The sequence below is a fragment of the Sus scrofa genome, chromosome 2, assembly GCF_054392235.1.
Source record: "Sus scrofa isolate SSC_HxYL_T2T_F1_AM1 chromosome 2, Sscrofa_HxYL_maternal_Yorkshire_Landrace_v2.0, whole genome shotgun sequence".
Taxonomy (NCBI): Eukaryota; Metazoa; Chordata; class Mammalia; order Artiodactyla; family Suidae; genus Sus; species Sus scrofa.
This window is the reverse complement of record NC_139384.1, coordinates 9,116,178-9,253,627: the sequence shown is the minus strand read 5'-3', so window position 1 is coordinate 9,253,627 and position 137,450 is coordinate 9,116,178. Positions and strand designations below refer to the sequence as shown.

The 137,450-nt window shown below is 53.4% G+C and overlaps 8 protein-coding genes and 1 long non-coding RNA gene across 22 annotated transcripts; 3 read left to right on the top strand and 6 right to left on the bottom strand.

The window, feature by feature from the left end:
- Window positions 1–14,998: 14,998 nt before the first annotated feature.
- Window positions 14,999–23,180, top strand: LOC146405081 (uncharacterized). Its single transcript, XR_014836904.1, has 2 exons — window positions 14,999–15,473; window positions 20,053–23,180. It is a non-coding gene; the product is annotated as an uncharacterized LOC146405081 (long non-coding RNA).
- Window positions 23,181–40,437: 17,257 nt separating this feature from the next.
- AHNAK (AHNAK nucleoprotein) lies at window positions 40,438–73,005 on the bottom strand. Of its 3 annotated transcripts, XM_085010855.1 has the most exons (6): window positions 72,859–73,005; window positions 61,459–61,566; window positions 60,975–61,131; window positions 60,429–60,616; window positions 46,600–59,374; window positions 40,438–44,439 (listed from the first exon to the last, which is right to left on the bottom strand). In XM_085010855.1, exons 3-6 carry the CDS (start codon window positions 61,129–61,131, stop codon window positions 41,321–41,323), a joined length of 16,239 nt encoding a protein of 5,412 aa, XP_084866981.1. In that variant the 5' UTR covers window positions 61,459–61,566; window positions 72,859–73,005; the 3' UTR covers window positions 40,438–41,320. The 3 variants fall into 3 exon arrangements, with proteins under 3 accessions (XP_084866981.1, XP_084866979.1, XP_084866980.1); XM_085010853.1 differs by having other exon boundaries at window positions 40,438–59,374; XM_085010854.1 differs by lacking the exon at window positions 72,859–73,005 and adding an exon at window positions 71,888–72,032 and having other exon boundaries at window positions 40,438–59,374.
- Window positions 71,430–85,258, top strand: LOC146405080 (uncharacterized). The gene is made up of 4 exons (XM_085010292.1): window positions 71,430–71,513; window positions 72,471–73,205; window positions 77,625–77,709; window positions 82,549–85,258. The coding sequence occupies exons 1-4, from the start codon at window positions 71,430–71,432 to the stop codon at window positions 82,650–82,652; spliced, it is 1,008 nt and encodes a 335-aa protein (XP_084866418.1). The 3' UTR covers window positions 82,653–85,258.
- EEF1G (eukaryotic translation elongation factor 1 gamma) lies at window positions 83,530–93,619 on the bottom strand. Its single transcript, NM_001444509.1, is given in 10 exon segments — window positions 83,530–83,765; window positions 83,985–84,109; window positions 84,193–84,365; window positions 87,066–87,270; window positions 87,621–87,750; window positions 90,410–90,553; window positions 91,298–91,440; window positions 91,596–91,659; window positions 92,342–92,500; window positions 93,589–93,619. Coding segments are annotated over 10 exon segments (1,314 nt in total). The 5' UTR covers window positions 93,601–93,619; the 3' UTR covers window positions 83,530–83,606.
- A 1,404-nt stretch (window positions 93,620–95,023) lies between these two features.
- TUT1 (terminal uridylyl transferase 1, U6 snRNA-specific) lies at window positions 95,024–108,374 on the bottom strand. 8 transcript variants are annotated; one of them, XR_014836881.1, is made up of 10 exons: window positions 108,232–108,374; window positions 107,075–107,315; window positions 104,982–105,172; window positions 100,663–100,978; window positions 100,371–100,471; window positions 98,180–98,649; window positions 97,272–97,381; window positions 97,001–97,052; window positions 96,598–96,690; window positions 95,024–96,209 (listed from the first exon to the last, which is right to left on the bottom strand). XR_014836881.1 is itself a non-coding variant. In XM_085010860.1 (10 exons), exons 3-10 carry the CDS (start codon window positions 105,117–105,119, stop codon window positions 95,065–95,067), a joined length of 2,484 nt encoding a protein of 827 aa, XP_084866986.1. In that variant the 5' UTR covers window positions 105,120–105,172; window positions 107,075–107,315; window positions 108,232–108,374; the 3' UTR covers window positions 95,024–95,064. The 8 variants fall into 8 exon arrangements, 4 of the variants coding, with proteins under 4 accessions (XP_084866986.1, XP_084866987.1, XP_005660853.3 ...); XR_014836882.1 differs by having other exon boundaries at window positions 107,075–107,214; XM_085010860.1 differs by having other exon boundaries at window positions 97,001–97,111.
- Window positions 108,375–109,999: 1,625 nt separating this feature from the next.
- On the bottom strand, window positions 110,000–118,939 carry MTA2 (metastasis associated 1 family member 2). 2 transcript variants are annotated; one of them, XM_003122622.6, is made up of 18 exons: window positions 118,540–118,939; window positions 117,744–117,811; window positions 117,225–117,318; window positions 115,486–115,603; window positions 115,308–115,371; window positions 115,009–115,126; window positions 114,647–114,749; window positions 114,358–114,457; window positions 114,028–114,216; window positions 113,857–113,931; window positions 113,679–113,737; window positions 113,409–113,506; window positions 113,149–113,288; window positions 112,660–112,888; window positions 112,400–112,489; window positions 111,304–111,422; window positions 111,056–111,198; window positions 110,000–110,834 (listed from the first exon to the last, which is right to left on the bottom strand). In XM_003122622.6, the coding sequence occupies exons 1-18, from the start codon at window positions 118,565–118,567 to the stop codon at window positions 110,669–110,671; spliced, it is 2,001 nt and encodes a 666-aa protein (XP_003122670.3). In that variant the 5' UTR covers window positions 118,568–118,939; the 3' UTR covers window positions 110,000–110,668. The 2 variants fall into 2 exon arrangements, with proteins under 2 accessions (XP_003122670.3, XP_084866990.1); XM_085010864.1 differs by lacking the exons at window positions 110,000–110,834; window positions 111,056–111,198; window positions 111,304–111,422 and adding an exon at window positions 111,626–111,867 and having other exon boundaries at window positions 112,264–112,489.
- A 201-nt stretch (window positions 118,940–119,140) lies between these two features.
- Window positions 119,141–129,345, bottom strand: EML3 (EMAP like 3). 4 transcript variants are annotated; one of them, XM_005660794.3, is made up of 22 exons: window positions 128,994–129,345; window positions 127,983–128,154; window positions 127,645–127,905; window positions 127,178–127,291; window positions 126,097–126,164; window positions 125,796–125,919; window positions 125,385–125,555; window positions 125,124–125,193; window positions 124,927–125,037; window positions 124,597–124,692; window positions 124,132–124,287; window positions 123,823–123,964; window positions 123,237–123,388; window positions 123,029–123,154; window positions 122,798–122,929; window positions 122,130–122,197; window positions 121,390–121,478; window positions 121,221–121,318; window positions 121,015–121,102; window positions 120,245–120,343; window positions 119,850–119,980; window positions 119,321–119,761 (listed from the first exon to the last, which is right to left on the bottom strand). In XM_005660794.3, exons 1-22 carry the CDS (start codon window positions 129,013–129,015, stop codon window positions 119,558–119,560), a joined length of 2,694 nt encoding a protein of 897 aa, XP_005660851.1. In that variant the 5' UTR covers window positions 129,016–129,345; the 3' UTR covers window positions 119,321–119,557. The 4 variants fall into 4 exon arrangements, with proteins under 4 accessions (XP_084866983.1, XP_084866984.1, XP_005660851.1 ...); XM_003122621.5 differs by having other exon boundaries at window positions 127,645–127,902; XM_085010857.1 differs by lacking the exon at window positions 119,850–119,980 and having other exon boundaries at window positions 119,141–119,761.
- A 149-nt stretch (window positions 129,346–129,494) lies between these two features.
- On the top strand, window positions 129,495–131,629 carry ROM1 (retinal outer segment membrane protein 1). The gene is made up of 3 exons (XM_005660795.4): window positions 129,495–130,434; window positions 130,801–131,047; window positions 131,162–131,629. Exons 1-3 carry the CDS (start codon window positions 129,845–129,847, stop codon window positions 131,378–131,380), a joined length of 1,056 nt encoding a protein of 351 aa, XP_005660852.3. The 5' UTR covers window positions 129,495–129,844; the 3' UTR covers window positions 131,381–131,629.
- A 313-nt stretch (window positions 131,630–131,942) lies between these two features.
- On the bottom strand, window positions 131,943–137,191 carry B3GAT3 (beta-1,3-glucuronyltransferase 3). The gene is made up of 5 exons (XM_003353828.5): window positions 137,092–137,191; window positions 135,801–135,975; window positions 133,862–134,222; window positions 133,406–133,696; window positions 131,943–132,444 (listed from the first exon to the last, which is right to left on the bottom strand). Exons 1-5 carry the CDS (start codon window positions 137,171–137,173, stop codon window positions 132,346–132,348), a joined length of 1,008 nt encoding a protein of 335 aa, XP_003353876.1. The 5' UTR covers window positions 137,174–137,191; the 3' UTR covers window positions 131,943–132,345.
- Between the last annotated feature and the right edge of the window lie 259 nt (window positions 137,192–137,450).

Genomic DNA, 137,450 nt, shown 5'->3' with positions numbered 1-137,450 from the left:
GCGCCTTCGCTCCATCCTCCGTGGCAGTTCAGAGAAAGAGCATCTGGGAAGACAAGGAGGAGCCCAGAAAAGAAAGAAGCGCATGAATAAAGAGAGATGAGATGTCAGGAAAAGGTCGAGAGAGGCCCGTGTGGCCGTGTTCCTTGGGGAGGGGGCGTCCTTGCCGCCTTGCCTCTCCCACGCCCGCAAGGGCTCTGGACAGCTCCCGGGGGTCCGGCGTCTGCCTGCTCAAGAGTCAGGATGCACAATCTCCTGGTTGAGGCCCAGGGCTGGCTCCGTGTTAACCACTTCTCCAGCGTCCACGGGCCCCTCTCCCGCATCTTCCAACCCTGTGCCTTGCTCTGCCTTCCCACGCCATCTACACCATTCATCTCTAGAGCTGGAGTGGATCTGGTGCCTGCTTCTTCTGTGGGTGCCTCCCCTGGGCTTGCCCGATGAGGCACTCGCCCAGCCCCTGTGGGTCCCACACACCCTTCCCTACCCCAAGCCCCTTCCCCACTCCGGTCTTCCCTGGTCGCCTCCTCCCCCTGGCCTGTGACCCACAGCTCATGGATCCTCCCGAACTGAGCAGTCCACACAATTGTCCCTCCCATCTTCCTGCCCTGAGTTCTTAGGTCTTGGTCAACACCTGCCAGAAACCAGCCAGTGCCGCCCCAGTGTCCCTCTGTCGCCATACCAACCCCCTTCCTACCTCTCAGCCCACACGCCCTGACTCATCCCAGCCCTCCATCCATATAAACTCAGCCAGCAAAGCCTGTGCCAGGACAGCGGTTCCCCTCACCCCCCAGCCTCTGCCAGAATTCCTCGGAGAGGTCCAGACCTCTACGTGAAGATTGCCAGGGGCCCTTGTTTAAAATACTGTGACAGTGACACAAGCCAGACCCTCAAGGACGCACACTACATGATTTCACTTACGGAGGTCTGGGCGTAGTCAAATTCAGAGACAGAAGTAGGGTGGTGGTCACCAGGGGCTGGGGGAGGGGGAAGGGGACACTGTTGTTTAACGGGACAGAGTCTCAGTTTGCAAAGATGAGAAAAATAGTCTGGAGTTGGCGGCGATGGCTGCCCAACAATGCGGAGGTACTTAATGCCACCGAGCTGGGCACGTCCATGGTTAAAATGGTACATTTTCAATTCCGTATATTTTAGAACAATGAAAAATACAAGGCTATGACAAAATCAGAATCTCAGGAGCGGGGCAAGGAAACCCAGGTTTTTTTAACCAGCTCCCCAGGGATTCGACACACCCGCAGCCTGAGAGCCAGGAATAGCTATGGCCTCTTAGCTGTGTAACCTCGGACAAGTCACAGAACATACTGAGCCCAAATTCCCTTGGCTGGAAGTGGACACGAGACCTCCCTCGCCTGCTCTTGGGCGGGTGACATGAGATAAGGAATATAAAGTGCCAGGCATGTGGGAGCTGCTCAGCAAAAGTGAGTTTGACATTCAGTGGGTTCACAAACGCTCATGGAGCAGGCTGGGTGGCAAGCCAAGGCCACAGTGTCCCGTGGCTGTCCTTGCTCTTGCACACAGACCCCCACCCACCCCCAGGCCTCCAAAGAGTTACCTGCCAGAAGCACCACCTGGCAATTCCTAAGGAGGTTCCTGACTTCCCTCTGCCAGGCAGGTCCGGTCAGCACACACATTCCATGCCTCTCGGCAAGAGCCCAGGGGCTGGAGCGGTGGGGCTGGCCCCAGACCACGTCACACTGGCCTGCCTGCCCAGCCAGTGCTGCCCCCAGCCTCAGGGAGGGGCAGGGAAACATCTGAGCACTTCAAAAGGGATCTCAGCCCAGCCCAGGGTCAAGGCTTTCCTGAGAGGGTGAAGGCTGCACCAAATGCTGAGGGCTCATTGACTTAGAGGGTGGCCAGGGCGTTCCTGGCCAAAGGAGTTGACATGTGCAAAGGCCCAGGGGCCACTGATCTGTTTGAGAAGGAGCAGAGGCCAGGTGGTGAGGCTGGGAAATACGGACCAGGGCAATGGGAATCCTGGTACACTCAGAGGCTTCTGGATCCCAACGGCCCTCAGGAATCAACAGCCCCGGTGGGAACTAGCTTGGAATCCGTTTCAGCTGCCTTAGCTCTGGGGAACCACTCCCTAAGGAGACGGTGTTATCTTAAAAGCTTTTGGCCTCCTTATCTCTTCACCCACTATCCCCTGTGGTTTCTTGGGACGGCCTGTGCCTCCCACAGACTCGGCCAGGCAGGTCTGGTCAGCACACGCATTCCTTTCCTCTCAGCCAGAGCCCAGGGGCCGGGAGGGGTGAGGCTGCCCCCACCAGGCCTCCTCATGCCAAAAGTGGACCCCTCAGGCCCTGCCCACGCTCTCTCCCCAGCCCCCCACCATGGACCCAGGACACTTGGTGCAGCTCTCACACGGGCCATTTCAACCACTTTCTAGACCTCAAGAGAACCCTCGTAGAAAACTCTCTTGGAGTTCCTGTCATGGCTCCATGGAAACGAACCCAACTAGTCTTCACAAGGACTCAGGTTCAATCCCTGGCCTCGCTTAATGGGTTAAGGATCCGAGGCATTGCCTCGAGCTGTGTGGTGTAGGTCGCAGACGTGGCTTGGATCCAAGTTGCAGTGCCTGTGGTGTAGACCAGCGGCTGCAGCTGCGATTCAACCCCTAGCCTGGGAACCCCCATATGACACAGGTGCAACCCTAAAAAGCAAAAAAAGTGCCTCTTCTTTTCTTTTTTCCTTCTCTTTGAACTTCTCCCAAATTGACCACCCCCAGCCATGTTCAGAGAAGAGGAACGTCTACACCCGCACTAAAACCGTTTTAATACCTCCCAGACCTTTCGGGATAAAAGTGTTTCACAAATGATGACAGTTAAGATTACAAAGTGCGTCTCCTGCAGCACTTACCCTAATGAGAAAGTTGCACATTTTTAATATCTTCATTTTTTTTTTTTTAAGAGATCCATTTACTTGCATAGTCTGGGGCCTGTGAAGTGGTAAATACGCTAAGAAATTACCTAAACAGTCTCGTCAGGCCAACATGTTTGTCTCGGGGACCAGGAGGGTTGGAAGGCTGCCAGGCTGCACGTGACCCCTTGATTATGATGTCTCCCTGAGGGCCTGTCACGTGCCGAGGACAAGTGCCAGCCCCCCAGCTCTCCAACCCAACCCTCCCTCTCTCTTCTTCCTCTCTGCGTGAAGCCATAGCGTGAAACCCAAGTCCTCTTTCTAGAAGCGGCTCTCCAAATGGGTGATCCAGCCTTGGATCCAGATTGATCCAGATCCAATCTTGTCCTTTTCCCTGTTTTCTGTTTTTCCCTTCTCACGCTCTCTCTCTTTTTTCTTTTCTTTTGAGGGCCGAGCCTGTGGCATATGGAAGTTTGACCAGGCTAAGGGTTGAATAGGAGGTGCAGCCGCCAGCCTACACCACAGCCACAGCAACGCCAGGTCTGAGCCGCATCTGCAGCTTATGCCAAAGCTCGTGGCAACACCAGATCCTTCACCCACGGAGCGAGGCCAGGGATCGAACCGGCATCCTCATGGATACTAGTCAGGGCTGAGCCACAACGGGAACACCCTCCGTTTCTGTGTTTTGACTGTGAAACTATCCTTGAAAGTTTTCCAAAAGGGTGTTAAGGAATATTCGCATCTCGAATTTTTCACTTCGATAAAGTGTTTTTCACTTTAATAAAGAGTGATGGCCAAATTTAAAAAAAAAAAAAAAGTGACAGCACATTTGGCAGGTACCAGGGAGCCCGAATCAGAGGAGAGGGAAATAAGATGCTGGGTGGCCTTGTGGCTTGATTCTGCCAGAAGGCCACCACCCACTCTCCCATCTGCAGCGGGAGGCCAGTGGGTGGGGTTTGAGGAGCCTCATCCAGGCCCCTTCTTCCTGTCACTGTGTCCTCTGAGGGAGCAAGCTGGACTCAGTGGCCAGCCATCCGGGACCAGGAGCTCCACAGGCCCCTCCCCCTTGCCAGTCTTGCCTTTCTGCTCCTTCCCAAACAATTCTTTTTTTGGGCTACGCCTGTGGCATGCAGAAATTCCCAGACCAGGAATCAAACCTGTGCCACTGCAGTGACCACGCCAGACCCTAAACCACTAGGCCACCATAGAACTCGCTCTGCTCCTTTCTAAATCCCCTAGTGACTGATACACTCGAGATGGGAGAAAATAAAGCTCAAGGGTTACATTAACTCACTGTAACCTACAAAATTCTAGGTACCTCCATTCCGAGGCTAATCCAGCAAACAGGGATTAGTGGAGGAGGGCCTGACCCTTTCTCAGAGGCCCTGAACTCTGAAGCCTTAACCTCTGTCCCCAAACAGAGCCTTCCTTCCTGAGCTCTCTGCTATGCCAGGAATTCTGCACAAGTTTAAATAAAAAAAAAAAAAAAAATTCCCCTGGATTTGCTGCTTTCTGATCTGACCAAGTCGGAATGTGTGCGTGGAGACACACTCGTTGCCTGGGCAAAGAAGACCCTGCAGGAAACCCGCCCTCTGTGAATAACACCCTCCACCTTCCAGAAAAGCCCAGAGGCTGCCTGCTGTTGGTGACCAGATGTCAGAACCGAAGAGCCTGGGCCGATCTTTCACCCCAAGGTAACTTGGGTGAGAAGGAAGGTATTATGCAGGTGTGGCTGACTCACTTTGCTGTACACCTGAGATGAACACAGTAAGTCAACTAGACTCCAATACAGTTTATTTGAAAAAAGAAAAAGAAAAAGGAAGAAGGTATTATGGGCTGAATTGTGTCCCTCCACTCCCTCCACCACTAAATTCCTACACAGAAGTACCCCCGGCACCTCAAAATGTGACTGTATTTGAAGATGTTCTTTCTTTCTTTATTTTTTTTTTTGTGTGTCTTTTTTTTACCTTTTTTCTAGGGCCGCACCCGTGGCATATGGAGGTTCCCAGGTTAGGGGTCCAATCGGAGCTGTAGCCACCAGCCTACGCCAGAGCCACAGCAACACCAGATCCGAGCTGCATCTGCGACCCACACCACAGTTCACGGCAACGCCAGATCCTTAACCCACTGAGCAAGGCCAGGGATCGAACCCGCAACCTCATGGTTCAGGAACTCCAGAAGATGGTCTTTAAAGAGTACTTAAGTTATGGTGGAGTTCCTGCTGTGGCGCAGTGGGTTAAGAATCTGACTGCAGGGAATTCCCGTCGTGGCTCAGTGGTAAACAAATCCGACTAGGAACCATGACATGGGAAAGCCAGCGGGGCAGTAGGGTGGAGCACGTGCACTCTCCAGCATGTGCGCTCTGCTGAGTGAGGCCAGTCCCTTTTTCCCACTTGGGGTCTACCATGCCCACTCCATCCCTGGGCCATCACTCGGCTTTGTCCCCACACTATTGGACCTTCCCTTCTTCAAGGTCCAGCTCAAGTCTCATCTCCTTCACAAAGCCTTCATCAAGGCCTTTGGGTGTGGTATTGAAAAGACCCTGGAGGAGTTCGCTGGTGGCTTGCGAACCTAGCATTGTCACTGCTATGGCATGGGTTCGATCCCTGGCCCCGGAACACCTACATGCCGCAGGTGCAGCCAAAAATACAAATAGAGAAGTATTGCTAAAAAAAGCTTTTGTGATTTTTTTTTTTTTTTTTTTTTTTTTTTTTGGTCTTTCTGGACCACAGCCGTGGCATATGGAGGTTCCGAGGCTAGGGGTGTAATAGGAGCCGTTGCTGCCAGCCTATGCCAGAGCCACAGCAACACGGGTTCCGAGCCGCATCTGCAACCAACACCATGGCTCATGACAAAGCTGGATCCTTAACCCACTGAGCGAGGCCAGGGATCAAACCTGCATCCTCATGGATGCTAGTCAGGTTCACTAACCACTGAGCCATGATGGGAACTCCTAAAAAAAAGTTTTAAATTAAAATAAAAGACCTTGGAGCCACGCAGCCTGGATTCAAATCTTGACTTTGCCCTTCCAGCTCTCTATGACTTTGGGCAAATTACTAAATCGTTCTGTGCCTCAAATTCTTCCACTTTAAAGTGGGGATGTACAGAAGTTCGCATCATGGCTCAGCAGTAACGAACCCAACTAGTATCCATGAGGATGCAGGTTCGATCCCTGGCCTTGCTCTGTGGGTTAAGGATCCCATGTTGCTGTGGCTGTGGCCTTGGCCAGCAGCTGCAGCTCCGATTTGATCCCTAGCCTGGGAACTTCCATAGGCTGCGAGTACAGCCCTGAAAAAACAATAAATAAATACAGGATGTACAGGTTTCACAGCGTTTTTGTGAGGATTAAATGAGTTAGGTCACGTAGAGCACCTGTATTGTGCCTGAGACACAGTAAGCCCTTGATAAGGGTTGGTTCCTTTTTTTAATTTTTATTTTTTGGCCACCCTCCCACCCCCGCCCCCAGCGTGCAGAAATTCTCAGGCCAGGGACTGCACCTGCGCCACAGCAGTGACAACCTCAGATCCTACAGAGCCACCAGGGAATTCCAATGAAGGTTAGTTCTTGTTTCATTGTTCTTATTACCTGACCTTTCCATCTCTCTCCAATACCCTCCCCTGAATTTCTACACCTGGTATCACAAAGACCACATTACTCCAATATTTAATTATAGTCAATCTCATACTGCTCCCTGCTATTTCATGTGCAACAAACAGGAACAAGCACATCTTATCTGTGATCAGAACATCAATACGCCATAGCTTATTCTTGAACATAAAATAGTCCTCATTCCTAGCGTGCTGCACAAGGCGGGGGGTGGGGGGAACCTTGTCCTGATTCTTCCTGGTGGCATTTAACCCTTAAGAGACCTACGAGGGAAAAGATGGGGACTAGCTGTCAGAAACAGGAAGACTGGGAGTTCCCATCGTGGCACAGTGGTTAACGAATCTGACTAGGAACCATGAGGTTGCGGGTTCGGTCCCTGCCCTTGCTCAGTGGGTTAACGATCCGGCGTTGCCGTGAGCTGTGGTGTAGGTTGCAGACACAGCTCGGATCCCGCGTTGCTGTGGCTCTGGTGAAGGCCGGTGGCTACAGCTCCGATTCGACCCCTAGCCTGGGAACCTCCATATGCCACAGGAGCGGCCCAAGAAATAGCAAAAAGACAAAAAAAAAAAAAAAAAAAAAGAAACAGGAAGACTCAGGCCCACAGGAAGGTCCTGAAACCCATTCTCTGGGTGCATTTATTTGAACACGGAGATGGTATTTCGAAAGACGTGGATTTCACATCACGAAGCGCTGTCTGGAGGGTGGTCTGATCAGAGGCAGGGCCCTCAGCCAGAATCTGCTCCCCAGGGCAACCGAACAGCACCCCAGGGATAGAAGACCCTGAAAGCCCCGGGTTCAAGGGGCCACTAGATGGCGATAGCGTCAGGGTTGGGTGGGCCCCTGATGCTGTGTGGGCTCCTCCCAGCCCTCCTGCCGAGGGCCTTCTGGTTTACCACCCAGACAGATGGCTGAAAGCCTGTCAATTTGTCAGTTCATAGTTGAAGAAAATAGGGATTTGTGCGGTACTCAGCCATTTCAGATCTGTTTCTTCAGCTTTTTTTTTTTTTTTTTTTTTTTTTGGCTTTTTTAGAGCTGCACCATGGCATATGGAAGTTCCCAGGCTAGGGGTCAAATTGGAGCTGTAGCCACCAGCCTACACCATAGCCACAGCAACACAGGATCCAGGTGGCATCTTTGACCTACACCTCAGCTCTCAGTAACACATATCCTTCACCCACTCATTGAGGCCAGGAATCAAACCCACAACCTCATGGATACTAGTTGGGTTCATTATCGCTGAGCCACATTGGGAACTCCCTTTTTCCTTTTTTTTTTTTTTTCCTTCTTTAAATTTAAATTTAAATTCTTTAAATTTAAAATTTAAAATAAATTTAAAATGAACCAGAAGACAGCTAACAAACCACCCAGCTCTGTATAATTCTGCACAGTGAGTTTTCTGCACAGTCAGAGTGGACAAAGGCAGTCAAAGAGGACTCTGAGAGTTTGATTTCTGTCAATGCTACCCAAAGTGGTCTACATACCATGCAACCCCTATTGAAATTCCAAAGGGATTTTTCACAGAATTAGAAAAAACAATCCCCAAATTGGTATGGAGTCACAAAAGTCTCCAAATAGCCCAAGCAATCTTGAGAAAAAAGAACAAACCTGGAGGCATTGCACTTCCTGGTTTCAAACTATATGGCGAAGCTATAGTTATCAAAACAGTAAGGCATTGGCATAAAACAGATGCAGCCATCAGTGGAACAAAATAGAGAGCCCAGAAATAAAACCATGCATTTATGGCTAACCAACAACAAAGGAGCCAAGAATATACAAAGGGGAACAGATAGTCTTTTCAATAAGTGAGAGTTTAATTTCTCCTTCCCCATATACAGAGCTTCACAAAAGAAGGGGAAAAGGGAGTTCCTGTCGTGGTACAGCAGAAACGAATCCGACTAGGAACCATGGGGTTTTGGGTTCAATCCCTGGCCTCACTCAGTGGGTTAAGGATCTGGTGTTGCCATGAGCTGTGGTGTAAGTCACAGGCACAGCTCGGATCTGATATTGCTGTGGCTGTGGCATAGGCTGGCAGCTACAGCTCCAATTATCCCCCTAGCCTGGGAACCTCCATATGCCACAGGTGCAGCCCTAAAAATAAAAAAGGCAGCGGGGGGGGGGGGGAACAGAGCCACAATATAACCCACCTGTGCCTGATGCACTTGGTACTGGAACCCTCCTGGCGGAGAGGTGCCAAAGCTGAGGATGAATCCAGCAAGGTGTGTCACTTACCCGGATTCAAGGCCCAGCTCTGACACAAGTTACCCGATTTTTGTGAAGCTTCAGTTTTCTCAGCCATAACACAAAATAATAATAATCCTTACTTCAAGTGTAAAGCACTTTGCCCAGGACCCAAAGGAGAAGAGATGCCCAAATCATTAGTCCATTCAGAAAATGTTGATCAGGTGCCCACGAAGGGACAAACACTATTCCAAGACACTGGGGCACAGTCTTACACTCACACAAACTCCCCTTTACAGAATTTACCTTTAGAAGGAAAAGACAGATAATAATAAGAAATAACCTTAGTAAAAAGTCAGATTTCCTCAAAAGCATACGAGAAGAATACGGAAAACATAAAATAAAATAGGGTGAACAGGCTAGAGAAAGAGATGTGATTTCTGGGTAGAGTCCTAAGTAAAGGCCACTGGGAGAAGGCCAACCTTGAAAGGACACCTCATGAAATGCCTCTGTGAATCCTCATAACCAGTGTTCCGGGTTTGGTGCCAACAGCGTATTTTTCCTGATGGCCAAATGGGCATTTGTGCCCAACATACCTCACAGAATAGAATGTCAGGATAGGAAGAGAACTTAGAGATTTTCTGGCTCATTTTGATAGATAAAGAATGGAATCAGAAAGGTGAGCCAACACCACCTTACACCAGCCAGAATGGCCATCATCCAAAAGTCTACACACAATAAGTGCTGGAGAGGGTGTGGAGAAAAAGGAACCCTAGTACACTGTTGGTGGGATTGTCAATTGGTGCAACCACTGTGGAAAGCAGTATGGAGATGCCTCAGAAAGCTGAACATAGAACTACCATTTGATCCAGCCATCCCACTCCTGGGCATCTATCCAGAGAAAACCATGACTCAAAAAGACACATGTACTCCAATGTTCATTGCAGCACTATTTGCAATAGCCAAGACATGGAAACACCCTAAATGTCCATCAACAGAGGAGTGGATCAAGAAGACGTGGTACATATACACAATGGAATATCACTCAGCCATTAAAAAGAACGAAATACCAGCATTTTTGCAACATGGATGGACCTAGAAATTATCATGCTAAGAGAAGTCAGCCATCCAATGAGACACCAACATCAAATGCTTTCGCTGACATGTGGAATCTGAAAAAAGGACAGACTGAACTTCTTTGCAGAACGGATGCTGACTCACAGACTTTGAAAAATGCATGGTCTCTGGAGGAGATAGTTTGGGGGGTGGCGGGAATGAACTTGGGTTGTGGGATGGAAATCCTGTGAAATTGGATTGTGATGATCATTATACAACTACAGATGTGATAAATTCATTGAGTAATAAAATAAAATAAAACATCTGAATATGATTAAAAAAAAGAAAGAAAGGTGAGCCAACAAACCCAGGGCTCACGGTTAGTTCAGAGAGAGAGGTCGGTGCCACCTCCAGTTTCCTGACTCTTGAGATCAATGCTCCCGCCTCTGTTTCAGACTCCGTTGCCCCAGGCTGACTCAGACCCAGGTAAGATTGCTGCCTGCAGCCTATAAGACCTCTATCCTGGTGTTGCATTTCAGCCTGCATTGTAGCTTATGGCTATGACCTACGCCGTCTGAACATTTCTCTTTCAGACGTATTTATGGGGAAAAAATTATGGATTTGCAAGAAGGCACCCAGAAACCAGGGAGCCCAGGTTAAACTGAGAGTGAAGGACCATCACTTCAGGAGGTCCTTGGGTACCAAGAATGCCACACACACAGCTGTAAACACCACCCTGGAACCACTTACGTGACACTCCTCAGCTGTAAGGCTGTCATCAAAAGACCAAGAGTTTGTTTCTATTCTTTTTTTTTTTTCTTAGATTTTCATCAAAATGTGAAAACAATACTTGATTTGTATAGAATCCTAGAGCCCCTGAGAAGATATCCACAGAGCCCAGTTTGAGAAACACTGCATGTGACACGGGGTTTCTGTTTGTTTGTTTTTAAATATTTGAAGGTATTTATTTATCTTTCTCCTTTTTATTTTCCTTTCTTTCTTTTTTTTTTTTTTTTTTTTAGGGCCACACCTGCAGCCTATGGAAGTTCTCGGGCTACGGGTTGAATCGGAGCTGCAGCTGCTAGCCTACACCACAGCCACAGCAACGCCAGATCCAAGCCACATCTGCAACCTACACCACAGCTCACAGCAATACCAGATCCTTAGCCCACTGAGCAGGGCCAGGAATCAAACCTGCAACCTCATGGACACTGTCAGGTTCTCAACCCACTGAGCCACTAGAGGGACTCCTATCTTTATTATTTTTTAATTTAGTTTTTATTTTATATTGGCGCATAGTTGCTTTACAATGTTGTGTTCATTTCAGGTGTGCAGCAAAGGGATGCTCTTATACTGATAGCCATTCTTTCTCAGATTCTTTTCCCATAGAGGTTATTACAGAATACTGGGGAGAGTTCCTCGTGCTATACAGCAGATCCTTTTTTGGCTGCTCCTGAGACATATGGAAGTTCCTGGGCCAGGGATCAAATTGCAGCCACCGCTGTGACCGACACCACAGCTGTGGCAATGCCCGATCCTTAACCCACTCTGCCAGGCCAGGGATCAAACCAGCATCTCCACAGAAACAAGCCAGATCATTAACACGCTGCACCACAGCAGGGACTCCCCAGTGGGTCCTTTCTGATGGTCTTTCTTAGAGGTAGTAGTGATGGCACAGGCTTTCGAAAGGCTGTTTGCTTTAGGATAATTCCTCGCAGTCATCACAGGCATTCACAAGAACCACAAAGGCTACAGGGAACTGCAAAAAGAGATCAGCTCGGTTTGCTTTGTCTCGAAGCTGCCCTGGGCCAGAAGGATGAGACTGGGATGATGGCAGCAGAACCTTGATAATTCTGCACAACTCTCAGAGACTGGGAACTCTTGTGAGCCGTTAGGATGGGGACCTCAAAGCACCATCCACCCATTCATTCAACAGATACTAATTGAGCACCTGCTATGTGCCCAACACGGTTCTAGGCACTGAGGATACGACAGGAAACCCAACCAAGCCCCTGACGTCATAAAGCTCACATTCTAATGAGGAGGAAGGAAATGAACAAATTAGAAGGCGAATAGAGAGCAGTAAGTGGGGGGGTAAAAGGCTCCGGTGGTGCCTGAGGTCAGAGAGCGAGGGCCTGTTACTTTACCTAAGGAATCAGAGAAGGGCTCTCTGGAGAGGTGACACTGGAAGGCAAGAGTGTGTCAAGGAAAGAACATTCCAGGCATAGCTCTCCACTAACACCAAAGCCCCGAGGCGGAACAGCAAGGGGCTCTTCGGGGCCGAGCTCAGGAGGGAGGGCCAGGCGGGGTCAGAAGAGCGGGAAGGGCCCACAGACCTTTGCAAGCTCTTGAATTTTGCCTGGAGTGAAATGGGGCGTGAGATGATGGAAGGTCAAGGGTGAGGAATGACTTTGCCGGACTAATGTTTTAACAGGGTTGAACCTGTGGCTGTGCGAAGAGGAGGCCAGAAGGGGACCAAGACCAAAACACAGAAACCAGTTAAGAAACAACTGTCATAATCCAGGTGTGGTGGCCTGGATCTGGGCCACCACAGAGGAGATGGGGCCAAGGGCCTCGATTCTGGATACAGAAGATGGAATAGATGGGAATTGCTCATCACCTAAACATGGCATGTAGGAGTTCCCTGGCGGTGCAGTGGGTTAAAGATCTAATGCTGTCACTGCAGAGGCTGAGGTCACTGCTGGGGCATGGGCTCGGTCCCTGGCTGGAGAACTTCCACAGGCCACAGGTGCAGCCACACAAATAAATAAATAAACCTGGGACATAAGAGAACTTGAGGTGACACCTAAAGACCCTGAGAGTAGACTTGACAATGACGGAGGTCAAGTGTGTGGGAGGACCTGGGCTGGGGTGAGGGTGTGGGAGAAGGGAGGTAAAGAGAGAATTTTTCCACCAAGTGTTCAAGCTCTGACCTTGAGTTATAAAGTCAACCTTGTATAAGAGATGGGCCATGGCGTTCCTGTCATGGCACAGTGGTCAACAAAGCCGACTAGGAACCATGAGGTTTCGGGTTTGATCCCTGGCCTCGCTCAGTGGGTTAAGTATCTGGTGTTGCCATGAGCTATGGTGTAGGTCACAGACGCAGCTCGGATCCCACGTTGCTGTGGCCAAAAAAGAAAAAAATATATATGTGGCAATCTCACAGGCTGGTCTCCTGGCAAAGGCTCTATAAGGCTTTAGAGATTTACAAGTAGGAATTTTTTTAAAAATCAGGAGCGCCCATTGTGGCTCAGCAGGTTAAGAACCCAACTAGCGTGCATGAGGACACAGGTGCAATCCCTGGTCTCGCTTGTGGATTAAGGATCTGGCATTGCCGTGGTATAGGTTTCAGACACAGCTTGGATCTGGCATTGCTGTGCTGCAGTGTAGGCTGGTAGCTGCAGCTCTGATTTGACTCCTAGCCTGGGAACCTCCATATGCCACAGGCTCAGCCCTAAAAAGAAAAAAAAAAATGGGAGGGGGGGAATCACCCTAGAGTTTCCCCATGGTTAGTGGGTATCTGCACCCTTCAACTATAATACAGCAAAATTAAAAAAAAATAGAATATCTGCACCCGATCCATCAAGGGAGTTTCATGATTCGGAGGGACAGGGCACTGGAGGAGGGGCGGTGGTGAAACAGCAGCCTCTTCCGGGCAGAAAGGACACGATGGAAGAGGTGGGACTGGAATAAGATGGTCAGAGAAGGAAACTGACCAATGAGGATTGAAACAGCAGAGCGGGGTTGCTGTGGACCACCGGTGGTGGGGAGATCTGATGATGGGGTTTTGGTGACCCAGATAAAGTCATTGCACTTAACATCCTGTGTGACACTGATAAAGAGGCATCTTCGCAGGAGCTCGCATCCTTGAGCCTTACTTTGCAGCTAAGCCCTCGCAGCTACAAACGGGCTTGACCCTCACAACCACCCCGTAAAGGAAATACTCAAATCATCCTGATTTCAAATGGGGAAACTGGAACTTGCCCCATAGCAGAAGCAGGATTCAAATCCAGGCAGTCCAGCTCCACTGCTCAGAGTTCCAGGAGCTCTGAACGACGAGGCTACCCAGGTCTCGGTGCCCGACGGTGACAGGTGACAACGTGGCTCTTGGGGTTGACATTTACAGGTTCAGCTTTCCTTTGATTTCCCTTCCAAAACTCTCCTGTGCATTCACGACATCGTGTGACTAGACAGATGTCTTGATTCAGAAGCCCCACTCCTCTGACCTTCACAGCCTTATCTCAAAGTCCGGACAGGGCTCTCTGATCAAACGCACTGATTTTCTAATTATTTACCAAAAAGACTCCTTATGACAACAATGATAGAAGGGTTGCTATAAGAAAGCCAACCCAGACTCTGCTCTGTGTTTAACTATTAAGGGAAACAGTAGAATTCTCTAGAGAAGTTGATTTAGAGAAACCTGGAGGCCAATGGCAGGACCTGGAAAGGTTCCCTTCTGGTGAAGTCATGTTTACACTAAACTCTGGCTTCAAAGTCCATGAAAGTGAGGGATAGGCAAACAGGTTTCTTTTCTTTCTTTCCTTTTTTTTTTTTTTTTTTTGTCTTTTTTGCCTTTTCTAGGACTGCTTCTGCAGCATATGGAGGCTCCCAGGCTAGGGGTCCAATCGGAGCTGTAGCCACCATCCTACGCCAGAGTCACAGCAACATGGGATCCAAGCCGAGTCTGTGACCTACGCCACCGCTCATAGCAACGCCGGATCCTTAACCCCCTAAGCAAGGCCAGGGATCGAACCCACAACCCCATGGTTCCTAGTCGGATTCGTTAACCACTGAGCCACAATAGGAACTCCTGTGCAAACAGGTTTCTAAGGAAACATTTAGGATCAGGGAAAAGCCTATGACCTGACCGGTAGATGAATCCCTGGGAAGGAGAGCTGTAAGCTTTCTCCTGGGGTTTAAACCAAAGCTCCTGAAGATGAAAAGCCACAGCAACTTCTAAGCTCCGCAGTCTTTCATCTGAATCCCTGTGCCTGGCTGCTTTAATTCTCCCTCCTTCCGTGCTGGCTCTTGATAAATGCTCACTGAGTGAATAGATGTGATGCGTCCCATGTACAACAAGTCCTTTGGGGAAAGGGGTCAAATCCCAATCAGCTTTAAATCTCGAGACACTTAATCCATCGTATGAGAAACAAATGCCGCAGTAGAAACACTGTGAGAAGCTAGCATCTGCTCCCAAAAGGGCGAGAGAGGAGTATGCAGCCATGTGAGTGCTGGGAAGGCAGCCAGAAGCTCCTGCCATCATCTCTCTATTTTACATGCCAAGTGTAGTGTGCTGAGGACTCTCTGGGTCCCCAGTGGATGTGAGGTGTAACAGAAGCCCCTTACTGTGCGAGGTGAACGGGGGGTGCCTGGAGCACGAGAGGGCACACAGAAGGGGCAGTGAGCCCAGTCCCGGAGGCTCGGGGGGCCTGGGGTGATGACGCCAAGGCTCAGAAAAACGGGGGGCAGGACGAGTGTGGAAGAACATTGCAAAGCCAGAAGCAGAGCGTCATGAATCTGGATACCCGAAAGCCTGACAGTACGCCTGGGGCGAAAGATCCACCCAGGGGGTGCCGAGATGGAAGAAGGTCTCGGCAGCCTCAGGAGCTCCGCCAACGATGTGAACTTCACCCTGAAAGCCAAGAGACGTCCCTGAAGAAGTTGAAGCAGGAGAGGAATATGATCTGACTTTTATTTTAGACTGGCCTCTACCTGAAGCTCACTCCATCCACAGAAGACAAGGTCTGAGACAGGCAGACCAGGTAGGAGGGGTTTGTAGGAAAGCATGAGAACCTAAAATGTCAGGGATGGAGGAGCTCCCGTCGTGGCGCAGGGGAAGCGAATCCGACTAGGAACCACGAGGTGGCAGGTTCAATCCCTGACCTCACTCGGTGGGTTAAGGATCCGGCGTTGCTATGAGCTGTGGTGTAGGTCACAGACACGGCTCGGAACTGGCGTTACTGTGGTGTAGACCAAGTGCTGTAGCTCCGATTCGACCCCTAGCCTGGGAATCTCCATATGCCGCAAGAGCAGCCCTTCAAAAAAAAAAAGCAAAACATGAAATGTCAGGGATTTTAGGGAAGGAGGGTGATGGGTGTGGAAACCGGACGGTTAGGGAGCTGATCAGAGGCGGAGAAAACTTGACTCAGGTTGCAGCTGACAGGGTGAAGGGAGGCAGAGGTGGGCCCAGGGCTGGAAAGCAGGCTTGAGAAGCAGCAGCCCTGAGGGGGTGCTCAGAGAGTCCAGAGGGAGACAAATGAAGAGCCCAGGCCAGGTCCTTGGGAAATTCTGCCATTTGTGAAGTCGTGGGAAGAGAGGTGGCTACAAGGGGTCTGGAAGGGAGGGCAAAGCCGTCCTAGCCACGCAGACAAAGGAGAAAGCACCAGACCCAGGAAGGAAGGGGCTTCTGGGAGGGAGAGGGCACAGCACCAGCGTCCGAGGCAGCCCTGGGCAGAGTGACACGTGAGCCAGACCTGCTCCTCCGGGTGGAGGGGGGAGTGGTGCCCATGGGTGGGGCACTGGAGTGCATGGGAAATGAGCCCTAAGAGGGGACCCTTTCCAGCAGGTTGTCTCTACAGGGACACCACCACAGAGAGAGGCGGGAGGGGCTGAAGGAGGGTGTCTTTAAAGGGGGAGGGACGTGGCCATATTTATTTGCCAAAAGGAGATGCCAGGATGGAAGTGGGGTGCCTGGGAGATCAGGGGTGCCTGGGAGATCAGGGGTCACTGATGGAGGTGAGGGAAGGGGGTGCACAGAACCCCTGGGAGGCTGATGCCAGGACGGAGGAGGTGGGGGGAGGTCCATGGGGCAAAGAGACAGGAAACCCCATGACAGGCAGTGACTCTACAGCTGGTTGGTGGCACGTGGGATGCAGGCTGGGTGAAGATTTCAACATTTCAAGCAAAGCTAGGCTATTCCTCTTGAATACCGTCCCTAATTTCTATGAAATCTGATTTTTTTTTTTTTGTCTTTTTTTTTTTAGGGCCACACCTGCGGCATATGGAAGTTCCCAGGCTAAGGGTCAGTTTGGAGCTGCAGCTTCCGGCCTACACTGCAGCCACAGCAACGTGGGATCTGAGCCGCATCTGCGACCTATACCACAGCTCACAGCAATGCCAAATCCTTAACCCATTGAGCAAGGCCAGGAATCGAACCTGCGTCCTCATGGATACTAGTCAGATTCATTTCCACCGAGCCATGAAGGGAACTCCGAAATCTGATTTTTGAATGTTTTGCAACTACCTCGAATAGAATAAGCCCCAAACCTGGGGCCCCAATTGAGCTCCCTACCACCAGGATTCCACACCCCACAGCTCCTTCTCCCTCTCACCTCCTCCTTCATGTGGTCTCCCCTCGGAAGAAAACATTTCCTTCAGAGGCTCGAAAATACTTTTTCATGGAGTTCCCCTTGTGGCACAGCAAAAACGGTTCCAACTAATATCCATGAGGATGTGGGTTCCATCCCTGGCCTCGCTCAGTGGGTTAAGGATCCAGTGTTGCCATGAGCCGTGGTGTAGGTCACAGACATGGCTCGGAACTGGCATTGCTGTGGCTGTAGGCCAGCTGCTGTAGCTCTGATCCGACCCCTGGCTTGGGAACTTCCATATGCCACATATGCAGCCCTAAAAAGCAATGAAAGAAGGAAAGAAAGAAAAAAAGAAAGAGAGAGAGAGGAAGGAAGGAAGGAAGGAAGGAAGAAAAGACTTTTTCCTAAATTCTGATGGATCTTCACTAGAAGTAGATACTAACCCTTAAGTTCCAAGTGTCCGGTCTCTGCCCCACCCTGAACCCCAGGTTGAACAGATACCATCCTATCAGCATGGAAACGTTCCACAGGTAAAAGCCCTGTGTACAGAGAAGCCCTGGAGAATCCTTTGGAAGCAGTCAATTATTCTTCTAGAGTAAGTGCATTTCCCACAGGCTTTTCAAGCAGCTGAAAGGAGAACTTGAATTTCTAGGTCCTAGAGAGGGAGGGGCTGGGCGACTGGGGTCCCCAACCAGCTTCCTCGTGTGACTTCGGGCCCAGGAAGGCAAGGTCATCTGTGGCGGCTGCCCCGAGCCTCAGGTTTGCACGGAGGTATCATTATTACGATTAAGGGTATCATCCTTTAAATCCCCACTACCATCGCTCACCTGCGTTTGAAGGGGAGACGGACCCTGCCCGGGCTTGGCTGGTGACTTCCTGGCGTTTATCCTGGTCCTTGCGTTCCAGGGCTGAAGGCTGGGGTGTATTCTAACAACAAGGACAAGGAGGGTTACACACACATCAAACCATCCAACCAACAGATGTTTCTCAAATGCCTACTCTATAAAAACCGGAGGCCCCGCCTTCTGCCCCAGCCCAGCCCACCCTGGTTTGGAAGCTCTGCTCCTAGAAGAGATAACGGGGTCTTAAAAAGGGAGCCGGCGTCAGCTGAAAGACCTCCTTCTGTGAATGTCCAGGGACCATCATACAAAGGGGACAGTGCCCTCTCAGGTTCAGCAGACCCAGGCCCTGTCCTCAAGGGCGTGCCACAGCAGAAGAAAGAGATAAGGCACACTGCACACGGAAGGACAAGAGGCTGTCGAGGGAAGATGTGTAGGAAGGAGGGTGGGATTTGCTGCCCACTGTGCCTCTTTTCTCTGTACCACACGGAACTGGACGCCACGGGGCAGGCGTTCCAACCCGGGGACTGAACTCCACTAAGAGTTCCTGCAGCCCACGTGGTAGATTTCCAACCTGGGGTCACCCCATCTCAGAATAGGGGTTCCCACCAGGAAGGCAAGACGACCTGGGGCCCGGGACCCCCTGGCCAACCCCAGGATCCTATCCAACAGGAACCTGGAAACCAGTTCAAAGAGAACCGGGTCACCATCAGCAGTTTCCATGGGCTGTTCTTTTCACATGTCAATCAAGCGGAATTTCATCCCGAGAAATTACTCTTTCTCGGGAGAAAGTAACTTGGAGATTGATGAATGAAATGAGATTGGATCTTGGACTTCAAGTTGGTGAATTTTTTTGTCTTTTTTTTTTTTTTTTTTTTTGCCTTTTCTAGGGCCGCACCTGCAGCACATGGAGGTTCCCAGACTAGGGGTCCAATCGGAGCCGTAGCCACCAGCCTACACCACAACTCATAGCAACGTGGGATCCGAGCCATGGATCCCACAGCTCACGGCAACACCAGATCCTTAACCCACTGAGCAAGGCCAAGGACTGGACCCACAACCTCATGGTTCCTAGTCGGATACGTTAACCACTGAGCCCTGACAGGAACTCCTTGGTGAATTTTCTTATTCATGCTTTCTTCTTACAGAGGGTCTAATCTCACCATAAGTAACAAGCAAATCGCTCACTAGACTTTCCTAGGGGCCAGGGCCATAAATTATTTGTCTTTGTATCTCTGTTTGTCTAACCCAGGTTCTCTAGAAATGGTTGTCGCTTGGATAGAAGACTGATGAGGGAAGGAAGGAAAGAAGGAGAGGGGAGGGGAGGTAGGAAAAATAGCAACCGGTGGCATGAAAACTGAGACACAGAGAGCCTAAGTAACTGGCCCAAGATTGCACAGCTGGGGAGTCACAGAGCTGGGATTTGAACCCAGGCCATCTGGTTCACGAAACCGCCTTCAAAACTGTTAAACCACCCACTCATGGTTTGCAGCAAATATTGGAAAATACAAAAGAAAAAAAAAAAAAAGTCCAAGGCAAAATTACCAGAATATCTAAAATAAGAAGGTATCCTAAAGAAAGGATGGTTCTTAGCTAAATATACAGATTGTCTCACCGTGTCCTGTTGGCATAACGTGCAGCCAAAACCAGAGTGCGTGAGAGATCACAGAGTGATATTACCAAACCAGCAAAACAAAGACTCTGTAGTAGCCGGACTGGATACATTTGGTTTCCATTCACTTTAGCGGAGGAAAATAATCCAATCATCAAGCCAATGGTTTTGTGATACAAACACAAGGTGAAGCTGCAACCATCCAAACAAGTCACACTGCCTGAAAATCCTATGCTCCCTCTAAAAACGTAAACCTCAGGAGGAAGCTATTATTAATTCCGGCCGTACCCGCGTGGAGATTCCAATTCAATCCCCTGAGATGAATATGAAGACACTGTAGGATTCTAAGCTGTATCTTGTTAGGAACAGACAACCATGCCCAGCGAAAACTTTCAGAGAGAACAATTCTTTCCCAGCCACCATTCTGGTGCTTTCCTCAATGCAGAGGATGAGGGAAATAAAGGAACCCAAGGTGGGGACGGGGAAAGCGAAAAAGACATGAAATTAAACAGCGTGAAGGTTTTAATTGCTCTTAAAGCTGTTTCTGTTAAAAGGTTCGTCTCTGTGGAAAATTCTGTCCTAGGTAACGTGTGAGCTTCGAAAAGATTAAAATCCAGCAGTGGGATTGCTTCTGATGTCCCAGAAGATGGACCCAAAGCATCTAAGCCAAGCGAGGGACAGAACTAACAACTTCTGCTGACGTGTCCTGAGCGGATCCAAGAAGAGACCCAGAGGCCTGACGTGGAGAATGTCCTGCTGTGTCACACTGGACAATTGGCATCGTCATTCCAGGACGTGACCACTGTGTGGCAGGAAAGGACGTGAAGGAAGGGCAGGCTGTGGTCAAAGAATTCATTGGAGCCACTCCAGAAAAGAGAGGATGTGGGGGGGTCATTCTCCCAGGCCCTCCAAGACCCCAGACACTGGTGTTTTACATCTAAAAGCACAGGGAGGCGTTCCCATCGTGGCTCAGTGGAAACGAATCTGATGAGTATCCAAGAGGATGTAAGTTCGATCCTTGGCCTCGCTCAGTGGGTTAAGGATCCAGCGTTGCTGTGACTGTGGTGTAGGCCAGTGACGACAGCTCTGATTCGACCCCTAGCCTGGGAAGCTCCATGTGCTGAGGGTGCGGCCCTAAATAAAACAAAATTAAATTAAATTAAATTAAAGGCACAATGAAATGTGCAGAGAAAACTGCCGCATAACTATATTTCCATGCAGAAAGGCAGAGATCTGATTCGTTCTTCACTCCACGTAAAATAGTTACTAGGTGAGGAATCACAGGAGTTATTACTGTCCACGCCGCTGGGTTACTAAAGTGAATCACGACTTCCTGGGCAAGAAGATTTACCGAACTTTTTCTTCTAACCATGAGATCATGTTTTTTGCCCAACAGTTTGGTAAAAAAGAAAAGAGCTCGATAAAAACCAGTAAGGGGGAGTTCCCATGGTGGTTCAGCAGGTTAAGGACCCCACCCCCGACACTGTCTCTGTAAGGATGCGAGTACCATCCCTGGCTTTGCCCAGTGGGTTAAGCATTGCTGTAAGCTGCAGCGTAGCTTGCAGATGGGGCTCAGATCTGGTGGTGCCATGGCTGCGGCGTAGACCTCAACTGCAGCTCCAATTCAATACCTAGCCTAGCAACTTCCATATGCTTCAGTTGAGCCATAAAAAAGAAAAAAGAGAAAACAAAGCAAAGCAAAAATAATAAAGGTATGGAAAAAGCAGGGGCTTTCACATCCATAATGTACATGGATAAGGTCTTTTGGCAGGACGATGGGGAGCAGCTACTAAAATGTCAAATGCCCACACTCCTTTACCCAGAAATTTCTTTTTTTTTTTTAATTTTTAATGATTTTTATTTTTTCCATTATAGTTGGTTAACAGTGTTCTGTTAATTTCTACTGTACAGCAAAGTGACCCAGTCACACATATATAAACATTCTCCCCCACCCCCTTTTTTTTTTTTTTTTTTTTTTTTGCTTTTTAGGGCCACACTCTCGGCATACAGAGGTTCTCACGCTAGGGGTCGAATTGGAGCTAGAGCTGCTGGCCTGCACCACAGCCACAGCAACTCGGGATCCCAGCGGCATCTGCAATCTACACCACAGCTCACAGCAATGCTGGATCCTTAACCCACTGAGTGAGGCCAGGGATGGAACCTGCATCCTCATGGATACCAGTCAGATTCGTTTCTGCTGCGCCACAGTGGGAACTCCTTCTTTTTCTCACATTATCCTCCATCGTGTTCCATCATAAGTGACTAGATGTAGTTCCCTGTGCTATACAGCAGGGTTGCCCAGCCATTTCCTTCCTGGTATCCAAGTGAAATCCTTGAATGTGTGTGTGCTCAGAGTGGCATGTGCCAGGATGTTCATAGACCCGGGAAATGACATGCAATGTAAAATACTTCATCTAAGCTATGCAACATTTCACAACAGAGAGAGAATGAAGCAGATCTCATTTTACCCACACAGACCATCTCCAAAACGTAATGTTAAGGGGGAAAAAAGCAAATTGCAAAACAGCACAGTATGGTCGTATGTATGGTTTCTTTTAACCCACCAAACTATAGAAGTCTGGGCTACTATACAGATATATCCAAGTTGATGCCAAGATAATGGCAGGAGCTAAGGAGGAGCATGCAAGCGGGCTTGGGACAAGGAGAACGTCCCTTGTTTTAATTTGTTTATATAAGTGAACTTCTGGAGTTCCCTGGTGGCGCAACAGGTTAAGGATCCTGAATTGTCACTGCAGTGGCTTGGGTCACTGCTGTGGCGAGGGTTTGATCCCTGCCCCAGAAACTTCTGCCTGCTGTGCGCATGCCGCCCCCCCAAATGCTATATGAAAGTAATTAAAAATTAAATCTTTGGAAATGTGATCTCTAAAAATGTCTTCCCAATCGAGTGTTCATCTGAGTTGGAAGCATTTTACCAGCTGTGATGACTTCAACAAGAGGAGGTCCATGCAGTAAATATTTATTGAGCACCTATTATGGACCAGACACTGTTCTAGACTCTGAGGAATATTACAAATCTGTGCCTTCATCCCACCTTTGGGCAAATATCTGGACAAAACTATAATTCGAAAAGATATAAACGCCTCAATGTTCATAGAAGCACTATTCACAGCAGCCAAGACATGGAAGCAACCTAAATGTCCATTGACAGGTGAATGGATAAAGAAGATGCATACACACACACACACATACACATACACACTGGAATACTACTCGGGCATAAAAAAGAATGAAATAATGCCAATTGCAGCAACATGGATGGTCCTAGAGCTTATCATACTAAGTGAGATAAGCCAAACAAAAAACAAATTATTTTGATATCACTTCTATGTGTAATCTAAAAAAAATCTATAAAAGAACTTACACAATAGAAGCAGACCCACAGACATAGAACACAACCTTATTGTTATCAAAGGGAAAAGTGGGGGGGGGTAAATAAGAAGTTGGGGATTAACACACACACAACTATACACAAAATAGGTAACCAACAAGGATCTACTGCATAGCACAAGGATGCTCAATCTACACTCAATGCTTTGTAATAACCTACCAGGGAAAAGAATCCAAAAAAAAAAAAGATGATGGCTAGACAGATAGATAACTGAATCACTCTGCTGTACCCCTGAAACTAACACTATGTAAATCAACTATACTTCAATAAAATTAATTAAATAAATTAAAGGATTTTCAAAATCGGGCTTCATGGAGTTTATATTCCAAGGCAGTTTATGGTATCATCTCATTTTGCTGGGGAGGGCCTCTGGGAGAGAGGCAGGAGTTGATAAAATACGCCCAGAGGGGAGTGCCCACTGTGGCTCAGCGGTAATGAAACTGACCAGTATCCATGAGGATGCAGGTTTGATCCCTGGCCTCCCTGGCCTTGCTCAGTGGGTTAAGGATCCAGCGTTGCTATGAGCTGTGGTGTAGGTTGCAGACGTGGCTCGGATCCTATGTTGCTGTGGCTGTGGCATAGGCTGGCACCTGTAGCTCCAGCTCATCCCCTAGCCTGGGAACTTCCATATGCTGCAGGGACAGCCCTAAAAAGAAAAAAGAAAAAAAAAAAAAAGTGGAGTAGGCAGGAGCATGACATAGATGGGTGCTGGCAATCTCCTCTAGGCCAGGGGAAGAGGAAGAGGTAGGAATGGGTTGAGGCTTTAGTGCAGGCCCATAACATCAGGCTGGCCCCTCACTACCCTCTCCGTGCCCGCTCCATCCAGCTACACGAGTTGGGGTGTCTGTAGTTGGGCAGCGCCCATGCCACTCCCCAGGCCTCATGGATGTGGCTTGAGAACAAAGTGCGGAAGGAGGAAATGGTACAGCCAAGCGCCAGGCTCTGGTCCGGCTCCTCGGAGCGACCAACGAGAGTTCCCTTCCTGCATGGAGCCACAAAGAATGACAATGGCCGAGAGCCAAGGGGTAGGAGGACACAGGGACAGACAGAGAGAGGAAAGTGAGTGGGAGGAAGTGAGATTAGAGAGAAAAGGAGCTGGTGGAAGAGCCAGCAATGTTCCCCAGCATTCCCCCGTCCCTCCTTTCACCTCTCTGTCCCCAACACCAGGCCACCTGGCCTCCACTTTGCTTCCTGTCTAAGCTGAAAAGGCTAGGGAATAAGGGAGTGTCCCGCTGTGGGAACACATGGGACTAGTATCCATGAGGATGCGGGTTCCATCCCTGGCCTTGCTCTGGGGCATTGCTGTGAGCTGCAGTGTAGGTTGCAAATGAGGCTCAAATCCTGCCCGGCCGCAACTGTGAGGTAGGCCGGCAGCTGCAACTCCAACTTGACCCCTAGCCTGGGAACTTCCACATGCTACAGGTACGGCCCGAAAAAGAAAAAGAAAAAAGGAAAAAAAAAAAAAAAAAAAAGAACAGAGTATAGGGTAGGCGATGTGACTCAAGAGAGGCCCAACATGAAAAAGCAGAACTGAGGTTAAATGATGACCACAGTAATTATTTTGCAATATATGCACAGATCAAATGATGATTTGGTACACCTAAAACTAATACAACGTTCTATGTCGATACAACTGGGAGAAGAAAAAGTGCAATTGAATTTATGGTTTACTCAAGAAATTAAATACATGGTTTAAGGGGAGAGAGTTAAGGAAATCCTAGATCCCAGACCAACCTGCATTTACAGAAGGATGGCAGGAAGGCGGCCCCATGGTACACACAAAGGAATGACTCAATAATCGTGAAATCACAGATAGTCTTGACAGGCCAGTGAGGGAGAGATTTCAGGCCTTCAAATTATCTCTCTTAAGCTCTGGACTGCCCCACCGGCACCCGGCCCAGCCAGCTTCTCTGCGATGCCAGTTCACACGGCTGCTGAAAGGCAGAGGTAATCTGATTGGCCTGGAAAGTCATGTTTGCTAAGGAAGACGGGCTCTGTTGAAGATCAAGGTCAAGTTTGAACCTGTTCTTCTCAAACCTACGTGCTGTCCCTCAGAGAGCCTGACAGCGAGACACACAGGGTGGTGTGAGCAGCTCTGCAGAGCTCCGATGATTTATGAGATCCAAGCGGGTTTGCAACTGCCAAGCCCAGCTGCCCAGAGTGGATATCAAGCTAAAGAGCCACTTCCACTTCATTTCTTTTCCACTTTGACTCAGAGAATCCACCGGGAGATTCCTGACCCACCAGGTCCCATCGTAAATCCTCCTTTCATCTCACCCTCAGCTGGAAAGTCCTTCCCAGCTCAGGAGCCTGTTTCCCGTGGACAAGAAACCAGCCCAGGGCCCCTGGGTCAGCTGCCTTTGCTGGCAATGCTGTTCTCTCTTGGCAGTTGTAGGTGGACATTGCTCAAATACATGGCATCACTGTGTTTTTTTTTTTTGGCTTCGTCCGCGGTATGCGGAAGTTCCCGAGTCACAGCAGTGACCCTGGTGGATCCTTAACCCCTAGGCCACCAGGGAACTCCAATCACTTTAAAACACATAATTCCATACCCACTTCCCCAGGAGATTTCTGATCGCAATGCCTCCAAATCTGATTTTTTTTTTTCTTTTCAGGGCCCCACTTGCGGTATATGGAGGTTCCCAGGCTAAGGGTCAGATTGGAGCTACAGCTGCCAGCCTATACCACAGCCACAGCAACGCCAGATTTGAGCTGCATCTGTGACCTACACTGCAGCTGGAGGCAACGCCAGATCCTTAACCTGCTGAGCGAGGCCGTGGATCAAATTGAGGACTCGAACCTTCATCCTCATGGATACTAGTTGGGTTCTTACCCCACTGAGCCACAATGAGAACTCCTGCTTGCTTGCTTGCTTTTCTTTTTCTTTTTCTTTTTTTTCTTTTTCTTTTTTTTTTTTTTTTCCCGGATCTAGAAAGTCTTTGCCCAAAGCTGAGAAAGAGAAACACATTTGCCAAACCCCAGTCTCACCCAGTCCTCAAAGGAAGATGGAAAACACCCCGCAAGGCGTGAATGTGAGTGTCACGTGCTCGGTCCCCACACATTTTCCTCTGCTCACGTGTCCCTATTTCACAGCCAAGTGCTTCCCAGCAAAATACACAAAGGCTTTGTCTCATTCTGCAACACTCTGCACTGGCAAAGGGGCCACTGTCACTGTGTCTGTCCAGCTCAAAAAGGAGAACAGCCAGGGAGCAAGGGCTGGCGAGCTGCCACAGAGAGCAGGTCAGCCCCACCTTGCTTCAAAGAGAAAACACAAGTGTGCACATCCTGGCCGGGGTTTCTGGTCATAAATCTCACTAGAAAGGAAGGGAGGGAGGAGGACAGATAAAGGTCCTTTCTTTGTACTTTTTTTTTTAATGGCTACACCCACAGCATATGGGAGTTCCCAAGCTAAGGAATGAATCTGAGCATAAGCTGCCGAAGCAGCATAAGACCCTTTACCCCGCTGCACCAGCTGGGAATCGAACCCGAGCCTCCACAGCAACTCAAGCTGCTGCAGTCAGATTCTTAACCCACTGCACCACAGTGGGAACACCTATACTACTTAATAAAACAAAGCCTGGGAGTTCCCGTCGTGGCGCAGTGGTTAACGAATCCGACTAGGAGCCATGAGGTTGCGGGTTCAATCCCTGCCCTTGCTCAGTGGGTTAACAATCCGGTGTTGCCGTGAGCTGTGGTGTAGGCTGCAGACGCGGCTCGGATCCCGCGTTGCTGTGGCTCTGGTGTAGGCCGGCGGCTACAGCTCTGATTCGACCCCTAGCCTGGGAACCTCCATATGCCGAGGGAGCTGCCCAAGAAATGGCAAAAAGACAAAATAAATAAATAAATAAATAAAAACAAAGCCTGGATGGGGTATCAGAATCTCATCAGAAAGATGCCATTTTTTTTAATTAATAAAAAATAAAATAGGAGTTCCCACTGTGGATCGGCAGCATCTTTGGAGCACTGAGACCTACGTGCCATCTCCAGCCGAGCACAGTGGGTAAAGGATCTGGAGTTGCCGTAGCTAAGGCTCAAATCTGCTCCCTGGTCTAGGCACTCTGTATGCCTCAGGCAGCCAAAAAAGAAAAAAATAAAATAAATTAAGCAATTGGGAATGAAATAATCAAAAGTCACACTTCCCAGACTTAAGTGACATTTCAGATGCCAATCGTTATTTGGGGCCAAACCAATCGGATTTGGGAAGCCCCCTCCTCCTCTACCCTCCATTCTTGGCCATCCAGTCTCTGCGGTAATTCTGGGGGTATCATCTCCAACCCACCTTCATCTTCCACCAAACCCTGGCAGGTCTCTTCCCCACTCAGCACCCCCTCTGCAGCCGCCACCCCACATTTCTTAGATCAGCTCTTCACCTTCTGAATCTCCAAGGGTTTTGTTTTTTTTTTTTAATTTTTTAAATCGAAGTATAATTAATTTACCACGTTGGGTCCGTTTCAGGCGTACAGCAAGGGGATTCATATAAAGAGAGATATACCTATATATTCTTTTCCAAATTCTTTTCCATTATAGGTTATCATGAGACTGAGTCTCTAAGCTTTTGCTTGACTTCCTTTTCCACCTCAAGGCAGTCCCTACCTGCTGAGAAAGTGTTTGAAGTTTGCCAACTTTCCATCCTTTGCTGAAGCCAGACTCACCAACAGGTCAAGGAGAGCCGCTGCTTTGGACAATTTGCGTAATAACTTATTAGGAATCAGTTCTGGTATTCGCTTCTTTTGTTTGCTTGGGATTTCATTCTGTGGGGTTTTGTTGGTCTGTTTTTACCCAAAGTCTAAGCTAATGCCTTGGAGATTAGGGAAATAGGTAGTTAATGGACAGAAGGAAACTAGGAACCCTAAGGGGAAGTGTATTAAGTGATAAGATAGTGGGGGAAGGGGGCGCTGATCAAGTTTCTGCCACGTGCCATGCACCACGCGCCCCGCCTGGCATTGAGCTGGTGATATGATGGTGAGCAAGCAGTCTGATGGGGGAGGCGGGCAGACAAGCAACAGCTTACTGATGAGCTCATTTGCTTTTTTTGTTTGATTGGGTTTTTTGTCTTATCTAGCACCGCTCCCAGGGCATACATGTGGAGGTTCTCAGGCTAGGGGTCTAACCAGAGCTGTAGCCGCCGGCCTACACCAGAGCCACAGCAATGTGGGATCCGAGCCCCGTCTGCAACCTACACCACAGCTCACGGCAACGCCAGATCCTTAACCCACTGAGAGAGGCCAGGGATCGAACCCGCAACCTCATGGTTCTTTGTCGGATTCGTTAACCACTGCGCCATGATGGGAACTCCCCTGATGAGCTCATTTGAATAGTGCTGCGAACTGGAAAGTACAGAGCACCATGGGCTCAGGATATGGAAAGGGTTTGTGTGTCAGGCAAGAAGACTTCCAGAAGGAAATGCTTCCTAAGCTGAAACCCTAAGGACTGAGGGAGGGATGCCTGATGTAAGCCAGGGGGGCTGCAGGGACGGGGGGTGGGAATGAAAGAGCTGGGTGTGGCTGGAGAGGCCCCCCGAGAGGCTGCAGGGGCTGACAATGGCTGGAGTCAAAAGGTGGGGGATCAGGAGCCTTCGGGACCAGCACTTCCTGGGGCCTTGGGTGGAGCACGGAAAGGCTGAGACCCGCTGAGACCTGGTGCCCTGTGTGAACCTACGTGCAGCTGGGGCCATCTCAGTAAAGCATTCCTAGCCGACTCTTCACTCCCTTACTCAGAGAGAGCTAACCAAACACCCACGAGCACAAAACAACCCAGGGCCCAATACACGTCAGGGCAGAGCCAGCAGGGGACACGCCCCACGTCCCCATGTTTTTTCCTGTACTTATTTCTGCCACCAGAAAAGCCCTGTCAAAGGTTCTCCATGATTACATAAGAACAGGACAAGCAAGCTTCGAGGGACACACAGAATCCAACTGTCTCCCCTTTGAGACTCACAAAACACCCCAGAACGTGCAGACTGGGCAGTTTCCCCCGGCTGCTGGCGAGGCCTGGTACCACCGTGCGGTGGCAAGAACCCTGTTCATTCAAGCTGTTTATTTCCTTTTGATAAACACTAATGTGTAATTTCCGATTTTTAGGGACAATAATTGCTTCAAACAAAGGGCAGTCACCCAAATTTCCCATTTTTAGGGACAATAATTGCTTCAAACACAGCAGTATTTAGAGGGTCTGGTTCTCCTCCATAAGAGGACCATAGCTCAGGGTTTTGGGGTTGTTTTTTTTTTTAAATAATACTTTCTTTAAGACCTTAGCTAAATGCATTCATTTGTCTCTTAGATAGGATTCAAGAAACAAGTAACTTTTGGGGAAATAGGGTGTCAAATAGAGAAAGAGCAAAAAGCCACCTCCTCCTCCCCAAACTCCCAGGACCACCAGCCCTAACCCCAGCCATGCCTGTAGCCCTGACGGTGCCCACCTGGCACTCCTGCAGCTAAATTCCTAGAATTTATTTTCTAGGAATTTAGATAATCCACACCGGCCGCCTCCACTCTCACTTGACCTCCCTAATCTGCCTGAAGGGCCCACTTGAAATTCAAGTTGTGAGCCGAACTTGCACTCGTACAAGCAGAAAATGCCCTGGCATTATTCCCTCCTGTATGCTCACATTCCAGCCCGCCCCGCTGCCTGGCCACTAGGCCAGAGGCTGCAGGCTGGGAGGGCAGCCCCGCGCCCTGGAGGAGACCATGAGCCGGGGTAAAACCCCTGACTTAGACCACTGGGCTGGAAACCCAGAGGTCGTCAAAAGCCTTCCCCTCTCCTGGGCTGGAGTGGGGGACCTTAAGACTGGCAGGGGTTCAAGGCCGGCTACCGCCAAGGGGCTGCGTGGGGCCCCCAGAGGGGAAAGCAGGGTAGAAACCTACCCATGCTGTTTGTGACACTTTGCTAAAAAGGCTCTCCTGTCCCAAAATACCCAGAGCTGCCCCCCCCCAACACACAAAGGCCTAAAATAACCACCCAGAGAGACCCATTCCTTAAGCCCCAAAGCTCTCTTTTTAGATGTAAATATTCCAAAATAATTAACATAAACAGCGCTGGGAGTCTCCTGTACTGCAGTTTCGGAGTACAAAGCTGACTAAGGAAAACGTTTGTGTCCCTGTAGAGCTTGGGGCTTAGGGACCCACCGGGGTTAATAGGGCTCGCTTCGGCGCCACCCCCTCCCTCGGAAGCGTGAACCTGGCCACAAACAAATTCCCTATGCCAGCCCCCTCCCCGCCCCCCAGGGTCTTCCCTCCCCTTTTTCCTCCCGGCTGTACCCTGCGCCCCACCCCACTCCGCCAACGCTGGAGCCAGGGGCCCAAGGCACCCCAGAGGTGAGTAAAATCTGCCTGGCAACAAGTCACGGGAACCCGGGTGCAGCCCGGCGATTGGCTGTTCGGTTGAACGGGGCGGGGCGCAGATGCTCCCGAGAGACAGCCCTCCTCGGCCCCCCGCCAGGTCCCTCCCTTCTCGCCCCATCGCACTTCTCCCGGACCTCGGGCCTCCCCGAGGCTCTCTTACTCCTTGGACACCGGCGGTCCCCTTATTACACTATGGGGGACTTAAGTAAGAGTGTCATGTGGTTGGAGTGGATAACTTGACATTGCAAGAGTGCTGTTTTGTTTAGGTTGTAAATTCATTTGGGGCGCTGGAGGGACTTATGGGGAGCGGGGCTGAAGCCCCCGCAAAGCCCTTTGGCACTGTCCCGGCTCCCCGTAGGTCCTCTCATCTTCCCTTCCCACTCCAAGCCCTGTCACGTTCCCAGCTGCGCGTTCCAAACTTCCCCCCTTTCCCGCTCCTCCCCCTGCCTGCTCGCTCCCGCCCACTCCAAGCCCCCTCCCCCACCCCACCCACACCGTACCCAACCCCACCCAACCCCACCCCACCCCAGCCACACCACCTCTGCCGTCCCCTGTCCCGGCCTCGCGCTTCTCTTTCTCCCTGTAGATTGCTTTTTACTTCCTTCTTCCTACGGGAGCCCCCATATCTCCGGAGCAAAGAGCCAGTGGTCCAGCCTCTTGGAGGCTGCAGTTCCTTCCCCTTTCCCTTGAGAGAGGGTTGGGGGATGAGGGCCGGGGTGGGGATGGGTGTGGACAGACAGGTCCACCTGTCTGCTCCCACCGCTGATGGTTCGCAAGTTCTCAAGATGGGCTGGAGTCCAGGAGGCTGGGAGGCGAAGAAGGGGGGCTGTCCACTCTTGGGAAAAACTCTGGCCTGCCCCAAACTCCTCTCCGGAGCCTCTTCACATCCCCAGGCCCTGACCCCAGAGAAGAGCCCCGCGGGGCCCCCAGTGGCCTGCATTCTCACAGCTGGGGGGCAGCCACTCCACTGGGTGGGATGGTGCAAGAGGCCCCCAGGCAGCCTGGACTGGCTAGTTATAATGCAAATGCTTTGGTTGTAGTTTCTCCCGTATTTATCATCATCCTGCAAGAGTGAAGAGGAAAAGACCCAGGGCAACTCAGAGCAGAAGGGCTGGCGGCAGCTGAGGAGCTGAATCGGGGCCAAGGATTCACTTCGCTTGAGTCTCGGCGCCTCCTTCTAACCCCTACATGGGCAAATGAGTGAGAGCCCTTTTTCTGGGCTGGACCAGAAACCAGCCAAGCTGCTGCAGGGGTCTCCAGTTTCTACCTCCAAGCTGTGTGACCTTACACATAATTGCTCAGCCTCTCTGAGCCTCAGTTTTTCTAGGTCTGTGAGAAAAATGATACCCCCTCATGGGGTGATTGTGGAAATGAAGAGATAAAGCATGTACAATGCATAGTCAGTGCCCCACACAAAGTAGGTATTCAGTAGAAACGGCTATTTACCATTTGCCAAGCATAGTATTGTGTTAACTTCATCATCCTCGCAATGTATCACCCTGTTTTATTTTATTTTTTATTTTTATTTTTTTTCTTTTAAGGGTCGCACCTGCGGCACATGGAGGTTCCCAGGCTAGGGGTCGAATCGGAGCTGTATCCACCAGCCTACACCACAGCCACAGCAACATCATATCCAAGGGGCGTCTGCGACCTACACCACAGCTCATGGCAACACTGGATCCTCAACCCACTGAATGAGGCCAGGGACTGAACCCGAGTCCTCGTGGATGCTAATCAGGTTAGTTACCACTGCGCCACCACCGGAACCCCACCCCTGTTTTATAGATAAGGAAACTGAGGCACAGAGTGGTTTAGTAACTTGCCCAAGATCACACAGCTAGGAAGGAGTAGAATGAATGGCGAGCTGTCATCATCATCATAATTATTGTTATTCCCCTATTAGACCGTAGGCTCCCTGAGGAAAGGGGCTTTGCACATAGGTATTTAATAACTACTTTTTTTTTTGTTTTTTGTTTTTTTGTTTTTTTAGGGCCACGCTTGCAGCATATGGAAGTTCCCAGGCTAGGGGTCAAAACGGAGCTGTAGCCACTGGCCTACACCACAACCACAGCAACACGGGATCTGAGCCTTGTCTTCAACCCACACCACAGCTCACGCAACTCCGGATCCTTAACCCACTGAGCGAGGCTTAACCCACTGAGCGAGGGATCAAACCCTCGTCCTCACGGATGTTAGTCAGCTTTGTTAACCGCTGAGCCACGACAGGAACTCCCTTAATAACTACGTTAGTTCTTAAAAGGGCAAGGCCCTACGCATTTCAAAAGACAGCTTCCATTTCCTAAAAGCTCACCAGAAGAAGAAATTCCCAGCTTCCTCAGGGAAGCAGCCTTGGCACCAAGAGGAAAAAAAAAAAATTTGTTTGTTTGTTTGGTTTAATCAGGAAGCTTGATTAATCTAGAGTCACCTCTTCCAGCTCTAAGACTGAGACCTCACTTTTCTGTCGGCTTTTTGCCAGGTAAGTGAGAATCTGCTAAGGACCACCAGACCCTGTTCCAAAAAAAGATCTTTTCTTATTTTTTTTTTTTTTTTTTTTTTTTTTTTTGTCTTTTTGCCTTTTCTAGGGCCACTCCCATGGCATATGGAGGCTCCCAGGCTAGGGGTCGAATCGGAGCTGTAGTCGCCAGCCTACGCCACAGCCACAGCAACATGGGATCCATGCTGCATCTGCGACCTACACCACAGCTCACAGCAATGCCGGATCCTTAACCTACTGAGCAAGGCCAGGGATCGAACTCGAAACCTCATGGTTCCTAGTCGGATTCCTAGTTAGCCACTGCGCCACGACGGGAACTCCGAGAAGATCTTTTCATTCTTCACCCTTTCCCATCCTTGGGCCCACAGCTGGGAAGGTTTTCCATGAAGGGCCAGCCTCAAGCTTGTGGTGGAAAATAGCAGAGGTTTTTAAAGGGAACTGAAACCACCCTTCTTAGCAGAATGTTCCCCACACATTTGCTGCGGCCCATGGCAGCGCCTCTGCTGGGAGCGGTCAGCCCTGGGAAGTTCTAGCAAATGCCTGACGCCTTGGGAAGATTCAGAGGCTGGTAAACAGCTCTGGCATTCCCAGCCCGTGGCAGGCATTCGTGTGCGGAATTCTGTGTCCTCGTGAGGACACACAGAGCGCTCTGTGCTGCAAAGCCAGAAGCCAGAGCTCCCATTTTCCAAACCCCAGCCAGAGAGCACGCCAAGGCCGAGGAGCCCGGGCCACCGGCCCTTTCAAGTATGCTTGCGAAATAAACTTGCCCAAACTTGGACTTCTTTCTTGAAAACTTGGATTTACTTGTTAACTCCAACGGAGCGGGGGCTGGGGGGGGGGGCAACATGGCACTGGTACAATGGAGAAACTGGGCATCTCCTCCTCCACCACCAAGGGATCCCAGGCACGAGGGTCCTGAGCAGTGACCCCACACCACTTCCGCAGGATCCCTGCCCCAGATGCATAACCTGAACCTCAGCATAAGGAAACATCATTAGACAAGCCCACACTGCAGGACATTTCTGCAAAACAACTGGCCCTGTACGCTTCAAAAATCTCAGTGTTGCAGTTCCCATCATGGCTCAGCGGTTAACAAATCTGACTAGCATCCATGAGGATGCAGGATTGATCCCTGGCCTCGATCAGTGGGTTAAGGATCCAGCGTTGCCTTGAACCGTGGTGTAGGTCGCAGACTCGGCTCGGATCCTGCTTTACTATGGCTGTGGCATGGGCCTGCAGCTACAGCTCCGATTCGACCCCTAGCCTGGGAACCTCCATATGCCCAGGGTGTGGCCCTAAAAAGCAAAAAAAAAAAAAAAAACTCAGCATCACAAATGACAAAAAAAAAAAAAAAAAAAAAAAAGTGGAGGAACTTCCAGATGGAAGAAACTAAAAAGACCCATGATTTTCTTTTTAGGGCCACACCTGAGGCATACGGAAGGTCCCAGGCTAGGGGTCGAATGGGAACTGCAGCTGCCAGCCTACACCACAGCCACAGCCACAGGATCCGAGCCACACCTGCGCCCTCTGCTGCAGCTCCCAGCAATGCTGGATCCTTAACCCACTGAGCAAAGCCAGGGATCAAACCCGCATGGATACTAGTCGGGTTCTTAACCTGCTGAGCCACAGGAGGAACTCTGGGATCGTGGATGGTTGAAGCCTAAATGAGAAAAAAAAAAAAGGACATTGCTATAAGAAAATTGTATTTATTGGGGCAATTGGTAACACTTAGATGTGGACAATATATCAGATAATAATAACAATGTTAAGTTTCCTGAATTGGGCTATTCTGTTGTATTTATGTAAGAGAATGTCCCTGCATGCTGAAAGGGAAGGGTCAGGAGGTTTGCAGTTCACTCTCAAATGATTCAGCAAGTTTAATGATTTTTTTTTTTTTTTTTTTTTTTGCCTTTTCTAGGGCCGCTCCCGCAGCATATGGAGATTCCCAGGCTAGAGGTCTAATCGAAGGTGTAGCAACCGGCCTACACCAGAGCCACAGCAACACGGGATCCGAGCCGCGTCTGCAACCTACACCACAGCTCACGGCAACACCAGATCCTTCACCCACTGAGCGAGACCGAGGACCGAACCCGCCACCTCATGGTTCCTAGTCAGATCTGTTAACCACTGAGCCACGACGGGAACTCCAGTATAATGATAATGATAACATCTATCTAGAGAGATATGAAAACCAACAAGGTAAAACTGGGAAGTCTAAGTGAAAGGTCTATGGACATTCACTGTATCCTTCTTGCAACTTCTCGGCAGGCTTGAATTCAGAATAAATTCATTTCGTTTTTAAAGGCCCATCCGTTGCAAGCTTAGCTTCCTCTCATGTCACGGCTGGCGTGCGATGCCAGAGAGCTGAGATAGGGATGGAGAAGTGAGACACACGTGTCAGCAACATGCAAAGTCCTGAGGGTGCAGCGCTTTGGCTTTGGGACACTGGGGACATGGCCGTATTTCAACAGTTCTGTTGCTCAAAACATTCGAGTCAAGTTACCAACCACTCGGGAAGATTAATTGCGCTTCATTGTAATCATGCCTTGCTTTTGACCCCGAACAGCCCCATCCACCTAAATTAACCAGGCTTGCTTCTGAAAGGATCGTAGACTATTGGAACTGGCCAGGGCCTTAAAGAAGCCATGCCTTATCCATGTTACAAATCGGGAAACCGAGGCTCACAGAGGGACTTTAATTGGCCCAGTCACGGCTCATCCCATTGACTCTCAGGCCCGTGCTCTCTTCAGATTTCTGTCCTGGGAAACCTGGAGTATCTTCCAGGCCCTCTGGTTATTTGCAACCCTCAAGAGAGGAAGATTTGAAGATCCCATCATGGCTCAGCAGAAATGAATCTGACTAGCATCCATGAGGATGCAGGTTCGATCCCTGGCCTCGCTCGCTCAGTGGGTTAAGGATCTGGCGTTGCCGTGAGCTGCGCTGTAGGCTGGCGGCCACAGCTCCGATTCGACTCCTAGCCTGGGAACCTCCATATGCCTCGGGTACAGCCCTAAAGAGACAAAAAAGAGACACAGAGAGAGAGAGAGAGAGGGGAAGATTTGTGTTTCCCCAGAGAAACTGGTTTGGTTGTATTTTAAGATTGGTTTGTTTTTTCCCCCCGGCCAGGGATTGAACCCAAGCCACAGCAGTGACCTGAGCTGCTGCACTGACAATGTCAGATCCTTAACCCACTGCACCACAAAGGAACTCCTTTTTTGGTTGTTATTTTTTTAAAATGTACAGGTGACATTGAGAGCAGTTCCAAAAGAGAGGGGACAAAAAAATGTTCTTAACAGTAAAACTTTTATAGGCGTGCCTCCCAAGTATAAGTGTGTTCATTTAGGAGTTCCCGTGGTGGCTCAGTGGCTAACGAATCCAACTAGGAACCATGAGGTTGCGGGTTCGGTCCCTGACCTTGCTCAGTGGGTTAAGGATCCGGCGTTGCCGTGAGCTGTGGTGTAGGTCACAGACGCGGCTTGGATCCCACGTTTCTGTGGCCCTGGCGTAGGCTGGCAGCTACAGCTCCGATTCGACGCCTAGCCTGGGAACCTCCATATGCCGCAGGAACGGCCCAAGAAACGGCAAAAAGACAAAAAATAAAATAAAATAAGTGTGTTCATTTAAAACAAAAATTGTCACATTACTTCATGATCATCCCTTAGATACATCTGGCTGGTTTAGGACACCACACTACAGAGAAAATCAAGGAGTTTCTGCTGTGGCGCAGTGGGTTAAGACTCTGACTGCAGCGGCTGGAGCCGCTGTGGAGGAGTGGGTTTGATCCCCGGCCCAGCAAAAGTTGCCGAAGCTTCTCAAGAACTTCCATCTGCTGCAGGTGCAGCACTCCCACCCCTCCAAGAAAGGAAAGAAGGAAAAAGTTGCCAAACAGAAAGATGAGCGGATGAGAACTTTGTCCTGGTCCTTCTCTATCTGCCTGTGCCCCTCAGACCCCTCTCCCTCCTCCTCTGCCCAGTTCTGTGCCTCCAGGAGGCCGTTCCTCCACCTGCAGCACCTGGGTTTGCTGGTCCTGCAGCACGAGGCACCCGCAGGAGGAAAGGTCAGCGTGTTTTCTTCCTGCTTCTCACGGCAGACGGTTCGGGCAGATGCTGAGGTTCCTTGTGGCTGAATCCCAGAAACGCCACCTCTTCCCGGGCCCCTGCAGTCCCAGGGGTCGCGCCAGCCTCCCAGTGTTCCTGGGGGGTCTCACCACCCCTTGTTGGCACCTTGGCCCCCACCCGTGGCTGTCCCCCACTAAAGGCTCTGTGGCTGAACTCTCTTCAGCCACGTTTCCCGCGAGGCCCCTGACACATACAGAAATGAGTTCGAGTTGATGAAAAATATTCCCTGCCTGTTGCGAGCATGGGATGCATTTCCAAATGATTGAATTTTCCAAATGTCCCCTTAGGCCACACCCACAGTCAGTCACCCTGCCTAAAGCAAGGCGCGCTGTCCGGCTGGAGTCCCTGCTGTCCCTCTGTGCCAGAACGCCCAGCAAGAACCTGGACGAGCCCAGCCCCTTCCAGGTCTGCTGAGGCCCCTCCCACCCTCAAATGCAGGAACCGGGACCTCATGAATCTGAGCCGTGCAGGACTTTGGGGACCACACCTTGGACCATCCCCATTAGGGACTGAGGGGGGCAGGGGTCCGGTGGTGAGAAGGCGTCAGAAGGAACGGAGAGAAAGGGGGAACTCAGAGTTGGCAGGAAGGACAAGCGAAGGAAAGCCCACTGGGATGGGCCCTCCACAGGCTTCTCCGACCCTGGCACCTCCTCCTTGCCACCCCTTTTCTGGTAACAGTCACTGCGGGGAGTAGGAGGTGCGCGAGGGGGGAGCGTGCTCGGGTGGGGCCCTCCTGTTCTGTGGCCACTGCCTCCAGCCCGGGCCTGATGTGAGATGAACACCACTGAGAAGTTTCTCATTTTTATTTATTTATTTATTTATTTATTTATTTTTTTATTTATTTTTGTCTTTTTGCCATTTCTTGGGCCACTCCCACGGCATATGGAGGTTCCCAAGCTAGGGGTCGAATCGGAGCTGTAGCCACCAGCCTACACCAGAGCCACAGCAACACAGGATCCGAGCCGCGTCTGTGACCTACACCACAGCTCACGGCAACACCAGATCCTTAACCCACTGAGCAAGGCCAGGGATCGAACCCGCCACCTTATGGTTCCTAGTCGGATTTGTTAACCACTGAGCCACAACGGGAACTCCAGAAGTTTCTCATTTTTAAGTGGCCCGTTGCCATGTTCCTGATCCATGACTGTCCCAGCCAATGAGATCTCGCCCTGAGGGTCCAGGAACCGTCCCCATCCCCCTCATCATTCCTGGTAGAAGCGTCACTTACACGTGTCTATTTCCAGGGTTCAAAGCACACCCGTTTCCCACATCAGCGTATCATTTGTTCTGTGCAGGTCAGCAGGAGGATTCTGAGACCAATGATGCGCCAAAAATACTTGTTGAAAGAATGCACAGCAAGGCTCCACTGGCCCACAGCACCCCTTCCTCAAGCGAAAAATCAATGTTTTAATTGTGATATGATTGGACGATACAGGCAGTTCTGCCTGGGAGGTCTTTTCAGCGTCCCAGTGGGCATCCCCCTGGCTGTACGCACAAGGGCCACCCCACCCCCACCCTGCCCGCCACCGTCTCCCACTTACCCCCGCTCCAAACACCGCAGCCACACATCTCGGCGTAAACACTCTGTCCCACCCACACCCAGGTGGCTTCAGAATTGAGGAAGAATCAAGAACTGGGCTTTGAGCCATGGTTGAAAGAAGCACCCTCGTGGGGTACCCAGATCTGGTTAGGTCGGAAGGCAGCTGAGTGTGGGCGTGTGTGCCAGTGTGTGTGGAGGGGCTCCCACTTCTCAGGAGTCCACCATGCCCACCCTCGTGCTCTCAATAAAAGGACATAAGACTGTGACAAGAATGCCACATGCTTAAATGTGGTGTCCTTAACACAGCAGATGCTCCAAAGGTACGAACAGACTCTGGCCCTAAGCCTGCAACACGTCCCCCCCTTTTTGTCTTTTTACAGCCACACCCAAGGCATAAGGAAGTTCCTGTGCTAGGGGTCAAATCAGAGCTGCAGCTGCCAGCCTAAGCCAGAGCCACAGCAATGCCAGATCTGAGCCCCATCTGCGACCTTACGCCACAGCTTGGGGCAACCCTGGATCCTTAACCCACTGAGTGAGGCCTGCGATGAAACCCGCACCCTCATGGATGCTCGTTGGGTTCCTAACCCCCGGGCCACATCAGGAACTCCAATTACTACCCCTATTTAATGGCCGAGGAAACATTTTGGGGGCTGCACCCAAGGTATGTGGAAGTTCCCAGGCTAGGGACCGAACCCTCCCCATAGCAGCGACCCAAGCCACAGCAGTGACAACTCCAGATTCTTAACCCACTGCGCCACAAGGGAACTCCAGCTGGAGGAAACTTGCCCAGTTCACAAAAGCAGCCTTTAAAAGGCTTCAGGGGATCAGGCACCTCCCTTGTCACCTCTTTCCAAAACCAAGAGCCACGTATGAATGCCAAAATCCCGCGGGACACAGGCTCTGCTGGCTGAGGCGGGACTGGAGGAAGCTGGCAGAGGCACATCAGAGATCCAAGCAAGGGTGGGTAGAGTTCACACCGGGCTGATCCCCTGCCATGTGCAGAAACCCACAGACAAGTGGGCTGTGGAGGTGGCGGGAGGGGCTGGGAACTGTCCTCCCTGCTCTGGGGTGATGGAAGAGGGACAAAGCTGCCGGGGGCATGAGGCGGCAGCTCTGGAGAATGGCGAGGGGCATGAGCTTGGGTGGATTGTTTTGGTCAAAGGAGGCACTGCCCTCTGCCCAGCAATGACCAACAGCAGGAGCCATCTGAAAAGCTCCTCCACAATGACCATGGATTGTCTGCAGAGCTGGAAATCAAAAGGGGACTTTGCTTGGAATTACCATTGCGGCTCAGCAGTCATGAACCCGACTAGTATCCATAAAGATGCAGGTTCGATCCCTGGCCTGGTTCAGTGGGTTAAGGAGCCAGCATTGCCGTGCACTGCAGTGTAGGTCGCCGATGAGGCTTGATCCAGCATTGTTGTGGCTGTGGCACAGGCTGGCAGCTGTAGCTCCCATTCAGTTCCTAGCCTGGGAACTTCCATATACTTTGGGTACAGCCCTAAAAAGATAAAAATGGGGGAGCGAGGATTTTGGTGAAAAGAGATTTTTCATAAAGTTTAACCTTCAAATGGACTAGAAGGAACCGGAAGGACATGCAAGATGAGATCAGCATCCTTATTTCAAAGAAGAGGAAACAGGCCCAGAAGGGCAGGTACCGAGGCCAGCCAGCAAACCAGCAGCCAGCTCAGGAAGCGCTGGCATGCCTGCGACCCCCGGCCAGGTCCCTGTCTGCCGTTCCAATAGGCTCCGCCCCTCCCGCCATTCACCTCTGTATCCTTTGACTCATTCAGAACCCTTTCAGAACCTTTTCTGGGTCCTGCATTCCTATCTGAGGATGCCAAGCGGGTGGGTGGGTGGGTCCTGGGGCTGCCAGTGGTCAGCCTCTCCTGATTTCTCAGCAGTAGTGCAACCAGCCTCCCCACGAGAATCCAGAAGCAAAGAACCCCTCCCATCACCCACGAATGAAACCAGCACGCTGCTGAGTGGGCGCAGTCTGACCTGCTGGCGCTGGATGGGCAGCCTCTGGCCAAGTTCCCCCAACACAGAATGCAGAGGCACAGGACATCGGGGTTAATAAACAGCTTTATTTGCCCTTGACAGCATCAATTGTCTTACATTCTCAATTAATTTGCCATTAAAGTGCTGGAAATTGCCTTAATCATCATAACATTTGTTAAAAAGAAATCAGAACTAATCAGGAACGTGGCGATGACAAAACATTTCTCTTACAACACACAGAACGGAGGGCCGTGTGTTGAGCTGGGGGGTTGGCTACTTTGCAAACAGATTCAAACTCCCTCTCACCGTAAGCACCAAACAGGTTGGGACCACCCCCCCCCGGGGGGGGGAGGGGGAAACAGGCTCTGCTAGAGTTCTGGAAACACCCACCTGCCTTGCCTGCTGCCCGCTCTCAGCCGGCTGGGGGTGTTTGCTGTTTGAACAGATCCACGTGTAGAAGAAATGGGGGGTCTGGATGCCCCCCCTCGACTGCCTTCTACCCCACCCCACCCTTCCTAACAAAAGCCCCAAAAGTCATTACAATGAAAACGTGGGTTTCCATGACCCCAACACTAACAAGTTTCAGTAAAAATGAGAATAATAAACACAAAAGCTTGCTTAGTAAACAGGAGCTCTCAGCGTTCAATGCAAAAAAAAAAAAAAAAAAAAAAAAACCACCAAAAAAACTGAAACCTTAAGGCAAATACTGTCGACTTTGCACACGGGCTGGACAAAGATCCTGGAACCCCTTCCCTATCTGTAAAGCTCCAGGAGGAGCCTAAAGACGGTCGGTTGGCTTTTCAGCGCTTGCCCCTGGCAGAGGCCCGATCTTCGCATTATTGCTGAGGCTGTCGGCGTGTTCCTCTTTGGAGTTTATATACAAACACACCCAAGGCTGATGTATTTTTATACAGATATGTACACACACACACGCACACGCACAAGCGTGCTACTCTTTCTTTGTGGAAACTGTCAGCTCCACCTCAGGAAGCTGGATGCCCACCTTGGTCCCACTGTCGTTGCTGGACGATGACGACAGTCGGGACTTCTTAGAGGCCAAGGACACGCCACTCCCTTGCACCTTGCCTGCCTCATCATCGCTCCCAGTCACCTCATAATGACCTTTGCTCTTTGACCCCAACCCACCAAAGGTACCAAATTTCAGCTTCGTGTGCTTCGCTTTGGCTTTCCCGCCTTCCAGCGACACTTCGCCACCTTCAAACTCCAAAGTCCCCGTCGGGGTGGAAGGCTCAGAGAGCTCCCTCTCGTCGCTGAAGGAATTTGAGCGGTGCCGCGGCTTCTTGCTTTTGAACAAGGAGAATTTGCCTTTGGGTGAAGATGTTTCGCCCTCTGCCTCTCCTTCCAGAGAGCCTAGACTGGCCTTGGAGCTCTTCAGGTCACCTTTGGAGCCCGCAATGGATGCTTCTGGTGAGCCAGTGACACCACCTTTCCCTTTAGGTTTGGAAAAATTGAACTTGGGCATCTTGATTTTGGCCTTTTTCAGCTTCACATCTGACTCTTCGCCCTCGCCGTCTCCGGCACCAGACTGGACGCTGGCCTCTGCTTTAGGGAAGTTGATATCCACCCCGACCTCTCGGCCAACCAGCTCGCGGCCAGAGAAGGTGAATTTGGGAATCTTCATCTTGGGGAATGTTACTTTTCCAGATCCACTTTCCAAGTGACCCTGAGGCCCAGACACGCTCAGCCCGGGACCCTGAAGTCCAATCTGGCCTCCTTCTCCCTTTGGTCCTGAGAAATGAAGTCCTCCAGCAAAGGCAGGTGCATCCAAGTGGAGAGCAGAGGAGACCTGAGGTCCCTTCCACTCACCCTCGGGCCCTTTGACGCTCACGTGCCCTTCGCCCAGGCTGATATCGGTGGCGCTGACACCCCCTGCAACATCCACACCTCCTTTGATCTTCGGGCCCTTCAAGAGGACACCAAAATCTGACTCAGGAGATGCCACGTTAAAAGAAGGCCCTTTGATGCCGATGTCGGGGGCGGCTCCATGGAAACCTATTCCTGAGCCTTTCAGATCGCCTTTGATTTCAGGACCAGAAATTTGCCCGGCTGGGAGTTTCACATTCACACCCGGCAGCTCCACCTCACATCCGGAGGACTTCATTCCAGGCATCTGGAGGTTTCCTTCAAGGCCTTGAACACTGATGCCCGGAAGACTTCCTCCAACCGTGGCGGGGCCTTTCATCTCACCAGTGGCCCCAAGGCTCCCTTTCACTTTTGGTCCTTCCAAGTTCAAGTCCACATCTGGGGCTGAGATTGGAGGGCCGGAGAGCTGAGGCCCTTTCAGGTTCAGGCCGGGCCCCTTTAGTTCTCCCGTGACCTGTGGCCCCTTGAGATTGATGTCCAAGTCGGACCCCGGAGCAGAGATGCCGAACTGGGGCAGCTTCATCTTGGGAAGTTTAATACCACCTTCAGGTGCCTCCAAGCTTAGGTCAGGAGCACCTACTGATACTTTAGGGCACTTGATGTCACCAGAGACGGCCAGGTCCCCCTGCAGGCTTGGTCCCTTCAGGGTCACATCTGGCGCACCAACCTCAAGCGTTCCTGTGCCACCAAGTCCAGGCACTCTCACCCCGTCACCTTCCACCTTCACCTGTCCGCCCACACCTCTGAGGTCAAACCCAGGGGTGTGCACCTTCATGCTGGGAACAGACGCATCCAGGTCTCCCTTCAAACTTGGTCCTTTCAAGTTCAGGTCAAGGTCAGGTCCAGAGACTTTTGGCATAGAGAGGTTCACTGAAGGCAAATCGACTTTTGGCCCCTTTAGGGACACATCAGGCCCTTCAAGCTTAACATCGGGCATGCTCAAGCCTCCTTCAAGAGAGGGCAGCTGCACCTCGGCTCCCCCACCCTCCGCTTTCACACCAGGGACGCCGATCTTGGGCATCGAAAACTTGGGGAACTTAATTTTCGAATCTGGACCTTGCAGATCTACGTCTGGTCCTTCCAGTCCCACACTGGGGACACCACCCTTTATCTTTGGTCCCTTCAAGCTAACGTTCACATCAGGGACGGAGACTTGAGGGGCAGAGATGCCGAATGTCGGTGCTTTGATTGTAGCATCTGGGCCTTCAAGGTTGATGCCAGGTGCATCCAAGTTTGCCTGCACCCTGGGGCCTTTCAAGTCGCCTTCTATTTTTGGCCCTGAAACATCCACGCCTGGTACCTTGAACTTGGGAGCCTTCAGCTTAACGTCAGGACCTTCCACATGAACCCCTGGGGCAGAAATGTCCAGATCGGGTGCCTGGATGTCACCCCCTAGTTTGGGGCTAGGGAGGGAAGCCTCAGCTTTAAATTTAGGTGATTTAATGTCAAATTCTACATCTGGGAAGTACATTTTTCCAAACATAGGTTTCTTGGTCTTGGGAGATTTCACGTCAGCTTTAAGGGTGGCATCGGGCCCCGCGACATGGACATCTAGGTCAGGAGACTTGAGACTGGCATCAATTTCACCCCCAGGAGCATTCAAATCAAATCCTTGTTTTTTGGCCTTAATTTTAGGACCACTCATGTGAATTTTAGGCATTTTGAACTTACTTTTCTTGCCCTTGCCACCCACACTAATTTCAGGAGTCTCGACATTCAGCTCTGCCTCAGGAACTGTCACATCAACAGATGGTGATTTGAACTCAGCTTTGGGACTTTTTGTCCCAAATCCAAACTTGGGTTTCTTAAATTTGGGAATTTTCACATCTGGCCCCTCAATGTTAATATCCGGGCTCTCCATATGTACATCTAAGCTGGGGGCTTCTAAATCAACTTTGGGTCCCTTGAGGTCCAGTTCACCACCTTCTAACTTGGGGCCAGAAACTCCAATTTGGGGTGCCTTGAGATGCAGATCGATATCAGGAGCAGTGACTTTAGGGGCAGATATATCCAGTGATGGCATCTTCACATTTGGGCCACTGAGTTTGGCATCAGGGCCTTCAAAATCCAGGCCTGGTCCTTTAAGGTCCACTTCTGGGCCTTTGAAAGTCCCTTCAATCTTAGGGACAGACACATCAAAATCTCCTTTGCCTCTGGGTCCTTTCAAATTCAGGTCAACATCAGGCATGGAGATCTTGGGTGCCTTGAGGTGCAGGTCAGGCATTTTAAACTTGGGGCCCTTCAGTTTTGCATCTGGACCTTCAATATTCACATCGGGAACATCAATGTCCACCTTGGGTCCTGAGACGTCAATGTCGGCCTTGGGCAGGTTCACATCCACTTCTGGGCCCTCGCCTTTGAAGCCAGGCATGCTGAACTTGGGCATTTTCACCTTGGGCATCTTCAGGTGCCAGTCTGGGCCATGAACGTCCACATCTGGGACATCAATGTCCACCTTGGGGCCCTTGAGGTCAACTTCAGGGCCTTTGAGGTCACCTTCCACCTTAGGCAGAGAAACGTCCATGTCGCCCTTTACCTTGGGACCCTTCAGGTTCAGGTCAACCTCAGGCATGGAGATCTTGGGTGCCTTGAGGTGCAGGTCAGGCATCTTAAACTTGGGGCCCTTCAGTTTTGCATCTGGACCTTCAATATTCACATCGGGAACATCAATGTCCACCTTGGGTCCTGAGACGTCAATGTCGGCCTTGGGCAGGTTCACATCCACTTCTGGGCCCTCGCCTTTGAAGCCAGGCATGCTGAACTTGGGCATTTTCACCTTGGGCATCTTCAGGTGCCAGTCTGGGCCATGAACGTCCACATCTGGGACATCAATGTCCACCTTGGGGCCCTTGAGGTCAACTTCAGGACCTTTGAGGTCACCTTCCACCTTAGGCAGAGAAACGTCCACATCGCCCTTTACCTTGGGACCCTTCAGGTTCAGGTCAACCTCAGGCATGGAGATCTTGGGTGCCTTGAGGTGCAGGTCAGGCATTTTAAACTTGGGGCCCTTCAGTTTTGCATCTGGACCTTCAATATTCACATCGGGAACATCAATGTCCACCTTGGGTCCTGAGACGTCAATGTCGGCCTTGGGCAGGTTCACATCCACTTCTGGGCCCTCGCCTTTGAAGCCAGGCATGCTGAACTTGGGCATTTTCACCTTGGGCATCTTCAGGTGCCAGTCTGGGCCATGAACGTCCACATCTGGGACATCAATGTCCACCTTGGGGCCCTTGAGGTCAACTTCAGGGCCCTTGAGGTCACCTTCCACTTTAGGCAGAGAAACGTCCACATCACCCTTCACTTTGGGACCTTTCAGGTTCAGGTCAAGGTCAGGCATGGAGATCTTGGGGGCTTTGATGTTCATCTCTGGCATCTTGAACTTGGGGCCCTTCAGTTTTGCATCTGGACCTTCAATATTCACATCGGGAACATCAATGTCCACCTTGGGTCCTGAGACGTCAATGTCGGCCTTGGGCAGGTTCACATCCACTTCTGGGCCCTCGCCTTTGAAGCCAGGCATGCTGAACTTGGGCATTTTCACCTTGGGCATCTTCAGGTGCCAGTCTGGGCCATGAACGTCCACATCTGGGACATCAATGTCCACCTTGGGGCCCTTGAGGTCAACTTCAGGGCCTTTGAGGTCACCTTCCACCTTAGGCAGAGAAACGTCCACATCGCCCTTTACCTTGGGACCCTTCAGGTTCAGGTCAACCTCAGGCATGGAGATCTTGGGTGCCTTGAGGTGCAGGTCAGGCATTTTAAACTTGGGGCCCTTCAGCTTCCCTTCTGGGCCATGAATGTCAATATCGGGAGTGTCTATGTCCAGCTTAGGGCCTTTAATGTCCACTTTTGGGGCTTTCAGATCTCCTTCTAGTTTAGGGATGGAAGTGTCCAAATCTCCTTTTATCTTAGGTCCTTTCAAGTTCAAATCAATGTCACTCATGGAGATTTGTGGGGTTTTGAAATGGACATCAGGCATCTTAAATTTGGGTCCTTTAAGCTTCCCTTCTGGACCTTCAATGTCCATCTCTGGCCCTTTCAAGTCACCTTCGACTTTAGGAAGTGAAAGGTCCACATCCCCCTTTACCTTGGGCCCTTTCAGACTTAAGTCAAAATCAGGCATGGAAATCTTGGGGGCTTTAATGTTCATCTCTGGCATTTTAAACTTAGGCCCCTTCAATTTTCCTTCTGGACCTTCGAGATTGATATCAGGAGTGTCGATGTCCAGTTTGGGTCCTTTGAGGTCCACCTCAGGGCCCTGGAGGTTACCCTCAACTTTGGGCACAGTGATATCAACATCACCCTTTATTTTGGGGCCCTTCAGGTTAAAGTCAAGGTCAGGCATGGAGATCTTGGGAGCTTTGATGTTCATCTCTGGCATCTTGAACTTGGGGCCCTTCAGTTTTGCATCTGGACCTTCAATATTCACATCGGGAACATCAATGTCCACCTTGGGTCCTGAGACGTCAATGTCGGCCTTGGGCAGGTTCACATCCACTTCTGGGCCCTCGCCTTTGAAGCCAGGCATGCTGAACTTGGGCATTTTCACCTTGGGCATCTTCAGGTGCCAGTCTGGGCCATGAACGTCCACATCTGGGACATCAATGTCCACCTTGGGGCCCTTGAGGTCAACTTCAGGGCCCTTGAGGTCACCTTCCACCTTAGGCAGAGAAACGTCCATGTCGCCCTTTACCTTGGGACCCTTCAGGTTCAGGTCAACCTCAGGCATGGAGATCTTGGGTGCCTTGAGGTGCAGGTCAGGCATTTTAAACTTGGGGCCCTTCAGCTTCCCTTCTGGACCATGAATGTCAATGTCAGGAGCGTCTATGTCCACCTTGGGTCCTGAGACATCAATGTCGGCCTTGGGCAGGTTCACATCCACTTCTGGGCCCTCGCCTTTGAAGCCAGGCATGCTGAACTTGGGCATTTTCACCTTGGGCATCTTCAGGTGCCAGTCTGGGCCATGAACGTCCACATCTGGGACATCAATGTCCACCTTGGGGCCCTTGAGGTCAACTTCAGGGCCCTTGAGGTCACCTTCCACTTTAGGCAGAGAAACGTCCACATCACCCTTCACTTTGGGACCTTTCAGGTTCAGGTCAAGGTCAGGCATGGAGATCTTGGGGGCTTTGATGTTCATCTCTGGCATCTTGAACTTGGGGCCCTTCAGTTTTGCATCTGGACCTTCAATATTCACATCGGGAACATCAATGTCCACCTTGGGTCCTGAGACGTCAATGTCGGCCTTGGGCAGGTTCACATCCACTTCTGGGCCCTCGCCTTTGAAGCCAGGCATGCTGAACTTGGGCATTTTCACCTTGGGCATCTTCAGGTGCCAGTCTGGGCCATGAACGTCCACATCTGGGACATCAATGTCCACCTTGGGGCCCTTGAGGTCAACTTCAGGGCCCTTGAGGTCACCTTCTACTTTAGGCAGAGAAACATCCACATCTCCTTTCACCTTAGGTCCTTTCAGGTTCAGGTCAAGGTCAGGCATGGAGATCTTGGGGGCTTTGATGTTCATCTCTGGCATCTTGAACTTGGGGCCCTTCAGTTTTGCATCTGGACCTTCAATATTCACATCGGGAACATCAATGTCCACCTTGGGTCCTGAGACGTCAATGTCGGCCTTGGGCAGGTTCACATCCACTTCTGGGCCCTCGCCTTTGAAGCCAGGCATGCTGAACTTGGGCATTTTCACCTTGGGCATCTTCAGGTGCCAGTCTGGGCCATGAACGTCCACATCTGGGACATCAATGTCCACTTTGGGGCCCTTGAGGTCAACTTCAGGGCCCTTGAGGTCACCTTCCACCTTAGGCAGAGAAATGTCCATGTCGCCCTTTACCTTGGGACCTTTCAGGTTTAAATCAATGTCTGGCATGGAGATCTTGGGAGCCTTTAAGTGCATGTCTGGCATCTTGAATTTGGGCCCCTTCAATTTCCCCTCTGGGCCTTCGATGTTAATATCAGGAGTTTCAATGTCCACCTTGGGACCCTTGATATCCAGCTCCGGGCCCTTGAGGTCGCCCTCCAATTTTGGCAAAGACACATCCACATCACCCTTCACTTTGGGGCCCTTCAGGTTAAGATCAATGTCAGGCATGGAGATCTTGGGGGCTTTGATGTTCATCTCTGGCATCTTGAACTTAGGACCTTTCATCTTTCCTTCAGGCCCTTCGATATTCACATCAGGACCTTCAATGTCCACCTTGGGTCCTGAGACGTCAATGTCAGCCTTGGGCAGGTTCACATCCACTTCTGGGCCCTCGCCTTTGAAGCCAGGCATGCTGAACTTGGACATTTTCACCTTGGGCATCTTCAGGTGCCAGTCTGGGCCATGAACGTCCACATCAGGAGCATCAATGTCCACTTTGGGGCCTTTGATATCAATTTCTGGTCCTTTCAGATCCCCTTCCACTTTGGGCAGAGAAACATCCACATCACCTTTCACCTTGGGGCCCTTGAGGTTTAAGTCAATGTCAGGCATGGAGACCTTGGGAGCTTTAATATTCATATCAGGCATCTTGAGTTTAGGACCTTTTATGCTTCCCTCTGGGCCTTCCACATGGACTTCTGGGCCTTCAATGTCCAATCTGGGACCCTCTATGTTGACATCTCCTTTCGGCAGATCCACAGCCATTTCTGGTCCTTCTGCTTTTAAGCCAGGCACGCTGAATTTGGGCATTTTCATCTTCGGCATCTTTAGATGCCAGTCTGGGCCATGAACATCCACATCAGGTGCATCAAGATGAACTTCTGGTGCCTTAATATCTACTTTGGGTGCTTTAAAGTCACCTTCTAAATTAGGACCTGTGACATCTAAGTCTCCTTTGACTTTTGGACCTTTAAGATTTAACTCTACATCAGGCATAGACACTTTAGGAGATGAAATACTCAGGAAAGGCATTTTGAATTTGGGTCCTTTCACTTTTCCCTGGACCTCAACGTCGGGAGCATTAATATCAACTTTTGGAGCTGTTACATCAATATCTGGCTTTTTGACTTTGACATCTACCTCAGGTGTCTGAACTTTGGAGCCTGAAAAATTAAATTTGGGAAGCTTAAACCGAGATTTCTTTGACTTGCCTTCAACATTGAGTTTAGGACCAGAAATGTCCACTTCTGGGCCCTTGACATCCAACTTGGGAGCTTTAATGTCACCTTCCAGTTTGGGCCCAGAAACATCAATATCTCCCTTAGGTTTTGAGCCTTTCAAATTCAGGTCAATTTCTGGCATGGAGATCTTGGGCATGTTCACATGCATGTCAGGCATCTTGAGCTTTGGACCTTTTAGTTTACCTTCCGGGCCATGGATGTCAACATCTGGTACGTCAACATCTATCTTTGGCCCCTTGATGTCAAGAGTCGGCCCTTTCAAATCACCTTCTACATTTGGAAGTGAAACGTCCACCTCTCCTTTCATTTTAGGGCCTTTTAGATTAAGGTCCAATTCTGGCATTGATATCTTAGGAGCTTTGATGTTCATCTCTGGCATCTTGAACTTGGGGCCCTTCAGTTTTGCATCTGGACCTTCAATATTCACATCGGGAACATCAATGTCCACCTTGGGTCCTGAGATGTCAATGTCGGCCTTGGGCAGGTTCACATCCACTTCTGGGCCCTCGCCTTTGAAGCCAGGCATGCTGAACTTGGGCATTTTCACCTTGGGCATCTTCAGGTGCCAGTCTGGGCCATGAACGTCCACATCTGGGACATCAATGTCCACCTTGGGGCCCTTGAGGTCAACTTCAGGGCCCTTGAGGTCACCTTCCACCTTAGGCAGAGAAACATCCACATCACCCTTCACTTTGGGACCTTTCAGGTTCAGGTCAAGGTCAGGCATGGAGATCTTGGGGGCTTTGATGTTCATCTCTGGCATCTTGAACTTGGGGCCCTTCAGTTTTGCATCTGGACCTTCAATATTCACATCGGGAACATCAATGTCCACCTTGGGTCCTGAGACGTCAATGTCGGCCTTGGGCAGGTTCACATCCACTTCTGGGCCCTCGCCTTTGAAGCCAGGCATGCTGAACTTGGGCATTTTCACCTTGGGCATCTTCAGGTGCCAGTCTGGGCCATGAACGTCCACATCTGGGACATCAATGTCCACCTTGGGGCCCTTGAGGTCAACTTCAGGGCCCTTGAGGTCACCTTCTACTTTAGGCAGAGAAACATCCACATCTCCTTTCACCTTAGGTCCTTTCAGGTTCAGGTCAAGGTCAGGCATGGAGATCTTGGGGGCTTTGATATTCATCTCTGGCATCTTGAACTTAGGACCTTTCAACTTTCCCTCTGGTCCTTCAATGTTAACATCAGGACCTTCAATGTCCACCTTGGGTCCTGAGACGTCAATGTCGGCCTTGGGCAGGTTCACATCCACTTCTGGGCCCTCGCCTTTGAAGCCAGGCATGCTGAACTTGGGCATTTTCACCTTGGGCATCTTCAGGTGCCAGTCTGGGCCTTGAACATCCACATCTGGGACATCAATGTCCACTTTGGGGCCCTTGAGGTCAACTTCAGGTCCTTTGAGGTCTCCCTCTACCTTGGGGCCTGTGACATCCACATCTCCTTTTATCTTTGGACCTGTTAGATTAAGATCAATATCTGGCATGGATATCTTTGGAGTCTTAAAATGCATTTCAGGCATCTTGAACTTAGGACCTTTCACCTTTCCCTCTGGTCCTTCAATATTCACATCAGGACATTCAATGTCCACCCTGGGTCCTGAGACATCGATGTCAGCCTTCGGCAGGTTCACATCCACATCTGGGCCTTCTCCTTTGAAGCCAGGCATGCTGAACTTGGGCATTTTTATCTTGGGCATCTTCAGGTGCCAGTCTGGGCCTTGAACATCCACATCTGGAGCATCAATGTCCACTTTGGGCCCTTTGATGTCAACTTCCGGGCCCTTGAGGTCACCTTCTACTTTAGGCAGAGAAATATCCACATCTCCTTTCACCTTAGGACTTTTCAGGTGTAAATCAAAGTCTGGCATGGAGATCTTGGGGGCTTTGATGTTCATCTCTGGCATCTTGAACTTAGGACCTTTCATCTTTCCTTCAGGCCCTTCGATATTCACATCAGGACCTTCAATGTCCACCTTGGGTCCTGAGACGTCAATGTCAGCCTTGGGCAGGTTCACATCCACATCTGGGCCTTCTCCTTTGAAGCCAGGCATGCTGAACTTGGGCATTTTCACCTTGGGCATTTTCAGGTGCCAGTCTGGGCCATGAACGTCCACATCTGGAGCATCAATGTCCACCTTGGGACCCTTTAAGTCACCTTCCACCTTAGGCAGGGAAACATCTACATCTCCTTTGACCTTAGGGCCCTTCAAGTGTAAATCCACATCTGGCATGGAGATCTTAGGGGCTTTTATGTTCATCTCTGGCATCTTAAATTTAGGCCCCTTGATTTTTCCCTCTGGACCCTCAATGCTCATTTCTGGGACTTCGATGTCAGCTTTGGGTCCTGAGATATCAATATCAGCCTTGGGAAGATTCACATCCACTTCTGGGCCCTCGGCTTTGAAACCAGGCATGCTGAACTTGGGCATTTTCATCTTGGGCATCTTCAGGTGCCAGTCTGGGCCTTGAACATCAGGAGCATTTATGTCTACTTTGGGGCCCTTGATATTCACATCTGGTACTTTAATTTTACCTTCTACCTCAGGCACAGACACATCTACATCCCCCTTGATTTTTGGTCCTTTCAGATTTAGGTCCACATCAGGCATAGAAATACTTGGAGCCTTGAAATGCATGTCAGGCATCTTGAACTTGGGGCCTTTCAATTTGCCTTCTGGTCCTTCAATATCAACATCTGGCCCACTGATGTCACCTCTGAGGTCACCTTCCAATTTAGGAACATCTACATCCACCTCTCCCTTTATCTTGGGGCTTTTTAAGTGGAGATCAATGTCCGGCATGGAGATTTTGGGAGTTTTAAAGTGCATGTCTGGCATCTTAAATTTGGGACTTTTCCATTTGCCATCAGGGCCTTCCACAGCTACATCTGGCATTTCAACATCCAATTTGGGGCCTCTGGCATCCAAGCTTGGACCCTTTAACTCTCCTTCTAGCTTTGGAGCAGAAACATCAAAGTCCCCTTTGGTTTTAGGCCCCTTTAAGTTGAAATCAACATCAGGCATGGAGATCTTGGGGGCCTTGAAGTGCATCTCAGGCATCTTAAACTTGGGGCCCTTCAGCTTCCCTTCCGGACCCTCAAGGCTCACATCCGGAGCTTCAATGTCCACCTTGGGTCCTGAGATGTCAATGTCAGCTTTAGGCAAGTTCACATCCACTTCTGGGCCCTCGCCTTTGAAGCCGGGCATGCTGAACTTGGGCATTTTCATCTTGGGCATCTTCAGGTGCCAGTCTGGGCCATGAACGTCCACATCCGGGACATCAACGTCCACCTTGGGGCCTTTGATGTCCACATCTGGCACTTTCATTTCCCCTTCTATCTTGGGCACAGACACATCCACATCCCCTTTGACTTTGGGGCCTTTCAAGTTTAAGTCCACATCAGGCATGGAGATCTTGGGAGTCTTGAAGTGCATCTCAGGCATCTTAAACTTGGGCACTTTCAACTTTGCTTCAGGACATTCCAGATCAACATCGGGCACCTCCACATCCACACTGGGGCCTTTCAAATCTCCCTCCAATTTTGGCACAGACACATCCACATCCCCTTTTACTCTGGGGCCTTTCAAATTAAAGTCCACATCAGGCATGGAGATCTTGGGGGCCTTGAAGTGCATCTCAGGCATCTTAAACTTGGGCCCTTTCAACTTTGCATCAGGACATTCCAGATCAACATCAGGCACCTCCACATCCACACTGGGACCTCTGATATCAACTTGCGGACCTCTGAGATCACCTTCTAGTTCTGGCACAGAAGCATCCACCTCTCCTTTCACCTTGGGTCCCTTCAAATTCAAGTCCACATCTGGCATGGAGATCTTGGGAGCTTTGATATTCAACTTAGGCATCTTAAATTTAGAGCCTTTTAATTTTCCTTCTGGTCCCTCAATATCCAAATCAGGAGTATCAATGTCCACTTTGGGACCAGAAACATTAATGTCAGCCTTTGGTAGGTTCACATCCACTTCTGGGCCCTCGCCTTTGAAGCCGGGCATGCTGAACTTGGGCATTTTCATCTTGGGCATCTTCAGGTGCCAGTCTGGGCCATGAACGTCCACATCCGGGACATCAACGTCCACCTTGGGGCCTTTGATGTCCACATCTGGCACTTTCATTTCCCCTTCTATCTTGGGCACAGACACATCCACATCCCCTTTGACTTTGGGGCCTTTCAAGTTTAAGTCCACATCAGGCATGGAGATCTTGGGGGCCTTGAAGTGCATCTCAGGCATCTTAAACTTGGGGCCCTTCAGCTTCCCTTCCGGACCCTCAAGGCTCACATCCGGAGCTTCAATGTCCACCTTGGGTCCTGAGATGTCAATGTCAGCTTTAGGCAAGTTCACATCCACTTCTGGGCCCTCGCCTTTGAAGCCGGGCATGCTGAACTTGGGCATTTTCATCTTGGGCATCTTCAGGTGCCAGTCTGGGCCATGAACGTCCACATCCGGGACATCAACGTCCACCTTGGGGCCTTTGATGTCCACATCTGGCACTTTCATTTCCCCTTCTATCTTGGGCACAGACACATCCACATCCCCTTTGACTTTGGGGCCTTTCAAGTTTAAGTCCACATCAGGCATGGAGATCTTGGGGGCCTTGAAGTGCATCTCAGGCATCTTAAACTTAGGGCCTTTCATCTTTCCTTCTGGACATTCAATATCAATATCACCAACATCCACATCCATTTTAGGGGCTTTTACGTCAATTCCAAGACCTTTCAAGTCTCCTTCCACTTTGGGAAGAGAAACATCTACATCAGTTTTCAGTTTAGGGGCTTTCAGATTAAGTCCAACATCAGGCATAGAGATTTTGTGTGTCTGTATATTCATGCTTGGCATTTTGAATTTAGGACCCTTTAGTTTCCCCTCTGGACCTTCAATATTCACATCCGGAACATCAATGTCCACCTTGGGTCCTGAAACACCAATGTCAGCCTTGGGCACGTTCACATCTACTTCTGGGCCCTCTCCTTTGAAACCAGGCATGCTGAACTTAGGCATTTTCACTTTGGGCATCTTCAGGTGCCAATCTGGACCATGAACCCCCACATCTGGTGCATTAATGTCCACTTTTGGGCCTTTGATGTCAACATCAGGAGCCTTTATCTCTCCTTCTACTTTTGGAACTGTAACATCATAATCACCTTTCACTTTAGGGCTTTTCAAATGCAAACCAACATCTGGCATGGATATCTTCTGAGGCTTTATATTCATTTCTGGCAATTTAAATTTGGGACCTTTTAGTTTTGCATCTGGACCTTCAATATTCACATCGGGAACATCAATGTCCACCTTGGGTCCTGAGACGTCAATGTCGGCCTTGGGCAGGTTCACATCCACTTCTGGGCCTTCTCCTTTGAAGCCAGGCATGCTGAACTTGGGCATTTTTATCTTGGGCATCTTCAGGTGCCAGTCTGGGCCATGAACGTCCACATCAGGAGCATCAATGTCCACTTTGGGGCCTTTAATATCAACCTCTGGCCCTTTCAGGTCTCCTTCCACTTTAGGCAGAGAAACATCCACATCACCTTTCACCTTGGGGCCCTTGAGGTTTAAATCAATGTCAGGCATGGAGACCTTGGGAGTCTTGAAGTGCATCTCAGGCATCTTAAACTTGGGGCCCTTCAGCTTCCATTCCGGACCCTCAAGGCTCACATCCGGAGCTTTGATGTCAACTTTGGGCCCAGAGACAGCAATGTCAGCTTTAGGTAGGTTCACATCCACTTCTGGGCCCTCTGCTTTAAACCCAGGCACACTGAATTTGGGCATTTTCATCTTGGGCATCTTCAGGTGCCAGTCTGGGCCATGAACGTCCACATCCGGGACATCAACGTCCACCTTGGGGCCTTTGATGTCCACATCTGGCACTTTCATTTCCCCTTCTATCTTGGGCACAGACACATCCACATCCCCTTTGACTTTGGGGCCTTTCAAGTTTAAGTCCACATCAGGCATGGAGATCTTGGGGGCCTTGAAGTGCATCTCAGGCATCTTAAACTTGGGGCCCTTCAGCTTCCCTTCCGGACCCTCAAGGCTCACATCCGGAGCTTCAATGTCCACCTTGGGTCCTGAGATGTCAATGTCAGCTTTAGGCAAGTTCACATCCACTTCTGGGCCCTCGCCTTTGAAGCCGGGCATGCTGAACTTGGGCATTTTCATCTTGGGCATCTTCAGGTGCCAGTCTGGGCCATGAACGTCCACATCCGGGACATCAACGTCCACCTTGGGGCCTTTGATGTCCACATCTGGCACTTTCATTTCCCCTTCTATCTTGGGCACAGACACATCCACATCCCCTTTGACTTTGGGGCCTTTCAAGTTTAAGTCCACATCAGGCATGGAGATCTTGGGGGCCTTGAAGTGCATCTCAGGCATCTTAAACTTGGGGCCCTTCAGCTTCCCTTCCGGACCCTCAAGGCTCACATCCGGAGCTTCAATGTCCACCTTGGGTCCTGAGATGTCAATGTCAGCTTTAGGCAAGTTCACATCCACTTCTGGGCCCTCGCCTTTGAAGCCGGGCATGCTGAACTTGGGCATTTTCATCTTGGGCATCTTCAGGTGCCAGTCTGGGCCATGAACGTCCACATCCGGGACATCAACGTCCACCTTGGGGCCTTTGATGTCCACATCTGGCACTTTCATTTCCCCTTCTATCTTGGGCACAGACACATCCACATCCCCTTTGACTTTGGGGCCTTTCAAGTTTAAGTCCACATCAGGCATGGAGATCTTGGGGGCCTTGAAGTGCATCTCAGGCATCTTAAACTTGGGGCCCTTCAGCTTCCCTTCCGGACCCTCAAGGCTCACATCCGGAGCTTCAATGTCCACCTTGGGTCCTGAGATGTCAATGTCAGCTTTAGGCAAGTTCACATCCACTTCTGGCCCCTCACCTTTGAAGCTCGGCATGCTGAATTTAGGCATTTTCATCTTTGGCATTTTCAGGCTCCAGTCTGCACCTTGAACTTCCACATCTGGTGTTTTAACATCTACTTTGGGGCCTTTGATGTCCACATCTGGAGCTTTCATCTCACCTTCTATTTTTGGTGCAGACACATCTAGACTCCCTTTCACTTTGGGTCCTTTAAGATCCATGTCAACATCTGGCAGGGTCATCTTAGGAGCTCTGAAGTGCATCTCAGGCATCTTAAACTTGGGACCTTTCAACTTCCCTTCTGGTCCTTCAAGGCTCAGATCTGGAGCACTAATATCTACCTTAGGGGCAGAAAGGTCGACATCAGCCTTGGGCAGATTGACATCCAATTCTGGGCCCTCTCCTTTAAGGCTGGGCATGGTGAATTTGGGCATTTTCATCTTTGGCATCTTTAGGTTCCATTCAGGACCATGAACTTCAACATCTGGGGCACTGATGTCTACTTTTGGCCCCTTCAGGTCCCCTTCCAGCTTTGGCACTGTAACATCATACTCTCCCTTTGCCTTGGGACCTTTCATATGTAAGTCCACATCAGGCATGGAGATCTTTGGGGCCTTGATATTCATTTCAGGCATCTTAAACTTGGGGCCCTTCAGCTTCCCTTCAGGTCCTTCAATATTCACATCTGGAACTTCAACATCCACCTTGGGTCCAGTGAGGTCAATGTCAGCCTTGGGCAGGTTCACATCCACTTCTGGGCCCTCGCCTTTGAAGCCAGGCATGCTGAACTTAGGCATTTTCACTGTGGGCATCTTCAGGTGCCAGTCTGGCCCATGCACACCCACATCTGGAGCATCAATGTCCACTTTGGCACTTTTGAGTTCGACATCAGGAACTTTAATCTCACCTCCAACCTTTGGCGCTGTAACATCATACTCCCCTTTGACACTAGGGCCCTTCAAATGTAGGTCCACATCTGGCATGGTGATCTTTGGAGCTTTGATATTCATCTCGGGCATCTTAAATTTGGGTCCTTTCAATTTCCCTTCTGGTCCCTCAATACTCACATCTGGAGCACCAACAGCTACCTTGGGGCCAGAAACGTCCACATCAGGCTTGGGCAGATTTACATCCACTTCAGGGCCCTCCGCTTTGAACCCGGGCACACTGAACTTGGGCATTTTCATCTTGGGCATCTTCAGGTGCCAGTCTGGGCCATGAACATCCACATCAGGGACATCAACGTCCACTTTGGGGCCTTTCAGCTCTCCTTCAAGTTTTGGTGCTGTTACATCATACTCTCCTTTTACCTTTGGGCCTTTCACATGCAAATCCACATCAGGCATGGAAATCTTTGGTGTCTTGACACTCACCTCAGGTAGCTTAACATCAGGGCCTTTAAGGTTGCCCGCCAGGCCCCCGATGTTGACATCTGGGGCTTCCACGTTGACCTTGGGCCCTGAAATACTGACATCTCCTTTGGGGAGCTTCACGTCTACATCTGGCCCTTCCCCTTTGACTCCTGGAGTGCTGAACTTGGGCATTTTCATCTTGGGCATTTTCAAGTTCCAATCGGGGCCATGAACGTCCACATCCGGGGCACTGACCTCCACTTTGGGGCGTTTGACATCAATGTCGGGGACAGTGACTTTCCCCTCCACTTTTGGAAGGACGACCTCTACACCCCCTTTCACTTTTGGCGTAGCAGCGTTTAGGTCCACATCTGCCATAGCGATCCTGCAGGTTCCTGCTTTACCAGAAGGCCCACTAAGCTTGGGGCCTGTCACAGTCCCCTCTAGGCTGGGTGTCTCTATGTCCAGTTTGGTGCCTTTAACTGCCACTTGAGGGCCTTTAAGGTCACCTTGCACCCCAGGAGCAGAAACCTTAATGTCTCCTTTCAGTTTAGGGGACCCAAGGCTCAGATCCACATCCTGCATTGAGATTTTAGGTTTCTGAATAATCATTTCAGGAGGCTTGACTTTAGGACCCTTCATCTTCCCTTCTAGCCCCTCAAGAGCAACCTCAGGCAGGCTGATGTCCCCAGAGACCCCAGGAAGAGTCACTTCACCTGCGGGCAGTGTCACATCAATGCCAGCTCCCTCTCCCTTAGAACCTGATACGGAGAATTTGGGGGTCTTCATCTTGGGCACGTTCAGTTTGCCCCCAGGCCCATGAACATCAATGTCAGGGGCCTGGACTTCCACCTTGGGGCCAGTGATGCTACCCTCAATTTTGGGCACAGAGATGTCCACCCCCAAACTGCCCTGTGGCTTGGCACCTTTCAGGCCTAGGTCCCCCTCTAGGGATGGCCCAGTGATTTGGGGGCCCTTCAGCTTCCCCTCGAGCCCCTCAATATTGGCAGAGGGAGCACTGACTTCTAGCTGTGGGGCCTGGATGTTCCCACCAATGGTCAAGCCTGGCCGGCCGCCCTTGTGTCCCACAGAGAAGTCAGGGGCAGAAACAGTCAACCCAGCCTCTGGGGCCTGGCCCTCAGGCCCTGTTAAGACACCAAATTTTGGCACCTTCATGGTGGGAAATTTAATTTTCCCATTGCTGCCACTCTCGAGAGATGGGCCCTGCCCCTCTACTGCCCCGTGCCCTAGAGAAGACGAAACGTCCACTCCTTGGACCTGGACGCCCCCTTTGCTACTCAAGTCCAAGCCCTTTGCACTGATACTGACATCCGGGCTTCCCACCTTGATCCCAGGCACAGTGACCTGGACCTTGGAGTGGCCGGCACCTTGGAGCTCTGGTCCCGAAGCGGAAATGGACCCTGCTCGGATGTCCACAGTGGGAGACACCACCCCCGAGCCCGAGGGCAATCTGATCACTGTCTTCCCAGGCTGGGTCTCCACATCCACCGTGGAGATTTCGGTCAGTTCGTGCCGTGGAATCTTGATCTTGAACTCAGGGCTGCTGAGGTCGATGTCCTTGGCTCCTTCTCGGCTGGTCACATCCACGGTGTAGGCTGTGACCCTTCGAGTCACGGTGATGGTGCGGCTCTGGGTCTCTCCGGGACCCCCTTCCACTCCATCCTCCGACTTCAGCCGAGGCTTGATCTTCGTGGTGTAGATGCGCTGATACTCCTCATCGTCCCCGCTCTGCAGAAAGACACGCCCGGCACAGGTTGCAGCAGAGTCTGCGTGAGTGACAGACGCCCGGCCACAGCCCAGCCGACAACACGGTTTCCCAGAGAAGCCAGGACCCTACGAGAGGTCCATGGAGCCTCCCTGAGACAGAGCACAGGGGGCTGAAGAAAGGGGCTGACAGCCGCATCACAGGAGGAAAACAGAAATTATCTGGGTAAACTCCAGTAAGCGAAAGCCATGGAGAGGGAGGACTGGTGGACTATTGGAACACACGATCTGAAAGGACTTTTTTTTTTTTTTTTTAATGGCTGCACCCACAGCCTAGGGACGTTCCCAGGCCAGCGACTAAATCCGAGCTGCAGCTGTGACAACGCCAGATCCTTTACCCCACTCCACCAGGCTGGGAATCAAACCCGCACCTCCGCAGCCACTGTAGCCAGACTCTTAACCTACTGCACCACAGCAGGAACGCCCGGGAGAAGGACTTATAAGCAATTCTAGATTCAAATCAGCCCATCGAGTCCCGGGAACACCTCCCGGGTGACCAGTTCATGCTGAGTTGACCCTTCAGCTCTCAACGCCCCAACTTGTTGGTTTAATCTCAGGGGAATCTCCCATGGACCCTTCGGAAAGCAGCTGCTGAGCCCGGTTCCATCTGGAGAACTCCTTGTTAAAGAGACAAGCCAGCGGAAGGAGCAGAGAAACGTCCCTCGGCCGCTTTGCTGCCCAGCCTCCGACTCACAGAGGAGTCCCGGCCTCTGGAAGTGGAAGAAGCGTGTCTGGGAGGCAGAGCGGGGCCCCTGTGAAATCACGTCAAAGATCCTTGCAAAGCAGCCGACTCCCCTTCTGGCATCTGGGACCAGACCGCAGGCGTGGGTCCCCACGCGGGGGCCCCTCCGAAAGAGAGGGACAGAAAACTTGTAGGGGCAGCATCAGCGGCCACACAGAACAGGAGAAACCAGACTGGCTCGACAGAGAGTGGAGGGTGAGAGCAGGAGGGGGAAGGAGAATCGAGGTCCAGGGGGCAGAGGCTGGGGGAGGGGCCGGCCATCGGCGGGCCACTCACCAGAACCACTTCGGAGCTGTGGGAGCTGAAGACTTCGTGGGTCCAGGTCTGGCCGGGCTCGGGGGACCGGTCCCCCTTGCGGTGCAGCTTCAGGCCCACCGTGTGGTGCCCCATGGTGTTCAGCAGCTGGGTCACCTCGCCTGACTGCAGGTTGTCAAAGTAGATGGTGGCACCCACAATCTGGTCCCCTGAGCAGAAAGGAGCAGGAGGCAGGTGAGACCGCCCAGGGTCCCAGGGAAACAACACACAGCCCCTGCGAGCTGGGCCCGGGGACCGACTCGCAGGTACGGTAACACCCATTGTAGAGACGAGGAGATGGAGGCATCGCGAGGACAAGGGACGTGCCCAGAGTGGCAGAGCTCGCTGGTGGCAGAGCGCACCACACAGGACAGGCAGGGGAGGGCAAGGCTCGGGTACCGACCATCCTGCTGCCACTGGGACCGGGCCCTCCACAGCCACCGGCACACTTGAGCTGCCTCCTGCCCTTCCCCCCTGCCACCCTCCCCCACCCCACCTGGCACCAGCCCGCACCCCGTGGTGACTCACCCTCCTTGACCACCCCAGTGCGGGCCGCAGGGGAGTTCTGCATCACCTCCTGCACATAGACGCCGTCGTCCCTCTGGGCGATGGTCAGCCCGTGGGAGCCGCTGCCCTGCCAGTTGGGCAGCAGCAGCTCCCGGGTTGTCTCCTCCTCCTTCTCCATCTGGATGAGGGAAGGATACGGAGCTCAGGGCAGTGGGTGCTCGGGGGTGCAAGGGCACGAGGAGAGGAGAAAGCCAGGGATCTCTGGCCCTGGGAACTCGCTGGGAGTGGAGCACTATCTGCAAGGCACCTGCTGCCACCATGGGCGAGCTCCCCGGGGGCCCAGAAGACAGACGGAGAGTGGGTGCAACGGCACCAGGGGTAACCAGCCCCTCATCCCATCCCCCCACCCCCGGGCCACACGTCATCTCAGTCTCCACCCTCTGCACCCCATCATCTCCAAACCACCCTGCCCCCCCCCTCGCCACCCTCCCTCCTACTCACTGACCTTGGCAGGTCTTGGTTCAGGAGCAGACGCCTTGCCAGGAGCCCGCCCCGCCTTCCTCTCCTCTCCTCAGTGTCTGTCTGTCTGTCTCAGGAATCTCGGTCACACAGCCTAGGGAAAAGGTCACATCAGGCTCGCACTCAAAGTCCACTTGCTCAAAACCCTGACCCTGGTGTTCTGTCCCCTGAGCCAAACTAAAACCCCAACCCCCCAGCGCGGTCATCGGCGCCAGTCGCATCATGCACATCAGCCTGGGAAGGGGGTTTAGAGGAGGCCAGACTCCCATTCAAATCCTGGCTCTGCAACCTCGCCAGCTGGGTGACCCTGGCCACCTGACTTAATGTCTCTGAAACTGGAGTTCCCGTCATGGCTCAGCGGTGACGACCCCGACTCGTATCCATGAGGATGTAGGTTCGATCCCTGGCCTCGCTCAGTGGGTTAAGGATCCGGTGCGGCTGTGAGCTGTGGTGTAGGGTCACAGACGCGGCTTGGATCTGGTGTTGCTGTGGCTGTGAGGCAGGCCAGCAGCTGTAGTTCTGATTCGACCCCTAGGCTGGGAACTTCCCTAGGCTGCAAGTACGGCCCTAAAAAGCCGAAACAACAACAACAGTGACAACCACTGACTTCTCTGAACCCCCATTTCTTCACCTGTGAAAATGGAGACGATAAAGAATTTCCATAGGAGGTCCCGTCGTGGCTCAGTGATTAACGAATCCAACTAGGAACCATGAGGTTGCGGGTTTGATCCCTGGCCTCGCTCAGGTGGTTAAGGATCCAGGGTTGCCGTGAGCTGTGGTGTAGGTTGCAGACGCAGCTCAGATCCTGCATTGCTGTGGCTGTGGCGTAGGCCTGTGGCTACAGCTCTGATTAGACCCCTAGCCTGGGAACCTCCATATGCCAAAGGTGTGGCCCTAGAAAAAGACAAAAAAAAAAAAAGGATTTCCATAAGGACTGAAGAGGAGGGAGAGGAAAGCATGTGTAAAAAGCTCTGGCATACAAGGCCTCCCAGCATCCACATTCTCACTGGGCTCTTTGTAACAGCTTCGGGTGGGAAACGCTGCTGTCTCCAGACTGCAGATGGAGAAACTGAGACTCAGGGGGGCACCATAAAAGAGCAACTGTGCTTGGGCTCTGAGTCTGTATTTCTTCCCCCAACCCCACATCAGGCCTGCAGCTCTAATCAGCATGAGACTGCTCTCCAGACCTGGGGGCCACAGGCTGACCTGTAAGCAGGGATCCCAGTGCCCTCCCCCACCCCCCGGCCCCCCAGTGACACTGAGCAACTTTGGGTCACCCTGTCTAACCCAGGCCTCAGGATGCCCACCAGCTGGGAGCTGCAGGAGTCCAGCCACAGGCAGAGGCTGAACAAAGGAAGCCCCGGGCCCTCCAGCACCAGCCCAAGCCTGAGAGGCTGCAATACAGCTGTGCTGCCTTAGGGATGTGATGAGTCAGGGCCCATCTGGCTGCACCCACTGGGCCCTGAGCCGGGCACTGAGGAGCAAAGACACCCTCCAGCCACAGGATGAGCTGTCAGCTGCAGAGGCGCCCAGGGAAGGCGGCAGACAGGCCTCCAGCCACCCACGCAAAATGGCGCAGCAGCCATCCAGAAGCCCAGCTGAGAAACCGGGTGGGGGATGCCAGAAGCCATGGAGAACCTTGCCCAAAGGGCCACCCTAAAGCTGTTTACATCCCGAAGCCAGTCAACCAATCAGTAGATACAGGCATGCCTCCTGTATGTCCAACATCACACGGGATGCTGCAGAGAACACCAGCAAGGGACAGACAGGGACAGACACCGCTCAGCCCAGCGCTGTGCATATGCCGCATTAGACTGTATGCTGCATCAGACTGTTACCTAACTCCACTCATGCATCCTCTCAACATTCAGTAAACGCACCCCATGTGCCAGATACAGAGTTAGAGACTTTGCTCCTGGAGTTCCCATTGTGGCTCAGTGGTTAACGAATCCGACTAGGAACCATGAGGTTGCGGGTTCGGTCCCTGCCCTTGCTCAGTGGGTTAAGGATCTGGCGTTGCCGTGAGCTGTGGTGTAGGTTGCAGACGCGGCTCAGATCCCGCGTTGCTGTGGCTGTGGTGTAGGCCGGCGGCTACAGCTCTGATTCGACCCCTAGCCTGGGAACCTCCATATGCCGTGGGAGCAGCCCTAGAAAAAGGCAAAAAGACAAAAAAAAAAAAAAAAAAAGACTTTGATCCTGTCCAGATAGCAATCATGAGCAAGGTGCTCTGTATGACCAATTTAGCCTCAGAATGTTCCAGAAGCCTGAGGAGACTTCGAGGGGAATGAACTTTAAATCTTGCAGGGGCCGAGTGTGCCTCTGAGAACAGGATTCATGGAAATTCACAGGCACTTAACCCTTCCAGTGTCAAGCAGATCACAACATGGGTGAAAACAGCCACAGATACCACCCCGCCGCCACCCAGTTTCCCCGGCCACCCAAACTTGCGCTTGCAGAATTTATGTCAGCACAGGTGCCGGCCAGGAAGCCAGCGAGCAGCCTGTTGGCCCAGGTGTGAACTGGGGCTACCACCACCTCCCTTCCTCCCGGAAGTGCCACTGACCGCTCCGCTGGTAAAAGAGCAAGGCTGGAACTTCAGCAATGCCCCCCGTCCCCCACCCGCCCGATGCCGGGCACTGAGAAGCCAGCCCCGCAGACAAGGAGCCAGGCAGGGCAGGGAAGGAAAAGGATTCCACGGGAGGGCTTCTCCGATCCCTGAAGCCACAGACTGCCCTGGCACCCCGGCTTCCTCCTTGAGCAGGGCCCCTTCTCTCAGCCCAGCATCCTGGTGCTGAGCCAGGAGACAGCGAGGGGGAGAGCGAGCCAGCCAGCTCGTCCTCACCCACATCTCAGCCCCACCCTCCCTCCTTCCCCAGTGAGTCACTGCGGCCTCAACAGCTCCAGACACGCCAAGGGTCACGCCTAAAAACCCGATGGGCAAAGAGCTTTGCAGGCCAGACCCCTGGGTGCCCGAGAGGCCGGGGCTCCAGCGAGACAGGCAGGGGGCTTCCCAGCCAGCTCCTCGGGACAAGAGTCCCAGACCCCGAGTCCCCAGAAACACAGCTGGGAGGCTCAGGAGGGACTTGCTACAGATGCCTCGGCCCCAGGGGCTTAGGGAGGAGGAGAGAAGGCCATCGGGAGCAGGGAAGGGGCTACAGCCCCGGAGAAGGGGAGGCGCTGGACCCAAGGCTGCAGGTCAGCCACTGGTCTCCCAGCCAGATGGGGCTGCCAACCCCCCTGCCTGCTCTGGCTCAGGCCTTGCCTCCTGGCACAGCCCCCCTTTCATCTGATCTAGGCGAACACCATGGGGGTGCTGATAGGGGATTTGAGGCCAGGCATCAAGGGCCTATTTTCTTTTCTTTTCTTTTTTTTTTTTTTTTTTGCCTTTTTGCTTTTTAGGCCCGCACCGACAGTATTTATGGAGGTTCCCAGGCTAGGGGTTGAATCAGAGCTGCAGCTGCCGGCCACAGCCATAGCCACAGCAGCACCAGATCCGAGCCACGTCTTTGACCTACACCACAGCTCAGGCAATGCCAGATCCTTAACCCACTGAGTGAGGCCAGAGATCAAACCTGCCTTCTCATGGGTACTACCAGTCAGGTTTGTTACCACAGAGCCATGACAGGAGCTCCCTATTTTCTGCTTTTGGGGCCCAGCCCTCGGCCTGTCCCACCCCTGGCACCTGCATCCAGCCCAGACAGTCCTTCCTTTTCCTCCCGCCCAAGCCAGGTGAAGCCAGGCTACCCCGGGGGCTGGGGGCTCTGTCCCGCTGCTACTCAAAGCAGGGTTTCTGGAGCCTTGAGGAATTCTGCAAAACATTCAGCCAAGTGTCACAAGACCTTGGAACTAGAAGCATCCTTAGAGCCGAGCCATCCCACATGGAGGCCACACGTGGTTCATTAAATGTAAATTAACGAAAATGAAATGAAACCTTTTGTTCATTGGTGGTAGGGGCCACATTTCAAGACCTCGACAGCCGCTCGTGGCTACCGTATTAGAAGCACAGATTCAGAACATCGCCGCTGCTACAGAAAGTTCTGAGGGACAGCACTGCCTGCTATGTACAGACGGGCAGTGTGAGGTCCAGAGAGGTGAGAATGGGGGAGTGTTGGGGTTCTTAGAAGGCAGCTCTGCTAGGTCCCCGCCCCGTGGTCCACCCGACACCGGCTCCTGGTAACCTTTGCGATGGAATGGGCTGCAGTGGAGGGAGAGCTTCTAAGGCAGAGGGCTGCTTGGAGAGCAAAAAAAAAAAAAGGAGTGAGGCGGTGAAGCCTCTCTGGGTTCAAGGCAGAGAGGATACACATCTGAGACTGCAGGGACAGGGTGTAACTCAGGCCAAAAGCAGCTAGAGAAGAACGAGCTGCCCCGAAGATTCAAAACCACAAAGAGGATCTGCAGAGCCGCAGGCCTCTGCCAGCGCCGTCTCTGCAGAGCGGGAACACCACCCAGGCAAATCCAGCAGAAGCCCAGGAAGCCGTCTCCTGGCCCCAGGAAGAGGGTGCTCCCCAGAAGTGCATCATTCCTCCTCCCCAGTACCGGCTCTCGGGAGCCCCTTCTGCCCAAGAGCCAGTGTGAAGACAACCAGGGAGGCGGCCCAGCCAAAGATGGTTTTGATGCCAGTGTCACTCTTAAGATCACAGAAACTGATCACACACACACACACCCCCGAGAGCCGGGCCCATGGGCCTCCACGCCCCCATGCACCAAACCTGAAGTCAAGTTACCCCCGGCAGGAGGTCCCAAGTTTGTGCCTCACCCGGCACACGCAGGACGTAGGAGGTGACACTCCAAGGCAGACAGGTGCCTTCCACCCCACGGCCGGGAGGACACGGACAGCAATGAAACGTCCATCCAGCACACGCACAAACCAACCCACCGTACACCCCAGTGTGCGCCAGGGCGCAGCAGTCCCCACACCCAGAACAGTGAGATGACTCACAACCAGAGCTAGAGACCTGCACCAGAGGGAGAGCCCCGACACTGAGAACCAGGACAGGGGCTTGGATATTCAGAGAAGACAGACACACCCAGCGGGCCACCTCCTCCCCTGAGCACTCACTGGGCCGTAAAGAGGAAGAGAAAGCTCCAGGTTGAAAGAACCCCACCCTCTCCAGGTTGAGAAAAAGGATTTTGCAGAGCTCTTCTGGGGCCCCAGTACTGAGCTCGTTCCCTGCCCTGGGTCCCCTTCCTTCTCCAAACAGCCCTATGTGATTACGAATTAATATCCTTATTTTAGAGGTGAGAGTCAGGCCCTCGAGGCAAAATGAGTCACCCATGTTTAAGACAGAGTTGAAACGTAGGCCCAGGGTTCTCTGACTCCAAGGCCAAGAGCCACCCCAACAAGACGGACGAAGACACAAATCAACACGCACACACAGGATGAGAAACCACCCAGAGAGATGCACAAGTGAGATACCCGGGAGAGAGACTTATACTGGCTGCGGGCACAGTGAGAGCTGGAGGGACACACCCACAGGAAGACAGAGAGGCCTCTCTGCTCGTCCAGAGGGAGACCAACACAAGGGGGGTGGTGGTGGGGGGAGGACGCCTTGAAGGGACATAAACATAGAGAAAGACAGGGGCTGAGATTTGGGCAAGGGCAGGGGACCCCCAGGGAGCGGTGATGCTTGTCGCGTGCCACAAGCACAGAAGGAAAGAGCAGGTGGCCTCCGGCCTCCCTTGCTCACACCCCAGCCTGGTCCTGGCCCAGCTTATGGATAGCAAACCCAGAACAGGCATCCGCTTCTAAGGGCCTTTTTGGGAGTTCCCTGGTGGCCCATTGGGTTGAGGATCCGGCATGGTCACTGCTATGGCACAGGTTCCATCCCTGGCCCTGGAACTGCCGCATGCCATGGGTGTGGCCCCAAATAAATAAATAAATAAATAAGGACTCTTTTGGTTCTGGGGCTCATGAACACGAAACCCCCAGGAGTCAGATATCCTGAACAACCCAGAACACAGCTCACTTGTAGATTCTCTGGACCCCGGCGGGTGACGACCAAAAGAATCGTCCCCTTCTCTTCAGGCACTGGACCCACTCTAGAGACAGGCACTGGCAGAGCAAGGCAAACAATTCTACTGGCTGGAAAATGGGAACAGTCACGACAGGCAGATCCCCAGTCCAGAGGAACAAAGAGGAACACGAGGCCGGCCTCTCTCCCAGGACCGAAGCCTCCAAGCCGACCTCCACGTGTGCAACTGCCCGACCTCTGTCTGGAAAACAACGTGCCCCATGCTAACTGGAGCCTAACTGCACAGTTATCTTCACAGCTGGCACCAAGAGCTTTGAGTCAGCTGATTCTGGGTGGCACACCCCAAGGGGCACTTTGTTTTTTGTTTTTTTTTTTTGGCCACCCCGCAGCATGTGGAGCTCCCAAGGCAGGGATCAGATCCGGGCCGCAGTCTCAACCTAAGCAGTAGCTGCAACAACACCAGATCCTTACTTAATCCACAGTGCCAGGCCAGGGATCGAACCTGTGTCCCGCCTCTCTCAAGATGCCGCCAATCTCATTGCACCACAACGGGAACTCCCCAAGGGACACTTTCCACTTGAATAGGATGCTTGTGTTGGGGAGGTGCAATTATCGGGGAGAATTTGACAGACATGACGCAAGACATGGGCGCTAGAGAAACAGCCAAAAAAGCCACACAAGGACGCGCTCACAACCCGTGCACACAGACATACAGCAGCCCCAGATCCCAGCAGCAGCTCCTCACAGCCCAGAGCAGGCCTACAGCCGCTGCCTTCACCAGCTCCCAGAAGACACCTGTCTGGGCAGCGCCAGGCCCTGCCCATCATGGACAGAGCCTATTACCTGTTAACCTGGCGCCCAGAGTCTGCACCTCCCGCCGCCGTGAGCACCTGCCTAGCTCCTCCCTGGACACCTGGCCTGCTGGGGATACACAGCAGTCAGTTCTGGGCGGCAGGTTCCGCAGTAACTGGGCTTCCAGTTCTACTCCACAACTTCCCAGCTACATGCTCTCGGCAAATGACATTGCTCCAAACCACACCTCCTACCAGGAGGAAGTTTTTCCAGCCTCATCCACCCGCGGCCCCTCACCCTCACGCTGGACTTTTTGGCACCTCGACCTCCAGGGCAGCTCCCTACCCCCACCCCAGCCGGCGGCGGATTTCTGGGCTCCGCCCTGCCGCCTGTCCCCACCTCTGTCCCCTGGCCCCTCCCACTCCTAGTCCCAGAGCTCCAAGTTCATGCTTCCTGCGGGGAGAGAAATCCCTTTTTCGTTCCCTAAGAGGGACTCCCCTCTCTTTGTGGCAGGAACTGGGGACAGCTTACATTCCCCAGCAGGAAGTCTCCACGCCTGATCACCGCGCCAGAAAAGAATGGGCTTTGACCCACAACACCAGGGATTAAGACCCCAGCTCGGAGGGGGTTGTCTTCCTGCGGGGGCGGGAGGAGCCGGGGGCGTGGAGAGCGGCGAAGTCTCACCCTGGGGGGTGGATCAGTTTGGGAGCCGCCCTCCGCCCAGGCGGAGGCCAAGCTCTCCGCCCAGTGGCGGGGCTTCGCTAGTGCAGGGGCTGGGGCCCGGCCACTCGGCCCAGCTGCCAAAGAGCCGCCCCCAGCCCGGCCAGGACGCAAAGCCAGGCGCTTCCCCTTCCCCTAGAACCTCCGCTCCGGCCCCCGGGGACCGAGCAGGATGCCCCTCCCTGACCGGCCGTGTGCAGCGCCTCGCTCGGACTCCATCGGCCAGGGCCTCATCCCAGGGCTGTGCTCACCCTCTCTCTGGGGCTTCCGGACACAAACCCCGGGACCCCCGAACCCCTCTGGGCCGGAGAAACTTACTTTAGTCCTTACCTACAACCCCTGCAGCCCCAAGAAACCTCCACCACCAGGGCGGAGTGCCATTGCTGTCCTCTGCCCCGTGAGCCCCAGAGGCAAGCAGAGGTGACACATCCAGGACCACCACGCACAGCCGGAGACACCCCCCTCATAGGTAATAACACGTATCTCGCTGCTATGACACAAGTGGTTACAGGGACTTGACACCACGGTGAAAGAGCAACCCCAGACCCAAGCCCAGCCCAGCTGTCCCCCTGATGAAGAAGAGGGGCTCCATCAAAACACACACTCCTGCTGAGCCCGCTGTGGCCCACCCACGGGGCCCCCACACCTCCGCAGGCTTGCCCAGGGCTGGAGGAAACTGCGCATGCTCAGGAAGGCCTGGGAACCCAGTGGGATGGTTGCAGCTCAGGGAAATGCCAGCTGCCCTCCCTGGGCGTCTGGATGAAGCCCATGGGGGACCAAAGGAAGAGCAGAAGGCCCTACATACCCACCCACCAAAAGGTCCCATTCTAACCTCTCTCCAGGGCATGCGCAAACGGTCAGCCTTGCTCCAGGGAGAGAAGCTGGGGGCTTCTGGGAGTGGGGGGTGGGGGGACACAGAGCCAGCAGGGGAGAGTTCCCAGCAGGGCAGGAGTCCGACTAGCTCTCCCAGTCTGTCTGCCTGTCCCCAGGCGGTTCCCAAGTTCCCAGGAAGGTGGTGACCACACCCCAGAGCCCCACCCACCCCCACCACCCCCACAGCTTTGCCCCAACCCCTCAAACCAGCTCCTCAGGCTCTGAGTGGCGTGCTCTGCCAGGGCCAGCCAGCCAATTGCAAATGAGCTAAGGAATCCAGCCCGGCAGTGCCCGGGCACCTCCACCCACGGCCCCCTGGGACTAAGGTGACCCCAGGGACCCCCAGCCTATTCCCTGCCTTTGACCGATGCTGGCCTTCTCCCTCCACAGGTCTCCCACAGATCGCTCTCTTGTGTCCCACTTAGATCCCTGGACCTGGAGCCTCGCCCTCCTGAAGCAAACCCTCGGCTCTGCGGGGTTAGCTCTTCAAAAGGTAACCCGGGCCAGGACCCCAGAGTAGCACTAAGCCCCACGGGACTTTGGTGGCTCCCCGTGTGTCCCGGTTCTCTGAACAATGTCCCAGCAGATAACCTTTAAGGACAGGGCTTTGGGGAGGGGCTCAGACACCCTCCAGTCCTCGCTAGCGATATTCCAGAACCCTCGTCCTCTGCTAGTCCAGCTCTCACGGTCCCAGGTCCTCTCCCCAGTCCCCCTCATCGCACAGCTAGGAACAAGGCAGTACCCCTAAGGCTGGGACTCCCTTCTACTTCCCACTCCACACGCAAGCCAAGTTCTGGCCCAGCCCAGCATCCCTGGGGGCCAGGGACTAGGAAGCTTCCCCATTCAGCTTCGAAAAGGAAGTGAGTGCCACACCCTGCCCCTGGGATCACCCTTATGGGGGGCAGGAGAATGAAAGCAGAATTGACTCCCCAGGAGTTCCCTTGTAGTGCAGCAGGTTAAGGATCTGGCCTTGTCACTGCAGCGACCTGGGTTCGATCCCTGGCCCAGGACCTTCCGCATGCCCATGCCGCAGGGACAGCCAACAAAAAAGAAGCTACTCCCCTAATTTAGACCCAGCACAGGCAAGGAGGCCCTAAAAGGCCTTCCAAGGCATCTTCAGCCTCCCTCCTTCCCTCCTCCCCACTCCCTTGACTTCACCTGTAGCCACAGGCCACCACCCCCCAGCCCCTGCACCCCAGGCATCACTGTGTCCCACAAAAATCAACCCAGTTCCTATCACTTGTTAGGCTGCACCCAGAAGAGCACGGGATCCTACAGTCAGGGGCTGGAGTCTAGTAGAGAAAACTTTCAAAACCAGTTATTGCTGGGGTGGGGTGGGGGGTGGATTATTGGGAGCCCAGCGCTATGCTGGGGACGCAGAGGTAACTAGCTGGATCCCTTTTTCTCTGGAAAGTCCAAGTCATTCTCGAAGGAGCACATTGCCATGGGAGGATCCCACCCTGCCTTTCCACAAACCCACTCTACGGAGCAGGGCACTCAGCAGCAGGCTCCCTGGAGGGACCTCGCCACCTCCACCCCGGCAGCCACGCCCTGCGAAAGGCGCGAGCACGCACAAGGCACACAATTCTCGGTGACCGTAATGCGCAGAGGCGCCGAAGCCGTCCCCACGTGGTGCCTGGAGCCCAGCGAGTGCCCTGAGATGCCCACTCCGCGCTCCTCCCACGCAAGGGGCACAGCCGGCCCTGCTTAGATCCCACGTGTCCCTCGTGGCCAGCGAGGGGCTGCGCCCCCGCATCCCGGCGCCCTGGCACTGCAGGGGGGCCCGAGCCCAGCCAGCCGAGGGCCAGCCCTCGCACATCGCGCACCCTCTCCCTGCATGGGAGAGCCTTACATAACACAGCTCTATGAACACACCCTAAGCCCAGGGCCTTTCCCCCTCCACCGCACGACCTCGCCCCCCAGCCGGCTCTCCAGGAGCGCGCCTCTGGAGTGAAGGGCTCCAGAGCAGGCAGCCGAGCTCTCCTCCTACGCCAGCCGCGATCCTGCCCCCGCCCTCCCACACAAGCCCCTTCCACCCCCCTCGCCTTTGCCCCTCACCACTCCTCCCCGAGTTCTGGTTTGAATTAGTCACCGGCTCCAACCACCACATTCCTCAGGCTGCTGGCGCCAAGCCAGGCGCTGGGGCGGGGGCCATCCCGCCAGGACGGGTTTGGGAGTGGAGTGGGGAGAGAGCACCGCCTCTAAAGGGGAAGGGGCGGTCCCGAGGGCTGGGCCGCAGCACAACCCCCCCCCTCCACGCCCACCCCAGTGCAGGAATCTCCCTAATTATGTCCCCCACCCCCACTCCCACCCGTCCCGCTGCGGGGCGCGCAGCAAACTTCCAGGCTCCGCCGCCCCTGCGGAAGAAGGGAGTTTTCTGGAGCCGGGAACACGGAGAGGCAAGACCAGGGCGGGGCAGCTAGAAGGAGGCAGAAGGGGCTGCCAGGAGCAAGAAAGGGAGAGGCTGGTGGTACAGAACTGGGTGGGGCCGGGAGGACTCCAGACGCGAAGTCAGGGGCGGAGGTGTGGGGAGCTGGGAGGGGCAGCAGAGGGGGTTCACAGCGCTGGGGCGCAGGGGCGCCGGAAGGGGCCGAGGGGCCGCGCGGCGATCTCGGAAACTTCTCCAGTAAACATGGAATAGAAACGGAGCAGCGCGCAGAGCCACCGCCCCACGGAGAAGGAGGGGGTGGGACAGGGGGCACCAGGCCAAGAACGGGCGCCCAGCCCTGCAGCAGGGACGACAATCAGCCCTCGAGAAAAAGACGGACTGGAGGAAAGCGCGCCTCACAGAGATTTTCCAACTTGCCCAACTTGCGCCCCTGCTAGCTCCCCAACTCCGGAGGCAGAAGTCCCGGGGCGCGACACGTCGCCTGCCGGTGCGGCCCTGGGCTGCCCACCGCGTTCCAAACTGAACCTTCCCAGTGACATTCACCCAAAGCGCCTCGCCCAAGCCCTGCCACGCACCTCCCCTCGCGCGTTCCCAGCGTCCCGTTCCCCAGATCGCGCCGCGGTGCGCCCGGCCCCCCTACCTGTGCGCTCAGCCCCAGGGTACAGCCATAGCCGGCGCGGGGCCCGAGGTCGCGGTACTGCGGCAGCTGCAGGCGGCGAGCCCCGGTCGGGGCGGGTCCGGCAGGGCGGGCGGTGCAGTCCCCGCGGCGGAGCTGCTCCGAGTGGCCGGGCCCCCGCGCGCGGAGGCGGCTCTTGTAACTCCGGCTGGGGCGGGCGGGTCTGCCCCGAGCTGTGGGGAGAGGGCGGGGCCGGGCGGGGCCGGAGCGGGGCTGGGACAGGAGAGCAGGGCCGACCCTGGAGGGACCCGGGAGCGGGCTGCTGGGAGCGCACAGGGGGGCGCAGGGACCAGGGTCGCCGCACGTCCGAGGTACTGCCTTCCCCTCTCCCCATCCACTGCCCCCGGCCCAGCCCGGGCCTGGGTCTCCCGGCAACGTATGCGGCGTGTGGCTTCTCCTGCAAGAAACTCCTCGAAGCTCCCTGGGGCTCATCCTCACGGCCAATCAGCCCATTTTGCAGCCCGTCAGGATCAGGGGGTTCCGACTGCGGCTTGGGGGCTTGGGTGACTCAACCGCGACCTCCAGCCTGACGTGGACTTTGAGTTTTCTCTCAACACAAGGCACCTACCCTTCCACTCCTCTAGGCCCCAGGCTCCTCACTCGCTTCCCAGGCTCCACGCAAACTCGCCCGTTTCTCACCTTCCCTCTTTCTGGGGGTCTCGCAGCCCACCCCACCCCCCGAGAATCGGCCTGGAGACGTTGGCCCCACCTGCTGGCGTCAGGGTCACCCAGTGCCCCTTGTCGCCATGCTGCTCCAGCTGCTCCACCGACCCGGGAGGCAGGCCTGCACCCCTTGGAGGAGCAGAGCCTGCTGCCCCCGCCCCACCCAGACTCCGCTTTCCCTCTTTCTACCCATTTCTTCTCGGACCCTCTCTCCGAGCCCCTCCCCCACCCCACCCCCACGTCCAGGACGCCAAGTTTCCAACTTTACAGCCATTTCCCACAGCCACTTCTAACTCCAGGGAGATTTTATTAAAGGCTTAATGATGGGGTGCGGGGTCCTTCTGGCTACACCCCCATTCTCTTCTTCCCCCACGAATCCTCTCATCCTCCCTCCCAGTCGGCCACCCCCTGCCCACATCAAGCCAGAAGGCTGGGGAAGGGAGACCCCGGGCTGGGGAACCCGAGAAGACCTGGCCCCGGGCAGGAGTGCCCTCCTCACTGCAAGACCATGAGTGGGCTGGAGCTGAGACCAGCAGCCCTGTCCTCTGAAATGGCAAACATGTTTACAGGCTAAAAATACCCAACAGCCAACTCTGCTGCCAGCCCTGGGGGCTGTGTCCCAGGTCCAGTTACCGGCACAGGGTACAGGAGTGGGGGAGGGAAGAGACAGCGAAAGGAGCCACAGACTGGCAGACACATATAATGGACACAGAAAGGTGGAAACCCATGTGTAGACATTCAGACAGGCATAGACATGCAGACACACAGACAAAGCACAGACTTGGGCACCAGTGTATTCTCTCTCTTTCTGTCTCTTTCTCTCTCTCTCTCTCTCTCTCTCTCTCTCTCTCTCTCTCTCTCACACACACACACACACACACACACACACACACACACACACGGTGACTCAAACCCAGAGCAGAAGCGCTTCTATCACCTATATCACAAGCACACAGTCAAAGACCCAGACTTTTTTTTTTTTTTCTTTGATTTTTTGGGCCTCACCCATGGCATATGGAAGTTCCCAGGTTAAGGGTCGAATTGAATCAGAGCCACAATTACTGGCCTACGCCAGGGCCATAGCAACGCCAGAGCTTTGTCTGCGACCTACACCACAGCTCACGGCAATGCTGGATCCCCAACCCACTGAGTGAGCAGGGCCAGGAATCAAACCTCCGTCTTCATGGATACTAGTTGGGTTCCTTACCACTGAGCCAGGATGGGAACTCCCCTGACTTTCTAAAGAATCACCTCCACCTCCATTTTGTTCTGCACCCCTTTCCCAGCACTTATCTTAAAGAAAAAAACCTAAACTTTTCAACTTTGGATGTTTCAAAAAAAAAAAAAAAAAAGAGCTAATTATCTCCTATACCAATGGCTTTAAAATTGTATTTCACTTTATTTATTTTATTTTATTTTTTAAATGTTTTTTATTAAAGTATAGTTGATTTTATTTCACTTTATATGACACTTATTCAGCTTCTTTTTTTTTTTTTTTTTTTTGGTCTTTTTAGGGCCGCACTCACAGCATATAGAAGTTCCCAGGCTAGGGGTCAAATCAGAACTGTAGCTGCTGACCTACGCCACAGCCACAGCGACACGGGATCCGAGCCACATCTGCAACCTACACCACAGCTCGTGGCAATGCCGGATCTTTAACCCACTGAGCAAGGCCAGGGATCGAACCCACGTCCTCATGGATATTAGTTGGATTCGTTACCACTGAGCCACTGCAGGAACTCCCTACTCAGCTTTTTAAATATGGACTGAGAATACAGATAAAGTGGCCTGTGATCCTACGAGTCAGATGCTCCTTGCTGTTTCTGAAATAAAGTCAATACCTCCATAGGGGGAAGGATGTCAGTACAGAAAAGTAGAATAGAAAGTAAATGATCCCATCTCCCCCCCATCCCCATCCCCCTCCCCCTCCCCCAAACCACTGTTGACTGTTTACCAGAGGATTTTTAACTTTACAAAGTGAATCATTTGGTTCCTTGAAAGTGCAAGGGTCTCCCATGCCTATTCAAAGAGGAGCTGATTTACAGCTAGGTTTTCAGAAACATAGCTATGATGTGACATATGCCACAAAGACATAGGGGGTCTGTACTGAGGGCCATGGGAGTTTGGAGGGAGGCACCGGACCAAGAAAGGAAGAGTGGGCGAGGGTGTGGCTATTGCGCCCTTACCTAGCTAGGGCTCCATCAGCCCCCCAGGAGTGAAAGAGCAGAGGCTAGTGTCCTGGGCTCAGAGCCAACCTATCTGCTCCACTGTTTGTTCTGGCCACACTCTTGGTCAACAGAGTAGATGGGAGAGGCTGGTTTGGGGAGCAGCCATGGAGGAGGGATTACTGTCCAGGTGGGCAGGGGTGTCAGGATACCTGTAGGGGGGGGTGGTCTTGGGGTCTGGCTCCTGCCCCATTCCCAGCTAGAAGGGTAGAAAAGGGGTAACCTAGACCCTGCCCCCTAAGAAAGCACGGTCATGCTTGCCTGGAACTAGAGCCTGGGGTTTCCTAAGTTAACCTCCTCAGCCCCAGTGAAGGGAATGTTTTCCAGTTTTCAGTGATGCAACTTAAGACACACACTTTTAGAAACTTCTGCCAACCTTTCTCCTCCACCTACTGCTGTAGCCCCCACCCCTCACTCCCCAAAACTACCGTAACAGTGACTGTGTCTATCACTGCTACCTGCAGGCATTTCAGGCGTTAGCTCATCTAATCCTTACACAGAGGAAGGAAATGGTTTCAGAGCGGGGAGGGTAGTGATTTACCTAAAATCACACAACCCTCAGAAGCAGAAGTCAAAGCTCCCAGCAGCATCGAAGCATCCATGAGGGCAGGAATTATTTGTTCTCTGCTGTATGCTCCATGCCTGGAGCAGGGGCTGGCACGTAGCAATCACTTGAGAATGCTTTGTTAAACGAGTGGTGAATGAATGAATGAGTGAATGAATGAATTACAGGTATAACTGCCCCCAAAGCCAGTTCTTTATACAAATAGTATCCTGCACCCCCACGATTCCCAGATGGAGAAATCTGAGCTACCCCTTGCTCTCAGCCCCTGGGAGTGATTTTCCCAATGCGTAGGTCCCTCATGCAGCTGCACACACATTTACTGTGCGTCCAGCACTGGGCCAGGGCCCACTGGTGGTGGTGGTGGTGCTCGTGCAGGTAGAGGAGAACTTGAAAGATGGAATCTCCGCCCTCAAGGCACTCAGTCCAGAAGAAACTAGCCTCTGATGCTGCCTTACCTCGTACTCCAAGTTCCCTGCAGGTTCTGTGCTTTGGCAAAACTGGACATTATCTTTTCTAGTTGTGTAAAGAATGTCATGGGTAATTTGATAGGGGTCGCGTTAAATCTATAGATTGCTTTGGATCATATGGCCGTTTTAGTGCTATTAATTCTTCCAATCCAGGAGCATGGGATAGCTTTCCATTTCTTTGAATCTGCTTTAATTGTTCTTGACTAATGTTTCATAGTTCTCAGTGTATAAGTCTTTCACCTCCTTAGTCAGTTTATTCACAGGTATTTAATTTCGGAGGGGTGTGATTTTAAAAGGTATTATTTTTTAAATTCATTTCCTAATATTTCATTGTTAGTATACAGAAATGCAATTGATTTCTGAATCCTAATCTTGTATCCTGCTGCTTTGCTGAGGTCTTTTCTTCCAGGTCTTTTAGACCACTAACTCACGACCCCCTACACACACACAAAAATTTTTTTTTTTTTTTTTTTGTTTGTTTGTTAGGGCCACACCCACACCCATGGCCCTAAAGGTTCCCGGGCGAGGGGTCGAATCAGAGCTGTAGCTGCCATCCTACGCCACAGCCACAGCCACGACAGATCTGAACCGCGTCTTCGACCTACACCATAACTCATGGCAAAGCCAGATCCTTAACCCACCGAGCAAGGCCAGGGATCGAACCTGCGCCCTCATGGATACTAGTTGGGTTCATTAACCACTGAGCCACAACAGGAACTCTAGACACACTATTTTTTAGTTACAAGGAGTCTCTTTCGGTGGCGACATTGCAAGGAAACGCTTTGTTTCATTCTCTTCTGTCAAAATAAGGGCTCCCTAGGGATTGGAGAGGACCTGCCCACCATCCTTCAGAGCATCCCACACCGCAATCCGCCAGACTCGCTGGAAAAGCCAGGTACGCTCTGGGACTCGTCATCATGGGGATACCGGGATACCCCAGCTTTCCTAGAAGTGTCACTCCCTCCCCCGGGGGTTCCCTGATATGTATGTAGTGTGTGTGTGATGAACCTCCAGCTCCTTTGTTGCCAAGCAACGTGCCTCTGTTTTGTTCTTATTATGCCTGTTTCCATAGCAACCACCCAAGGGCGCCCCGTGGGCAGGCCCTGGCCAGGGGATTCCCCTTCCCCGCCCTTCGCAGCCACAGGCCCCTTCTCTGAAATCTGTGTGTTATGAGGAAGAAAATATGCCAACTGCTCACAAAGTCATCGTGGCTTTTAAACTGGGATCCCAGAAAGGAAAGGAAGTGAAGTGTGCAGTCTGCTTGAGGTGTCTTTGCAGGCAGACTTTTTCCCCAGGGATGAGGGCCCTTTGGCACGTGAGCCGGCACGTCAGCCTTAGAAGCACAGGAATTACTGTTACCCCTTCTTTGAGCCACATGGGATCTCCCAGACTCCACACCCCCCTCCCCCATACACACACACACCAGCCCAGAGATGAACATCCCGGCCAAACACCAGGCCCTTCTCCATTGACTTTCATCCATTCCTAATCTGTCATCTGCCCCAGGCCAGTTGAATAGCAAGCTTACTGGGGAATGCTGGGATCCTAACATTTTCAAAGCCATTCTCCAACCCAGACTCCTAACCCAAACTCAAAATAGGAAGCCACGCCAAGGAAAAGTCCTCCTCCTCCAGGTCAACTCAAATCCTAGGCTGTATTTAAACCTCGGGCTTCAAATAAGGAGTTCCTGAATTACTCAGATCGGACAGCCGGGGGATATCTGAAACCCTCCCATTACCCTTGGTCCTAATTGAAATCTTCAGTCCCAAGCAGAACCCGAGTTAAAGCTGATTAGAAAACAAGAGACGCAGGGCTCTGAGTAGAGACTCTGGTAGGTAAGAAGGCAAGGTGGGGGGGCAGGGGGCGGCGGACACACCGGGACAGCTAGAGTCCCAGAGGCACAGAGAGATGACCGGTGAACTGGGGGAGGGGGGGTGCTGGGGGAGCGAAAAGATAGTAGAAAGGGGGACCCGAGATTAAGGGAAAGAGGTGGCAAAACAGGACTGGATGAGGCCCTGAAGGAAGGAGGGAGGGAGAGAGAGAGGAAAAAAAAGAGCCTGGAGCTGAGCTAGGGGCTGGGTGGATGGACTTGTAAACAGGAGCCGAGGGAGGGAGCTGGAATGAGCGGAGCAGCCAACGCCCCAGCCAGCTCCCCTCCCCAGCAGGGAGCGGGGCGCGGGTCGGGAGGGGCCGGAGAGAGGAACACCAGCCTCCTCGCCCCTTTTTGGGAATCTGCCTTTCTCCCGCCCTTTCCGACTTCCTCGGCTTTTCCCCCCCGGTTCCTGGGGAAGAGGAGACCAGCCGGGGTTTCTCCCCCTCCTCTGCTCACACTTCCCAAGTCCAGTTTAAGGAGATCAGGCTGAGCAGGGAAGGAAGGGCCAAGGCTGCCCAGAGCCTGAGTCACCACATAGTTGAGGTTCCTGTCACTCGAAGTCCCGCCTCTGCTACACCCTGTGCCCTCTGCCCAGCCCAGGACTTGGATCGCTGGGGCCGATCCTGCCCCAGGACTTGCTCCACTTCCACGCTTCTTCCCCGGGTCAGGGCTGCCTTACTTGGGCTGCTGGCAGCCTTGGATACCGCCTTCTCTTCGCTTCCAAAACCTAGTGTGCTCGGCCCACAGCTTTTGAGGGAGGCGCCCTCCCGATGGTTTTAGGAGCAAAAGTGACTCAGTGAGTGGCCGCAAGGACTGGGGAAAGGGGAGCATGCACCCCTGATAAGTCACTTCCCCTCTGCAGTTTCCTTTCAGGTAAAAGGAAGGGACTGCTGGCTGCGGTCTCCCACATTCAGTCAGTCTGAGTCAAAGAGATGGAGCGTTGCTATTGAAGAGTGGGATAAAAGGGGTGTGTCTGCTAACCCCTGTCCTAACAGTAGGAGTGGGCGGGGTAGGGCACAGGCACTGCCACCATAGGGCAGCCAACACCCTAGGCAACTGCGTGACTCAGGCCCGCACAGAGGGTGACTGACGGGAAAGCACCCATGGCTCCCTTGTGAGTCAGGGGAAAACGCGGATCTCCCTGAAGGATGACTGGACAGGGTCCGCTATCACCAACTCTCCCTTACATCTAGAAAGCTTCCGAATCCAGTGTGGGTCCCCACTTCCTTTGATGAGCCCCGGGGCTCACCAGACTGCCTCCCTGGCCTGGCTTCCACTCCTCCTGCCTGGCCTTGGCAACCCCTCCGCCCTCAACGCTGTAGCCCTCCCTGACCCTCCAACAGTTCCCCTCGTTTACCCCTTGGCTCTGCCCATCCTCACTGTCCACCCCCATCCTGGCCGAGCCAGCCAGATGATTGCAAAAGGGCTGAGCCAGCGGGAGAGGCCCTCACATGACAGCTGCTCTTGCTGCAGAGGGGAGGGGGCAGCTGGAAGTAGAGGGAGGCACATTCCATGGGAGATCCGATCAGAAATAGCCCCAAACCCTGAATGACCATCCAGCCCTGGCTCAGCACCACTCCTGCCCATTGTGTAAAACAAAGTAAGGTCAACAGGCTCCCTCTGGAATCCGCAGGAAATCAGGAAAACAAAGGGGCGGGGGCGGCAAAGCCACGGGAGGGGAGGGGGCTTTAAGAATGAAAGTAATCCAGGAACATCTCAAGGTCCAGGGTCGCCTAGAATACCTTGGCCATTGAACCAGCCCCACCTGCCCAAGGTATTATCCCTCCCTCGTCTGAGATTCGAGTGAATAAAGGGCTGCTCCCCAGTGACCCCCATTATCCCCCACTCCACCCATCCCTGGGGTGCCAAGGCACTGGGACACCCTAGTCATTCCACCGGAGTAAAACGACAACCTCCTCTGGGAGTCATGCCAGCCTGATTAGAGCAAACAGACAAGAGCAGGTGGCATAGTTTCTCTAACCTTTCAGGAGCGCCAATATTTTAGCTCCACAGCATTAGGGGAAGAATAGAGAAGGTGGGTACCTCAGAATTACATTCAAACATCCAGGCGACCAAAGTAAGTCGCCCTGGAGGTTACAGTGCCCTGGAGGTACCACTGATGGGGTGAGCCAAGGAAGCCACAACCACCTAAGAAAACCCATCTGATGCACGGAGGGAAAGTTCTGAGTTCTGAGGACACAGTGCCGGTTGCCATGAAAACCAGAGGATTAATTTCTGAAATGACTGGGTGGAGTCTTCAGAGCACTCATTCCTCTCCTTTCAAACAGTCTAGACCCTTCCCCCACCGTTCAAAAGGGGAAGTGGCACATTTGGGGCATGTGGGCAGCTGCTGGAATGGGTCTGACCCAGTGTGAGCAGCAGCTGTCCAGCTCCAGATCCAACCAGGACAAGAAGACAATCCAGGTCTTTCTTGGAAAAACTTTAAAGGCTTTTGACTGTTTAATAAGTGACTTAGGCAAGAGAGCCAACAAAGCTAAAATAGCCACTTTTGACTAGTATCTACTGGTTTATCTCGGCCTCCCATTCACACTCCAGCCTCTGCAAAGATTTTACTGGCAGTCAAATGCACCTCTGAGCCCCAGCCCCATCTCCAGTTTCTCACCCTCCCTTTCTGGAGGCTCTGAGATTCTGCCCAGTATGTGGATGAACTAGTCGCCTCCTTCCCCCATTCTATCCCAGTTCTCCAGGATCGTGCCCTGTCCTCAGCCCCCAACCCACTTACAGCACCAAGGCCCCTCCCTTTCTGCCCTGGGACCCCAGCCACAGCCCGCCGCCCGCCCGCCGCGGATGGGCCCTGGGATGCCACCTCCAGCGTGAGGCACATCGGAAAACGGCCACACAGCAAGGCCCTCATTGGCTTCCAGTGGCGAGTCAGGCGGGACCAGGAGCGCCCCCCGCCCCGCGCTGGGAGGAGCGTGGGGCGGGGAAAGGGGCGGGGCTCCAGCGAGCCATGCAGGGGAGAGGGCCCCAGCCGGATCCTGGAGGGCGCAGTCCGAGTCCCCAGCACGCCGGGGAGTGTGACTCAGGGCTCCCCGGGGCAGGGCGGGGACCGAACCAACTCCAGATGTACTCCCCCCCCCCTTCCCCGCCCTACATCTGCTGGAAACTCCGGCTGTTAACCCCTTTCCTGCCTACCCCTGCGGGGCAGAAGCCCTCCCACCCCCACCCCCACCCCCACCCCCACCTTGGAGGCCAAAATCAAGCCTTCCCGAGGCCGCAATCTCCTTGGGCCTCCCACCCCACCTCCTGTGGCTTGTGGGTCCTGGCCCTCCCCCAAGCGCAGGCCTAGCCTCCTCCAACAACCTGGCTGCACTCCTAGGCAGTTTGGTGCCCAGGCACAGGAGGCAGGACCTGTGGGTGAGTCACTCTTCCTGCAGTAGCAGAGGGAGGCGAGGAGGCGGTCCAGGGCCCCCAGGCTAGAAACCCCCCAGTCCACGTGGGCTGCCAGGCCCGCTGCTGCCCACCCAGAAGGACCGCCTCCCTTTCCCCGGGCTTCTCTTCTCGGGCCTGCCCTCTCAAACCTACTTGCACAGCTCGATCTCTCCTGCCTCAGCTCTGGGGAAGACTAAGGATACCAGGAAGGTCGTGAAGATTACAGGAGCCAAGGAGCAGGGGGTGTGGTGGGACTGGAAGGGGAGTCTGACAGGTTCTGTGAGGCCCCAGCAACCAGCTCAGGGCACACCCTGACCAGCACCCAAGCACCTTTAGATCCTATCCAAGAGGAGCCCAGAACACTCAGAAGCAAAATAGGTAGCAAGTTTGGATCAAATTCAAAACAGAACTACCAGGGAGCAAAATGAGCAAAACCAACCCACCTCTCCCCTGCCCATTTATTCACAGAACCCCAACCGCAGTCAAGGTACCAGCCAGATTACAGCCCCACCACTCAAAAGCTGCCAGCCCCCCACCTGTATCTGCAAAGTTCGCTTTCTTCACCTCCCTAGCCGACACCTCCCCTTGGCTTTGTGCTTGGGCTAGAGATGGGAGAAAAAGCCACAGAAAACCAGACCTGGAGACCAAAGGCAGTCGCGAGTTTGTGCATATGCTTCAAAATGTGAATCAAACTAGAGGTTCCCAACTTCACCTGAGCTCTTACATTTACAGGAAGATTTTCAATGCTCTTCAGAAAAGACAATCAGAGCAGAGGCAAGTTCTCTGAAAAGGCTCAAAGGAAAAAAACCAGCAGGGTTGTTAAGCGCCATTTATGACTGCTCTCCATTCCAGGAAGCGGCGGCAGGGCGTGTTGAGGACAAGCTCCGTGACACCCACTGCGTTCAAAATCCTGCCCCCACCACCTAAGAGGTGCGATCACAGGGAAGCTTCTTAAATCTCGGAACCTCACTTTCTGGTTAGAAATCCGGGACATCCCAGAAATGACCCACAGCCAGGTCAGGGCCAATAGGCCAGTATCTTTTCTAGGAAGTCTGTGCCTGGTCTTGCTGCCTGTCGGAAGGACTGACAGGTTGCTGACACACCTCATCTGCACACGGTGCTCTCAGCTCATCAGCAGGCATCTTCTCCCTTCACAGGGAGATCTGGAACCTGATCCCTAGGAATTAAGAGTTACAAAGCCCCATGTCTCCACCTCCCAACTGCACCCAGTCTTTCACAGGTGGGCTAGAAGATGGTCGTCACAGCAGAAGCAGGGGAATTAAAAAAAAAAAAAAAAAAATTCAGAATTGAGGAGAACCCTCTTTCTGCTCTTCTGAAGACGTCTCTGCACAGGGAGGTCCCGCAGGCACAGACAGCGCCTTGCTCCAACATATCTCCTCCCCTTTGAAGAAGCCGTCACCCACAAAGGAAGCGGGACAGAAAAGGGTGCAATGTTCAGTTTCCTTTAATGACCCCCACTCTCCCTGAAGGGCAGAAGCAGGCTGCTAGGCGATGGCAAGAGATGTTCACTTGAAGATCTTGCCCTGATTGAAGGCTTTGCCCACATGCTGGTAGGCCCCCTCCCAGGAAAAGTATTCTCGAACCAGCGTCTGGGTCTCCTCGCTGCCAGGATCCAGTTTCCGCCACGTGTATGACTCGTAGTCCACCTGCCAATCTGGACTCAGCTGGGGAGAAAACGCCAGGTAAGAACCATGTGGTCAGGTTATCAGGCATTGTCCTGCACCCGTCACTTCCAACTCAGATCCCCGCCATCAGAGCCCAGGACTCTGGTGAGCATGAGCTTGACAGCGCCTGCCTGCACACACTCCTTGAACCCCCCCGAACCCCACCTGTATCCTTGCCCCACCTCAAGGAGACAGACTTCTCCCCTGCACCTTCCTCACCGGAAAGGCAAGCTCCTGGCCTCGGAAGACCCAGACTCCAGAAATGGAGCTGCTGTTGTTGGTTCCAAAGAGAATGACACTGGCAAAGGCATTCTTCCTCAGCTTGTCCAATCGCTGGAACATTCCTGAAGGGCAAGGAAGACCATTCAGCCTTTGAAACCACGTCACCTTAGCCTCCCTTCCTCTTCCCAGAGCCACCGCTCCTCACCAGTGATGAGGTTGCAGCTCATGAAGGTCTGGGTGAGCTCTTCAGGGAAGCGGTACTCCGAGTACCACAAGGACCAGCCATCCTTATCAAAGTGCTCCCAGAAGTACGGCAGCGCCACAGAGAGTGTGTCCTCGTTGGAGTACTTGCGCTTAAATTCGTCCAACACAAAGGTACTGAATGAGGAAGAAAAGCCAGGTCAAGTGAAGAAGGTCCTACTGAGCCAGGCTAAGAGAAGTTAGGGGTGTTTCCACGCAAATGCACTCCATTAAAGGAAATCACTGGACTGGCAGATGGGCATCACCTTCCAAGCGAGGAGAGCTGGAGGGTATGAACAGGGGCCCAGGGCAATCCCTTGGTCCCTACCTGCACCCTAAGTAATAAGCTAGGCAAGTGCAGGGTAGGAGGGCCCAAGGGAGAGCTGTCCCAAGAAAGGCACGGTGAGCTGCTGCCCCCTGGTGGAGACACGCGGGGAGGACTCCTTTTTTGGTGCCCGCCAGCCTCTCTGGGGCGCTCCCCTGTGAGTCACACACACACAGTTCCTGACTCACCCTAGTCTCTGCCCCCCCCAACACACAGGCCTCTTCCGGTTACACACACTACACGTGATGACAGCAATGTAAGCAGCGAACAGTTTCAAAGGCCCTCCTCCCCCCAAACGCTACACCCATGTCCTTTAGTTATTCTTCCCAGAATCAAATTTAGATGGTGAATAACCCTCAGGTTCAGGTTCTTTTTGAGGCAACCCAGAGCACACTGAGCCAAGAACACCAGCATTCATATAGGAGAGGTGCTTACCCGCACTCTGTAGGGTTCTTTCTTTCTTTCCAATTATAAAAACACATGCTGACTGAAGAAAACCACTCACAATGCCAGCAAACAAGGTAACTAATTAATATTTTCATGTATTTCCCGCTGATTTTCCAAAGATGGTGCACGTAGTTCTATGTCTTACAGAGTTTGCTCATTTACTACTGCCTGGCCATCTGAGAATGTTCTGCAAATGTTTTAATGGCTAAATAATCAATCTTCTACTGCATGAATGCGCCATAAACCTATTAACTCCCCCCCACTGAATGTTTAATTGGTTCAAGTATTCATGAGTATAAATAATGTCAGCAAACCCTGGAGTCAGAGACTGTTACCTTCCATCACAGTGTAACAAAGTTTCCTTCCAAAATGCACATCAGAGACCCCTCTGAGGAGCTTTTTCACACCTCAACCACCCAAGAAGTGGGGCTGGGGAGATCTTCTCCACCCCCTCCTTAACTGTTTGAACTTTATTCATGAACTTTATTCATGACCATGTGTCCATTGCCCCCCACCCCAAACTGACCACGGGCTCTAACAGCTCCGGAAACAAGTTTGGCTGGAAGGCCTTAAAAAGAACTAAAATAACCTGGGACAAATGAGTCTCCTCTTTTTGAAGGCATCACCTCTGAGTCATTAAGAATCCTGGGAAGTCATCTTGGCAGCCCAGGAGAGCACCACGGTGATGCAACAAGGGTGTTAATAACCATGCCCAGGAGCTCTCCTGTGGCACAGCAGGTTAAGGACTTGGCATTGTCGCTGCTGTGGTGCGGGTTCGACCCCTGGCCCGGAAACTTCCACATGCCGTGGGAATAGCTAAACACACACACACACACACTCCCCAAAGTGATACGAAAAATGCACAGCTTATTAAAGATTTTAAAGTTTACTGCCTGGACTGTACACACCTGATATATGTGAAAATCCCTAGCTAATAATTTCAGTGTCCAAGTTACAACAGCATAAATAACGTGGGCTGCTTATCACAGCTTCCTTACACATAGCAAAAGTCCTGCTCGCTCCTGACCTGCCCCTGTGCTAGATTCACGGTAAACCACTTTGATTCAGGAAGAAATACATCTGTTCACAGCAGCTGTGTTAGGAGCCTTCTTGTACAAAGTGCCCAGGAGGAAGAGCTCACAGCTACACCCCATGTTGCCCCCAAATGGGGAAGCAGTGACTCCTGCTGTCACCGCCCAGCACCATGGTGTCTGCTGTTTACAACTGGGCACGCTTACACCCACTGCCAGCGGCCACTTCATCCCCCACTCGAACCGCTATAAAACAGGAGGCTCACACATGGCTGCACCCAACAGACCATCCAGTGATGGGACAGATGGCTTTGGGAAAGGCAGAGTGGGAGAACAAAAGGAGAGAGAAAGCGAGCTAAGTGATGCATCCATGGAAGAGAGTTCTTCTAAGTGACTTGGAGCGGTGACTAAATAGAGATTTTGATGGCAGAGAACTGGGTATCCCACTTTCTTTCACAACTAAAAACCTCCCCTTTAAAGAGGATACCTACAGCCACCCATCTACTTCCTTCTCCTCGAGGGGCATAACTCCCCCAGTCTGGGAAATAAACCAGTCAGGGACTGCCTTTCTCTTAATGAGCAATTTTTATACAGGTGGATACATGGAAACAGCAAGACAATCAAAGGGGGCTGAGGTGATGTCTGCGACCTCAGCAAAGCCAGCCCAGCAGGGCAGATGCCGGGCTCTCTGCACTGCCTTCCTCCCCACACCCTCACCGTGTTAGTTCCGAACCACCTCAACTCTCAACAAGCACACAGGACTTAGCACTGAATTCTGGGTCTGTCTGCTTTCTTTGCTGGAAAGGGAGTGCTAAGAGTCCCAAATACCAGGCGCATTCGGAACTCGGTGTCTACCTTCAAAGTTCACCCAATTCTTGATGATAAAGTCAAGAAGTTACTTTATCTGCAGCAAAACTACATCTCTCAATCTTGTATGGACAACCTGCAACCCTAGGCCCTGGGAGTACAAGGGGGACACACAGGGGAGCACAGGCCTTCCTGGGCCCCATGCCCCCTACCCTCCAACATCCATACCTCTTGGGTAGGTGAGCAAAGGGATCCTTGGCCTTGGGCTCAGCAGCCAGCGCCTGCTCACACTCGTCCAGCTCCTCCTCAGGAGCAGGAGCAGCTGCCTTCTTCTCCTCTTTCCGCTCAGCCTGGGGCTTCTGCTTCTCTTCTCGAGAACCTTTCTCTTTCCGTGGGGTGTCCTTTTTAGGCTGACTCTCTGCAAACTTTTTAGCTGATGCAAAGGAAGGGAGAAAAATCACAGTCTGGCCACTTTCAGATCCTCCCAGACCAGGCACAAGGAGAGTGATGGAGATAAAGTGCCGGGTGGGACGGCTACGGGGCCTGGACTCCACTGCACATCCTCGAGCAAGAACGCAACCCTCAGCAACGAATACCTACGCGTCGCAATTCCACACACTGACACAAAGGAGAGTATGTGCGTGTATAAAATATTAGTTGCTACTTGGGACGCCCTACATTCTATGGGTCCACAGAACCCAAAAGCTAGACAGGAAGGCAAGGGGTTAAGAGCGAGCAAAGCAGCCCCTGACCCTGGGCACATGCTCCTCTACCTCGACTTACCATCAAACTGGGCCATCTTCTCACAGAGCTTCACCTCCCCCAAGACAGCCCGGAACTGGGGCTGGTTAATGCAGGTGAGGAACCAGCGGTTGGTATTGGGGAAGGCCTGGCGGAAAGAAGGCTCCAGGACCTGCCGGGATGCGGGAGTGGACACAGTCAGCGGAGGGAAAGATCTTGAAGCGTTTCGAGCCAGAGACAGAGAGACCCTTGTTTCTTTCTACGCCAAAGCTCCGGCTTCGCTTCAGCCCCCAGACCCCACCTATCCCTGGAGGGCCGTGTCCTTTTACCCTCCTGAGCTCTTTGCTGCAGTCCAAGCCAATGTAACAGGTGCCTGGTCCCATGCTCCATTCACCACGAATCTACTTGGGAGGAATATTTCTCTCAGGCCTTACTCCTTTTACCACGCCACTTCATACCTACCATCTCGAGCGTCAATAAAATCTTAAGGAGTTCCCGTCGTGGCGCAGTGGTTAACGAATCCGAGTACGAACCATGAGGTTGCGGGTTCGGTCCCTGCCCTTGCTCAGTGGGCTGACGATCTGGCGTTGTCGTGAGCCCTGGTATAGGTTGCAGACTCGGCTCGGATCTTACATTGCTGTGGCTCTGGCATGGGCCGGTGGCTGCAGCTCTTATCAGACCCCTAGCCTGGGAACCTCCATATGCCACGGGAGTGGCCCAAGAAATGGCAAAAAGACAAAATAAATAAATAAATAAATAAAAAATAAAATCTTAAAATTTGGGACCAAGAAAGAGCTATCGACTACTCGTTTTGCCAAATACTGAAAACTATCTATACCAAATACATGATGGGTGAGAGATATACTATGTGTATCATCAAACTTCTGAAAGTAAATAATGTTCAACAGCAAAAGAAATTTCAGTACAACAGATAGACCTTACACTCAGCTTCATGAAAAAGTCATTTTTTCAGTTTGCCAAGCTCAGGGCTGGTTCTACAGCACTTGTGCTCAAATTCTACTCTACAACTCCCTAGCTATATGATCTTGGCAAGTTATATTTTCTCCAACCCACGCAACAAACAAAAAATTCCACTTCGGTCCCTGTAAGGTGTTGGCACAGGCTCTGATACACAGCAGGTGTTTTTTCTTTGCTATTATCACCTAACTGTTCTGGACCAGCAGCAATTCAAGAGCTGCTGTTTAGGAACCAGCAACATGCCACTCCCTCCACCAAGCAGGCCAGGATTGAACCCGCGCTATAGCAGTGACCCGAGCTGCTGCAGTGAAACACCGCATCCTTAACCCACTGCACCACAAGAGAACTCCACAGACCTACTCAACCTCGACAGTGATTACTACCACCCTGGCTTTATAGCTGGCACAGGGGAAAATCAAGACCAAAGGAATTCTCTCTCACTCACTCACAAAAACGCACACCCACCCACCTATAACCAGTAAGCCATGAACTGATCCAGGTCTGTCTCCAAAGATCCTGACACTCAAACTACCACTCCTACCTCTGTCTTCACAACTAAGCACAACTGGGCTTCTCAAGAAACATGGGGACAAACGAAACATGTTAGCTGCCAAACAGAAACTCAACAGTACAAAACTTCTCAGAAGAGAAAGCAATTGTGGCTTAAGAAGTAGGGTAGGGGGTCTGAGGAAGGGAAAGAGAACCAGATACTTTTTTTTTCTTTTTGCATTTTCTAGGGCCGCTTCCCACGGCACATGGAGGTTCCCAGGCTAGGGGTCTAATCGGAGCTGTAACCGCCGATCTACGCCAGAGCCACAGCAACATGGGATCCGAGCCGCGTCTGCGACCTATACCACAGCTCATGGCAATGCCGGATCCTTAACCCGCTGAGCAAGGCCAGGGATCGAACCCGCAACCTCATGGTTCCTCGTCGGATTGTTAACCACTGCACCACGACGGGAATTCCCAGACATGACTTTCTTGACATAAGAGAAGCCATTTTTGGCCTACACCATTTTGCAATCTGAACCTGGCTGTAATGCTTGCTCCCAAATATATCTTAGTTATTAAGGACCTTAAGGCAACAAAAGGATGCAGAAAACAAGTGTTTATCAAGAGAAGCAACAGCAGCAAAGAGACAGTGTATCAGTCTTCCAGGCAAACACTGGCCTGAAGCGCCAGATCACCAGGTCAACTGGAGCATAAGGGATGACCATAACGACCTTTCCCCACCCTCGAGACTTCCATCAACTAACGCCTGGACTCCGCCAACCACCTGAGCCCCCATCACGAGTATGCGTGTACCCTCAGCTTAAACTCCAATTTTGCTGTTGGGAAAGATCCACGGTGTTTTCCTTACTTGCTGCAGGTAATAAATCTTCTGATCTTTGGCTTGGTTGTATCTTTTGGCTCGACACCCTTAAGAGGTGAGCCCAGGGAGTTCCCTCTGTGGCGCAGCAGAAACAAATCCGACTGATACCCATGAGGATGAGGGTTCGATCCCTGGCCTTGCTCGGTGGGCTGGGAATCCAGCATTGCCTTGAGCTGTGGACACAGGACGTGGCTCAGATCCTGAGTTGCTATGGCTGTGGCATTGGCAGAGCTGTAGCTCCAATGTGACCCCTAGCCTGGGAATTTCCATACACCTTGGGTGTGGCCCTAAAAAGAAAAGGAAAAAAAAAAAAAGAGGTGAGCCCAGTTTTCCAGGATCAGTAGTACTCAATCCTGGAACTGCTAAGGATGGTTACCTCAGACTCCCTCACACCAGCAGAACACGGGGTAACTTGGCAAGCTTCTCACTTTTTCTAACCCCCACCTGCCCTCTGCCAACACAGATTCTTCAGAAACTTCACCTGTTTGTAGAGCCACAACAGGGTGCACACAACTGTGATGTCAGCCAGCGTCACACGTTCGCCCACCAGAAAAGTCCTCGTCTTCAAGTGAGCATCCAGCAGCCCCAGAACTCGCCTCACCTCATCCTTTGCATTCTCTGTGGCCTGTTGGTGTAAAATGACTCAACTTAGCAGTGGGAACCAACCCCTGTCCTCGCCCTCCTCCCCCAATGAGAGAACTAAGCAGTTACTGCAGTGAGTCCTGGCTCATTTCACATGTATCAGAAATGAAGCTGTCAATGGAGTTCCCATCGTGGCGCAGTGGTTAACGAATCTGACTAGGAACCATGAAGTTGCGGGTTCAATCCCTGGCCTTGCTCAGTGGGTTGGGGATCCAGCGTTACCATGAGCTGTGGTGTAGGTCGCAGACGCGGCCCTGGCTCTGGCGTAGGCTGGCAGCTACAGCTCCTGTTCGACCCCTAGCCTAGGAACCTCCATATGCCACAGGTGTGGCCCTAAAAAGACAAAAAAAAAAAAGAAAGAAAAGAAGCTGTTAATGTTAAATTTCTTCACAGTGCAGTCTGGCTTCATGTCCCAAGGTATGGATCACTGTTGCGTATCTTTGAATTTTACAAGGAACTTTAGAGGTCATCTGGTCTAACCACTCCCTACCATTTGCTATAAACTTTCTACAGCAGAAACCCCTCGTCTGACCAGATGTCCCACTTCCACTGGGTCCACCTGACAAAGAATCCAGATACCACCAACAGCCCGGTGTTCCAAGCTCACACCCCAAGGATTGGGTATTTATTACCCACATATTCTGGGCACTGCCGTTCTTCAACTTTGAAGCTTTCGCATTCCCTGATATGGCCCTCGGTTTCTCCCCAAGTGCCCAGGCTCGCTCACCTGCTTGTTGTAGTGCATGATGCCCAAGGTGGGGAACACCCAGGTACTGGCGGGGGGCACGATGTCGCTATCGGCAAAGCTCACCCACTGCACCACCTGGGCTGCTGCCTCAGGAGTACTTCCCCGCAGCTCCTCGTTGCTCACTGCAGAGGCGGAACGCAGAGGTCAGAACTTTGGGATTATGCCAAAACCAATCCAAGCCCCTGAAAATTCGTCTCCTTGTCCTCCAGCTCCCCTCACCCTCTCCTACACCCTGTCACCTCCAGACCCTCCCATTCCCACAGCCACTGCAAATTACCGTAGTAGGCAATGGCATTGCTCTCGAACACACAGAATCCATCGTCACCCTCAAATGCTGGAACCTGGGGACAAAGCAGTCAAAAGCAAAATAAACGGCCGTCTCTCAAGCCCAGGAACTGAACGGTGTTGAAGAAAAGCTTTTATAGAAAGCTGACAACCTTTGCTCCTGATGCTAACTGAAAACTCAGGAACCAATACCATTTGCCATCTCTGACAATGTGAACTCACGTAAGAAACCCAAAAAACTTAGGTTTACTGTATATTTGTGTAAAATCCCTCAATCAAATTAACAAGTCGTTTTATCAATCAAATAAACCAAAGAAATCAAGCCTTTTATCTCTTATTATTCAAAGTATTACGGTTCTCCCCCACTGCAATCCATCTCCTCAACACTTAGCATGGTTATTCATGGTGACTTCCCCATCTCTGAAAGCCTCCCGGCGCAACGATTCTGCTTACCGTAGATATCTCATCTATTTGCACTGAAACCAGTCAAAACCCACCCTCTCCCACAAGACAAAGCAGCCTATGAATTTTAAAGGCAGCTCTGAACGATTTCTAACTACATAGAAAGCACAATTATCTCAAAATAAAAATCTTTTAAAGAATCTTGATATGTAGAAATAAACACACAAAAACCACGGAAAGCTCCCTTTTAACGATGGAGGCCATCTCCAGAGTGACACAACCTCGGTTCTTCTTGGATTCTGAGGACTAAAGTCCCCTCTCCACTTCCCTACTCACCTTACCGGCAGGAAATTTACGGAGAAATTCGGGGGTGTGGTTGGTTTGGCCAAAATGGAAGTGGGGTGGTGCGGAGAGCACGCGGACCTGAGCCCCGCTGTACTGAGCGGCAATGAGGGCTTTGAAGGCCCTCCAGTTTTCAGGATATGTGTACAGGGTCTGCAGGGAGAAGATGGGGAAAACGTTAATGACCAGAAGGGTCCCAGTCCTAAATGCTATCAGAAAATGACTCCCCTGAGCAACCCCAGTCTGCTCCAACTCAACTCTTTTACCCCCTCTGGTGCACCAGATTCTTCAGTATCTGCTGTCGTGTGTAATCAGAGTCCTCCGAAATACCAAACAGAACTACACACCAACTGCTAAATAAAGCTTGTTGACAGAGTTGACCTTCCCTAAGGACGACTCTAGAAGCATTCTCTTCCCCTCAAATACATCTCCAAGAAATCCACAGCTTCTAGCTTCCTCCGACTCCATCTGCTGACATACACACACCCCTCCCTTCCCAGAGCCCTGGTTCATTCATTCACGGTTACCCAGCGCCTGCCTTACTCCACTGCGGAGCCGCTCGCCTTTCAAAAGCATCACTCTTGTTTCCAAGACACACACACCGACCAAGACATTTCCAAGTCCCCCCTCGGAAGAGCCGCCGGAGAGACCGAATGGCATCTTCTCTTCCTAAGTCAACTTGGTCTCCCTATAAAACGATGAGCCATCCCTCCGGTCCTGTCCCGCCGTTGAGTTTCCCTAGTGGTGCCTTGTCTCCTTCTATTAATCTGGCCAGCAGGGTCCAGGTGGTCTGACTCCACCGTCCGGAGGCTCTTCCCGCTCCCAAACCTCCCTGCCGGACGACCCAGAACCTTGGTCAGCCGCACCTGCCCACAAAGACCCTCTTCTTCACTCTGTCCCTGGTGTTGCCCCACAAAACGGTCGCAAAAGTTCTGTCAACCTGCCCGATCCCACGTCTCGAGGCGGCAATGAACCCGAACCCCTTTCTCAGTCCCCAGACGGCCAGGATCCGGCATCCCTTTTCTCCTCTACCCCAGACCCTTCCACCTCTTTGGCCTCCGAGAGCCCCAGCCTCAGTTCCCCTCCGGGGCCTGGAAGCCCCTCTCTCTAATAGTACGGTCTCTAGACCCAGGATCAGTTCCCCACTCGGCTCCAAAACCTCTATGACACTAGCTGGCCCTACTGAGGCAGCGGATGGCGTCGGATACGGTGACCTGGATCGCCAGAGCCGGCAAACTTACCCCGGCCGCCATGGTGATTCCGCAGAGAAAGGGGGTGGGGCTCTCTGCGCTGCCGCAAAGTAAGCCGTCAGGGAGAGAAGGGAGGGGGGAAGGGGAGAGCCGTGGAGAAACAGCAGCCGTAAAGCGAGGACGGCATAGAGGGCATACGCACGACAGTTCGGTGTCCCGCGGCCGCTGAATGGAAAAAGAAGGGGGTGGGGCCTGCCGGCTAGCGCGGAAAAAGCTCGCGCCTGCGCAGTGCGGCATGGCCAATTCGCGTCCTGAGGTGGCAGCAGAAGGCGCGGAGGGAGGCGGGGACTGTGAGAACGAGCTGGAAAGCCGCCCCTTAGTAGCAACGTGGCACAGCTGCCAGCCCAGCGTCGCGTTCCTTGAAGCTCGAGGTAATTTGATGGCGCCAGATCCCTAACATCGTGATTGTGTGACATTCACAGGAGCGGAAACAACTGCGTGGAGGTCTCGGGGTGCCACGTTCTTTCTAAAGAAGTTATACATCTAACCGGAAGCCAAGTCTGAAACCCTCTGTAAAAGTGAGGGGTTTGGGGGATATTTTTTCCCATTAAACTACTTTGAAGCTCAGGGATGCTATTACTGCAAGGAGGGCACCAGTCCTCGGACTGTGACAGGGGAGGGGCTGAGGGAGAACACAGCCACATCCCCTCTACCTCCTGTCACCCCGGAGGGGCTGACAATTCATTTGGTATGTGGCTCTCTACCCATGCTCAGATCTGAAAATCCTTCACCCAATTTAAGAACAGGATGCGCATTCCCTGGTGGCCTAGCATTGGTTAAGGATCCAGCATTGTGACTCCTGTGGCATGTGTTGGATTCTATCCCTGGCTCAGGACCTTCCACATGCCCAGGGCTCAGCCAAAAAAAAAAAAAATGAACTGGAGTTCCCATCGTGGCTCAGCAGACACCAGTCTGACTCGTATCCATGAGGACGCCTGTTTGATCCCTGTCCTTGCTCAGTGGGTTGATCTGGCGTTGCTGTGGCTGTGGTGTAGGCCGGCAGCTGTAGCTCCGATGAGACCCCTAGCCTGGGACCCTCCATATGCCACAAGTGCGGCCCTAAGCAGACAAAAAAAAAAAAGAAGTAGATGAATTCTTCTGAAAAGTGAGAGAATGGATGGAGAACTCTGAACCAGTTATTTCAAACCCTGGCACCATTCATAAATCTGGGCAGCAAGGTAACACTTTCTTCCGGGCACTGCTCAAGCCACCCACCCAATACTCCATCTTTCAAGAACTCTACTGAGTGGGCTCAAGGTGCCAGACACATACTCATCCTGGGCACACCCTCTAAGTTGTGATAAGTGGTATGAAGGAAACAGGTTGAGAGACCTACGAGTCTAGGGTGGCAGGAGAAGGTACCTCTGAGAGGTAAAGTTTGGGTGGAAGGAGTATTGGCGGGAGGAAATTACAGAAGACCGTAGCATTTATTAAACTAGCAGCTTTATTGCCCTTCAGGCCCCCTCTTCACTTGAGGAGATGTCTAAGTGCTTGAGGGAGGAAAACCTGTAAGAAATGATGGAGATCAGGGAACAGGCCGTGAGGATCCTGGAGCGGGGTCACAGTGAGAGTCTGGTGGGCCTCTGAGGCCGAGGCCACGAAGGTCAGGAGCGGCTCAGCCTCTGGCCTCTGTTCAGTACCGCTCGGTCCTCTCAGCTCCCGGGTTACCCGAGCCTCAGTGGCCAGCCATTCTGCTCCTGTGCCAGCACCAGCTCCACCTCCTTCCTTGGTTTGCTGCTGCAAGCGTCTTCGGGCACGCCGCCTCCCCTGCCACACTCGGTGCCACAAGGCACAGCGCCAGCTCACTGAGGAGGGCGCCACCTCCTTCCCTGCCTCGCCCTGAGACCCTTCTCCAGCTGCCTCCGGTCCTTTGGGCCCCTGCTCTGCCGGCGCCACCGTCTGCACCTCTTCCCCAGGGGCCAGATGCTTTCCGGTCGTCCGGGGAAGCTCCGCCGGCTGCCCTGGGCTCCGCATGGCCCAGTCCTGCACCGACTCTCCAACCTCTACGACCATTTCTTCTACCCCGTCTTCACTGTGATCCCCCGCACAGCCCTGCTGCTCCTCCTGCCCCGCTGCACAGCTTTTTCTCTGCCCATCTACTTTCAGTCTTTTGCTTGTCCCTCCCTGGGGAGACTCCCCCGTTTCACCTCCCTCTGACCGCAGCCTCTTGGTTCCCTGTTCTATATGGCACCCCAATGCCTCCCTTAACACCTGGACCAGGGCGGCAGTGAGCTGGGTGAAGGGAGCGGGGGGTAAAGGGATGGGTGTTGCAGACAGCAGGGAGCTAGGCGAGCTGGGCTGCACAAGGGGGAGCAGCCCCCAGTCCCGACCCCGGGAGGAACGGCGCTGGTACTGGAGGCTCCGGCAATAATTGGCTGCCGCTCGGCAGCAGTTCTGTAGCCGCCCAGCCACCCGGCTGGTCACATTGGCTGCCACATTGTGACTCAAGTCAAAGGGGTCCTGGAGATTCATGGGACCGAGGCGCAGACCCTCCCAGAGATTAGAGGGCAGGCCCCCTGCCACAGGCAGTGCCTGACCCTCCCGCAGGGACAGCAGTGAGCCACGAAGATCCCAGCAAGAGACGCAGGAGAAGAACTGGGCCAGCAGGGAACCTGGAGGAGGAGGAGGAAGACCAGGGAAAAGGGTCACTTAGAGGCCAGAACGGAGATCAGCCCGGCACCAGAACCACCCCTGGAGTGGACTTACTTTTTCCCTCCCAAGGGGTTCCTCTGATTCCTATAAACAGGAGGTCAAACCTCCCTCCCCGTGCTAGCAGTGTAACCTTGGACAGCCACTTAATTACTCCAAGGCATGGCTTCATCATCTGTAAAGTGGCGCCACCTCCTTCCCTGCCTCGCCCTGAGACCCTTCTCCAGCTGCCTCCGGTCCTTTGGGAGGAGTGAGCTACCCCACAAGGTTGCTGGGAGAACCAGGCCCAGCACACAGTAACCGTGCCACCAACATCATTTCCTAGTCCTCTCCCAGGCGCCCCAAACTCACTCAGGGGCTCCTTATTGGTGCTGGGCTCCAGTCTCGAGGCGTCCCTGGGGAAACTACAGTCCCAGCCATCAACTTCCACCTGTTCACCCTCACCTATGAACGTAAAAAAGGTGAGGGTCAGCCTGGAGGCCGCAAGATTGAGGGGGAGGAGGGTGGAGACGGGGGTGAAAGCAGAGAGCTCAAGCCCAGGGAAGCTTCGTGTGTCTCGGTGAGATGAAGAGAGGAGCTCCCTTGTGGTGCAGTGGATTAGGATCTGGCATTGTCTCTGCTGGGGCTCAGGTTTGATCCCTGGCCCATGAACTTCCACATGCCACAGGCATGGCGCCCCCCCCCCAAAAAAAGAGAGAGAGCGGGAGATGAAGCTAAAGAGACAGAGCGGGTGGAGGAGGCGGGGCTGCTGTACCTGCTTTCTGGGTGAGCTGGGAAACAGTGGGCAACACTGGAGGGTCCCTGGTCTGAAGGAAATAGATCACGAGCAAGGTCAGGGCATAGTTACTGAGAAGTGGGCCACTCCCTGGGTGAACAATAATTCCGGTTAGATTAGAGGTGTTTCTGATCCCCTTCTTGGCAGTTTTCTCCATCCCGATTCCCACACCTCTGGCTCCCCTCTCTCCCTGAATCCCTGCCTTTGCCTTGCCCCCAACACAGCCCCAAGCCTCCTGATTCATGCTCACCTGACAGCCCTCGGCCCTGAGCCCAGCAGCGCACAGTATACACGAGGGGCCGCACTCGCCCATCCAGCTCCGAGCAGAGACTCAAGAAGCGGGAGTTGTGCAGAGCCAGCCTGGGACAGAGGGGAGACGGGGGGTTAGAGCTCAGAAGCCTGTCACCCCCAGCTCCCATTCCAGACTTGGGTAACGGGGCAGCTGGAAGAAGGCCAAAAGAGGGTTCCCAGTCCAGAGAGAGTGTGTACAAAAGAACATGAAAAGTGTCTGGGAGGAGTTCCCGTCGTGGTGCAGTGGTTAACAAATCCGACTAGGAACCATGAGGTTGCGGGTTCGATCCCTGGCCTCGCTCAGCAGGTTAAGGATCCGGCGTTGCCGTGAGCTGTGGTGTGGGTCACAGACGCGGCTCGGATCCCATGTTGCTGTGGCTCTGGCGTAGGCTGGCGGCTGCAGCTCCAATTCGACCCCTAGCCTGGGAACCTCCATATGCTGCAAGAGCGGCCCAAGAAAATGGCAAAAAGACAAAAAAAAAAAAGTGTCTGGGAAATACTACATCCTACAAACGTCTTGGACATTCACAGAGCGTGTTATTTCAAGACTGATCAGAGCCTTTACTATGCAAGGAACAACGACGGGATGGGAGGGAGAAAGGGAGGAAGGAGAGCAGGGGAGAGGGCGGGAAGGAAGAAGCCTGTTTGTGTTTAACTTAGCATTTCCTAAACTAACTCAACCATGGGACTCTTAAAGTATCCCAAGAAACACACTTTCCAAACCTTGATATAAAAGCCAGACATGAGATGAGCATCAGAGAGACGGGACCAAACAAGGACAAGCTCAAGGCTCAGCAGGTGCAGGGCGCCCTCCGCACCCACCCAAGTGCCCAGCTGGCCTCCCCCCTGCCCCCTAAACAAAGGTACCGGTTACTGAGGGAGACGTCACCGTGGAGACCTGAAGGCCGATGGCAGAACTTGACCACGGGGCGCCGGGCAGAGGGCACAGTTTGGACTCGGTACACTCCAGGGACACAGCCCCGAAGAATGGATCCCACCAGATCCAGCATGGCTCCCCCTTCCGCTTTCTCCCCCTTCAGGGCCTGTGCCAGCTCCACGGCCTTCCCCAGGTCCCCCTCTCCCCGGTCCTCCTGCAGCGGTGAGGCTGGAGGCAGGGACTGGGGAGAGGCAAGGGTCTCAGAGGCCAAGGCAGAGTCCGGAGTCCGGGGTGCCAGGGAGGAGGAAGGGATGTCAAAGTCCAGGGCTTCTGAGTCTTGGGGGGAAGCTGGAGGCTGTGAGTCTAGAGGAGAGGCTGGGGTGCAGGCCAGGGCTTGAGGATCCACTGGGGATGCAAGAGCCGAGTCCAAGGATGGAGATTCTGGAGCCTTTGGCGCTGGCTGTGGATAGAAATGAGCTGAGTGACTGCCTCTCCCTAACCAGGGAACATTCCAACCCTAAGCTGTATCTATTACTGCTTATTATATGCCAGGCCCTACCCTAAAGGCTTTCAAAATATTAACTCATTTAATCCTCCCAACCCTTTTTTAAAATTAAGCTTTTTTTTTTTGCTTTTTAGGGACATACTTGCAGCATATGGAAGTGCCCAGGCTAGGGGTCCAATTGGAGCTGCAGCCACAGCAACAGCAACACTGGATCCAAGCAACGTCTGCGACCTACAGACCTACACCACAGTTTTCGGAAACTCCAGATCCTTAACCCACTGAACAAGGCCAGGGATCGAACCCACATCCTCATATTACTAGTTGGGCTCATTTCATCTGAGCCACAAAGGGAACTCCTAAACTAACCTTTTTTTTTTTTTTTTTTTGTCTTTTGTCTCTTTGTCTGTTGTTGTTGTTGTTGCTGTTGTTGCTATTTCTTGGGCCGCTCCCACGGCATATGGAGGTTCCCAGGCTAGGGGTTGAATTGGAGCTGTAGCCACTGGCGTACGCCACAGCCACAGCAACGCGGGATCCGAGCCGCGTCTGCGACCTACACCACAGCTCACGGCAACGCCAGATCGTTAACCCACTGAGCAAGGGCAGGGACCGAACCCGCAACCTCATGGTTCCTAGTCGGATTCGTTAACCACTGCGCCACGACGGGAACTCCTAAACTAACCTTTTAATGCTATAAAATAAACAGTCTACATCCTACGAAAATGTTACTGTCAGAGTTCCCGCTGTGGCGCAATGGGTTCGATGGCATCTTAGGAGCACTGGGATACGGATTTGATCCCTGGCCCAGCACAGGGGGTTAAGGATCCACCGTTGCCACAGCTGTTGCTTAGGTTGAAATTGCAGCTCGGATCTGATCCCTGGCCTGAGAACTCCAAATGCCACAGGGCAGCCAAAAGTAAAAAAATTTTAAAGTGAAAAAACTTAAAATGAAAAAATGCTACTGTCATGAAAAACAGAAAAAGGAGGAAGAACTGTTCTAGATTAAATAAGACAAAAAAGACAACAGTCCATTATCAGGGCAGCTAGACAAAACTGAAGTATGGACTGCAGTTTAAAGTCTTATAGGAGTCCCCACCACGGTGCAGTGGAAACAAATCCGACTAGGAACCATGAGGCTGAAGGTTCGATCCCTGGCCTCGCTCAGTGGGTTAAGGATCCGGCATTGCCGTGAGCTGTGGTGTGGCTAACATTGCTGTGGCTGTGGTGTAGGCCGGCAGCTACAGCTCCAAGTCAACCCCTAGCCTGGGAACCTCTGTATGCCATGGGTGCAGCCCTAAAAAGACAAAATAATAATAATAATAACCCTTTCCTACACCTAAGGCAGAATCTGTACATGTTAGAAAATACAAATAAGCAAAAACATAACCCCTTATTGTATGTCCTTTTATATACACCCCCCCTCCTCCCCACAAGATATCACGCATGCCATTTTGCAATCTGGCTTTTTCCTGTAACAAATGCCATCTATGCCATGCTAATCCATTCTATCCTATCCCAGACCCACCCCCACTCACATTTCCCCAGTTATGATAACCCTCTCAGGCAGGCCCTATATCCTCCTTTTCCAGATGAAGATCGAGACAGGGGAGGTAAAGTGCTTGCCCAGAGTCCACGACCATCCCCACTGACTCTTCACACCTGCCTCCACAGGCACGTACCTGGGGCTCTTCCAAGTCCCCCAGATCCAGGAAGAGGTCAAGATCACAGCCATGGACGTCAAAGCTGTTTACAGAAGAGCCAAAAGGATGGACCACACAGCCTGGGTGCCGAGCAGAGAATAAAGGTCAAGAGCCACTGCAGGGAGTAGGCGGTGGCAGAAGATAATGGGGCACGAAGATGGGAAAGCCAGCACGTGAGCACCGCCGGCCGCTGGCCGAGGGAGGACTGGGGATGCAGGCCTCGGGGAGGAAGGACCGGGAGGGCTCCGACACGCTGAGGAAGGCCGCTCACCAGGGAAGAACTCTGTGAAGACCTCCTGCATCAGGGCCACCACAAGGCTCCGAAGCTGCCGCTCAGCCTCGGACAGCTCCCTCAGCCCCACGAGCTTCACCATTTGTGCCCCCACGTCTGGGGCCTCGGCTAGTGCTCTGGCCAGCTGGTGGCTGTCCGGGGCGGCTCCTTTAGGGGACCTGGAGGCTGGGCTCTGGAACTCTTTCTGCTCTCGTGGCCGGACCCGCAGGCGCTGTCCTCTCAGGCTGTGCTGGGGCTGTGACAGGACAGCTTCCCGGGCATCTATGTCCCCCATCTCCACGATGGCAAACACTCCCTGTCAAACCACAACAGAGACAGAGATGATGGCTTTGGAACCAAGTCGCCAAACGCATGATCAGACAGTGGGTGAGAATCTTTAAAATGGGGACCACCATATAAACTGGGAATAACTGTTTGCTGTTTCCATAACATCAGGGGACAGAGTTAGAAAAACAACTATCTCCCTCCTTCTAATTCCATATATTTTATTCCGACCCACGTCTGCCTCTGAAATCCTGGTCTTACCTATTTCATCAAACCCCACTCTTCCCACGGACATTTCAGTGCTTATACTATGACTCACCCCCTTACTTTTCCTGCTTTAATTAGACTCTTTTGAGAGGCCACATAATGATCACTGTTAGGCATAAACATAAACACACAAACCCCATCTTTGATGAAGTTACCGTTTAGGAATGTGACAGCAATATTGCTATAATTTGATTGAGTGTAATGATATTAATTGGTTTTCCTTTTTTTTGTCTCTTTTTTGTCTTTTCTAGGGACCCACCCACAGCATATGGAGGTTCCCAGGCTAGGGGTCGAATCAGAGCTGTAGCCACCAGACTACACCAGAGCCATAGCAACGCAGGATCCAAGCCGCATCTGCGACCTACACCGCAGCTCACGGCAATGCCGGATCCTTTAACCCACTAAGCGAGGCCAGGGATCGAACCTTCAGCTTCATAGTTCCTAGTCAGATTCGTTTCCGCTGCACCATGGTGGGAACTCCTATAAGACATTAAACTGTGGTCTATACTTCAGTTTTGTCTAGCTACTCTGATAATGGACTGTTGTCTTTTTTGTCTTATTTAATCTAGAACAGTTCTTCCACCTTTTTCTGTTTTTCATGACAGTAACATTTTTTAATTTTAAGTTTTTTCAGTTTTTTTTTGGGGGGGGGTTCTTTTTGCCATTTCTTGGGCCACTCCCACGGCATATGGAGGTTCCCAGGCTAGGGGTCGAATCAGAGCTGTAGCCACCAGCCTACACCAGAGCCACAGCAACACGGGATCCAAGCCGAGTCTGCAACCTATGCCACAGCTCACGGCAATGCCGGATCCTTAACCCACTGAGCAAGGCCAGGGATTGAACCCACAACCTCATGGTTCCTAGTCGGATTCGTTAACCACTGCACCACGACAGGAACTCCAGTTTTTTCACTTTAAAATTTTTTTCTTTTTTTGGCTGCCCTGTGGCATTTGGAGTTCTCAGGCCAGGGATCAGATCGGAGCTGCAATTTCAACCTAAGCCACATCTGCAGCAATGGTGGATCCTTAACCCACTGTGCTGGGTCAGGGATCGAACGCACAACCTCATGGTTCCTAGTCGGATTCATTAACCACTGAGCCACGAAAGGAACTCCACATTTTTTTTTAAGGTAAAATGATAGGAGTTCCTGCTGTGGTGCAGTGAGTTAAAGATCTGGCATTGTCACTGCAGCAGCTCAGGTCACTGCTATGACACAGGTTCATTCCGTGGCCCAGGAACTGCCACATGTTGTGAGGTGGCCAGGAAAAAAAAAAAAATCTGTTGTGTTTCTATATGCTAATAATGAGCCAGTAGAAAGAGAAATTAAGAAACTATCCCATTTACAATCACAACAAAAAGAATAAAATACTTAGGAATAAGTTTAACCAAAGAGGTAAGAGACCTACACACTGAAAACTATAAGACACTGTTCGAAGAGACTGAAGAAGACAAAGAGTAGAAAGACATTCTATGCTCATGGATTGGAAGAATTAACACTCCTGGTTTTGGGGGGTTTTTTTTGTCTTTTGTCTTTTTTTAGGGCCCACTGAGCAAGGCCAGGGATGGAACCCACGTCCTCATGGATGCTAGTCAGGTTCACTAACCACTGAGTCACGGAGGGAACTCCCAGGAGAATTAACACTCTTAACAAAACTACAATGAGGGAATTCTCTGGTAGCCTCGCAGTTAAGGACTCGCTGCTGTCACAGCTGTGGCTCAGGTTCAATCCCTGGCCCAGGAACTTCTGCATGCAGCAGGCAAGGCTCCTCCCAAAAAACCTACACTCAGATATTACCTAATGCCTATCAGAACGGCTATTATCAAAAAGGCAAAAAAGAGGTGTTGGTAAGGATGTGGAGAAAAGGGAACCCCCATGCGCTATTGAGAATACAAAATGGCAGAGCCACTATGGAAAACAGTATGGAGAGTCCACAAAAAATTAAAAATAAAACTCCCATTCAATCCAGCAACTCCACTCCTGGGTATTGATCTAAAGAAAACAAGGAGATCCCTTCGTGGCGCAGTGGTTAACGAATCCAACTAGGAACCATGAGGTTGTGGGTTCGCTCCCGGGCCTTGCTCAGTGGGTTTAAGGATCCGGCGTTGCCGTGAGCTGTGGTGTAGGTTGCAGACGCGGCTCGGACCCCACGTTGCTGTGGCTCTGGCGTAGGCCAGTGGCTACAGCTCCGATTCGACCCCTAGCCTGGGAACCTCCATATGCCGCAGGAGCGGACCAAAGAAATAGCAAAAAGACAAAAAAAAAAAAAAAAAAAGAAAGAAAGAAAAATTTTGGGTGGTGCCCATGCTATAGAATATACAGAAATAGAAATATAATGTTGTACACATAGTACCATATAATGTTATAAACCAATGTTAACCTCAATAAAAACGATTATTATATTTTTTGGCCCCACCCACAGCATGTGGAAATTCCCAGGCCAGGGATCAAAACCACACCACAGCAGTGACCTGAGCCATGCCAGTGACAATGCCGGATCTTTAACATGCTATGCCTCCACGGAACTCCCATTTTTTATTATTATTATTATTACTATTATTTTCTTTTTGCCTTTTCTAGGGCCGCTCCCGCAGCATGTGGAGGTTCCCAGGCTAGGGGTCGAATCAGAGCTGTAGCCGCCCGCCTACACCAGAGCCACAGCAACACGGGATCCAAGCTGCATCTGCAATGTACACCACAGCTCATAGCAACACCAGATCCTTGACCTGCTGAGCGAGGCCAGGGATTGAACCAGCAACCTCATGGTTCCTAGTCGGATTCGTCTCCACTGTGCCACGATGGGAACGCCTATATTTTTACTTCTTTTTAGGGCTGCATCTTTGGGATAAGGAAGTTCCCAAGGTAGGGGTCAAAAACACTGCAGCTGTAGCAAATCGGGATCCAAGCCAAATCCACGACCTACGCCGCAGCTTGTGGCAACATCAGATCCTTAACCCACTGAGCAAGGCCAGAGATGGAACCCACATCTTCATGGACACTAGTCAGGTTCTTTACCCACTGAACCACAAGGGGATTTTATGCTTTGTAAATCATCTCAGCTGAAAATAAAAGGGGGGTAAAAAAAGGGAAAAGGGGGTGCCTCTTGTATCCTCACTTCTACCTATACCAAACAGCACAAAGAACCTGCTCTGGCCAATCTTCTGACTGAGGAAGCACACAGCTCATCTGACTGCAGTGCAGCACCAAGTTTGCAGCCAAAGCCCCAGCTAGAAATCAGGTGTCTCTCTTTGCCTGGCCTTGTCTGTGTGTACTTATTTCTCCCAAGAACTGCACAGAAGGCGCCAGGGAGGACAGGATTAGCAGATTCAAAAGCCTGTGTTCCAGCCATTTCTGTCCTCTCAATGCCAGTGTCCCCAGATTGAGACACCACTTACTGTGGGCTCATTATAAACCATGCAATTCATGTAAGCTATTTCCAAGCCTCATAAGACTCCTAAAACAGGAGCACCCGTAGTGGCACAGCAGAAACAATCCAACTAGGAACCAAGAGGTTGCCGGTTCCATTCCTGGTCTCGCTCAGTGGGCTAAGGATCCGGTGTTGCCATGAGCTGTGGTGTAGGTCGCAGACACGGCACAGATCTGGCATTGCTGTGGCTGTGGTATAGGATCACGGCTTCAGCTCCGATTAGACCCCTAGCCTGGGAACCTCTGTATGCTGCTGATGCGGCCCTAGGAAAAGACAAAAAAAAAAAAAAAAAATACAAAAAACACCTGACTTATGCTTTACCCTCAGAGCCATTTGCTCTACCTTATCCTTGTCCATGACAACACTGGCCACAGGTCCAAATGCCTGGAAGTATTCAGAGAGCTGGGTAGAATCCACATCCCGGGAAAAGCCACTGACAAACACACTTCGAAGTCCCTGGGCCTTCCGGGCAGCTCGCATTTCTACCAGGTGCCTGTGCTTCCGGCCTCCCAGGTGGGCATCTAGGCTGGGTCCTGTAAAGACAAGCATGAGACAAAAATATCTGAATGGCTCCCGACTTTGTTCTCTACACACTTAGGTCCTACTGCTTCTTCCAAGCCACAGAAAGTATGGCCTTTGAACAACAATGTCCTGGCTCCTTTCAGCTTCCTCGCTCTCTCTCTCTTTAATGGTCACATCTGCAGCATATGGAAGTTCCTGGGCTATGGGTTGAATCAGAGGTGCAGCTGCTGGCCTACACCACAGCCACAGCAACACCAGATCCAAGCCACGGTCCACATGCTGCAGTTTGCAGCAATGCCTGATCCTTAACCCACTGAGTGAGACCAGAAATTGAACTCACATCCTCATGGATACTAGTCAGGTTCTTAACCTGCTGAGCCACAATGGGAACTCTGCAGCTTCCTCTCTTGTCCATTTGTATATGGAGTGCATTCTAAGTGGTTCCCAGGAGAACAGCTGTACACTAAAGTATTTCCTGGGAGGGGGGAGGATAAATTAGGAAGATGGGAATAACATATACACACCACTGTATATAAAACAGATAAATGGAGTTCCCGTCGTGGCGCAGTGGTTAATGAATCCGACTAGGAACCATGAGATTGCGGGTTCGGTCCCTGGCCTTGCTCAGTGGGTTAAGGATCCGGCGTTGCCGTGAGCTGTGGTGTGGGTCGCAGATGCAGCTCAGATCCCACGTTGCTTGTGGCTCTGGCGTAGGCCGGCGGCTGCAGCTCTGATTAGACCCCTAGCCTGGGAACCTCCATATACCGCGGGAGAGGCTCATGAAAAGGCAAAAAGGCAAAAAAAAAAAAAAAAAAAAAAAATCCAGATAATTAACAAGGACCTACTATATAGCACAGAGAAACCTAATCAATAATAGGTTTAACCTATATGGCAAAAAAAAGGGTATATGTATATGTATAACTGACTTTGCTATACATCTCAAACTAATACAACATTATAAGTCAAGTATACTCCAATAAAATTTCCTAAAACAGGAGTTCCCATCGTGGCGCAGTGGTTAACAAATCCGACTAGAAACCATGAGGTTGCCGGTTCGGTTCCTGCCCTTGCTCAGTGGGTTAACGATCTGGCGTTGCCATGAGCTGTGGTGTAGGTTGCAGACTTGGCTCGGATCCCGTGTTGCTGCGGCTCCGGCATAGGCTGGCAGCTACAGCTCCGATTAGACCCCTAGCCTGGGAAACTCCATATGCTGCAGGAGCGGCCCAAGAAATGGCAAAAAGAAAAAAAAAAAAAAATTCCTAAAACAGAAAAAGAAACTTTAGCTATTAAAAAAAGCAAATTTTTCTTTCTTTCTTTTTTTTTTTTTTTTGCCTTTTAGGGCTGCACCCACTGCATATGGAAGTTCCCAGGCTAGGGGCTGAATCAGAGCTACAGTTGCCGGACTATACTACAGCCACAGCAACACCAGATCCTAGCCACATCTGCGACCTACACCGCAGCTCATGGCAACACAGGATCACTGAGTGAGGCCAGGGATCGAATCCACATCCTCACGGATACTAGCCGGATTCGTTTCTGCTGTGCCACAACAGGAACTCCCTAAAAAAAGCAAATTATTAAAGTATTTTTTAAACCATCTATAAGTGATAGGTAGAGCAACACCTGCACATTGTAAAGAAATTAACAGGTAGGGGGAAAAAGAGGAGTTCCTGCTGTGGCTCAGGACGTTAAGGATCAGACAGTTGTGGCATAGGTCTCAGATGCAATCCAAATTCCATCCCTGGCCTAGGAACTTCCAGATACTTGCAGGAGCAGCCAAAAAGAAATTGGAAATTAACAGGTAACTTACCCAGATCATATTTAGAAGAACTAAATAAATCAGAACTCTAGACTATTTCTTTTCGGTTTTTTTTGTTTTTTGTTTTTTTTTTTTTTGCTTTTTAGGGCCGCACCTGCGTCATATGGGTTTCCAGGCTCGGGGGTCACATCAGAACTGTAGCTGCTGGCCTATGCCACAGCCACAGCCACACAGGATCCCAGCCGTATCTTCGACCTCCATCACAGGTCATGCCAATGCCAAATCCTTCACCCACTGAGCAAGGGCAGAGATCAAACCTGCGTCCTCATGGATGCTAGTCAGATTCATTAACCAGAGCCATAGGAACTTCCCAGACTATTTCTCATTTATCATTTCTGGGTATAGTATAGAGATTACAAGAGCAGGATCAGAAGCCACACTACCCAAAATTGAATCCCACCTCTGAGATCTTGGGCAAGTTGCTTAACCTTGCTGTGCGTACTCCTCAGATATAAAATGGAGATAAAAGTACCTATCACATAGATATTATTCATATGTAGCACTTGGCCAAGAGTCTGGTACATGGTGAATGGGGGAAAACTTAGCTGCTATTTTTACTTTTATTACATTTGGAATTAGCTGCTTGATGTCAGCGATGTATATTTGAAATTCAGGAAGACTATCCTGGATTTCTGACTTGCCCTCCTGGGCAGTGGTAGCGCCATTCACAAAGAAAAAGATGAATGGAAGCTCACGTTTAGGGGAGATTATGATTCCACCTCACAAGTGGAATCTGAGACTTCATTGAGCCCCTTGCGCTGTCATAAAAAGCACCTTGTCTCCTTTTCCAAACCCACGTTCCATTCATACCAGGCTACTGCACCCATCTCTGCCTTTGGAAAACTCCCTCACTTAATTACTGCCATGTCTGTGAGCCCGCAGCCTTCCAAACACATCTATAGAGCACTGAAATTGTCTCCATCTCTAGAGAGTGAGCTCCTTCATCTCTATGTCCCCTTTTCCCGCCCTAGAGCACAGCGGAGCACCTGGCACAAAGGGGGTGTCCAATAAATGACAGTTAAAGAATGAACAAAATAACGAAATTTCCGTCGTGGAGATTTCGCATACAGGGAAGTTGAGGGGTCAGGTAGTGGGACCCTTCTCCACTCTGTAACCCCTTGACTGCGGCGTGAAAACCGAGGTGAGATCCTACCAATCAATTTGGCAAAAATCATGACCTATAACCCTAACTTTCGCCAGGACCCAGAGACTGAAGTCCACGACCACCCCCCCTTACTAGCCACCGCTTACGGTTGGCTGTAACGACGTGGCAGAGGCGGCAGCGGAAACCCCCACGAGGCAGCGGTTCGACATCAGAATCCACCGCAGCCATCGCCACTCTCTGGAACTAACAAAATGCAGCCACTTCGGTCACGACCGGAACTCACTCCTACAAATTGCAACGCGCTCGGAAGCGACTTCCGCCCGTCCGATAGGAAGTGACGTAGCCCCGGCCAATCCCGTGGCACACTCCTCCGAAACCCGAGCGCTTTCCACTCAGGTTCCGTTTCCAGCCTGAGTTAAGTTTCGGCCCGCTTTAGGGAAATCGTCTACGATGCGTAACTGCACGCGGTAAGCCGATTGGTGTGCTCTGAGCTGATCAGGCGTTGATTGGCCCAAAGATCCTGAATACTCAGAAAGCAGCCGCAAAGGTTGGCGCAGTTTCTTGCGGGGTCCGATCCTTGACAGCCGGCAGTTTCCTTGCTGTGTGGTGGTGGGCAGGCTGTACCCTCCCTTCGAGAGGCAGTAGAGACCACGAGACTGTATCCGCAACCCCCTATTTACCTGGTGAATAAAGGCGGATCCTTCATCTCCAGGATACCCTGGCTGTCCCTAAGCTCTCAACCTCCTCGGGCTGTTACTCTTTTCCTCTGCTGTCGGTCTTCTCCCAGAAAGTGTGTTCTGCGACGGCTTCCCAGCCCTGGCCGGGAGCCCTAACCACACCGGACACCTTTTGGACTTCAGGGGGGCCACAGCCAGATGGCCTTTATTCCGCGACAGCGGGCTGCATGGAGTGTATTCATCAGGCGTCAGAGCCACCGGCCCACTTCAAGGCATGCGGCAGAAACTACTACGGTGGCAACTGAGTAAAGACATTGGAGGGTGCTGGCCTCCCCCAGACTGTTACAGTGGTCAATTCCTCCCAAACTCCGGAGGTGCTGCTCAGGCCAGGGAGAGTAAGGGAGCTGGGGACACCCTTGGGACAGGGACGAGATGGAGGGGCCTCTCAACTGGGCTAGGCAACTCTTGCTGTTGTTGACCAACCCACAACTTTGGACTGTGTAAAGAGGACCTAAGGTAAACATCTCCAGGTCTTTAGCCTTGAGCAAGTCACAAATGCTGAGGTTGTTTCTCATCTCTAAAGAAAGTGCTCAAGGAGCACACAATAGATTTAATTTGTTGTTCTCTCTCCTGAGGTGCTCCTCCTGTCGGGACTAGCTCAGGCGTCTCATCTGTCTCCCAAACCTAAAAAGGGAGGAAATGGCACTAGAGTGGACCCCAATATCAAAGCAGTTGCTGGCCTTGGAGATCTTGCAACAGCAGTCTGTGCGAATACACCAGCATTAGGTGGTATGACCCTACATCACCCCCCGAGGTGGACTACATCTTGCTCCAACCTCGCAACTCCCAGAATTCCCCAAGTAAAAGGGAGAGAGGAGTTTAAAAGTTGGGAAATAAAGAAGCACCTTCACACACTCACACTCCTATGGAAGCCACCAGTCATTCTGAGAACCAGCTCATCTCAACGGGTTTGAGTGAATCTCAGCCAAGATGATACTCTGGCTCCAGTACCACAGAGAGCTGGGGAGCAGTGTGGGTCCCACAGGAAAGCAAGATGGAACAGGCCACCTGTCCCAGGCTGTGTATCTCATAAAGCTCTACCCCAGGCAAGCCCCCATCTATACCTCCTCTATTGTCCTTTGTCCTTTATTTTCCCAAAGATACCACACACACACACACACACACACACACACACACACACACACACACAGCAGAGAATAGCTGAGCCAGGAGGAGCTGAAGAAAACAGCTTTTTATTTGTTACTATAAGAACCAATTACAGAATCCGAGGTTAAAAAAACGGACAAAAGATCTTTATTTCTGAGAATTGGCGTACAAAAGGCAGAGGGGGCAAGGAGAGGGAAGGAAAGAGCGAGCATAGGCTGGGGTTGATACCAGCTTAGGGGCCTCAAACTCCGATTGGGAAAGTCCGGACACCGGACAGGAAGAGGAACCCCCAGTTAGAAAAAAGGAGAAAAAAAAGATAGACATGGCAGTAATGGCAGTGCACGCCCCCCTCCCCCAACCAGATACCACCTGATATCTGCTTACTCTTCCCCTCTCCCATCCCCTTTCACAAAGGGAGGCAAAATTTTTAAAAAATTAAAAAACCCTCCCCCCAAAAACTATCCAAGACAACTGTGGGCCCTACCCCCAAAACAGGCTAGGTTCCCACAATGGGCCAAGTTCCTGCAGTTTGCCCTCCATCACCAGGCATGGAGAAGCACCGGAAGGGGACAAGCCTCCAAGTAGTAACACCAGAGGGCGCCCATCCCCTCCAAGGACACACTCACTTGCTCCCTCCCTCCCGCACTCCTCATTCCCTTTGACACTAGAGGGAAGGGAGGCTAGGTGCCCGGTGCACCCACCCTCTAGCTTTCAGCCCTCCTCCCTGCCCCACAGATGCTCAGTCTTCCAGGACAATGGGCTCATTGGTGCTGGCAGGATGTGCGGATGGAGGAAGAGAGACTGGAGCCCGCACTGTAATCAGCGGTGGCTTCACCTTCAGAGGCAAGTTGGGCCGGCGGGCAGCTCGCCGCATCTCCAGGTGGGTCAGAGCCTTCCGCAGGGCTCTGGTCAGGAAGGAAAGGGGGACAAGGGAGAAGGCAAAGACCTTCAGGCTGAAACCCCACATTCCACACTGCAATCCCCCATCTCCAGCCCCTTCCTTCCTAGCACGGCCACCCTGCAGCCAGGGTCTCCCTGGAGTTGGTCTTGCTCAGATACTCCTATTTCCCACACCCACCAGGCTGGGTGGTCAACCTCTCAGCCCCTCCCATGCTGGGCTCCCCACCTGGTGTCTTTTGTGGCCACAAACACCACAGGATTGGGGGCGTCAGCTGGGTTTAGTTTCTGACGCTTGGTTGCTGGCTGTGAGCTTGAGCGAATCCCTGAAGCCAGAGGCCTTCCATTGGCAGAGAAGGGGACTCCTGCCATCTGGAAAAGGGTAGGGCAGCGTAATGAGAAGGGGGACTCTCAGACGCCCATCAGAAATAAACACCCATCTAACTCAACGTGACCCACTCCAGTCTGTCAACTCACAGTCTCATAGGCCCGTTTCACCATAATGCTCCCCAGCCCCCGATTCTGGGTCAGCTGGTTCCTATTGATTGGTGTCTTGGTACCCCGAGGTGTTTTTGGTTTCAGAGGTGCCTGGGCCACTGTCAGGGAAAAACAAATAGATAAATAAAGGAAACCTGAGAGAACTTTCACACTCCCTCTTTTCTATGCATCTTCCCTGGGCATTCCTAAAAGGAGTGATGGGGGAGGGGGCTGGCAAGCGATTACCAGCATTTCAAAAGTCAAACATGAGTGTGATCTTATCAATCAGTGCACAGTTTACTGAATAGCTTATGATAAAAACTTTTTTTTTTTTGGATGCACCCATGGCATTTAGAAATTCTCAATACAGGGAGTTCCCGTCGTGGCGCAGTGGTTAACGAATCCGACTAGGAACCATGAGGTTGCGGGTTCGGTCCCTGCCCTTGCTCAGTGGGTTAACGATCCAGCGTTGCCGTGGGCTGTGGTGTAGGTCGCAGACGCGGCTCGGATCCCGCGTTGCTGTGGCTCTGGTGTAGGCCGGTGGCTACAGCTCCGATTCAACCCCTAGCCTGGGAACCTCCATATGCCGTGGGAGTGGCCCAAGAAATAGCAACAACAACAACAACAACAAAAAAAAAAAAAAAAAAAAAAAAAAGAAATTCTCAATACAGGTATCAAACCCAAGCCAAAGCAGTGACCAGAGCCACAGCAGTGACAATGCCAGTGACCCGCCAGGAAACTCCATGAAAAAAAAAAAAAAAACACTTCAGGAGTTCTCATTGTGGCTCAGCAGTAAAGAGCCCGACTAACATCCATGAGGACATAGGTTCGATCCCTGGCCTTGCTCAGTAGGTTAAGGATCCGGCGTTGCCGTGAGCTGTGGTGTGGGTCGCAGACGCAGCTCGGATCCCGCGTTGCTGTGGCTGCGGCATCGGCCGGCAGCTATAGCTCTGATTAGACCCCTAGTCTGGGAACCTCCATATGCCGTAGGGGAAGAGATAGGTCTTGATAATAAAAGGACTGAAAGGCAGCCACCACCCTAAGAGCCTCCCCATCCTATACCACCTGTACCGCAGTCCAGTTCCCCATCCCTTACCCAAATCTTTCACAATAGTTGCCAGGGGAAGTCGCACCAGAGGGTGAATCTTCAGTGGAGTCTTGGCGGCCTTAGGAAGTCGAATGGAGCCTGGAGAACAAAGACAAAAGCTTTTGAAGGGACTTCACTATTCAGGCCTCTTCTGGGGCCAGGAACTGTGTCCAAGTTCCCAACAAATCCTTATGGGCCACTATTCCTACTGTCAGTAAATATCCAGAGGAACGCCCTCCGGCCAGAACAAACCCTGAAGCTGCCCTTACACTCTGCCTTGATGGCATTGGCATTGATAGGGGCATAGGGTCGTCGGGCAGCCCTCCTCGGCTGTAACAGGTCCCTGCACATGCGTCTGGCAAGACGGGTCAGCTTCGTGGTCTGGAGCAGGAATGTTTGCCTGTTCTTGGCCAGCAGCTTGGCCCGGTTGGCGCTAGTCGTATAGGGAGAGAGACTTTGGGCTTCAGGTCTGGACAAATGACCTCTCGAGTGTGGCTCCTGGAAGAAGGACATAGAAAAAGGAGAAAACACAGACTGACACCCAGGCTCCCTTCTATTCTCTGCAGAGGGCCTTTTATTCCTGCCGGATCACTTTGCGGTTGTGCCAACCTACCTGGCTCCCCAACCACTAGCAAGTACCATCCACCCCCACCCCAACCAAAGCATCACCTTACTGGAGCTGGGCGTTCTGGCCTTTGCCCAAAGCTCACATTGATAAGCTTATGGTTTTCTCCCACCTGTCCCCCATCCGTCCTTACTGTGGTGCCCCGAGCAGCCCCCTCAAGCTGGGTTGGGGTCTTCAGTCCCCCGTATTTCTTCCAGTAGATCCAACAGGAAGCACAGAGGCGGCACTGCATGTTGGGTGGGCCCCAGGCATACCACTGGGCAGACTGTGTGGCTGCAGGAGCATGGAGAGGAGGGAATGGCCAGGGGTAAGTGCCACTTGAGCCACTCAGGTTCCCGGGTCAGAGAAAACGGCCCACTCACCCCAGCATCCCTATTCCCGCCTAGAACTCACTGTGGCAACTCTCACAAGTCAGGCCCTTCTGGAATCCAGCCCCATTCATGCCAGGTTTTGAGCCCACAGAGATGATCTGGTTAGGATTTGGTTTGGTGCTAATGGGGGCAACAAGGAGAGAGAAACCAGAAACTGGTCAAGGAAAAGATTCCATTTCCACTTTGTCTCTATAGTAATTTGACCCCGTCTCCTGCCCACCCCTAATCACTCAGGCGCAGGTCAGGGGAAGAGAAGGGAAACATGCCAGCCCCTCTTACCCATCACACTTACTAGGTGGGGATATAGACTTGTTTTAGTTTGCTATCTGCTTCAGCAGCTTTCAATCTTTTCTGCAGGAAAAAGAAAAAGAACAAAAGAATAAGAGCATCTCAGCAGAGAAGATGTCATCAACTCCAGAGGCAGAGGCGAGCAGAAGGCCTCTGGTCCAGCCCCCCAACCCCAACCTTACCTGCTGAATGTAGCGGTCTGTGGTTTTCCACATGTAATAAAACTGGACTATGCTGGCCAGTGACTTCCAGGGGAGCTGAGGAGGCAGAGGGAACAAGGGTGAGCTGGTATCCGGCCCTAGCGCCTGGTTCCCTCACCTCTTCCACCTCTCCTCCTTGTCTCCTCCGCTTACAAAGTCCTGGCGAATGTCATTGAAATCCTTCCCGTACTTCTCCAGGGCCTCCTCAAACAGCATGGCCTCTGAAGCTGACCATTCTTCCATCTCGTCCCGACACAGCACCGGGCCCCCCTGGGGCACCAGGGTCGACATGGCCTTAGCCAGGTCATAGCCGTTCCTTTGCAGTGTATCCATGGCGTGAAACTACAGAAAGGTGGGAAACAATGACGACGACGCCCCGAAAGCCTTGGCCCCCCACCCCCTGCTGCTCCCTCAGAGACACCCTCCCCTCCGCAGGTCCCCACAAAGCTCGGCCCACCCAGCTACCCGCCAGCTGCTGCTCACCAGGGTGATATCTCGGGAGGCAGCAGCTGCACTCATGTGCAGGCTCGGCTGCCGAATGGAGCTGCTGCAATCTAGGGCTCTCGCAAAGGTCCCCACAGCCCTAAGGGAGAGAGCGAGGAGTCAAGAGGGAAAGACGAACGCGAGAGTGGGCTGAGGAACTAGGCCAGATGAGCAAAACAAGGGCACCACCTGGGCCCCAAACAAATCTAGTCCGTCTCTAAGAAAGTGACTCGGAACCATGTCTACAACCCCCTTCCCAGCCCATCTTCCCCATCCACCCACCCCTCACCGGGCCACCACGAGAAACTGATCAATCTGCCGGTCTGTGAGAGGGTTGTCTGGATCCCAGACTTTCATCTCCATCTTCTGCTGGTTCCGATTATCAGATTCTCCTGGGGAGTGAGGAAATGGCATCACCGGGGAGAATAAGAGGTGTCTTGACACTCACAATGACACCTGTTTCCTCCTTGGATCCTATCAGCCACCTCAACTCTCAGACTTCTCTTCCCAATGTGCCCGTTTGCCCCTTTCAGGTTCCTAAGGTCCCGTTCTGTCAGGGACACAGCACAGAGCTGTGCAAAGTGCACCACACAGCGCCAGGGCACACCATTCAGGAACTATGATGGTAGACAACTCTGTTCTGGGGCATACCCTCTGCCAGGCGATCTGGGATCTCAGCTTGGTATTTGCAACCAACTCGGATCTCTCCCTGATCAGCTAGAAGTGTCTTCTGCACAGGGTCAAACACCAGCGAATAAAAAAAGCAGTCCTGGAGAAGGGAAGACAGAAGGTAAGCAGGGCAGCAGTCCTCACAGGCGGGGGCGGTGGGCTATATCCGGAGTCCCTAGGACAGGCAGCCTGTCAACCTGGACCTCACCACAGTCTGACTTCTCCTCTTGCCTTCTGGGGCAATACCCACCCCCCTCCCTCTTCTCCCACCTCTTTCTCACCTCCTTTTCCAGGTACTGGCTCAAGACATCTGTCTCATTCAAGAGGGTCACACTGCATTTCCCCCTTCAGGAGAGAAGTCAGAAAACCCTTGGTGAGCTCATTTCCTCTGCTCAGCATCTCCAACACGCTAGCCCCTCCTCTCCAACTCCTAAATAAGTAGCCCTGACTGTCCTATACCTTATGTGGGTGGCTGGTAGCGATTCAAACTGCCGAGAAAGAAAAAGCTCGCGGTGCTTCAGTTGATGTCGCTGCTGTTCCGACACCCCTGGCTGCTTTGATTCCTCCTCAAACTCCCCTGGGACATGAAGGAGGAAGAGACCAAGTCAGAAACTAATTCATAAAGAAGCCACCATAGAAACCCTAACCCAAGGAAAATATTTCCTATCTTACTTGCTTTTCCCACATTCCCTAGGCACCTGCCTTCCACGACCTTACCACACGAGCTTTCCCTCCCAGCCTTCTCCCAGTTACTGATGCTCCCAAGTCTCCATCATTAATGAATGCTCTTAGGAAAGAGCTACAGAGGGTACAAGGATGCCAGAGGAATACATCCCAAGCCCAGGTGCCAATGCCCAGACACCACTCATACAGCCTATATCTGACCACACCAGGCCCAGCAAGAATATCACACTTGTCTCTTTCATGCTAAACTTGCCTAGGCTCCAGAAATCCAATTAAAAATAAACACAGAAATAAATAAATACACCACACAAGGTGTGTTTACCAGTTCTTTGCAAATTTCAGAAGACTTTGCTCTTAAAGGTCACATGCAACCCTAACTATCCCTTGTTTTCAACCTGGCTAATAATAATTTGTGGGGCTTTCAAGGACAGTACCTCTCAAGCCAGTGCCAACACCTTCCTCCCCAAGGAGCTGTAACTTGCTCTGAAACCTTGGTGGAAAGGGTTAAGTTGGCTGGGTGCCAACCAAACAGGGAGGGAGCAGAAGAGCCACAGGCCCAGGCTCATTGGTGCATTGTTCCCAACCTCAGGGAGAAAGGGGGGGCAGGGGTGTGCAGTAGTAGGCTCCACCCCTCTTCTGAGCACTCCGGAAACCCTGTGCGAAGGCAAGGGGGACCACACCCCCCACACCCTTTCTGATTGGACAAGGCCAAGGTCAGCCCCTGCCAGATGGGACTGGAAACCCCAGAGGGCCGGAGAACTTGGTAGGCTCAGCTCATTAACCCTTTCATGCCCAACACCCAAAGCCGCCAAAAGTAAGCAAAATGATTTAGAAAGGAAGAATAAGAGAAAGGGGAAAGAAAGCCAAAACAGGAAAGGAAAAAAAAAACTAAGGGGAATTGAAAGACATGAATTTAACAAGAAAAAACAAAAGCGTAAAGAGAAAGCGGATAGGGCCAAAAAAAAAAAAAAAAAAAAAAAACGAAAGATGTAAAATGGAGAAGAGAGGCCAGGATGGGTGAGAAAAAGTTCTTAAAAAAAAACCTTCTGGGCTTCCTATTCTCTCCCATCAATATAGCCTTACCCCCTTGATCACAAAACCCTCTACTTCCCTGTTATGCAAGCTTTTAAGTACAATCTCTTCCTGTTCACCTTGACCTTCGCAGTCACCACCCATTGTCCCAACACAACCAAAACTGTCCCCAAGAGTGTTGCTTCTCCAAATTAGAGCTCTTCTCCATCCCCCTTTTAAACATTACCACCTCTTTTACATACCCCACTCACACAAACACACACACAAATACACACCAGCCAAATTCTCACTTTTCATGTCATGGTTTCTCCACACTGCTTCCAACCCAACGTGTAAAAACAGGCCTCCCTCTGCAGACCAGGCATTTCCCACCCCCAAACTCACACCCCTGCCTTGAGCATGATACCAAGAGAAACACCTGCACGGACATGCCCAGGTTTCAGATCATGGGCAGGGGGAGACGGGGGTACAAAGACACTCACTGGCATTACTATCAGCCAGGCTGTTGAGGCTACCAGAAATGTCCCTTCGCCGGAAAAGGCACACAACCTTTGCCTCCACATTTCCATTTGCCGTCTAAGGAGAGAGAGAAAACAAAACAAAATAAAAAAAAAAAACACTGTGAAAACTAGTCATTTGAAAGTAGAACTGCAGAAAGACAAGACTAACATCAAACAGGTTTCTGAAGGATATAAGAAAAACCCAAGAAATTATGAATCAAGACGTTTGCATTTAAGGACAGACTTCCAAATCCCTTTATAGAACAGTCAAGATTCCTCTAAGGTGTCAAGAGCCTTTCCTGAATGCATGGGATGAACAAATGAATGAATGAATATGAATGAATACTTAGAACAGGCTTCATGTTCTCCTGCTCTCTTCCTCTTTCCCTCCCTCTCTCATTCACCTGAAGTTAGAGACCTCAGAAGAAAGAGACCAGGGGAGGGACTGGGCGGGGGGGGGGGGGGGGGGGGGGAGAGCCCAGAAGACTCTGCTCCACTCACCTTGTTGAGCTCTTCAATCCTTCTCACCAGGTAAGGATTGCTGGAGGAGTTCTCAAAATAGACGTAATCTGTAGGAGGGGGTGGGGAAGAACCGGGAAGATCAGAGGAGCGGATGGGAGAGCCGAGCACGAGAGTAGGAGGAACGAAAAGGAGGCCTGAGTGGACCCAAAGGAGAAAAGGGTCTAGGCAGAGAAGTCGCTGAAATGTGGAAGTGGAGAGACTAACAGAACGTAAGGGAGGGGTGCCCCACCCGCCACCCCTAACCACCCAAAAGTGAGCCTTAAGGAGGAGCCCAGAAGCAGGGGGTTCCCCAGCAGGCGCCGCAACTCAGCGATGGAGTTGCACCCGGTGTCGGCCAAGCGAACAATTGTTCACTCCAGCGCAGGGCCCCCACCTTTGCGAACCCAGGCGCACAATAACGCCTGGGGAGAGGAAGCCTCCCGGCTGCTCCCCCGCAGATGGCAAAGCGGTCGCCCCGGCCCTTCGCGCCCCCTAGCCTGCCCTGTCAGCTCCTTCGGAACCACTTTCCCAAGCCCACCCCGCGACCCCGGCGGCGCCAGGCGCAGCCCTGCGAGTGCCGTCGGGCCGCCCGAAGTCTCTCCGGCAGTCTCGGTGACCCGCCGCGTCGCGGTCCCCGCGCCCTCGCTCCCCGTGCGACCGGTTCCGGTTCCGGTCCGCGCTCCGGACCACGCCGCCCCAGACGCGACTCCCCGTGCCGCCGGGCGCCAAGCCTCTCCGGTCCCGGCCCCCGACCTCTCTCGCCCCGGGCCCCGCAGCCCCTACGCCCGGTACTTACCCCCCACTCGGTACATGTTGGCCGCCATGGCCGTTCCCGCCGCCGCCTCCGGCCGCACAAAGGGGTCCGGGAGGCTCGCGGGGGCAGGGCTCGAAGCGAAGCCCTGAGCGTGGGGCTGGCGCTTCGCAGAAGTCTCTGTCTGGCTCGCGCAGCCGGCACCTCCGCCGCCTCAGCCGTCGCGGTTCATCCCGGCCCGCGCTGTCGCCACCGCCTCTATCGCCTCACGCCCGGGACGCCGAGGCCGTAGCCGGTCCGCTCGGCTTCTTCCGGAACGAGCTCGGCTCCCGCCGGACCGGAGCCAGGCTCCAGCTCTCCCGCCCTCGCCGAGCCCCACTAGACGTTGGACTTTGCGGGCCGCCGCGAAGGCTTGCCCTGCCCGCCTCGGGGTTCGCCTCCTTCCGGAACACCTTCGGCGGATCCGGAGAACAAGGCCCAGCGCTCGGGTCCGGTCGGAGAGCGAGACCTCAAAGCTCGGCTACTTCCGGAAGAAGTTCGGCTCCCTCCGGCCAATCGCGTCCCGGCGCTCGGTTATTTCCGTTGCGGCTCGGCCCCGCCTCCGAGGGCGAAAGAGGAGTTGGGCTTAACTCTCTCCTCGCCCGAGTCCCGCGGCGGCGAAAGACTCGTAGCGCCTCCGCACTCCGTGGGGTTATTTGCAAGCGGCTTTGCCTGTTATTTGCATGAAAGGTCTACGCTCCCTCACCCTTTCCGCATTCCCCTTTTCCTTCACCCCACCCCACAGAGCCCCGAGGCGCCCAGCCGCGCCCGACAAAAGGACCGGGAGGCGACTTTGCTTTTGGTTTATTGCCCCTCAGCAGGTAGCGGGAGTCAGGGCCCAGGCTGGGGCTGCCCGGCTCAGCCAGCGGGTCTTTACAGTGTGTGCAGGGGTGCCGTTCGCCCCCTGCAGGGAAATGAGCTTTCGGGAATGTCTCGAAGTCTAGGACTGGGTCGGCCCGGGTCCTGGGAGACTTGGGCGGGGCGGGGCCACGCTGCAGGGCCGGTGGGTCCCGTCGGGCAGCGGTCAGACGTCGAGAGAGGAGGCGGGGGACAGCGAGGGAGTTCGAGAGGGCGTGGCAGGCGCCTGCCCCGCGCTCCCAGCGCCCAGCACTCGCCACTGGAAGATGCTGGCGTCCTTGCCGCCCAGCGAGACGAGGTGCGAGTCGTCGTACGTGAACCGGACGCTGGTCACGTGGCTGCCGTGACCGCCGTACACGAGGCTCGGCGCCTGGGCAGGAGGGAAGGTCGAGCTGCAGCGGCCGTGGAGCCCCAGGGCCCTGACCTGCCGTCCCCGGAGGCCCTGGGAGGCCTCTCACCTTGGCGCGCGCGCACGGGTACTGGAAGAGGTGCACTTTGCAGAAGTCGTCGGCCACAGCCACCACGCGCTCATTGTGGGAGCGGCACAGGGAGTTGATGTCGGTTCCATCAGAGCCATCCGGCCACACGCCTAGCACAGCCGTCGGCCTTAGCCCTGCCTCCCCGCCACCACCCACAGCCCAGAGCTGCACCAATTCCAGCGCTCAGTCAGTCCCGCCACCCACCAGCCGCGTTCCAGGCAATCTTTCCCGGTCCCAAGGGCCTGCTGGAGGGGCCCCCCAGGGCTGGATCTGCCCATCCCTCCACACATGCCCAGCATTCCGAGCCCCGGGCAGTCTGCACCTTGTCCCCCGACTCTCGAGGCATAGTTCTGGGGCCCTGCGTCCCTGCTCACCATAGACATGAAAGCCCAGCACGCAGGTGTAGGTGGCCCACTCCCGGTCTCGGCTGTCATAGCGATTCCTCAGCAGCTTACAGCCTCCAGCCACGTCCCCTGGGGAGAGGGAGCCCACCCAGATCAGGTCTCACCCTGCCCTCAGCTGGAAGATGCCATAGAAGGCCAAGTTGGAAATACTTGAGGCACTGGCATGTGATCTGGTCCCCATGGTAGCCCTCAGTTCAGGGCAAAACTCAGCCCACGTGCTTCCTCTTTGGCTGCACCTGTGACATGCAGAAGTTCCTGGGCCATCTATGGAACCCCAGCCACAGCAGCAACCAGAGCCACAGCAGTGACAAGGCTGGATCTTTACCACACTGTTCCAGGGGGAACTTCCCGTGTGCTTCCAGAGTTCTCAGCTGAAGTTCTCCCAATAGTTCCTCCCCAGTTCCTCCTCCCTAGATAAGTCAATCCCTCCACACCTGTCTGGAGAAACTTTTCCAAAACAATCTTTTCTTAGTGCGTTTTTCAACTCCCTCAAGGCCTTTGCGGGTCAAGACATAGTGTAAAACTGTAGGTGTGGGGTTTTTTTGGTCCAAATGACAGAATTTCTCCTATGTGTAAAATTCTGACTCCACTTCAGACCTATCTCCACCCCCTCTCTGACAGCCCCTCCACTTGGAGCTCCCCCACATCGCTCCTTCATCCCCTCCCAACTGGGAGCCCCCTACACAAATAAAACCCACCCCAAGTACCCTCTCCCCGTGCCCTCCCCTACTGTCACTCACAGTAAAGGATCTCATAGTCCCCAGAATTGGACATGATGAAGTTCCCATCCTTGGACCAGTCAAGATGCGTGATGAAGCTGGAGTGACCCTGGGAGCAAGGGTCAAAAGACTAAAAATGCGGCCAGCAGTTCCCCTCCCCAACCCTCCTGAAGTGTATTAGTTTACCTGCTATGTCACTGCCCCACCCTCCACCCCAGCTTCCTCACCACACAGCGGCCAAAGCGGCTGGACTTGGCACCATCACTGGAAACGCTATAGATGTAGATCATGTTGTCATGGGAACCGATGGCCAGGTACAACCCATCTACAAAGACAGTCACTTAGAGGGGGAAGGGCAAGGGGCGAGTCTAGGTCCGGGGTCGGGGTGGCTCCCACCTGGGCTGTACCGGACCACTGAGAGCTGCTCGTTGCCATCAGTGATGTCAGACACAATCTCCCGAGTCTCTGTGTCCAAAACCAGCCACCTGGAAGCGCGGGGGGGGCGGGGGGCAGAAAGCAGGTGTGAGGATCCCTGTCCTGGGCAGGGTGGTGGTGAGCAAGTCCGAGTGCCCCAGAGGTACCCCCAGAAAAGCTATGATGCAGACAGGGAGGTTGCCATTGCATTTTTTTTGGCTGTGCCTGAGGTATGCAGAAATTCCTGGCCCAGGGATTGAACCCATGCCAGAGCAGGAGCCTGAACCACAGCAGTGACAAAGCTGGATCCTTAACCTACTATGCCACCAGGGAACTCCTGCCATTGCATTCTTATGCTGGGAAGTAGCAGGGGGCTAAGGGCAGATCAAAGGCAGCTGGGGGTACAGGGGCCCAACTACAAGGGCTTTGTGGCGTCTCTAAGTTTGTCACTTCCCTGTGTCAGTCCTCACTAGGTCCCTTCCATCCCTGCTGCTTCTCTGCTCCGAGCTGCCACCTCCTCCACTCGCAGGCTTAGAAGGGAGGATGTGGTGACAGTTGCCACAGGGGAGACCCGGGCTACAGGGAAAAGCACTGAGGAGCAGGAAGGTGCAGTTGGGGCTCCTGAGCAGGCACTGATCACACTCCCACACACACACCCCATTCCCAGAAACCCTTCCCATACCTCCTGCTTTCCCCTCCCAGGAGTCCCGGCTCCCTCTCACCTCCCCGTATTCAGTCCCACAGCCACAACTGCACCACTGGGGTGGAAGTCGGCACAGAGACCAGTTTCCTGGGAGAAGGCAGAAAGTGAATTCAGGGAGATGCCTTTCTAGGGAACCAAGGTGGATACCCTGTCATCCTGATAACACTAAAGCCTCCTCGGTGTTCCCGTCGTGGCGCAGTGGTTAACAAATCCGACTAGGAACCATGAGGTTGTGGGTTCGATCCCCAACCTCGCACTGTGGGTTAAGGATCTGGTGTTGCCGTGAGATCGCAGACGCGGCTCGGATCCTGCGTTGCTGTGGCTCTGTCGTAGGCTGGCAGCTACAGCTCCGATCAGACTCCTAGCCTGGGAACCTCCATATGCCGCAGGAACAGCCCTAGAAATGGCAAAAAGGAAAAAACACTAAAGCCTCCTCCTCTCAATGAGGAGAGGGACAGGAGGCCTGGGGTGGAGGCAGGGGGAGGTCTAGGGGCTGAGGGAGGGCAGTGCTGAGGGGCCGCTGGAGGCATCTGTACAGAAGAATGAACATTTTAGCTGCCGGTACAGCCACACCAGTACAAACTGGCTGCCTCTGGGAGCAGAAGAGAAGGGGATGTTGGCGAAGGAGGGGTGACCACAGGAGTCATGGTGGGGGTGACAAGGAGGATCCAGGGACACAGAGCCTACCTTGAGATCAAGGCTCCAGGCCAGTGCATGGGCCTCCCCATCCCACAGGCAGAGCTGCCGGTCATGGCCACAGGTGAGGAATCGGTTCTGGAAGGGATGCGTGCAGAGCCCCCAGAGCTCATCCGTGTGACCCTGCAGCAGAGTATGGGCTGTCACCTCTGCGGCTCCCCAAAAGCTCTCCCCTCCCTGCTTCCTGGAGCCCTTGCCCCCGTGCCCCGCCCCCCCGCCAACCTGGATTACAGGGGAGAAGCCCTGAGCCAGATCTCCCCTCAGCAACGCATTCTTCGTGGTCCCCACCAGCAGCTCAGAGCCAGGCCCTTCTGCGATGGCCCGCACGGCCCCAAAGTGTTCCGGAATCTGCAGGGTGGTGGCAGAAAGTTAGAGCGCCACTGACCATTCCTCTTCCCCCTCCTTCCTCTGTCCCCGGCCCAGGCCTCACCTCAGCCTCCTGGAGGGCCACCAACCCGGGCCCCCACTGGACCAGCCGGCGGTCCCGCCCACCACCACTCAGCACGGTCCCGTCCCGCCGGAGACACAGGGCGAAGATGGACCCTTCGTGAGCGTGGGCCTGGGCCACAATCCCGTAGGTCTCTGTTGGCAAAGTCCTGGGTGGGTCACGCTTTTGGGGTGCAGGGACGTGGGGAACAGGAGCAGCCCAGGCCGTCACAATCGAGTAGGAACGCCTGGCTGTTGGCTGCCTACTGAATGGTGTCTCTGAGCCTCAGCCCTTCTCCCAGGGCTCAAAGAAGTGAAGTAACTTCCTAAAGGCCAGACAACTAGGGGCCAAACTGGGATTTGAACCCAGCATCTGGCAGACTCCAAAGCCCCAGGCCTTTCCCTCTGCCATGCCACCCCTACCCTTCCAGACTGGACCCCCACGCCCACCCCCACCCCCACCCCGAGGGTCCCACTCTCTGATAGCGCGCCATCACCTCTCAAGGTAAAAGGATGGGAAATCCTCTGCTCAGTGTCCACAGACCCCCCTGGGGAACTAGCCTTCCTGGAAGCCACCCCCAACCACCTACCTTTGGCCCCGCCCCTGCCTGGGGTCCTGGAATCTGAGAGGCTCCGCCCCCAGGTGAGAATGTTCCCCTCTGAGTCCCCAGTGAGAATGTCTCCGTCCGGGAGGAACACAAAGCAGGGGATAAACTTGGGTTTCTTGTATTTCTAGGGGTGAGGGGAGCAGAGAGCGGAGGTCAAAGGGCGGGGCAAAGGCTAAAGGTCACAAGACAGTTGGGAGTTGAAGGGCACCAGGGGCTACAGTGCTCAGACCCATACGTCCACTTCCGCTCTGCCCTCCCTCCCCCACCGCCCTGCCCCCATCCACACCTCACCCCAAAGACACCCTGTTTCCTGGTGAGGGTCCCATTCCCAGGAACCCCGGCGCCACCATTCCAGTTCCAGAAGTGGACATGGGATTTCCCGCTGGTGACAATGCAGCTGCTGTCACGAGGGCTGAAGCCAACGGCCAGGACTGAGTCATTTGTACTCTGAAGGGAAGATACTAGATTCAACCACCCCAAGCCCTGCGCACCTTCCTTCTACCCGACTCTTTGCAGAAACCTCAGGACAACCCTTCCTCCAAGGTCCTGGTCTCCTAAGAGCAGGACTCCTAGCCGCTCGTGATTCATCACCCTAAAACTGAACTCATTGTCCCCCATGAGGTCCAGCCTCTCCACTTCACCCCCAGGGGACCCACCAGAAAGGAGGTACCTGGACAGGGAAGTCTGACGCTGTCTGCAGTCCGCCCATCGCGGGGCCCCAACGCCATGCCCCGTCAGGCCACCTGGACCCCTCACCTTGATCTCAGCCAGCTTCGTGCCCCGGCTGCAGTCCCACACAGACAGCATGTGCTCATTGGAATCATCCACCACGCAGAGGAAGGCACCCTGATCCTGAGAACGGAGGGGCCACACATTGCAGGGGCTGAGTGAAGCCGGGGAGCCTCGGGGTCCAGGGGTCTAAACTAGGCAAGGGGCTCCAGGACAGCTGAGAGCTAGAGGAGGGGCCACATGTCTCAGGAGAACCGACCTGGGAGCGCGGGGAGGCTGGAACTTCTGGGGTGAAGGACAAGAAGGGGGTTCCCGGACAAGGGAGGTGGGGGCCTTGAGGCCTGGGGGGCAGCTCACCGCAACGGAAAAGGCCAGGGCCCCCACACCCCGCTCAAAGGCCCCCAGTCCGATCTCCTGCAACTTCTGCAGCGTCTCTGAGTCCCAGACGTGAACCACAGGCTGCAGGGGCTGGGGGAGGAGAAGGGGTCAGGGGCGTGCGGGAGAGCTGAGCTGGAATTTCATCCTGTCTGCCGGGTGTTCGACTGTGACCTTACCTTTCCGTCCTTATCCACGCCGGCTGTCTGTCCTGAGGCTACCCGCACACCATCGGGGTGAACGGCCAGGCTAAGTGGGGGAGGAGACACTCTAGGGAAGGGGGTCGGTCTCTCAAGACCACCCAGGACACCATCTGTGTGCTTGCAGAGCAGCAAGCCACTCTCCTGTCCTGCTGCTCCGCACCCGCCCAGACCCGCTTCCCGCCAAGCCCACCGTCCCCGCGCCTAGAGCGGCCCGCTCCCAAGCCCCGGGACCCTCACCATCGAACGCAGTCCGTGTGCCCCCGATAATGTCTCTGGCCGCCACCTCCAGGACCCCCTGGGCCTCCCCCGGGCCGGTACAGCACCACCACACAGGCAATAAAGTAGACCACCTCCCCAGAGCGCAGCACAAACAGATTAGAGCGGGAGTCGCGACCCCGGTACCCATAACTGGAGTGGGGAGCGCGGTCAAGGAAAGGGCCGGATCAAGGGCAGGATGAGGAAAGGGGGAGAAGGACAGAGCTCTGGCTGCCAGCGCCGTCGGCAAAGGATGGAAGAGAGGGTGCGGGGGGCTGGCTCTCTCTGCAGACCCAGGAGAAAACCATAAAGAAGGGGGGGCGGGGGGGAGTGGGGGGAGGGAGTCCCCGGACGGGCAGGGTGGTTCCCATGGGACTGCAGGGGGCAGGATACACCCAGTCAAGGCTGAGGGTCTCCGGGGGTGGGCCGCTGGGCAGCTCCTCAAGGCTGCGGATGCCAGACGGGATGTACATGGTGATGGGGCGGCCGCGAAGGAACATTTTCACGGAGATGCCTTCTACAGAGAGAAAAGGGGGGGTGGGGTCCACCAGCACGCCGTGGCTTCCCTTCCAGGAAAGCCAGAGCCGAACCCACCCACCATCCGTCACAGGGATCCCCAGTGAGTTCCCGGGGCTGTAGCCCAAACCCTCACCCCATTCCCCGTCCGTGTTCTTCTAGATCCCTCTGTACATACCTAAATTATAATTGCTCCTCCGAGATCCGGGGCCCCCAGGGCTAGAGAGGGGGTCTTTCCCCCCACGGCTGTTGGGAAGAGAGAAAAGCACAGGGGCTTGGGGTCAGGTCCTGAGACATAATGGGGAAGGGGCGGGACACAGGAAGGGAGGCCACCGTCACTTCTGCAGGCGTTAAGTGTGCATGGTGAGCATTCAGAGCTCTGGCGTCAAGGGAGACTTCTACCTCCATTTCAGGCAGGAGACGGAGACTAAAGGGGACGAGGATGCCCGTAAGAGGCAAGGTGGGGTGGCACTTTCCCCCAGACCACCAGGCCTCTGGCTCTCAACCTTTTCATTGCCCCGTGCGTAAAATGTATCCAGAAGGTACATCCCCCGTCCAGGGAGGGCTCTGAAAGCTTGCGCAAGAAGGTCCTTATCATCGCTCAAGAGGAAAGGAAAGGGACAGGTGAATTCCAGAGATGACAGTCATTAGATGATAAGGTGACAATCTCTCTTTAGAAAATAAAGGAGAGGCCCAGGACAGGATGAGAACGAATAATTCAGGTGTCCAGAGGCCTGTACAGACTCTGAGACAACTCTGCTCAGCCACTAGGATTTCCCCTTGCTCTCTAGAATAGAGGTAAAGCCTGATAGACTGGGATGGCAGGAGAGGCCTGAAAGTCTGGGGCCAAAATCACGGGTGCTTTTGGAAAACCCTCTTGGAAGCTTGGAAGCGATGTCGTGATGCGGTGGAAAGGGCAGGGGAACTGGATGCGGAGAGTCTTGGTGCTGGAATCCTGCCTCTAGCTGTGTGACCCCAGGCAAATGACTTACCCTCTCTGAGCCTGCTTCCTCACCTGGACAATGAACAGCATGAGACCACCTACCCCCCAAGGATGTCACGGGGACTGAATGAGATGGAGGAGGTCGAGGGTTTAGCACAGTGCCGGGTACACAGCGGGCGCCCCAGGAGTGCCTGTTCCTTTCTTCCTGTTGGGCAATGAGGTCCCCCCACCCCGCCCAGGGAAGTGAGGTGAGGGACGTGGAAAGTCCAGAGCCTGAGCCTGGGTGGGGGGAGGTTGGGGGGGGAGCCTCGCCCACCTCTCCGTGCTCCCTGACCGCAGTAACAGGTTGGCCGAGGAGGCTGCCTTCCGGGAGAGTTTCTGTCGAGGCCGCTCTGAAGGGGATGAGGAGGAGGAGGAATTTCTCCGTGGCCTGGGAGGAGCACAGTAAGCAGGTGAAAGCCATTCCCTCTAACCGTGGTCCCCAACCCTCCTTCCCCTCCCAGCCTTTTTTTTTTTTTTTTCTTTTTTCCTGTTTTTCTAGCGCCACACCTGCGGCACATGGAAGCTCCCAGGCTAGGGGCTTAATCGGAGCTGCAGCTGCCGGCAACGCCAGATCTGAGGCACATCTGCGACCTACTCCGCACCCTATGGCAACGCCGGATCCTTAACCCACTGAGCGGGGCCAGAGATCGAACCCGCATCCTCATGGATACTAATTGGGTTCTTAAGCCGATGAGCCACAACGGGAACTCCCCCTCCCAGCCTCTGCCACAAGACACTTACGTGTCAGTACGCTGTGGGGGCTGCGCCAGCCTGAGGATCCCTGGGGGGCCAGGGGAGCCAGTGCCACTGCTGCTGCTGCCCCCTCCTTCAGACTGGGTCCCACTAGGCTCTTCACTGCCCCCCTGAGGGGCTGGAGGCCCGTTGCTCAGGCCAGGGGGGCCAGGGGATGGCTCCATCTCCACCTCCACCTCGGTCTGCGTGCCTCGGCTCACGAAGGAGGGGTTGCATGTGGGTGGCAGTCCTGGGGGGGTTGCAGGGCTGCTGGGGAGACAGTGCATCAACTGATGCCCCTAGAGGCCTCAGGAAAGAGGAGGAAGAGGCGGTGACAGCATGCATACCTGTCCCTGGGAGGGCCTGGTGTGCCAGGGTCCTGCAGGGGGCTGGGGGGCACCTGCAGCCGCAACAGGCGAAGGGCTTCTGCTAAGGCTGCCTTTACCAGCTCCATCTCCTTCTCCTGCACCTGAAGCCGCCGGCTCAGGGACTGCAAGGCCTCCTGAGCAGGGCCCTCAGCTGGCAAAGGGACAAGAAGCCCTCAGAATGTACCTACCACGTGGGGAAAGGCGCAGCGCGGGACTCTCTCCCCCACCCCAACTTTCACGTTTATCCAATAGGACTGCCCCCTTCCAGCAGCTCCAGCCTTGGAAGCTCTCCCAGAGGGGAGGAGACGGGTGGTAAGGGATCAAGGGCCTCCTTCTGGCAGGGCAGGCAAGGAACCTGGCAGAGCTCCCTTCCTGCTGCCGTCCCAGCCTCCGCAAAGACAGGGAGTACCATGGAGTACCAGGGGGGAAATATGGAGTACTGCCGAGGAACGTGGGAACCACAGACCAGACGGAGGCGCAGTACTGGTGAGGGACGACAGGGCCCAGCCCAGAGCAAGTTCAGGTCTCCAGGGAAGGCAGAGAAACTGAGAGGGAGCCCCAGGAGAGAAGCGGGGGACACGAGAGTACAGTCATCCCGAGGATTCGGGGGAGGAAGAGGATTGAGAGTGACAAGAGAGGTTATCGGTGGAGAGCAGAGTCAGAGTGAAGGGCCTCGAATATCAGGGCGGGGGGTCAGAAGTAAAAAGACCCAAAATACCAAGCAGAGAGGCCCAGAGTAACACGGAGGCAGGGCAACTTCGAGGGGCCCAGAGTAACATGGGGGGGTTGGATGACGTCGGGGAAGTCCGAAATGACAGTAGGAGGACCCAAGTAACTCGGGAGAGCGACCTGAGCAATAGTGGAGGATGCTCGGAGCCCCGGGGCCCGAGGAGCACGCGGGGACGCCCAGGGCAGCCGTCGGGCAATGGCAGCGCCCGACCGGCCGGCGCTCCGGGAAGGGGCACGCCGCCCACCCCACCCCGTACTCACCGGGCCCCCCGGCCCCGTCCATCCGGCCCCCGGCTTGCTCCGAGCGGCGGCGGCGGAGGAGGCGTCTAAGCCGCCGGGGCCATGGCCAGGGAGAGGGGAAGGGGAAGCACCACGGGGCGCGCGCGCAAGGGAGCCGTACCACCCCCCGGGGGCGCTGTCGGGCGCGGGGAAAGGGCCTGGAGGGGGCGCTGTGGGGCGGGGGCCGAAGGCTCCCGGGCCCACTGGGGCCTCGGACTCTCCCGGGGCCGCTCTCGGCTCCCGGGGGTAGGGTGGCGGGGCCGTCCCGGGCCCCAGCGCCGCAGCACAAACAGGCGCCGGACGCGGAGCCGCCAGGAAGCGCGGGAGGGGGGCCGGGCCAGGGGGGGGCCGGGCCGCCTGGTAACCCCTCCCTGTCCGGGCCTCGCCGCTCGCTACGGGGGCGGGGCCAGCCCGCTGACCCCCTGGCCCCCTCCGGCCTCCGCCCTCCAGGCCCTTCCGGGATCCTGGCCCCTGGACTCCCTGGGGACCTGGGAAGGCGCGCGGGCCGGGAGGTCTCCGCCCCCAGCCCCTAGCTTCTCAGGGCAGAACCGACCTGCCCCTCCCCACTTCCGCGAGGGGGCAGGGGCGGGGTCACGAAAGAGGCCCTTTGCCCGGGGGCGGGGCTTTTCCGAAGGGGCAAGGCCAAGGCATCCCGAATTGGGACTGGCAGGGGACAGGGAGGCGGGTTATTAAGTCTGTGGCGGGAGGATGCCCAAGGTATTGGGGTCACGGTGGCATTAGCCCAGCTCAAGCCGGGCTGGGCTGACGCAGCATCCTGCCGCGGCCAACCTCTGTCCCCGACAGCTCTGCTCTCCCTCGGGCAGAGATGGGAGATGGCGCCGGTGCTGCCCCTGGTGCTGCCCCTCCAGCCCCGCATCCGTCTGGCGCAAGGGCTCTGGCTCCTCTCCTGGTTGCTGGCGCTGGTCGGTGGCCTCACCGTCCTCTGTAGCGGCCACCTCCTGGTGCAGCTGTGGCACCTTGGCACCTTCTTGGCTCCCTCCTGCCCATTCACTGCCCTGCCCCGGGTTGCCCTGGCAGCCAGTGCAGTGGCTCTGGGCACAGGACTGGTGGGTTCAGGAGCCAGCAGGGCCAGTCTGGATGCAGCTCAGTACCCTCCCTGGCGAGGGGTCCTGAGCCCACTGCTGGTGGCTGGCACAGCTGGTGGCGGGGGGCTCCTGGTCCTCGCCTTGGGGCTAGCCCTGGCTTTACCTGGGACTCTGGACACCGGCCTGGAAGAGGGCCTGGGGACTGCCATGGCTCACTACAAGGACACAGAGGTGCCCGGACGCTGTCATGCCAAACGGCTGTTGGATGAGCTGCAGCTGAGACACCACTGCTGCGGGAGCCATGGGTACAAGGATTGGTTTGGGATCCAGTGGGTCAGCAACCGTTACCTGGATCCCAATGACCAGGACGTGGTTGAGTGAGTGATTTGCTTCTCCCTTTCTTCTTCCTCCTCCTCCCTCTCCTCCCTTGAAACCCCATCTCACCCAGACAATAGCGTCTAGTGATGGAAAGAATGGAATACAGCTCTGCCGTTTATTAGCTGTGTGACTCGGGGCATGTTACCAGACTGCTCTGGGCCCATTTCCCCGTCCATAGACTGGAGATAAGAGTACCATCTTACAGGGTTGCTGTGAAGATAAATGAATTATGCATGCCTGGCTCATAGTAAAGCAGTCAGTACTTGTCTCACTCGTTTTTCCCTTCTCCACTCCTGTACCCTGCAGCTCTTCCCCCGGGGCCTCCATCTCCAGACATCCTAACGCCCCTGCCCCTCCCTTTGCAGCCGGATCCAGAGCAATGTGGAAGGCCTATACCTGATTGATGGGGTCCCTTTCTCCTGCTGTAATCCCCACTCACCCAGACCTTGCCTGCAAAGCCAGCTCTCAGACCCCCTCGCCCACCCCCTCTTTGATCCCCGACAGCCCAACCTAAACCTCTGGGCCCAAGGATGCCACGAAGTGCTGCTGGGGCACCTGCAGGGGCTGGCGAGCACACTGGGCAACATGCTGGCTGTCACCTTCCTGCTGCAGGTGGGTCGACAAAGAATCTGAGGTCTCCTCTGGGCCTCGTCCCCGCCTCCAAGCCTGGGGGACCCTGGAACTGCTGACCCTTACTGACCTCTTGCCCCCGGCTTTCCCCCACAGACACTGGTGCTCCTGGGCCTGCGGTACCTGCAGACGGCCCTGGAGGGGCTCGGAGGAATCATCGATGGGGAGGAAGAGGCCCAGGGCTATCTCTTTCCCGGTGGGCTGAAAGACATGCTGAAAACAGCATGGCTACAGGGAGGGGTGGCCCGCAGGCCAGCACCTGAGGAGGCTCCAGCAGAAGAGGCACCTCCCAAGGAGGGTTTACCTGAGGCCTAGTGGCCTGGAGCTGGGGGTGGGGATGGGGGGAGGGGAGGGATGGACAAGCGGGCTGCAGGTGGGGGAGGGGGGCTCTGGGATTAGAGGGGTTCAGGATAGTCAGTGAGCTGGACTGGGATAGGGGAGGAAGCCAGGGGTCCTCGGGCCTTGCCCGTGGCCAGAACCACCAGGGAACCACCCACCGTGGTAGGAAAGGGACATGGGAAGCGTTGCTTCTGGGGCACAGGCTCAATAAACTTTTGGACTGAAGCCACTGATCCTTCTCTTCAAGGGGGTAGGGGGCCCCCTGATTTCTGTCTGACAGAGAAGCCAGGACTCCAGGCTTTTGACCCTGGGTAAAGATCAAATGCAAAAACTAAAGGTGAGAAGTTCCCTTGTGGCGCTGCGGGTTAAGGATCCGGCCTTGTCCCTACAGCGGCTCAGGTCACTGCTGTGGCGTGGGTTCGATTCTTGGCCCTGGCACGTCCACATCCCGCAAGCACAGTCAGGGGAAACAAGCAAACAAACAAAAAACAAACCAAAAAAACCCGACATGAGACGTGAAGGAAAACAGAGACCCCTCTAGGTTGAGAGTTTTTATTCTGGAGGTAGGAGGGGGGTCAGCATGCTCAGGCAGGGAGGGTCCAGCCCAGCTCCTCCAGCCCCCCAGTGCATGCCCAGCCCCAATAAGTTACCCAGTTACTCAGCAGCCCTCCCTCCTGAGTCTGTCTGTCCATCTGCTCCGCCCCAGAGAGGGCCCGTCTGGCTCAACACAAGGGCCGCTTGTCCCTAGCCTGTGGGTAGTGCCACATGGCAGGCTGGGGGAGGGGAGAAGCAGCCGGGCCCCGCCCTGGGGCTAAAGGGACAGAGGGCCTGTTCCTGGCTCTGAGGGGTCAGGACTTGGAAAAAATCACATCCTAGCCAGGCTGGGGACCCAGTCCCAAGGGTCTGTGCCTGATGAGGCGGTGGGCAGGGCAGGACCACCGTTACACCTCAACAGCTGGGTCTGAGCCTCGGCCCTGCCGCTGTAGCTGCTCCTCCTGCTTCATCTTGGGCTTCTCTGTCCTTGTGTGCCACACCAGAACCTGTCCCGGGAAGGTTTCAATTAGAGCTGGGCACTCAGTACACAACAGATTCTCCAGCCCCCTCTACACACACCGTGTTGGCTGCCAAGTACAGAGGGCAGCGTGAGGAGAGGCTTTAGTGCCTCTAAAAGGGGCTTAAGGAATTCCCGTCGTCGCTCAGCAGAACTGAATCTGACTAGCATCCGTGAGGACGCAGGTTTGATCCCTGGCCTCACTCAGTGGGTTAAGGATCTGGTGTTGCCATGAGCTGTGGTGTAGGTTGCAGATGCGGCTCGGATCCCGAGTGGCTGTGGCTGTGGTGTAGCCCAGCAGCTACAGCTCTGATTTGACCCCTAGCCTGGGAACCTCAAGATGCTGTGGGTATAGCCCTAAAAAGACAATAAATAAATGAATAGATAGATGAATAGATAAGTAAATAAAATAAAATAGGGTTTAAACCCTCAGCCTCCCTGTGTCACAGAGGTGCCAAGAGATGGTGGCAGGAGACCACGTTCCTGCCCTGGCTCCCAGCTTCCCCTTTGGCAGAGAGATCAAGGTTGAACCTGAGCTCTGGAGGGTCCCTCCTGGCTCAAACATCCATCCTTTTTCTTTTTTTTCTTTTTTTGTCTTTTTAGGGCTGCACCCGTGGCATATGGACGTTCCCGGGATAGGGGTCGAATGGCTGAATCAGAGCTACAGCCGCCGGCCTACACCACAGCCGTAGCAATGCCCGTCCGAGCCACATCCTAGACCTACACTGCAGCTCGAGGCAACACTGGATCTTTAACCCTCTGAGCGAGGCCAGGGATCAAACCCACGTCCTCATGGATGCTAGTCAGGTTCGTTACCAGCAAGCCATTTGGGGAGCTGCAAGACAAATACCCATCCTTGATCCTGCCCGCCGGGATCCTCATCCCACCTCTCCCATCCCCCGTCCATCATCATCCAGAGCCAGGTTTCGATGCCCACCGTATCCCCTTACCCGAGTGCAGTTGGCAGCGCGGGGCTCCAGGTCCTTGGGATCTACGAGGTGGCTGAGGAGGCTGCTCTCCAGGTGGCCCCGAGGAGCAGCAGCATCAAAGCGGGCACTGGGCTTAGCCAACAGCAAGGGCAGAGCGACAGCAAATCCCGCCATATCCACCGGGAAGGGCCTGTTGGGCTCCCACGCCGTGTGGAAGCCCACAACCCGGCCATCCTGCACCCGAGGGCCCTCGAATCGCAGGCCGCCCACCAGCCCGACGGGCCACACCGAGACTCCACGGGTCCAGCGCATCTAACAGACATCAGCAAAGAAGAAACAGTCAGGAGGGGGCGGCGGGAGCAGCAGGAAGGACCCCTGGAGTCCCTCTGCGCCCGCTGCTCCCCACTCCTCACCCAGAGAAGCGGACAAAGCTGGTCCCACCTGACCCCGTTTCCCCATCCCCATCCCAGGACTCACCTCCTCAAAGAGCTCCCGGCTGTAGGTGTTGTCATCGTCAGCAAAATACACGACTCCCCGGGTCCCTGGTGGGGGTGGGTCTTTCTCTCCCCCCACAGCGCCCCCTCCACTGCGGAGCCAGTCCAGGGCTCTGTTCCGTTGCTCTACACCTCGGGGGCGAACCCAGCCTGGCTCGCCCTCCCGGAGCCGCTGGGCCTTGGGGGTGAGGACCGCCAGATGTGTGAAGAGGAGGCCAGAGGCAGCCAGCAGCCCTGAGACCAATGGGGTGGGGCCCTCAGCGTCCTCCACCAGCAGCCAGTGCAGCCGGGGCACCAGGCTCAGGGTCTGGGACAGCCGCACCAGCTCTGCCTTCTGCACCAGCCTGCAGGGGGAAAGATGCAGCAGGAGGGAAAGGAGTAGACACCATCTGCCCTCTCCAGGGGGTACACGGAGCTGCTCCTGGGCCAGTCCTAGCATCCCCCGTGACCTTTCCCTGGCCGGTACCCAAACTCTGCTTGCCTGTCAACTTCACGCTGACACTCACCTGCCCTGTCCCTCTTTCTTGCTCTCTTTTTTGGCTATGCCTGTGGAATGCAGAAGTTCCTGGGGCAAGGGATTGAACCCGTGTCACACGGCAGTGACAATGTTGAATCCTTAACCGCTAGGCCACGAGGGAACTCCCAACCCCTGTTCTTCTAATCCATGCCTGTCACTCACCTCAACCCCGGGGCTCTGATGGTGGGACACTATAAACGAAGGGCACAGGCTTTCAAATCAGATCTGTTTGTACCTTGTCAGGTGAGACGCCGGGGAAATGGCTCCATCTCCCCGAGCCTCAGTTTCCTTGGCTGTAAAATGGGAGTAACAGTACTTTTTTTGGGGGGTGGGGCCATACCAGCGGCACACGGAGGTTCCCAGGCTAGGGGTCGAATTGGAGCTGTAGCTACCAGCCTACACCACAGGATCTGAGCCGTTTCTGCAACCTACACCACAGCTCATGGCAACACCAGATCCTTAACCCATTAAGCAAGGCTGGGGATCGAACCTGCATCCTCATGGATACTAGTCAGATTCATTTCCGCTGGCCCACAACAGGAACTCTGGGAGTAATAGTACTTTACAACAAGGTTGTTTTACAAGATTAAATAAAATCATGACTATTTAGAATATCAGTAGGACTGCGTTCTTTGCCTCCTGTTCTTGGGTTTCCAAGTGGAGGAGTTTAGAGTAGCCCCTCGGCTCATTCCTCTTCAGAGGAGGAAAACTGGTCTGAGTTTAGACAGGAACTGGGAAGGTGGGGCCCAGTCTCTTGCAGGCTTCTTTACCCTTCTGATGGGCCTGCCCCCTTCAGGGCTGGTGGGCGGGGGGCAGGGGGAGATGGTCTAGAGATGCCAGGCCTAGGTGGGTCAGCCACCTGATTCCAGGGAGGTGTTAGCAAGCTCTTTTACCTAGAGATCCAACTGCCACCCCCAGTTGGTTTGTATCACCAATAAAGCTACATTTTATTTTATTGTTTAAAGGAATATATTTATTTATTTATTTTGCTTTCTAGGGCTGCACCCTTGGCATATGGAAGTTCCTAGGCTAGGGGTTGAATTGGAGCTGCAGCTGCCAGCCTACACCACAGTCACAGCAATGTAGGATCCGAGCCACACCTGTGACCTACACACCACAGCTCATGGCAACGCCAGATCCTTAACCCACTGAGGCCAGGGATTGAACCTGTGTCCTCATGGATACCAGTCAGGTTCGTTGTCGCGGAGCAACTTCAGGAACTCCCCCTTGTCTGTTTGAATAGGAAAACGTTTTCCCACACATCTGAGTCATGATGTGGTTCATTTAGCCTGTAATTTGGCATGTCCTAGTTTGAACAATATCCCCTGGCCCAGTGCTTCACCAAACTCATCATCAACCCCAGACTCCCCGTCCATGCTGATCTTGGCTGCACCAGAGCCCATACCTGGCATAGGTGGGGGTAACAACATAGATAGTAGGCAGAGCCTCAGGTTCAGGGGGCTGGGCAGGGGCAGGGGGTGGGCGACGGAGATCGGCTTGCAGCTGGGAAATCCTCAGATCCTTCTGTCGGAGCTGCTCTGCTGCTGCCCGCAGGGGAGGGAGGCAGTCACATGGCTGGCCTGGTCCCAGGAAGCAGGGATGGGGGGGCAGAGAACCACAGTATGTTCAGCATCCCAAAGGGCCATAACCTTCTTGGTCAACTAGCCAATGCAAGGCTCTCCTTACGACTTCTCGAACAGCCTTTCTACACCTCCGGTGAGGGGAACTCACTGCCTCAATTAGCAGCCCCTCTCCAACTTTATTAATTCCGTCCATTACAATTTTCAGTTGGCTGTTTGAGCTGATTATCTGCCTCCACCCTTTCTACCTGCTGGTCCTCATGTTGCCTTCTGGAGCCATAAAGAACAAGCTGCTCTCCGAGAACAGGACAGACTTTCAAATACCTGAGGATCATGCAGTGGCCCAGTCTCTAAAGCCCTGCATAAGAGGCAGGGTTCAATCTGTTCCGTTGGCTGTGTGACCAAAGACTCATTAAATTCATTGATTCCATCACTGGATAAATATTTATTGAATGCTCCTCCTGGGAGGCACTGTCTTAGGTGCCAGGGATGCTGCAGGAAACCAATCAGACATGGTCCCTGCCCTCAGGGAGGTTTCAGTTTTATTGGAGGAGCTGGACACTAAGCAAAGAAACAAATTAATAAAATTAATAAAATCATTAGAAACTATGGTAGGGGCCGTGAAGGAAACGAATAGAATAGCGACTAGAAGAGAACCCAGAAAAAGAAGAGTTATTTTAGCTAAGGTGATCAGCAAAGGCCTCCGTGAGGCGATGACATGTGAGCTGTGACCTGAAGGATGAGAAAAGCAGCTGGGAAAGAGCTGGGAGAAAAGCACTACGGACAGAGGGGACCGGTTAGGCGCTTGAGAGCAATGAGTGTGGGGTTTTGGAGGTACTCATGAAGCCAGTGTGGCCGGAGCAGAGCGAGCGAGAGGGGAAGGAAATGGAGTTGGAGAGGCAGACCGCGGCAGGATCATGCGGGGCTTTGCAGGCTCTGGGAAGGAGTCTGCTGTCGCCCGAGATACAGCGAGCAGCAGCGGTGAGTTCTAGAGAGGGCTGCCGGAGGGCCGACACGGGTGAATGGGGTCTGCACGGGGATCAGCCCCAGGGACGGGATGCGCGGCGGCGGGCGCCCTCCGGCTGGCCCGCCGCACCCCCGCCCCGCCCCGCTCACCGAGCTGCACCAGCGCGTAGAGGAGGCCGGCAATCGACACCAGGAAGTAGGCGAGGAACACGTTCTTCAGCTTTAGCTTCATGGCCGCGCCGCCGCCGGCGCCGGGGCAGGCGGGTGCGGCGGGGACGAGGGGTCCCCGCCCCCCGCCCTCCAGCCTTCAAGCCCCGCCCCTGAAGCGGCCCCGCCCCGTGTCCCGCCCTCCTCGCGCTCCTCTCGACGGGCTCCCGGGAGCTGGGACTGACGGCGCCCGTCGGGGCCCACTTCCGGTCAGTCTGTACACCCCTCCGGGTCAATTTCCGGTCCCACCGCCTAGTTCTGGAACCACGGGAGTGGTGACGTCATATCCGGCGTGTCAGGCG

Excerpts from the sequence above, each read along its gene's own strand:
- AHNAK (XM_085010853.1), bottom strand. The coding sequence starts at position 61,131 with ATGGAGAAGGAGGAGGAGACAACCCGGGAGCTGCTGCTGCCCAACTGG. Across the intron at positions 60,617-60,974 it reads CACTGGGGTGGTCAAGGAGG|GGGACCAGATTGTGGGTGCC; the intron begins GTGAGTCACCAC and ends CTTTCTGCTCAG. Across the intron at positions 59,375-60,428 it reads ACAGCTCCGAAGTGGTTCTG|AGCGGGGACGATGAGGAGTA; the intron begins GTGAGTGGCCCG and ends GTCTTTCTGCAG.
- MTA2 (XM_003122622.6), bottom strand. The coding sequence starts at position 118,567 with ATGGCGGCCAACATGTACCGAGTGGGGG. Across the intron at positions 113,738-113,856 it reads CAGACCGCTACATTCAGCAG|AAAAGATTGAAAGCTGCTGA; the intron begins GTAAGGTTGGGG and ends TTTTTCCTGCAG. Across the intron at positions 111,423-112,399 it reads AACTATTGTGAAAGATTTGG|TGGCCCAGGCACCTCTGAAA; the intron begins GTAAGGGATGGG and ends TTTCCCTGACAG.
- TUT1 (XM_005660796.4), bottom strand. The coding sequence starts at position 108,313 with ATGGCTGCGGTGGATTCTGATGTCGAACCGCTGCCTCGTGGGGGTTTC. Across the intron at positions 98,650-100,370 it reads GGGACTTGGAAGAGCCCCAG|CCAGCGCCAAAGGCTCCAGA; the intron begins GTACGTGCCTGT and ends TTCTATCCACAG. Across the intron at positions 96,691-97,000 it reads CCAGCTCACCCAGAAAGCAG|GTGAGGGTGAACAGGTGGAA; the intron begins GTACAGCAGCCC and ends TTACGTTCATAG.
- B3GAT3 (XM_003353828.5), bottom strand. The coding sequence starts at position 137,173 with ATGAAGCTAAAGCTGAAGAACGTGTTCCTCGCCTACTTCCTGGTGTCG. Across the intron at positions 133,697-133,861 it reads GCCGGGAGCTCTTTGAGGAG|ATGCGCTGGACCCGTGGAGT; the intron begins GTGAGTCCTGGG and ends GATGTCTGTTAG. Across the intron at positions 132,445-133,405 it reads GCGCTGCCAACTGCACTCGG|GTTCTGGTGTGGCACACAAG; the intron begins GTAAGGGGATAC and ends TTCCCGGGACAG.
- ROM1 (XM_005660795.4), top strand. The coding sequence starts at position 129,845 with ATGGCGCCGGTGCTGCCCCTGGTGCTGCCCCTCCAGCCCCGCATCCGT. Across the intron at positions 130,435-130,800 it reads AATGACCAGGACGTGGTTGA|CCGGATCCAGAGCAATGTGG; the intron begins GTGAGTGATTTG and ends CTCCCTTTGCAG. Across the intron at positions 131,048-131,161 it reads CTGTCACCTTCCTGCTGCAG|ACACTGGTGCTCCTGGGCCT; the intron begins GTGGGTCGACAA and ends TTTCCCCCACAG.
- LOC146405080 (XM_085010292.1), top strand. The coding sequence starts at position 71,430 with ATGCGCAGAGGCGCCGAAGCCGTCCCCACGTGGTGCCTGGAGCCCAGC. Across the intron at positions 71,514-72,470 it reads CCACTCCGCGCTCCTCCCAC|AAACGGAGCAGCGCGCAGAG; the intron begins GCAAGGGGCACA and ends AACATGGAATAG. Across the intron at positions 77,710-82,548 it reads AGACTCGCTGGAAAAGCCAG|AACCCCAACCGCAGTCAAGG; the intron begins GTACGCTCTGGG and ends ATTTATTCACAG.
- EML3 (XM_085010857.1), bottom strand. The coding sequence starts at position 129,015 with ATGGACGGGGCCGGGGGGCCCG. Across the intron at positions 125,038-125,123 it reads GCGTGGATAAGGACGGAAAG|CCCCTGCAGCCTGTGGTTCA; the intron begins GTAAGGTCACAG and ends CTCCTCCCCCAG. Across the intron at positions 122,930-123,028 it reads GCTTCTCCCCTGTAATCCAG|GGTCACACGGATGAGCTCTG; the intron begins GTTGGCGGGGGG and ends ACTCTGCTGCAG.